The sequence below is a fragment of the Lissotriton helveticus genome, chromosome 1_2 (genome assembly GCF_964261635.1).
Source record: "Lissotriton helveticus chromosome 1_2, aLisHel1.1, whole genome shotgun sequence".
NCBI classification, from domain to species: domain Eukaryota; kingdom Metazoa; phylum Chordata; class Amphibia; order Caudata; family Salamandridae; genus Lissotriton; species Lissotriton helveticus.
The window spans coordinates 438,035,169-438,179,347 of NC_136058.1; the positions used below are offsets into that span (position 1 = coordinate 438,035,169).

The window sequence follows — 144,179 nt, forward strand, 5'->3', positions numbered from 1 at the left end:
TCAAAAGGTCCAGATAGGGAATTCAAGAAGCTGGACCATCTTGGGAAGAAGATGTTTTCTTCTGCCAGCTTAGGACTGCGGTCGGTGAACACCACATGTCTCTTGGGCCGTTACACACATAGTGTGGGATACGGTTGCTCACGTGCTGCCGCAGTGCATGGAGGAGGCCTGGGCCGTCTCACCCGTGCTGTTGCTGAGGGTCAAGACGCAGCAAAGTTCACTATCCGGTGTATGCTGGATACCGGCGACTTGCTGGGTAGAACGGTTTCCACATCAGTACCCCTGAGGCGTTACGCCTGGCTGGGAACGTCTGGCTTCTCTGCAGATGTCCAATCTAACCTTTTGGACATGCCCTTTGATGGCCGTCACCTGTTTGGCGCTCAAGTGTTTCAAGAACCCTAGGGCTACGGCCAGATACTTGGGCCTGCGACAACTTCAAACCCCATCCAGTCTGCCTTTCGTGGCTGCAGAAGGGGTGCCCCACAGCGCTCCACCCAGAGCCACAGGGTTGTGCAAGCTGCCTAGCCTCTGCATGGTCGGGACGTGGGACCCAGTGTTGTGGGTCAGGGGGGCAGCGGGCGGGCTAGTCCACCAAAGCCCCCCCTTGCAGCAGCCTCAAAACCTTCCTAGTCCGACTTTCCAGGGATATCACCTCCCCCACTTGCACAACATCACGTCGGACAGGTGGGTTTTGCAGATAGTCCGAAAGGGCTACTTCCTCCCCTTCAAGACTACCCCTCCCTCCATGCTACCAGCATTCCATCCCAAGTCGGAGGATCATTTGGCCCTTCTCTGCCAGGAAGTTACGGACCTCTTTACCAAGGGAGCTATCAAACGCGTCCCTGTGCCTGAAGTAGGCCGTGGTTGCTACTCCCACTACTTGTTGGTACCCAAGAAGGACAAAGGCCTGCGTCCTATCTTAGACCTCAGGGACATCAACTGCTTTTTCTGGAAGGAGAAGTTCAAGATGTTAACCTTGGCTCAGGTCTTGTCTGCCCTCAACCCTGTAGATTTGATGGTAGCGTTGGACTTGCAAGATGCTTACTTTCACATCCCCGTCTTGCCTGCCCATCGGCGCTACCTACGGTTCACTGTAGGCTACAAGCTTTTTCAGTTTACCACACTCTCCTTTGGCCATACCAGCGCCCATCTGGTGTTCACGAAAGTGATAGCGGTGGTCGCAGCTCATCTGCGCAGATCAGGGGTTCCAATCTTCCCCTATCTCGACAACTAGCTGTTGAAGGCAGGCTCGCCCAGGCTGTCGTCTCCCACCTCCAGACTACAACAGACTTCCTGCATTCGCTGGGGTTCAAAGTTAACATGCTGAAGTTGCACCTGATTCCCTCCCATAATCTCCTTTTAATCAGAGCGGTTCTGGACACAGCGCAGTTTCTGGTCTATCCTCCCATGATATTCGGGCTATGATACCAATGTTTCAGCCTCCATCCCGGTTTTCGGTGAGAATGACCCTGAGGCTGCTGGGCCTCATGGCCTCCTGCATCCTGCTGGTGGATCATGCCAGATGGCATATACGGGCTCTGCAGTGGGACCTGAAGTTCCAGTGGGCGCAGCACCAGGGGAATCTTTCCGATGATGTTCAGATCTCGGAGGGGACTGCAAGTCAGTTGCAGTGATGGCTCACAAACCAGGATTATGTCAACGGCAGATCCCTCTCCTTTCCCAAACCTGAGTTCACAGCAGTGACATATGCTTCACTCCTGGGATGGCGCAGCCATATGGGAGAGGGGAAGATCAGAGGCCTCTGGCCTCCGGCGGAGTCCAGGCACCACATCAACCTTCTGGAGCTCCGGGCGATTCATCTTGCAATGAAGGCATTCCTTCCTTCTGTCAAAGGAAGAGTTGTACAGGTGTTCACGTACAACACCACCGCCATGTGGTATTGCAACAAACAGGGCAGGGTGGGGTCGTGGACCCTATGTCAAGAGGCTCTTCACCTTTGGACATGGCTGGAACATCAGGGCATATCTCCGGTGGTTCAGCAACTAGCAGGTTCACTGAACACCAGGACGGACAAACTCAGCCGACGATGTATATGTAAGAGACATATATTAGTTATAGATTCCTTACTGCCCCACCCATCCTCCCCATTCTGCACACTGACTTCTAGGGATAGGGATTCCCTTGCAGGGCCCTAGTTTTGTGCACCAATGGTCAGTGTCATGCATGGGTCTTCACTTCTGGCATTGAACATTGTGTCAGAACTGAGGTTAGCGCTCAGGAGCGGAGTCTAAGTAGACACTGCGGCGTCATCCCGGCGACCACGACGCTGATGATGGACGCGGAGTCGACCGATGCCACCTACCGACACGCAGGGGTACTGCTAAGAAAAAATTTCTTCGGATCCAGTCTGGCGCCTGAGGGTAATTCTAAGGTAAAGAATCTATAAATAATTTATGTCTCTTACAGATACATCGTACCCGAAGGTAAGTAACTTGTTCTTTTTGTGCCTGCCAGGTATGGTGCATCAATTGAGGGCAGATAATGAACAGCATTAAGATATAAAAAAAAAACTGGGTGGGTGCCAGTGCACAGCCTTGGCGAACAACTTAATTGATAAGAAATCGTTCAGTCACCTGGCCCTGGGTTCTCCAGAGAACCTGGGCATAATCGTGGATATCTTCTTCCTAAAGCCTGTCTGAGAGGAGGATACGTTGGCCATAGCAGCAGTCCATTCCTCAATCTTGCTCAAGATCAGTTGGGCAGAAATTTTCTTTGCACAGTTGATCAAGCTGATCAGCCTGAAATTGGCTGGATGGAAGCTATCCCCCTTCTTATATATCGGGACGACGTCCGCTCCCTTCCAAGAGTCTGGTACTGGGGCACCACTGATAATGACATTAGTTAAGAAAAGGTTATACTAAGACAAGTTATCTCTTTCTAGCAGAAGGATATAGGCTGGAATGCTGTTTAATCCTGGAGCTCTACCTCTGGTTATTGCATCCATCCAGAGCTGAGGATGTCAGCCAGGTTAAGGAAAGGGCCAAGTATAGCTATAGAGTTGTCTGTTTGCACAGTCCCCCGCACAGTGTCCGGCTCATTAAATGGAGTTATTGAATAAAGATTGTAGAAATGATCAACCCAGGTCTGGGGAGAAATGTTATTTTTCAGAGGTGAAGCAGATACCTCTCGCCCCTCCACTTTTCTAGTGCCCAAAACCTGGTGGAGTTCTTAAGAGACCATGCCAATTTGAGTTCCTGCCATCTTTCTTCCTCCCATTCTTTCGTAGCCCGAGCCTGGGCCCTTTTGTACCTCTCTCCACCCAGACTGATTTCTGTGATGTCCTTTGTGCAAAGTGCCTTACCCAGATATCTACTTGATAGTCTGAACTCATTATTAAACCAATTGTTTACTTAGGAAAATTTTATTTGTGCCAGTTAATAGGGACTATAAGGTAGGACAATATTTTCTTGAAGTTGTTGTGGAAGCAGTCATTGGCATGCCACACTCTTAGTTCTTGCAAATCGATTTCCCGAAGGTAGTGATAGATTGATCTTCACCTCACCAGATGACCAAAATATCGTTGATACACACATATAACTGAAATCCCAATTGGCACAGACAAACCATGGAAATGAAAGCAGTGATTGGGATAGGACGGGGCCTAAACACTATTTTTCCTTGTCCATGTAAGATATTCTCAAATCTCCATTGATTGCAATAGGAACAAGGCAGTTGTCCCTTCTCTGACGGAGGGGCCCCCATTAGACTTGACCTTTTCCATGTGAGCCATTTTTCAGGGTGTGTGGTGAAGTGCTACCGGTCACCTAACATACAAGAGAATACGTATAGCTAACCATATAGAACTATGGCTCCTGATAACCAGGTGCCTTAGAATATGTGCGAGGGACACTGCCTGTTCTTTTCTATATTTTCATATATATGTTTTTTTATTGTACTCTCATAAATTCAGAAGATTAGCGCCACCAGATACCTGTAACAGACTGTCCGTTGGACATGGTCCAAACATTCTACATACAAGATTGGGCACCCTGATTCGGCTGCACTGACCTCTCTATACCCTTAGACATATGGGGCTGACCTCTTGCAACAGGATACACGCGTAGTACAAGGGATATGGGTTACACACCAATTACTCATTTCTACTATGGGAAATGTGGTTTTTGGGTGTGCTGATTTCCTAATGGGTCTTTCGCCCTTGGGTATACAGCGCTGACCCTTTAAAAACACATGCCAGTACATCGTGGTATTTGCATTTAACTTCGACGGAGTCCCGTCTTTAGTGATTTTATTCCACGTGAAGAAGCGGCTGTGTGTGACAGAGGCAAGAAAGCCTTCAGCATTTATTGCGCGTACATTCAGATTCATGCCGCCGGCATGGGACTACATTTCCCAAGTACTCGTGGTCAAGTGACTGCATCAGAGTAATGCGATTATACAACCTGAGTGAGTAGCCACACACCAAATTCGGCTTTAGCCAACTCCGGATCCTCTATTCTAGCAACAGCAATTACTCCGGACACCTTCCTCCATCTGCTGTGGTAAAACGGATTGCTGGCTCCCCGTATACAGCGTATACAAGTGTGGGTCTCTGACCCTACGTTTGTTATATCTTTAATTTTTTTCTGCACCGAGGCAGCGTGTTCCCTTTATACAGGAATGGGTCCCTGAACCTACCTTTTTGTTTTACTTTTGTGCATTGAGCGCGTCTTTTCTTTTTTTCCTTTTTATGAAAACGTAAAGAATGCTGCATTCATGTTAAGGATATGGAAGTGTCAAAGCACACTCTCTCATGTCGTAGGAAAGTTCTCAGTGCACATGTGGCCGGTGTTTTCTTGAAAACAAAGCACGCTGCCCCCATGCTGAGGTCAACTATTTTAAGCCCATTTCCTCCACTGCATCGCAGCTTTGTTATTGCAGTGCACATGAAACACGTCCGCAGTTTTCAACTTGAAGAATGCTGCATCTTTGTTTAAACTAGGCAGTGTTATCATGTGCCTCGCTGCTGCATATTTTAATGTGGCAGTTGCTTCTGAAATCTAAGCACACTGTACTTGTGTGTTAGGCCAACTAGCTCTAAGAGTCTTTTTTTTCCCCATAACACCACATGTTCCCTTTGGAAGTTACTGCACTAGGTTCTGCCTTTGTTCACCCTGTGCTGCCGCAACACACGCCTGTTATGAGGAACGAGCCATCAAAAACATTCATACACAAACTTCAAGGCAGACACACGACTGCCTCCATGATCGTGGTGTGTCTCCCCCTAGTATCAAACACCATTACGCTGCCTGCTTGTCTCGATAAACCTTAGTGACATCTAAATACATGCTCGGGGAACGTATTAGGGACTTCACAGCCATACAAAAATATCTCAGTCACTATTGCAGACACCGCCTACGTGTATATGGACAGTTTTTAATCTACATGGGCACACTTTTTCTTTAAACTTGTTCTGAAATGCCTAGAACTGTTACAGCCTTCCAGAAGACTTATTTTCTTACAATGCTCACCTTCCTATAATTCTTTATTAGGGCGGAGAGTCACCCTGAGCCGCATGCCACGGTGAGTTGAGGCACATTTCCCGACTTCAGCGGATTAACCTTTCTACAGTATATTATTATTGTAGTGAATCTTGTTGTCTATAAATTATTTTATTTTCCACCCATGCTAAGAATAACAGACATTGACTATACAGTATATGGTTGTGTCCCGTTTGTACGGGTTTGTATGTCCTGGACTGAATAGCTTTGAAATGTAATGCTAGCACAGTTGTTCAAATATCTGACCTAGATTTTTTCAGACCATTCTTATATTTCCTATGTATGTATTCTTTTAGGTACCACCAGTGAATTTGTGGTAAATAAATAAATAATACCTCTATTTTTGACTGGATATAACAATAACAGATAGCTCAATAAATAAGAGTCAAGATTCGAGGTAGTAGGAGTTGGCAGGTTTAATACAGCATAAAGGACAGGAACAGGACAACCTGCACAGGAAAGATCTGGGATGGCTAGCCAACAGGGGGGCCCCAACAGCTGTCGGGCAGTATCTGGAATGAGCGCGCTAGCTTTTAATAACAATGCACAAGTATATATACAGTTAAAACAATTGCATTACAGTACATACAGTAGGCGTAACAGTGGGTGGGGCCTGTAACAGTCGCGAGAGATAAGGGTGAAAGTAGGTGTAACAAGAGGCGTGAACAGGGCGTATACATAGACATGTGATGTAATCGTAACAGAATATGTCATAAACGGGGCGGAAACATGGAGGGGGCTACCTAAGGAGCCGGGACCTCTAACCTAGTGGTGCGCGCAAACTGACAATGACGTGTTACTAGGGAGAAGCTGGGGGCTATGACTTCTGCGCTAGAAGAAGAGACTGAAGTCTGGAGAGTCAGAGCGACATGTACCTAAACACTATCTAGTATCTGATGTTTAGAGAACATGTTGATAGAATCCAAAAGTTATCGGGGTAAAGGCTAACAGACTCTAAGACTGGTGCATGCATTATTCTACATGTAGTGCGTGTTGAGGAATATTAAATGACCATTAATACAGTATTTCTCTTACATGGAGACGTAAAGGCTAGACCATGACGGAAACTATTGATGCGATTCAGTAACTTAGGAATGCAGAGAAGGAGGGCTGGACTGATAACTAGAATCATAACATACTCTTGGCAGACTGGTAGGCAGAGCCAGGCCGAGCCGGGCACTGTGAGGCAGGAAGTAAGTGAAGGGTCAGGGATATAGGTGGGGGCTGTATCGCTCCTCGGAGAGAGTTCAGGAGACAAGAGCTGAATCTGAGTCCGGGCCCTTTTGAGGCCTAGAAACGGGGATTTTACAATGAAATAACGTGCACACTGGGAAACGTGGCAACGTAGCTTTACATAGGCCCAATACTCGTAGCTTTCACGAGAACTGGAAACTGGCATACTAGAGATGGACACAACTGTAATTGCGTCTTTAATCGATCATGGGGAATACATATGCATATTAATCATGCACACATAACATAAGATGGGGAACACGTAGGGACACAGAACATGGCAAAATTTACTTTTCCACATTCCCTCCTTGTCACTACGTTTCCATCAGGAAACATCAATATTCATGATACCATCTATCATTTCATACAGTATCATTTGCTCGTCTCGAATTGTCTTGGAACGGGATTTAGGACGGGACTTGGGACTAGGAATACAAGAGGTAGCACAAATGCCGCAAATCGCAGGGCCACATTGTATACAGAGGCAGCAACTGAATATGATCGCTACTGCAATACCTAGAAATGACAATACTTTCCATCCCCAGGCAGAAATTATACTCCAGAACCAACCGGACCATGTCCAGGTGCCTGGATTCTGGTGTAACTGATGGGCAATTTTATGAAGTCTAGTTATAGCTGAATAAACAGACGGCGCGTTATTAGGAATGAAAATGCAGCAACTAGATCCGATGACTCTACATGCTCCTCCTCTATCGGCCAGTATGACGTCAAGAACGAGACGATTCTGGAGCACGACAAATCTCATAGCAGATTGCTCCTCGGTTAAGTTACCTAGAGCAGAGGCAGTCTCATTCACTACTGCTTCAAGGGTTCTGGTCAATCTACGGATTAACTTACTATTCTGGACGGGTCCTATAAAGAAGAAGAAACCTTTATTGAAATCTGTATACTGTTCTAGAGCAGTTTCAGTTTGATCGACAATCGGGGACTCGATCTCCCTTCTATGTCTAATGTGTACTAGATGTGTGTTTCTATGATAATCGGATGGGGCTAGAAAAACAGGTGGCAGCAGGAAGGCAATGTAACAGGTTCCCTCCCAATCGAGGGGCAGCCGAACATATGCGGTCTGACCACAAACAAAATAAGAATGACGTGAAGCTTTGAAAATAGATTTCCCACTGTCACTATACTTGACAATAGTAGTACAATCACTGTGTCCTACATGTACGGAACCATTATTTCTGACACATAATTCGCCTTTGACTGGTAGTACTGAAATAGCAGGTAAGTCTGGAGTAGGATCAGACTGAACATTCAGGACCATAAAATTCGAAGAATAATTACCCAAATTATAAACTTCATTTTCTAGATCTAACCCTGTTCTGTGGGGAAGACCTTGCTTGTCTGGAAAACATGTACTGTTCAGAAAGGACATATCTGTTGAGGATGACGTTAACGTGGACCAGGCTCCACATGAACCGTTATGTGACAATGGATAAGGAAACAGTGGCAGAACTCCCTTCGGTGTCTGGAAAGGGGGGAGTCGACCACACACCCAACAATTAGTGGCATTGCTGGTCTGGTGTGAATAATGTAACATACGGATGAATGAATTGTTGCGCATAGCAAGAAGATAAGATAGTTCGTGAGGAGGCAGATCACTAAACGTGTGCTCTACTGTAGCATTAGAAGACTTATTTACATGAGAAATTGGAAAACATAAATGAAATGCGTAACTCGTGCAGGTAACCATCAGGCTGAGAAATAATATAAAACTTAGAAAAACGATACATCGGATTGAGTTTTGACTAACTCTCTCACTATGGGGGTCTATTTCATACATGTCAGATACCTGTCTAACCGTTTCACCTAGGGGAGGACTTAGACAATTAAACTGGCTGACTTATTTTACTAGACCGTAACTTCTTTTTATACTCCTGCTGCGGAGTTTCCTCTAACAGGGGAGGCTTGGTATCAATGTCATTTGCGGGACAGTCCTTAAGAATGATATCTCGGCAGTCTTTAAAATCTTGACAATCCTTGGAAAAGTTCTTGGAAACAGGTTGTAGTCGGAGTCCATGAAATTTCTTGACGTGTGACAGGTGCACCCACCCCTTCCTGCCTTCCAACTTGACGGCAGTACGGGTGGTTAGAAGGACCAACTTCGGCTCCTTCCAGCGAGGCTCCAGCGGACTTGAACGATCAAAATTCCGGACGAGAACCAAGCTTCCTGGAACGATTTCATGCGGTTTCACCTCGGTATTGTCTGGAAATGCGGCGGCAACCTGTGAACGACAAGAGTGTAGGGCAGACATCAAGGAAGCTAGGTAATCTGTCAGCATATTACTGGAAACATCTGTAATACTTCGGGGTCTAGGTGTACCCCACACGTTCGGGGGGCGGCCGAATACGACCTCATAAGGAGACAGACCTGATCTGGAATGTGCGACCATGCGCATATAGAACAGAGCGACTGGCAGGGCAACTAACCAGTCTACACCTTTTTCTTGACAAATTTTGGCAATGCGGATTTTCAAGGTTTGATTATGTCTCTCTACGAGACCGGCTGCTTCTGGATGGCGTACACAATGGAACTTCCACTGGTACCCTAATAACAGGGAAACGTGCTTCATGAGTTCGGATGAGAATGGCTGGCCGTTATCAGAATACACGACCCTAGGGAGTCCATAACGGGGGAAATATTCACGAACCAACTGCTTGGCAGTGGTCGCGGCTGTGTAATCTGGGACTGGATATGCTTCTGTCCACCTGGACAAAGCGCATACAACTACAAGGACATACTTGAAACCTCGACATCGCTCCATCTGAATATAATCCATCTGGAGGACTTCAAAAGGGTGGTCAGGGGGCTGGAATCCACCTTGTTCCACCGGGACACTTTTACCTGGATTGAACTGGCAACATATCATACAGGTACGGACTTTCTGCTTGGCTGCAGCTCGTAAATGCTTGTTAAACCAAATGTTCTGGATACTGTCTAACATGGCGTTTTCTCCTAGATGTGCAGGACTATGTGCGGTATTGATAATGACTTGAACCATTGAGTCGGGGAGGAACCATGTGGCTCTACCCTTCGTCAACCATCCCTGATCTGTCTGGACCCCTCCTTGTTCGGACCATTTCTTGATTTCTTCAGGAGCAGCATGTAACTGGATATCTATGACTTCTTGAGTAGGGTCCTTAACTGTCATACAAGTAGTCTGTTCTAGAGTGGAGGTCGGTGTCTTGTTAACTGGTATGTCTGGTGTCTGTGCTGTAAGCTTGGCTGTTCGATCTGCTAGATCATTACCTTGGGAAATAATGTCTGTAACTTTCGTATGTGCTTTGCACTTCATGATAGCGATAGATGTCGGTAAATGTATTGCATCTAACAGAGCTTGAATAAGGAGACCATGCTGAATCTTGGTTCCATGAGAAGTCATGAAACCTCTCTCCTGCCAGAGCACTCCGAAGTCGTGTACAACTCCGAATGCGTAGCGTGAATCTGTGTAAATATTAACTTTCAGGTTCTTAGCGTGTATGCAGGCTTGGGTCAGAGCAACTAGCTCTGCTGCTTGAGCAGACAGGGTGTCAATACGGTGTGTTTCAATAACTTCAGTGTCAGTAGTCACTGCATACGCGGCTACTAGTTCTCCTGTACTCGTTCTCATACATGAACCATCCACGTAAAGTGTCAGGTCGGGATCTGGTAATGGAATATCTGTCAGATCTTGTCTTGGCTTAGTCATAGTGTTAACTACTTCCACACAGTCATGTGCGGCAGGATTCGAAGTAACTGACGGTAACAGTGTAGCAGGATTTAGAACGTTGCAGCGTCTGATTTCTATGTGTGGCTGGAATAGTGTCAATTCATAACCTGTTAAACGTGCAATTGTCAAGTGCTGAGTCTGTGTTCGGTTTAAAAGAACTTCCACGGAGTGTGGAACTTGTACTGTCAGGGAATGTCCTAATACTATGGAATCACTTTGTCTGATAGCTAGTGCTGTGGCTGCAACTGACTTGAGGCACGCAGGCAGAGCCTGGGCTACTGGATCTAGTGTGCTCGAAAAATAAGCACAGGGCTTGTACTGTCCGGCTTGATCTTGTGTGAGAACAGATAATGCTGTACCATCACGTTCTGTGACAAAAAGTGTGAAAGACTTACTGTAGTTCGGTGTAGCTAGAACAGGAGCTTGGCATAAAGCTTCCTTTAACTCATTGAAACTAAGTGTATGTTCAGATGTCCAAGGGAGGACAGTCGATACGGCTGCCTCCTGTGTCGTTAACTGTATCAGTGGTTTGGCTAGAAATGCATACTGAGGAATCCATTGTCTGCAATAAGAAGTAAGGCCGATAAAAGCACGTACCTCCTTCTGTGTCTTGGGCTGAGGAAGATTCGCTATTAACTGGATGCGATCGGGTGTCAACTGCCTACCCCACTTGGACAGTAAGTGGCCTAAGTAGATCACTTGCTGGACACAGAATTGAAGCTTTGAAGGGGACACCTTGTGCCCCATCTCGGCTAGAAAATACAGGACTGTAAGTGATGCTCGCTCGCAAGCACGTTCAGAACGGGCTGTGATCAGTAGATCATCGACATACTGGAGCAGGGCAGTGTCAGTTGGCATGTGAATGTTGTCTAGTTGTCTCTTAAGTGCTTGACTGTAAATGCTAGGACTTTCTGTGAAACCTTGAGGAGCTCGTGTGAATTTATAGCTCCTTCCATTTAGACAAAAAACGAAAAGGTACTGGCTGTCTGGATGAATGGGGACACTGAAAAATGCATTCTTGAGGTCGATTACGGTAAAGAATATTGCCTCAGGATCAATGGCTGTCAATAAGGATGAGATATCTGGAACAACTGGGTACTGGGGAATAATACATTTATTGAGTTCTCGAAGGTCAATCACTAATCGATATACTGGGGGTGCATTTGGATCAGTACGTTTCATGACTGGAATGATCGGAGAATTACATACATTGGAGTCAGTTTCTACAACTACTCCTTGAGCCATGAGCTCGTCAATAATTTTGGATAAGGCTGCTACAGCCTCAGGTGGCAATCTGTACTGTCTGATTCGTGGCAGGACTACACCTTGCTTGAGAGCCACACGATGGGGTGTGATTTGCATGAAACCAACATCCGTTGGACCTTGCGCCCATAGATGCTGCGGGACATTAGACAATCTCGGATCAAAATCTCGTAATACATAGTGACCCTTGAAGTCACGTAAAAACAAACGTATTCCCTCTGGGGAACAACAAATAACTGCACCTAATTCTTTCAGTGTCTTAATGCATAACAAATTTTCTGGACATGACTTCGTAAGTAATAGATCAGTAGTTCGGGACAATGGACCTACTTCTAGAGTAACTGGCTTTGATATCTCGTTTACAATTGGCTTTCCTGAAAATCCAAGGGAAAAATTTCTAGAGCCTGAGAGCGGAGCCCCTGGAACCTCGTCGTGACTTATAGTAGTCCTACTTGCCCCTGTATCAATCAGAAACTTTCTGTCTTTCCCTAATACTTGACTATGAACATAGGGACCTTCTTGATCTACAGGAATCTCGATGAGTGGCAAGCCTACCTCCCTCTCTAGGCTGTTTCATGAATACGCTTGATACTCTGGATACTCTGTCTGTGCATACTGGTACATCTGCTGTGTAACATGCTGTGTTGCAGCGATAGGCTGCGGTGCTGGAACTGTCTGTTGTGCATTCTGTGGCTGAGAAGTCTGTTAAACTTGTTCTTGTCTAGGCGGACGTGGTCTTTCTTTAGTTTTACCAGTGGCTATATTGTGTTTCAGAACTGCACACTCGTTTATAAAATGACCTGGCTGTTTACAATAATTGCATGTCCCTTTAACGGGAGCTGCAGGATGACTGGCTTGATTCGGACCCCTCTTCTGACTGTCTTGAGGAACAGATTGTGCAACTAGTACTTTCATTTTCGTGTCTTTCATACGTTTTCTCTCGTGTTCTTGCTCTTCTCTGATTCTATTCTGGTGATACTGGAGCATCTGCAACATCTGGGACGGAGTACTAGCTTGCCATGTACTTTCGACTTTCAAAACTCGATTCTTAACTTGTGGACTTGAATTCTAGACTAGTTTAGTAACAAAAAGATGAGGGTATGACTCGCTACTCGTCTTCAAACCACTGTTTATGATAAAACATTTCTCAAATCTAGAATAAAAATCACTAGTGTCTTCGTCTTGTTTCTGTTTACAGGCTGAGATTGCATCCCAGTCTTCCTTTTTAGTGGCTAATAATCTAGGCAAAACTTGTATCAACAGTTCTGGTAATTCTTTACATTTGTCTCCAAGACCGGTACCTGGTACTCGTATCTTATCTTCAGCTTCTAGAGCTGTCCAATCGATCTTTTTCTCTCCCACCTCCCAATCTTTTTCCTTGAGTTTTTCGTATATGCCCGCAGGCAACAGGACTTTTAACATTTTAATAATATCTGGATACGTGTATTCTCCCATACGGAGCATGTCTTTTAATTCTCGGTGGAACCCTGCTGGATCTTTGTCGTGACAGGGAATTAATTTCTTCATCTCTAAGAGTTCCATCTTGGTAACTGGGGTGTAAACAAATACTCGTTGCATTTCACCATCCGCTGTCCTAACTGGGTGTACTTCTCGTAACGGATGCTGTCTGTCTATGTAAAACGGTTTACTTTCTGGAGATGAGACATGAACAAAATGCGGGTTCAAAAACATACTATATTTGTGGCGCTGTTCTAGAATGACACTAATTAAATCGGTACCTAAACCTTTCCATCTATACTGGAGTAACTCGTTCAGGATATCATGTAACGGACCTGGATCAGAATGTTGACCCTCATACAATGTAATGAGGTGCTGGATCATATACATACCCACCAGTCGCTGCTCGGCTGGGGGCAATTTCAGAAACATTTGTGCCACTATTTCGTCTGGAAAAGTGGTAGAATCAGTAATCCATCGGACTGCTGATCGGGCTAGTTCTTGTTCATGCATAGTACTTAATTCACTATAACCGATTCGTGATTTCAGAATTTGATCGGTAGCTTGAAATACTTGTTCTAGAGAGCCTTGTTCCGGTGCTGGAAGATGAAAGACTTTCTTGTGTTCTAGGCGTAAATGTCGGTCTGGAAATCTAGATTTACCTACATACGCTATTCTGGCGGTATTCTCGTCCTCTACCTCTTCAGTAGGAGAGTCATTTTCTTTCTCGCTTCCTAGAGCTTCTTTGCGTTGTTCGTGTAACCTTATTATTTCTTTACGAATTTTCTTGTACATATTCTCTATACTATTGAGTGTCTTGTGCTTACCCTCGGCTATATTATCACTCCACCTTGTCAGAACTTTCATTTCGGTCGGATCTTTAGTCGGGGAATCTTGTTCCCGTATTAAACAATTGATCAGAAACTTTAATAACATCAACTGGATCTCAGCTTTTCTGAGAGACATGACTTCAGCAATACTTTCTGGATCTTGTCCGGTACGAATGAAACGATACATTCTGTCTAGATCTTCTTTCATATTCGGTAGGGTGACCAAATACTCGGACACCTGTCTTATACGTACGGAATATAGAACCATACTATCCTCGCCTGGGACTGGATCATAACCGCATTCAGTAAGAACTCGTCTGATTTCTGCAATAGACTTATATTTGGGCGTACGCTGTAACGCACGTTCATGTAACTCGACTGCTCCTAAACGTCTACTTGGCGGCGGGGTACCAGGAGGACCTCCTCCCGCGGCCCCTATACTGGAATCGTCGACTGATACTCTTCGTGCTGGCAGAGTGACTGATGTGGCGGGAATTTGTACTACGGGCTGGACCGGGGGTACCGTAACAGGTACTGCAATAGGTGCCCCGGTGGCTGGAAGACCATGAATTACATTATTTACAGGAGCTGGCGGAACAGGATTTGCATATTCTGGGACTGTGTCGTCCAAATAGGACGAGATAAAAATATCAGCTGCGGTCGGTTTGTGACGTAGCTTGGTCGGAACTAAGGGTGGCGGAAAATTACATGGTGCTTCCGGGGTTGCTTTTGGCAAGCCCTCGGCAAGAAGAGGATACATACCCTTAATGAGGGCATTTCTCTGTCTGTCTGACTGTTCGGTTTTAACTCGTTCACCTATTTCGATTAGTTCCCTTTCTTGGGCTCTTTCTGTGGATTCTCTACTTAATTCTGACTTTCTGATTTCTTTTTCGGTTCTTTTATGAGATTCTTTGCGCCATAACTCGATGGCATCTTTCTGTGACTGTCTGGCTTTCTTTTTCCATAATACTTCTTCTACTCGCATGATGCACTCGGCATCCCATGTACCCGATACGGGCCATCTGTACTTTTCTTCTAACTGTTTGGTGTACTCCACCCATAAATCTAGATATAATATGGCACTTATGCCATGCTTCTGATACATAAAATGACCTGGACTGTCCCTAGGCGGGACAGGAACTGCTTCTTCTAACAGACCTTTTCTAGCTTTTAACTGACGTAGTTTGGAAAACAAAGGCATGACTGAACTGTAGTCTAGACACCATACAATACACAATGAACACGATAATTACACCACTTTCATACTACGACATTGAAATACATGAATGACATTTAAAATAACAGTTTTGACAAAATACTACCTGGAATACTGAAAACAGAATACATGAATTTCTCGAGAACAGAACGGACTAGAACAGAAACTAGATGCACTGCTAAAACAGTACGAAACTTACCGGTCTCATAAAGAGACACGTCAGGACCCGCATCCACCTAAGTGGACACTTCGTGTTGGATCTGTGTACCCAAACCCACGGACCAGAGACAATGCAATTGACCCTGTCTAGATACTACCCCAGCAACGGTACTCACCGGGCAGCAAGAACGGAAGGCCTCGGACTGGACTGGACTGCTACGACGCCGGACGGACGAACTTCGGACTTCTGTTACGGGTGGGCCTCCGGATACCTCGGACCTTGGACTCTCGGCTTGGGCTCTGGTCGGGACTCGCCGCGTTCCTCCACCGCCTCGTCTGGATGCTGGACCGCAACCTCCGTCTCCTCCGTGGGCCTGAGGGATACTTGAAGCAGAAATATCTGCACGTGCACGGTATGGTTCCGTCACGGCTGCAGAGGATCAGGGGGCTTGCGTGGCTTCACCGGCGCGTGGGGAAAGGGCAAGTCCCTATTCAGGCTCCATTATGTGGTAAATAAATAAATAATACCTCTATTTTTGACTGGATATAACAATAACAGATAGCTCAATAAATAAGAGTCAAGATTCGAGGTAGTAGGAGTTGGCAGGTTTAATACAGCATAAAGGACAGGAACAGGACAACCTGCACAGGAAAGATCTGGGATGGCTAGCCAACAGGGGGGCCCCGACAGCTGTCGGGCAGGATCTGGAATGAGCGCGCTAGCTTTTAATAACAATGCACAAGTATATATACAGTTAAAACAATTGCATTACAGTACATACAGTAGGCGTAACAGTGGGTTGGGCCTGTAACAGTCGCGAGAGATAAGGGTGAAAGTAGGTGTAACAAGAGGCGTGAACAGGGCGTATACATAGACATGTGATGTAATCGTAACAGAATATGTCATAAACGGGGCGGAAACATGGAGGGGGCTACCTAAGGAGCCGGGACCTCTAACCTAGTGGTGCGCGCAAACTGACAATGACGTGTTACTAGGGAGAAGCTGGGGGCTATGACTTCTGCGCTAGAAGAAGAGACTGAAGTCTGGAGAGTCAGAGCGACATGTACCTAAACACTATCTAGTATCTGATGTTTAGAGAACATGTTGATAGAATCCAAAAGTTATCGGGGTAAAGGCTAACAGACTCTAAGACTGGTGCATGCATTATTCTACATGTAGTGCGTGTTGAGGAATATTAAATGACCATTAATACAGTATTTCTCTTACATGGAGACGTAAAGGCTAGACCATGACGGAAACTATTGATGCGATTCAGTAACTTAGGAATGCAGAGAAGGAGGGCTGGACTGATAACTAGAATCATAACATACTCTTGGCAGACTGGTAGGCAGAGCCAGGCCGAGCCGGGCACTGTGAGGCAGGAAGTAAGTGAAGGGTCAGGGATACAGGTGGGGGCTGTATCGCTCCTCGGAGAGAGTTCAGGAGACAAGAGCTGAATCTGAGTCCGGGCCCTTTTGAGGCCTAGAAACGGGGATTTTACAATGAAATAACGTGCACACTGGGAAACGTGGCAACGTAGCTTTACATAGGCCCAATACTCGTAGCTTTCACGAGAACTGGAAACTGGCATACTAGAGATGGACACAACTGTAATTGCGTCTTTAATCGATCATGGGGAATACATATGCATATTAATCATGCACACATAACATAAGATGGGGAACACGTAGGGACACAGAACATGGCAAAATTTACTTTTCCACAAATTCACCACTGTATGAAGATTAATATGATCACTGGATGGTTTTGTATATCAAAACCCTTCTTTATACTTATATTGGTTCGTACACCATTTTTAGGTTTTGCCTGAGCCAGGCCGCATGCGTTGCTCTGTGAGGCTTTTAGTAAGGGCTTTAAACTCTGAACACATGCTTGTGCGTGTGCTTATTTATCCTTGCCGTCTCTGTTTATCACCTTCCCCTTTTCTGCCTTTCCATCTCTTGCTTTGGGACCTTTTCAATGTTTAACAAAAAGCTGTAAAACCTGCTGACCGATTTTTATCACCCTGTGCCTGGAAGCTGTGGCAGATTGAAGTACGACAAACCCCTGAAAAATTGACCTCGTCTGCCGGTTTCTAAGCATTAACCAAGGAGAAATGTATTGCATGATAGCTTGGAGAGATGAACTGACTAGCCAGAGATCCCATGGCAGTTCTGTGGAGACTCAAATTCACGAGCTCCTTCTTGCAAGGAGTTATGGGAACCAAATCAGCCACGCCATGCCCTCTGACCTTTTGCAGGCGACATAGTTAATTTTAAATCCCTCCTTGCACAAAAAATGTCAGAATTCCTAATAATCCATTCTTTTGAGGTCTGGAGCGTGGGGTCTGTCTTCTATATCTATGCGTTTTAAAACAAAATAATGAAAGTGCCTAGATTTTTGCACCATATATGTCAAGGTAGTTTACGAGAACGCTACGTTCCCCATTGCATCTGTTCCCTGCGGCACGTGTATCATTCCAGGAATCCGACCCAGAGCTGGAGGCTCCTGCCGCATTCCTGTGCTTTGGTAGCCTGGTTCATCTAATTGTTGCCTTCTGAAACATTTAACCCCGGTGTGTCCAAAATGCCTTCAGTATTGATACAGTGCCCATTTATTCCTTTACATTTACTTTCCAGTTGGCCTAGTAACATTTTCTTTTTTGGGAGGAGGTATGTTTTTGATAATTCAAATGTAACTCCTGTAGAGGCGCACATTTGCACATAGGATATCACATTCACTGTGTATCCTTCCTGCTACATGGGAGATGGATGTGGGCCCGAAGCATTTTTCAAAATCATCCAATTTTCTTTTGTATATTTAGAAAGCTTTTTTCCTATCCTTGTGCTTGCGAACATGAATTGTATTAAAAATACAAGCCTTGACTCAGCCAATAGACTCTTCGATAGATATTGTTTGCTGTGTTTTTCTCTGCCAGGCGCACAACATATAGACTGTTCACAGACTTTCTGTAGTACGCTTCATTCTGGGCAGATCAACTCTAAGCCCCACTCTACTTCTATCCTTGTGTCAGTGCAGCCCGATGTAAATAGCAATTGTAATGTATTTGATTTTATATACCGCTTACTACCCCTGACGAAAATTGAAGCGCATTTTCGGCGAGTAGCACGCTACTCCAGGATCCAAAAATGGTTAGTGATGAATTGGTATAGAGAAATATAAAATTAATTTGAGAGCTGGACATGTTGGTCTGTTAGTTGGGTTCAAAAAGATAGTGGAGGGATAGAAGAGGGAAGGGTTTGCATGTATATAGAGGTTGCTACCCCTGATGAAGTGTTGAAGCGCTTTTCGGTGAGTAGCATGCTACTCCAGAACCCAAAAAGATGAATAGATAGATCAATTATGGTGGGTAGGTTTTATTATATACACACAACTGTACGAAAATTAATAAAATTCCATTGTAAAGTTGTATCCAAGAGGCAAGTATAGTCTCTGATAATAATGTATACAATACTGCTAAGTTTTAAGTTGGCTTGCCATCAAGACTGATGCCCCGTAATGTTGATGCAAAGTCATCTGTGCTGAAGTATCTTAGACTCTTGTTGAATTGTACCATCCACCTTGAAGGTACTGCTATTTGTATCAGGTCCAAGTTTTAGGCAGACACAAACGCCTAAATTGTGCAATATTTATATCAAGCATAATGTAGGTGAGCAGATGACAGTAACCACTGTACAAGCTGTATTAGGTGCTTAGAAGTAGAGTGACATAGAGGGCAATAAACACTCCACTAAATCTTATTTTATTATTAACAGTGCTCATAAGACCATACAATTCAATCCCTTGCTTATCAGAAGGGTAAAACATATTCATCTAACATTACAGTGTACCACATAACAAATTGTGATTCTGTTTACAAATTAAAACTAGCATGCATATAGAAAGGGGAGCCTTTGGCCAAAATAGCCATTTTCCCTACCCATACTTTTAACACAACTTGTACAGAAAATGCTATTTACATTGTCATCCGGAAATACTCATTAGCGCCTACTCATAACCAAATGCCACTTAGAATTGTCTTTCACTTCAGGCTTTCAAAAGTAAATTGATATAAAAGCAGTGTAGAATTTTTTGACATTGTGTACTCTTACCAAAATTTAGAGCATCAATTTTATATGACACACCATAGGAAAAAGGAGTTGTTTATATATACTAAACCTCCAGAAACGTCTAGCTTAGTTAGTTTATAGTCTTCTTTTTTTTAATAGAAATTATTTCACATTGTTACTGAATCTGCATGGCTAAACACTTATAATGTCCCAAAGGCGAGACCTATTGGCTATGACAATGCTTGTTTTTGATTGAGTACATTGATCGGCAGAACTTTTGATTAAGTCCTGAAGAATGCCGCAAACACCTCTTTGGAGGGTTAATAGGCTGAAACATGTTGACCTCTTATTGACTCTAACATTGCATATATATTTCTCCCACAGTGTCCTGTTTTTAATCCTGGCCCAGGGGCATACAAATAATGGAAACCACATACCCTTTAACTTTGAACTTTCACTCTACTGCCCCCACTACCCTGAGCTCAATATTGTGATATCTAGTATATATTCTCTATAACAAAATATGCCTGAACTCCTCCTTCTCAGTAAGGGGGTTGTTTCATGGTGCAATCAATCAATCAATCAATCAATCAAAGCATTTATATAGCGCACTACTCACCCAGAGGGTCTCAAGGCGCTGGGGGAGGGGGGTCCGCTACTGCTCGAACAGCCAGGTCTTGAGTTGCTTCCTGAAGGCGAGGTGGTCCTGGGTCAGGCGGAGGTGAGTCGGGAGGGAGTTCCATGTCTTGGCGGCGAGGTAGGAGAAGGACCGTCCCCCTGTGGCGGTTCTTCGGATGCGGGGGACGGCGGCGAGGGCGTGGCCGGTCGATCGAAGCTGGCGTTTGGGAGCGTAGAAGTTGAGGCGGCTGTTGAGGTATCCTGGGCCTTGGTTGTGTAGGGCTTTGTGTGCGTGGGTGAGGAGTCGGAAGGTGATTCTCTTGTTGACCGGGAGCCAGTGCAGGTCTCTCAGGTGTCCGGAGATGTGGCTGCGACGGGGGATGTCCAGGATGAGGCGAGCTGAGGCGTTCTGGATCCGCTGGAGTCTCATCTGGAGTTTGGCGGTGGTTCCGGCGTAGAGGGAGTTGCCGTAGTCCAGACGGCTGGTGACGAGGGCCTGGGTGACCGTCTTCCTGGTCTCGGTGGGGATCCACCGGAAGATCTTACGTAGCATGCGCAGGATGTTGAAGCACGACGAGGAGACGGCGTTGACTTGTCTGGTCATGGAGAGGGAGGAGTCCAGGATGAAGCCCAGGTTACGTGCGTGGTCTGTTGGTTTGGGTGCGCTGCCTAGGGCGGGGGGCCACCAGGCGTTGACTTGTCTGGTCATGGAGAGGGAGGAGTCCAGGATGAAGCCCAGGTTGCGTGCGTGGTCTGTTGGTTTGGGTGCGCTGCCTAGGGCGGGGGGCCACCAGGAGTTGTCCCAGGCGGAGGGTGAGGATCCCAGGATGAGGACTTCCGTCTTGTCCGAGTTCAGTTTCAGGCGGCTGTTCTTCATCCATTCGGATACCTCCTTCATCCCTTCGTGAAGGTTGGCTCTGGCGGTGGCGGGGTCGTTGGTGAGGGAGAGAATCAGCTGGGTGTCGTCGGCGTAGGAGATTATGTTGAGGTTGTGCTGGCGTGCGATGTCTGCGAGGGGGCTCATGTAGACGTTGAAGAGGGATGGACTGAGCGAGGAGCCTTGAGGAACGCCGCAGATGACTTCGGTGGCTTCAGATCTGAACGGGGGGAGGCGGACTCTCTGTGTCCTTCCGGCGAGGAAGGAGATGATCCACTCCAGTGCCTTCTCCTGGATTCCGACGCTGCTGAGTCGCTGCACTAGTGTACGGTGGCAGACAGTGTCGAAGGCCGCGGAGAGGTCTAGGAGGATGAGGGCTGCTGTTTCTCCGTTGTCAAGCAGTGCTCGGATGTCATCGGTGGCTGCGATCAGGGCAGTCTCGGTGCTGTGGTTGGCCCGGAAGCCGGACTGCGAGAGGTCGAGGGATCCGTTCGTCTCGAGGAAGGCGGCCAGCTGCTTGTTGACGGTCTTCTCAATGACTTTAGCAGGAAACGGGAGCAGCGAGATGGGGCGGTAGTTCTTGAGGTCGGTGGGGTCGGCTGATGGTTTCTTTAGTAGAGCGCTGAGTTCGGCGTGCTTCCAGCTCTCCGGGAAGGTAGCGGTGTCGAAGGAGGTGTTGATGATGTCCCGCAGGTGGGGTGCGATGACAGTGTCGGCCTTGTTGAAGACGTGGTGAGGGCAGGGGTCAGTAGGAGATCCGGAGTGGATGGAGTTCATCGTGCGGACAGTGTTTTCGGTGCTGATCGGGGTCCAGGCGCGGAGGGTGGTGATGGGGGGCGGTGGTTCGGTCGTGGCGTGTGTCGGTTGCGTGCTGAAGCTGTTGTGTATGTCCGCGATCTTGTTGTGGAAGTAGGAGGCGAGGGAGTTGCAGAGGTCTTGCGAAGGGGTGATGTCGTTGTTTCCGGCGTTGGGGCTGGAGAGCTCTTTAACGATGTTGAAGAGTTCCTTGCTGTTATGTGCGTTGTTGTCCAGTCGTTCCTTGAATGTGGTTTTCTTGGTGGCGTGGATGAGTTGGTGGTGTTTTCGGGTGGCGTGCTTGAGGGCAGTCATGTTGTCCGGTGTTGGGTCTCTGCACCATGTTCTCTCGAGGGCTCGGCAGTTCTTCTTGGAGCTCTTGAGTTGGTCGTTGAACCATGGGGCTTTCTTGCTACCGGGTCTGCTAGGCGGGGTCTTCAGAGGGGCGAGGTCGTCTGCGCAGTTGCTGATCCACTTCGCGAGGTTGGTGGCCGCCTGGCTTGGGTTCGTTGCGCTGGTGGGTGGGTTCTTGCTCAGGGAAGTCGCGAGCTGGTCGGCTGTGATCTTGTTCCAGCTTCTGCGTGCAACCTGTTGCTGGTGGTGGTGGATCGTGGTCCTTCTGAAGCTGAAGTGGAATCAGCTGTGGTCCGTCCAGTGGAGTCCAGTGGCGTGGCTGAAGGCGATGTCCTTGCAGGATGAGAAGACGGGGTCGAGTGTGTGTCCAGCGTAGTGGGTGGGGGTGGTCACCAGCTGCTTGAGTCCCAGGTTGGCGAGGTTGTCCAGCAGGGTGGTGGTGTTGCGGTCGTTGTTGTTCTCCAGGTGGAAGTTGAGGTCCCCGAGGAGGATGTAGTCAGCGGAGGGGAGGGCGTGCGGGCTGATGAAGTTGGCGATGTCTTCGCTGAATTGTGTGCGTGGTCCCGGGGGTCTGTAGATGAGGGTGCCTCTGAGGGTGGTCTTGGGGTTGATGTGGACCTGGAAGTGCAGGTGCTCGGCGGGTGCGAGGGCGTCGTCAGTGTTGGTCGTGATGCGGATGGTGTTCCTGTGGATGATGGCGATGCCTCCTCCGGTCTGGTTGATGCTGTCCCTTCGAATGATCTTGTAGCCGTCTGGGATGGCGATGGCGATGTCGGGCGCTGAAGAGGCGTTCATCCAGGTTTCCGTGAGGAAGGAGATGTCTGGTGAAGTTGTGTCGAGCAGGTTCCAGAGCTCGATGGCGTGTCTGTAGATGGAGCGGGTGTTGAGCAGGATGCATTTCAGGTGGCTGCTGCTGTTGCTCGTCTTGGTCTTGGTTGGTGCAGGAGTAGTGCTGGTCCGGATGCAGGTGACCTTGCAGACGTTGCAGCAGAAGGGTCCGTGGGTGCGTCTCGGGGTGGCTCGGTAGCATCCTGGGATTCGGCCTGCGTTGAGTGCGTTGAGGGTGGCGGCGTCGTACGTCCGGCGGGTGGGCTGGGGTCTGCGAGGGCCAGGGGTCCTAGCGCTGGGCGTGGTCCAGGCGCGGACGGGCGCAGACGGGCTTACCTTTGGCGCACCTTCGGCGCTCATTCGGTGCTCCCGCTGCGCGCGTTCGCTGTGCGGTCGGTCAGGGGGCGTCATAAGAAGGGGGACGAGAGGGCGGGTCAGCTGGGTGGCGGGAGCGGCTCGGCCAATGGGCCGGTGGTGGGCGGGGCCTGTGGCGAGCTGCGGCGGGAAACTGGCGAGCGGGCGGCTCTGCTGAGGCTGGGCCGCTCGGGGGGGTCAGGGGGCGTCTGCGGCGAAAAAAGGCGGCAAGGCTGGCAAGGCTGGCAGGCAGGAGCAGGCAGGAGCAGGAGGCGGCAGGAGGAGAAAGGGGGTGACCAGGCCTGGTGAGAGGCGCAGTGGTCACTCCCGAGCACTCCTTGCTGTCCCCTTAAGAAGGGGGACGAGAGGGCGGGTCAGCTGGGCGGCGGGAGCGGCTCGGCCAATGGGCCGGTGGTGGGCGGGGCCTGTGGCGAGCTGCAGCGGGAAACTGGCGAGCGGGCGGCTCTGCTGAGGCTGGGCCGCTCGGGGGGTCAGGGGGGCGTCTGCGGCGAAAAAAGGCGGCAAGGCTGGCAAGGCTGGCAGGCAGGAGCAGGAGGCGGCAGGAGGAGCAAGGGGGTGACCAGGCCTGGTGAGAGGCGCAGTGGTCAAGGAGATTCCCAATAAGTAAGCATGCCAACTATGGTGGGTGAGGGCAAACGTCCTTTTAAAGGGATATGTCATCTTAGCTAGGTCTTTATTTGCAACAGTAATCATCCGAGACCCAAGGGTTTCTTGATTGTGGTAAAAATGCATTTTTACCCCTTCATTGTACGTTCAAGCACAGACCATTGCATGAAATGTTGTGATCTATGTAGGGAAAATACTCTGTGCACTGAGAAAATGTGTTAAAATAACAGAAAGTTGATAATCGCATTTAATAACTTCTCATACCTGGATTTATCTAGAAGAGAAGTCTGTTACCGTAATTCTAGCAGATATTTGATACTACAAGCTATAAGAAATTAGGGGATCTTTACCTGATATCTTTATCAGTAAATTATCTGAAATTATTGAACATAAACTTTTCCAAGTATTATTTCTAAAGATTAAGGAAGTTCTATATTGATCTTTTCTAAACTAACCCCAGTGCGTATGACTACAATAACCACCTCTCTCAAATCAATATTGTGCTTGTTTTAGTGAGAAAGCTAAATGATCTAGGAGAAACCAGGAACTGGCATCAGTATTTTCTCAGGAAACTTCAAGTTAGAGAGTGAAAACACTTTTGAGAATGCCCCAAAAATTGTGATAAAGATATTTCAATATGTTTGACAAAAAGAATAGGTACATTTCATGACAATATTGAAATGGGAACTAACTGGAACAAATATTTACACGACATTACAAGAATATTAGAGACTAAATTTCAGCAATATAGGAAATACTGAGGTTCGTGTACTAATAATCCATTTGGTAAAAAGTGGTTGCTTGTAGAGTCAGCACACTACTTTGTCTGTGATAGCTTTTAAATAAAGGCATTTTTTAATGCACCCCATTTTACTTTCAGATTCACACATGTCCTCTTGGGTTACTCCCTCCTGTTACTGTTTTTCAGCGCACATATGGTTTCAAAGCTAAATACATACCTTAACAATGTATTAAATATTCAGAAGGGAAACTATTAACATACCCCTTCCAAATTCTGAATTGTTATATGTGCTTAGTACATTTCCAAAAGGGGTTTAGCATTTGCAAACTCTGTGAATTACTGAACCAGTGGATTTTCTTAACAATAAAACATGAGGCCATTTTTCCCAATTCCCTCCAAATTAAGTTTGCTAATAATGTTAGTTGAATGATAACCGGTGCATGTACCTATTTAATGTTAGTGTTGCATCAGCTCAAATAATAACCATCGCACACAACTCTTACACAATAATTAAAGACAGAATTACTGACATCCAGCTTTAATGTTTTGTTAAATATATTTGCAAATGTTGTCACCTAAACAGGAAAGCAGCTAAAGCAGTCTCTGGACATAAAATAGGATGTAATCATAATCTTTAGATACATTTTCTGAGTTTCACGAACAATGTGTGTCTTCTGGGTTTACTCTAAAACACTATAATAAACATATTCAATGCTTTTAGATTTAATCTGTTTGTCCTGGTTTCTATTGCAGACAATAATCTAGATTTAGACCAAGAATCAATTCCACCCATGGCTTTTAAAATCTATTTATCATTGATCTCTATTGGTGTTAACGCAACTAAAACTATAATAGAACTGATCTGAGAGACGGACCTTCAAGTATTATGCTCAGTCAATTTATTGAACACACTGTGGAGTTAAAATCTGAATATATTAGATCCACAAGCATTGCCTTACCACTGTATTTCACACCAATAGATTACTTATCAGCACATTTTCTCTAAGTACAATTCACTCATCTTCTATTTTTCGCGGAGCTCGTGCTGGGTCTATTTAAACTCTTTTAAAATATGACATTTAAATGTCCAAAAGTTCCGGAATTCTAGTTTCTAGCCTTGTCAAACCAAATGAATGCTACACCAAAAGATGCCCTTGTATTCCTACATTTTATTGTGCACCATGATTCAGAAATGGCATGTTTTTGCTTTCGGAGGTAAAATTCTAAACATATTTATTGTTGTTGCCAGCCAAAACATTATCACTTATAGGTAAGGTAACAAAAAGTGATCTTGTGATGCTTGCTGGAATGGGAAGTGTTTGATCAAAAATTTGATTGAATTCAAGTTTAGGTGACAATTTTACAAAAGTGTATGGATTTTGTATATATTTAAAATTGTTGATCTCCAAAGTGGCCTAAATCAATAATTTGAATTGAAATTCAAGTTTATCATTTGAATCCTATTGTTGGAAAAGATGTGATTTTGAACCCCATGAGGTGGTTCCTTTCCAGAAAGCATTCAGGTTGTAATCATGAGTCAAATAATGCGGAGGAGGTTAAAATATTCAAATTGAATTCAAATTACATATGAAATGTTCATTGTTCAATATATTTCTCTTAGTTTTTTAATGTAAGGACTTTATTGCTTAAGGAAAATTATTAGTATTTGTTTTTCTATATGTAGGAAGCATTACATTGATGACATCCCTGTATCCCACCTTCTTTGTTTCCTTTCCTGTTCTTTATGAACGTTTCTATTGTTGAACTTTAAAGATTGACCGAAATTAAGAATTGTGCTCGACATAACGTTGCTGTGTTACAGTATGTTGATTTTTATGTACTACTTTTGTCTCTTATCTGTATGGCAACTGATGTTTTGTTTTGCTTTAATAATCAGCTTATGTTAATTAGGTTTTATTATTCAATAAAATATTTCAAACACAATAAATGGTAGTTGATATGTATTTACAACTGCAGCATTTTTATTGTATAGTCAGGGAGAGGTTTGGGCAGGTGATTAGGGGTACATGTAAGGTTGGAAGTAGGGGGAACAAAGCATGCTCATTGTGTGGACTGTGACTCCTGGAGTTATTGCAAGAGATACCATGCTACCCTGTAAATGAATCCCGTAGTGTTTATTATCAACACACTTTATTCAGTTTTATAAAAGAAAAATATCTTCCAAGTTACAGATTGACAAGTATAATATGTCCAAGTTAATCAGAGCACAAGATAAAAATTCATGAATTACAGTACAGAAGTTAATAGCAGCTTGACCTGAGTCTAACAGCGACTCGTAAAAAGTTAAGCGTATGCAAAACAGTGTCATTAGAGAGCAGTTGTTAAAAGATAAGTGCTGGTCTCACCCTCCTAAAACCTGTTTTTTTGAGAATGGGAATAAGAAATAACTTTCTAGGGACAGCATAAAAACTACAAAACATTAAAAAAGTGCATCATGTCCTGAGGAGACTCACCTTTGCAGCCACAAGGCATGAGGCACAAGGCCTCTGGGGGGGGTGTTAATCCAGCCGGAGGGCTTCTTACCGGAGGGCACACGCTGGCACAGTAGCTCCTGGGTCCCTGACGCTGCAGTCTCGCCGCCACTGCTTTCCACCTCGCGGCTTGAGACTACAGCTCCCAGGGAGCTTAGCGGCCACTTCCTGATTCCGCCCACAGCGCGCCCGGAGGCGCTACTTGAAGAGGACGCTCCCTCGGTGGAGCGGGGGTGTTAATCCAGCCGGAGGGCTTCTTACCGGAGGGCACACGCTGGCACAGTAGCTCCTGGGTCCCTGACGCTGCAGTCTCGCCGCCACCGCTTTCCACCTCGCGGCTTGAGACTACAGCTCCCAGGGAGCTTAGCGGCCACTTCCTGATTCCGCCCACAGCGCGCCCGGAGGCGCTACTTGAAGAGGACGCTCCCTCGGTGGAGCGGGGGTGTTAATCCATCGGAGGGCTTCTTACCGGAGGGCACACGGTGGCACAGTAGCTCCTGGGTCCCTGACGCTGCAGTCTCGCCGCCACCGCTTTCCACCTCGCGGCTTGAGACTACAGCTCCCAGGGAGCTTAGCGGCCACTTCCTGATTCCGCCCACAGCGCGCCCGGAGGCGCTACTTGAAGAGGACGCTCCCTCGGTGGAGCTGGGGTGTTAATCCAGCCGGAGGGCTTCTTACCGGAGGGCACACGCTGGCACAGTAGCTCCTGGGTCCCTGACGCTGCAGTCTCGCCGCCACCGCTTTCCACCTCGCGGCTTGAGACTACAGCTCCCAGGGAGCTTAGCGGCCACTTCCTGATTCCGCCCACAGCGCGCCCGGAGGCGCTACTTGAAGAGGACGCTCCCTCGGTGGAGCGGGGGTGTTAATCCAGCCGGAGGGATTCTTACCGGAGGGCACACGCTGGCACAGTAGCTCCTGGGTCCCTGACGCTGCAGTCTCGCCGCCACCGCTTTCCACCTCGCGGCTTGAGACTACAGCTCCCAGGGAGCTTAGCGGCCACTTCCTGATTCCGCCCACAGCGCGCCCGGAGGCGCTACTTGAAGAGGACGCTCCCTCGGTGGAGCGGGGGTGTTAATCCAGCCGGAGGGCTTCTTACCGGAGGGCACACGCTGGCACAGTAGCTCCTGGGTCCCTGACGCTGCAGTCTCGCCGCCACCGCTTTCCACCTCGCGGCTTGAGACTACAGCTCCCAGGGAGCTTAGCGGCCACTTCCTGATTCCGCCCACAGTGCGCCCGGAGGCGCTACTTGAAGAGGACGCTCCCTCCGCGTCGCGGGACGCGCGCGGGAGGGCGCCGGGCTAAGCCCGGGCAAAGGGCGGGCCCTCTGTGGCCCTCAGAGGCACGAGGAGGACGGGACGGGGCCACCACTCATCGCCATTTCTTTAAGGTACTTTCTTGTCACCCATTGGGCAACCGCCATTTGGGAACTGTAGATACAGAAAACACTGTTGGGACTATTTGCTATTTTTCCAGCTGTCACTGTCGATTGTGTCTGTTGTTTCGCGTAGTAACCCATTTCTCTGAATAAGGGCAAGCAACTGTCAGCATGTCTCCAAGGGGTACCCGCAGCAAAACAGCTGCCACTGTGACCGGCCCCATTGACCTTTTTATAACGAAGGCCAATGATGCCATCAATCAGGGCATTAGCCTATTAGAACGCAGGGTATCACAAGATCTGGCACATGCCAAACGTTCCTCACTTGGCCTTATTGCCACCGCCACTACACCTGCACAGGCTATGCCTAATTACATCAGACCCCTACTCGACGTATGTGCTGACATCCACACCATCCCTAGCGAGGTTAACCTCTCAGCCTCCATTCCCCTGTTAGATTCAGTCACCGATATCAGCACAGACTTGGAAAAAACCCCTGATCTACCCATAAACCCCTCTCCCAAAGTAAAATCTGCTGATAACACCAGGCAACTGAGAGGTAGACGAGAGGGTGCTGTTCAAAAACAGAAATCACATGCACCAAAGCCCCGGATCACCACGGTCAGGAAATATGGCCGGGCACAAAGGAAATCTGTGAGAAATACCAATTCTGTCCCTAACCACAACACGACCAGGGTTACGGTAATATCTCAGGGGGATGAAAGTGAAATGGTTCAGCATGGTACAACAATGGATACTAATGATAACACAGACAAGGCATACGACCCTATGCTGGAAAGATTGGGGGAGCTACTAAGTATCTATTTATCCCCCATCGAAAATAGGCTCACTCGAATAGAAAAACAACTAGCTGAATTGAGAACCCCCCTTAAGAACTTCCTAAAGGAAGGTCCTGCAAAAAGTGAAAATTACAGCAACACCACTAAAACAGCAAGCGCCAAAATAAATATTCCACAAGCACCTCCAACTATCCCAAATAACGCACACAAAGTTGCACCTGCCGCATTGGCTAATGGTCCAACTACTAAACAAAAAGCTGTAACATCGCACACTAATAGCGCACCCATAGACAAAAGGAAGGACCCTAGTACTAATAGTAACATTAATACTTTACCCCCCATAGGCCACCCTGCAACTTCAACAAGCAACCCTACCTCGGCCCAACCCATTTCAAAAACACCTTGACAAGTTCCTGCCCGAATCAACCTCCCACCGGAATGCGGCGCATATGTATTAGTGTTAGTAAATGTCACCAAATTAAGAAAGGATCAGGAGGAAAACCCAATATCACTTAAAAATAAAACCCTGCACTGGTTAATTGCTAACTGCAATTACCCTATTGATGGTGCAAGGGAGATTATTAACACACAGCGAGTGGGTTGGATTGGACCACTCAGGAAAAAATTTGAGGGCGACTGTGTCACTATAAGCTTTAGAAATCCACAATGGGCAGAGAAAACCCTTGTCAACGCCCCATTACCATCGCCCAGGGAATTCAACACCACACTCCTTCCCTTAGGATATTTCTACCGACATCTGATACCCCCCGAACAAGCCACGGCTAACTTCCCCACTGATTTCCCCACTAATTCTTTTCAGGATCTGAATTTTGGAGCAAGGATTAAATCACCCTTTTTTGCCCAGATTCAGAACTCTAATGTCGCCCATTCCAACAACCGCAACTGGCACCCACAACCCCCAATGCCAATCCTAACCCCCAACCCTCCACAGCTCTTTCAAGCCCCAATTATGCATCAGAGCAACTATAGAGATAGGCCCTATCCAATCTCTAATCCGCTCCAGTTTGCACAGATGACTGAAGTTAGGCCAATGTATAATATCCCCACTTATAATCGGTTCAATTATTTTTCATCTCTAGACGAACATGATTGACTGAGTATATCCCCCAACAAAGAAATGTGCAACGATGCAAAAGTCTGTAACTCTGAGGGGGTCATAACCCCAGCTGTATTGCACCACGTCAAAACTGCCGTTACAGAAATTATATTGTCGGATAGCATCCTGGCCATTTCCAACGAACCACCCAATCATGACAATGGGAATATTGGGAGTACTCTTGTCAAACATGGAACCAAACATGGCCTATCAATTCTAAGCTGGAATGTTGCAGGTTTAGAATCTAAGATCTCGGACCCTGCTTGGATTGAATTAATTAATGATGCAGACATACTTATGTTCCAAGAAACTTGGGCTGTTGAAAATCTGTATATTGAAGGCTACCACTGCTTCAGCTTGACATCAGTAAAACCTAGCCTTGGCCGAGCAGTAGGCGGTCTTTTTATGGGGATCAGAATTTTGGCAGGTGGTACAATTAGAGATCTGAAGCCGGATAACCTTGCCAATTCCAATATTCAAATTCTGGAATATAAATTGAAAACAAAGACCACAATTTATTTAATAAATTTTTATAATAATGATTTTTATGGTGTGCCGAACAAAAACTTTGTTGCATTATCTAAGGTTTTAAACATGATTGATTGTTCCCTGTCAGTAGATACCAAGACTGGCATTCTGATTGGGGGTGATTTTAACGTGAAACTTATAGAGAATTATGGATCTACTAACCTTGATCATTGTAATGACCGCAGGAGTTTGGAACTGATCAGCATACTTTCTGATTTTGATCTTGTTGATGTAATGAGTGTAGGGTATGATATGAATTTTCCTTATGCTCCTACGTTTAAGGGCAGGGATAACGGTTCAATTATCGATTACATATTTACATCACCTCTGTTAACAGATTGTTTATTTAAAACTTCTGTGGTGCAAACGTCTTTCAGTGATCACAACCCATTGTTAGCTATTTTTAATTTTGTATCCAGTCCAATTTTTATGAATTTAAACGGGGCAAGGGACATTACACCCTCAATTGACGGCCTTCGCCTTAAATGGAGGGGAATTGATTGTGGGGCCATCATAGACATGATTCAGGAGGAACATCCTGATCTGCTGAAACGCCTCTCTTCCCCAAGCACAAACAATGAAAAATTGATCACAGACTTTGAAGCTTTATGCTCAAATATAAAAATCTTCCTGTCAGTCCCACTCCCTACTGAACTCAAAGAGCCACGGTGGTTTGATACATCTTGCTCCGTGGCCAATAGAGACTTAAGAAAGGCCCTTTCTGCTAAACCCAGACGTAAAGATGTAGTCCGAGCTGCCAGGAAAAACTACAAAGACAAAATATCGGAAAGGAAGGCAATCTTGCTCTCCGAACATTGGGATAAGCTGGTCATCAGTGCCAATCTGGGCAGCAGCGCCCCTTTTTGGTCGGCTGTTAGGAGAACGAGGGAAATGGGCAAAGAGCTTATACAAATTAGCTGCAACATAACCAGTGCAGCCTGGGAGACCCATTTTTCTAATATTTATGCCGCCCCCTCTGACGAGCAACTTCTCCCTAATATGGGCCAAACGAAAGGTTTAGAGATTTCGGACCAAGAAGTCAGGAAAGCCATAAAAGAAAGTCTAGGTAATAAGGCGCCTGGACCGGACGGCTTCCCTATTGATATTATCAAATATAATGCTGCGCTTTGGACACCAATACTCGTTAACATCTTTAACAGTCTCCCACAAGTAACCATGCCTGCCACCTGGGCTACTAGTATCATCGTTCCCATTTATAAAAAGGGAGACAGATCAGACCCAGCAAATTATCGTCCTATTTCCCTCCTGGATAATACTTTAAAAATACTAGGACGTATAATTTATAATAGGGTACTGGAATGGGCGTCTGACACTGACTTTTTAGATCCTTGTCAGATGGGGTTCAGGAGCGGGGTAGGAACAGTTGAGCAATGTTTAAATTTAAAATTGATAATCGATAAATATTGCATTGCCCGCTCATCCCCTGTATACCTAGCTTTTATGGATCTTTCATCTGCTTTCGATCTTGTGAATAGATCTAAGCTTTGGTTAATTCTCCTGTCGAACGGTCTTGATGCCACCCTTGTTAGATTTTTAGCCTATCTCCATACTGACCTGAAAGCCCGGGTACGTATCGGGATGGGCGGAGAGGTATCAGGAGCCATTGAGATAGGGAGGGGGGTGAGACAGGGGTGCGTTTTAGCACCCCTGCTGTTTATTATTTATATTAATGGCTTGTCCAATTGTCTAAAGGAAGCTACCCCTGATGTCCCAACAATTCTAGGCAACCCACTACCCGTGCTTTTATATGCAGACGATGCTGTCCTCATGGCACGCACACCCAATGCTTTACGTCTGCTTGTACATAGTTTTGTAAATTTTATGGAGGGACTGGATTTGAAAGTAAATTTTAAAAAGTCTTTTATTATGTCCTGTGGGCCGGGCAAAAGGAAACTCAGCACAATTCGAATTGCAACAGATAAATTAGAATCTGTCCATAAGTTTCCTTATCTGGGGTTGGTTTTCGCTGCGAACAGCTCGTGGAGCGGGCATGTGGCCCACGCCACGAGCAAGTTCTCGAAAGCCAACAATTCTGTCCTGAGTCTCCCCCGCCCAAAGAAAATCGGCGCCACAAAGGCCATTGTTAAAATTTTTAAATTACAATGTTCTCCGGTTGCCACGTATGGAGCCGAAGTTTGGGGATCGGTTAGCAGTATCAGTGTCCACAGAGAGGAAAACCGTTTCTGCAGAAAATTACTGGGTGTACCGATCTCCTCTTCTAATTTTATCTGCCATAATGAACTTAACCTCCCCTTCATAAGTGATTTTATCAAAGCAAGACCAGTTCTCTTCTGGATCAGAATCTGGAGGAACGATGCTGCTGTCCTTACACAAAACATCATTAAGGATTGCTTAAATTGTGAAAATGGCATGAAGATCAACTGGTTTAAAGAAGTTTTTAAAACACTAAATGAAATTGGTAGAGGTATTTTGTTCACTGACCCAACGGCTATCGAATTAAAGGATAAACTCGAGGTCCAAAAGGCACTTTATGCTTTTTATCGTAATGAACGGCTTGGAAGAGAATCTCAGAAATCCAGGGTCAAGAAATACATAGGAAATGGTCTCTGTATGCAAATTATGCCGCCCTACCTCTCCCTTCCCATGTCAAACTGGGAGCGATCTTTATTATTTCGTCTAAGGGCAGGAACTGTGAAATTTTTGCTGTCTTTTCCTTTGGGGTACCAACATTGTATAGATCTTACCCCCTGCCCTTGTGATGGTATAAGTACTCAAGATGATTTGCATTTTCTGTTTTTCTGCAAATTTTACATGAGATATATTAAATGGTTTTTAACCCCATATTTTAGAAAAGTCAGACCTCTCACACTTCAGGAATCATATATGTTGCTGCTTATCCTGGACACTGATGAACTGACCTCTCGTATCAGTTCTTTTTTAAGATTAGCCATACGTGCTCGCAAGTCAATGGAAAGTCCCTGAAATCAGAATCAGTCATAATGATACTACTGCAAAAACTTTATTAGATAATGAAATTTACTGCTTATTTACTGTATGAACTATCTTGTTATTATGGAATGTTATTTATATAATTGTTTTGTATTATAAGTACATGTGTGTTTTGCTGTGTTCGGTACTTTTATGAATTTTATCAAATTCGAATAAAGGTCTTTTTGAACTTTGAACTTGAGCTATATAGGTGCATTTGCACTGTTCTGTGTACCTACAAAATTACTTTCTAACACTTTTGAAGTCTCCATGAAGCAAAAAGTGACTAAGTCCAAAGACCATTTGGAGCATCAAAGTGTTCAAAAACGGTCAAAAATGCATAAAAATGAAAAAAAAAAAAAGTGCTACAGTGGCCCAATAGCAAGCTAAACACACAATGAATGACACAGAATGGTAGTTTTACAAATTACTTGGAAAAATCCATTTTAAATTTCAGGGGGACAAGGTCAGGAAAGTCATGGAACTCCGAGCGGGGTAAAAGTTCAACCTTTCCCCCTGACGGAGGTCAAAATTTTAAATTCATCAAAATGATTTAAGAACTATATAGGTGTGATTGCAGTGTCTTGGAGACATACCACATGAATTGTAAACACATTAGGAGTATCTCTGATCATATTAATCATTAAATTCCTAAAGCTCCACCAGTGCTTCAAAGTGGTCCAAAACGCTCAAAGATTTTGGAAAATGAAAAGAAATCATAATTTCCGAGGCTTTATAATATTCCTTAGATAATGTATATCTTCAATAAATTTTAAATCCCTTTATTAAAAAGTTTCTCTTTTGTGCTCCACTGGTGCAACGGCTCAAGTCTGAGAAGCTGCACCAGTGGAGCAAAAGCTACACTGGTGTAGTCGAAGCTACACTGCCCATGTCGAAAAAAAAAAAACGTGCTCAATCATAATATTTCGACGCCCTCTTTCATATGCACCCCCCTTTGTGCGCAAAAAAATATTCTGCCACGCCCTTTTTCAGAGAGCTACACCAGTGCAGCTTTTGGAAAAAAGAAAAAAAAATTCTGGGGCGCCAAAATAATTGAAAACATATGGACCCGAAGCCTAAGTGTACTGTGATCATAAAAAACTTTATCTGGTGAAAAAATCTCAAACGCTCACTTGTTTACACTAAAACTCAACATTTTTCACTATTTTTGGGGAAGAAAAAATGTTCGCAGGAGATTTTTACATTGTTCGATTTTTGAAAAAAAGGTGTTGTTGGAAGCCTTTTGGCTTTAGGCCACAGAAACAAAAGGAATTTTTGAAAAATATATTTCAGATTTATTTTTATAGCTGTTTCCGTTTTTAGACTTCACCTTTCGTTGCACCAGTGTAGCGGATGTTTAACATTGAGCTTGGGAAAAATGCAAAAAAATCAATTTTGTGATTTTTTTTTAGGTTGTGTTATATATCAAATTAAGCCTTTTGTTATGTTGATTCTCAAGCCGGAAAAAGTTTTTTAAAAAAAAGTACCCTCACTCATTTATATGCAACTTTCTCTGGAGGTGTTTTATAGAAGTGGTAAAACGCACAAATTTGGGAATTTATTTTTTGTAAAGTAAAACATTAGTATGACTTGTTTTCACATTAGGCTGCATAAACAAAAGAAAAAACACCTCTATGTGTCATTCTCACTTTTTTATGGCACATTTTCTTATTACGCGTACTGTAAAAGCTGCATAGGTGTAACAAGTCTATTTCAATGAGGATTTTAAAAATAAAAATAAAACATGGTTTAAAATGTTTTTTCATCTATTTTACAATTGTAGCTTATTATAGACATGCTAAGGATTAATGTGATGCATTATGAGCACAATAGCATAAAAACTCACTTGATTATAAACAAAAATAGTTTAAATTGGGTGACCAGATGGCCGGAGATGTAAAATCGCCCAAGTTGGAGTCAATGTTATTTTTATGTACTTTCTCTACATCCTAGAGGCATGTAATTTGGCATACTGCAGTGGGACATTCCATAGAATGTGTTGCATGTGCAAATGAAGCTCTATCTAGTATGGATCATGAATTATGGCACAATATACGGGACATATTTGAAAATAATTGAGATTTTTTTATTGAAAACAAGCATTTAATCACTGAAAGATTCTCACCACTTCTAAGCATGGCACAAGCATGAAAATGGACACAGAACAGGGGCGTAATGTTTGCTTTATGCTACACTTTGAATTATATTTCCAGGTTGTATGGTTTTAGAACTATGGGACAAAATGTAAGGCATGATTTTTGGAACATGTGACGTAATTCAAAACCATTATACATTCAACTTCACATTTAGACTACTTTACAATGTGCCACATACATGGTAATTCACATGGGTAAGTAGCATCACTGTTTTCAGGTCCCTGTAGCCACCAGGACCCCATTATATAACTCTGGTGATATAAAAAGAGTGGGTAGGGGTCATTTCCAGGCTCTAGGTACATGTCTGACTCCTATTTGTGACATTTCGAGGTGTCTGGTGTCAAACTCATTTTTTCCATTATGGACCCAAGGACCCCATTTTATACCTCATATGACATACCAGGAGTGTCTAAGACCCTTTTCTGGCTCCAGGGGCGACTTTTTGAAGTTTTTGTGTTTAAGGAGTCAAAGTCACTTCTTCCACCCAGCCCAAGGTGCTCAAAATCGGGTACGATCTCAGGTTTTTCCCTTGGCTGGAAGGTGGAAATAAAACTTTATATAAGACCAAAGGTATATAGATCACATGAAAGCATCAGTTCTGACCTTTCTAACAAGTGTATTTATGTCTTGAACACTCAAACAGTGCCTCTGATATCCAGTCTGAGCTATTTGACAAATTAGCAAATCTTGTCCCAAAAAATATTTTTGTCAATTTTTGCTAATTTTCAGTATTAACCCTCATAACTGTTTTCAGGTCCCTGTAGCCACCAGGACCTCATTATATATCTCGGGTGATATAACAAGAGAGGCTAGGGCTCATTTCCAGGCTCCAGGTTCATGTCTGACTCCTATTTGTGACATTTCGAGGTGTTTGGTGTCAAACTCATTTTTTCCATTGTAGGCCATAGAGCTCAGAGTCACATCACATTTCTAGTTCTGGACCCAAGGACCCCATAGTATACCTCAGATGATATAGCAGGAGTATCTAAGACCCATTTCAGGCCTCCAGGGATGACTTTTTGAAGTTTTGGGGTCTAAGGGGGCAAAGTCACTTCTTCCACCCTGCCTAGGTGCTCAAAATTGGGTACGATATCAGGTTTTTCCCTTGGTTGGAAGCTGAAAAAAAACTTCAGATAATAGCAAAGGTAAATAGATCAAATGAAAGCATAAGATCTGACCTTTCTAACAAGTGTATTTATATCTTGTGCACTCAAACGGTGTCTCTGATATCCAGCCTGAGCTATTTGACAAATTAGCAAAACTTGCTAAAAGTGCTTACTATTAGCCAGTTTTGCTAATTTTCTGTATCAACCCTCATGACTGTTTGTGGGTCCCCTTAGCCACCAGGACCCCATAATATATCTCAGGTGATGTAGCAAGAGTGGCTAGGGCTCATTTCCAGCCTCCAGGTACATGTCGGACTCCTATTTGTGACATTTCGAGGTGTTTGGTGTCAAACTCATTTTTTCCATTATAGGCCATGGAGCTCAGAGTCACATCACATTTCCAGTTCTGGCCCCAAGGACACCCTAGTATACCTCAGATGACATACCAGGAGTGTCTAAGACTCTTTTCTGCCCTCCAGGGGTGACTTTTTGAAGTTTTTGTGTTTAAGGGGGCAAAGTCACTTCTTCCACCCAGCCCAATGTGCTCAAAATCGGGTACAATCTCATGTTTTTCCCTTGGCTGGAAACTGGAAAAAAAACTTCAGATAATACCAAAGGTAGACAGATCTAATGAAAGCATCAGATCTGACCTTTCTAACAAGTGTATTTATGTCTTGAACACTCAAAAGGTGTCTCTGATATCCAGTCTGAGTTATTTGACAAATTAGCAAATCTTGTCAAAAAACTTTTTTTGACAATTTTTGCTAATTTTCGGTATCGACTCTCTTGACAGTTTGTGGGTCCTTGTGGACATCAGGAACCCAAATTATACCTCAGGTGATATAGCAGCAATGTCTGAGACACAATTCTAGCATCCATCCACCTGTTTTAGTTATATTTGTCACATTTTAGTTGTTCAGGGTACAGAGTCACTTCTTCTGCAGAAGGCTGTGGTGCTTCATGTGCTCCAAGAGGTCAAAAAAATATATAACACAAAATAATTTTAAAAGTGTATAGATGCAACTGCAGTGTTTGGAATGCTATAAATGTGCAATTATAGTGTCCTGTGTACCTCCAAAATTAATTTCTAACACCTTTGAAGTGCACCTGAAGCAAAAAATGGCTATGTCGAAAGATGCATCAAAGTGTGAAAAAATGCACAAAAATTGTTTAAAATAAAAACAATTGAGTGTTACAGTGGCTTACTTGCATTATAAACACACAATGAATGAAATAGAGTGAAAAAATAAAAATAAAGTCAGGGGGACATGGTCACGTTTGTGTCCGATGTCGTGGAACTCAGAGCTGGGTAAAAGTTTAGCTTGAGTGCCCTCCCCATGGAGATCAAAAATTGTATTGCATCAAAATAATTTAAAAACTATATAGGTGTAATTGCAGTGTCCTGGATGCTATGTAACTTCATTTTCACTGTTCTGTGTGCCTCCAAAATGAATTTCTAACACTTTTAAAGTCTCCATGAATGTCCAAAGACATCATTGGTGCATCAAAGTGTTCAAAAATGCTCCAAAATGCATAAAAATTGGAAAAAAACAAGTGCTACAGTGGCCCAATAGCATGCTAAACACATAATGAATGGCACAGAATGAATATATTTACAAATTACTTGGAAAATGCTATTTTAAATTTCAGGGGGACAAGGTCACGGAAGTCATGGAACTCCGAGTGGGGTAAAAGTTCAAACTTTGCCCCCTTTATGGAGGTCAAAATTTTCAATTCATCAAAATCATTTAAAAACGATATAGGTGTGATTCGAGTGTCCTGAATGCTATATAGGTGCATTTGCACTGTTCTGTGTACCTCCAAATTGAATTTCTAACACCTTCGAAGTGCACCTGGAGCAAAAAATGGCTGTGTCCCAAGATGCATCAAAGTGTGAAAAAATGCACAAAAATTGTTTAAAATAAAAACAATTGAGAGTTACAGAGGCTTACTTGCATTATAAACACACAATGAATGAAACAGAGTGAAAAAATAAAAATAAAGTCAGGTGGACATGGTCACTTTTTTGTCCGAAGTCGTGGAACTCAGAGCTGGGTAACATATTTAGCTTGAGTGCCCTCCCCATGGAGGTCAAACATTTTATTGCATCAAAATCATTTAAAAACGATATAGGTGTAATTGCAGTGTCCTGAATGCTATATGACTGCATTTGCACTGTTCTGGGTATTTCCAAAATGAATTTCTAACACTTTTGAAGTCTCCATGAAGTGAAAAATGACCAAGTTCAAAAACTTCACTGGTGCATCAAAGTGTTCAAAAAAGGTCAAAAATTGGTTAAAATAACAAAACATAGTGCCGCAGTGGCCCAATAGCATGCTAAAGACATAATGAATGACACAGAATGAATAGTTTTACAAAATACTTTGAAAATTCGATTTTCAATTTCAGGGGGACAAGGTCATGGAAGTCATGGAACTCCGAGCTGTGTAAAAGTTCAGCTTAAGGGCCCTCCTCATGGAGGTCAAAAATTGTATTAAATCAAAATCATTTAAAAACTGTATAGGTGTAATTGCAGTGTCCTGAATGCTATGTAACTGCATTTGCACTGTTCTGTGTGCCTCCAAAATGAATTTCTAACACTTTTGAAGTCTCCTTGAAGTGAAAAATGACTAAGTCCAAAGACATCATTGGTGCATCAACGTGTTCAAAAATGCTCCAAAATGCATACAAATGGGAAAAAACAAGTGCTACAGTGGCCCAATAGCCTGCTAAACACATAATGAATGACACAGAATGAACATATTTACAAATTACTTGGAAAATGCTATTTTAAATTTGAGAGGGACAAGGTCACGGAAGTCATGGAACTCCGAGTGGGGTTGTAGAAAAAGGGTCAGGCAGATCAGGTCGATTACCCCTTTTCAAGGTTTGCCCGGCGTTAGCCGCCTCTCACCCAACTCACGGTTACCAAATAAAGAGGCAGGCGCTGGAGACTGGAAGGCAGGAAACAGGAGTTTATTCCGACGGAGCAGAACACGTCAAATCAGACAACAGGGTATCTTCTCGAGGTGCTCTCTACGCATCCTTGAGGCCTGGCCTCTTATACACAGGTTTATTGCTTTATTACATGAAACACATTCTTGTCAATACTTTGATGTACGGAAAGACATCCTCGGAATCCCCGCTTCAAACCCGTTCCCACACATATTTACAGTAAAAGTCCCCACCCCGATCTCAGTAGGTGATGACTATCGCGCAGCTGGATATTCCGCCGGTTTCCGGAATGTGGGCGGCTGATCGGATCTCATGGGGTGGGGGTTTTGATCAGTCATAGATTCTTTGAAGAGGGACAGCTTCCTACTGTAAGGGGCAATAAACTGCATACGCAGGGCTAGGTGATGGCCTGGGATCGGGCCGGACAATCGGGCACAGAGGAAGGGGGTTCATCAAAGGATGTGAGATCATCAAAGGGACGGAGGGAGGTGTTAGCCGGGTACGGGATGTGGCTCCGATGCAGGGCCGCGCTGAAGGGGTGGTTTATGGCCCAAGCATGTGAGAGCGCAGGCTGTCAGCGCGCGGGGGATGCTTGCGGGGTCAGGGAGAGAGAGAGAGAGAGACGCTGGCTATCGGCAGTGGGCAGAGAGGCCATGGCATTCAAAATGGCTGCTACTGATGCGCACATATGAGTCTAAAAGGGGACAAGATGGCGCCGATAATGTTTACGTCGCAATCTAGATTTTAACAGTCCTCCCTTTTCAACATATCTAGCCAGCTTGTCAATTTATGTCTATCCCCATCATATTACGGATTTCTACATCATACAAAGCTTTCATGCGTTCAGCTTCAAAGTTCGGAGTCTTAGGGCAAACACAGTTAGCAAATAGTGAACACAGAGGTGGCAAGCATTGAATATCCAGGCAGAGTCCACATATTACGACGATTGGTATCAGTACAATCATGAGCAACCTCCATCCCCAGTCCTTTACAGCACTCCAGAACCAACTCCCAAGCGACCATCCTTCTTGTTCCTGATGAACTTCCGAGGAGAGTCTGTGGAGGTGTTCAATGGCCTTGTAGACGGAGGGTGAATTGTCTGGTATGTAGGTACAACAGCTGGACCCGATGATACGACATGCTCCTCCACGGTCTGCCAGAACCACATCTAGAACAAGGCGGTTTTGAAGAGCCACCAGACGGACCGCCTGAAGCTTGGCTGTATTGTTTGTGAGGATACCAGCTGTAATGTTCATCGTTGTCTCGACTGCCTGGGATAAATGTCGGATGACACGACTGTTTGCCATCGGACCCCAAAGGGGAACAAGTCCTTTCATTGCATCCAAGAATTGTGCTCCAGTGGAGTCGGCCTGCTCAATGTCCTTTGCTCGTCTCTGTCGGTGATGGTTTGCCGGAGCCACATAGGTTGGAGGAAGGATGAAGGCAATGTAGCAGGTACCTCCCCAGCCCTTTACGAGCCAGGTGTAGGCTTTAGTACCACAGACGAAGTACATGTTTGGAGAGGTGACAATAGAAGGTGGGTCGGTCGAGTCCAAAGTTCTGGTGATGCGGCAAGTGCTGTGGCCCACCATTTGTGTCCCATGGTCTGTGATGTATACGAGGCCCGAGACATTGACGACAGATAGGGCCACAGTCAGGGTGGCAGCTGTTCGTTTCCGGAGGTAGGAGAAGGTGGGTCTGGCTGGATTGTTGAATATTTGCATCTCCACCATTTCTTTGGCGGGGATGTCCATGTGAACAGAGGCATTGGAGGATAGAGGGCAAAAGGGAGCAGCAGTTCTCCCGGTTTTGTTCAGCCAGACTCCATGATAAAAGTGTGACATAGTTTCGCTGGAAGTGGCATTGTCTCTGTAGCTCTCTTGCAAGAGGATCAGCCAAGCAAGGCAGGAGCCATGAACAGAGAAAGGTGAAGGGATGAAGGGGATGGAATGTCCGGTTGCATGTGGTATCAACCCACAGATCCAGCAATTCGTGGCATTTGCAGCAAGGTTGTGTTGGTGCAGCAACTGTACAAAGGAGTTGTTCCAGAACTCCTTACGCCTTTCTTGGATTTGAGGTGAAAGAGAGACCAGGTAGTGTTCTTTCATGGTGGTAGGCTGTGCAGTCGTTAGAAATGTCTTATGAGCCGGTGCGTTCTCTTCCACGATCCAGAAGGTAGTCATGAGGAGGAGGCAAAAGAGAAGAGTGATAAGAAGAGCAATAGTCTTTGAGCTGTGCAACCTGTCAGTTTTCGGGTTCCTGTAGCGCCGTGGTACTCATGGTACGGCCCGCGGGCCAATTGCGGCCCGCTAGACCTTCCCTTGCGGCCCCCCAGACCTTCCCTTGCGGCCCCCATGGAAAACAACAGCAGTCAGGGTCAGGACTCAGCGCCATTACAGCTGTTGTAATTCCTCGGGCCGCATTTGCCGAGAAAGGGGTCAAAGGGGCATGCGCAGACAAGTAGTGTCTCGCATGCTCACCTGCGGCCCCCGCCCTCATCTGCCACTGGAGGTCATAGGCTTGGGTCACGGCAGGTGAGGATTCCAGAAGAAGGCACGCAAGTTGCTGCCTTTCTTTATCTGCCCTTTTTATTACGAGTGATTTTGCATATTAAGTTAATGCAACAGTAGATGGCGCTGTTGTGACCAATTGTGAGTTAATCATCAGCTTAAATTTATTTTTCATTCGAGTTTGTTCTCCCGGAGTTAACAGGCAGGACTTTTAGTTGGCCAAGTGCTTCAAAACAGGTGCTGAGACGGGTAGCTATGGGGGCTCCATTTTTGCCTTCAGGGTTGCAAAAAAATATATATTAAATCGGTAGCAGCACTACTGCTCAGTAAGCCTTTGTCAGTTCAAATCGACATGTTTTCTTTCATTTTTTCAGTCTCATCATTTCAGACCTGAACCATTTTCAATACTATATACAACAAAGTCATCGTTTTTGCTTATTTATCTTACGCAACTAAAAACCTCTTGGGTCTCCATTTTCACCCTTAAATAAATCTCAACTAAACAGCAGCTCAAAGCCTTTGATGTAATTCCAAATAGGCTCGTTTAAGTTCTTTCACAGTTTTATCATTTCAGAACTGAAGCATTTTCAATGTTATATGTTGTTGCTTATTTATCTTATGCAACTAACTATCGGGGTCTCCATTTTCGCCATTTACAATGTTATATATTATATACAACAAAGCCATAGTTGTTGCCTATTTATCTTATGCAACTTACTATCGGGGTCTCCATTTGTGCCCTCCGGGTGAACAAAAAAATCTCATCTCAGTAGCAGCATAATTGCTCAAAGATTTTGATGTAATTTCAAATAGACTGGTTTTACTTCTTTCACAGTCACATCTTTTCAGAACTGACACATTTTCAATATTATAATTCATATACAACAAAGCCATAGTTGTTGCTTATTTATCTCATGCAACTAAAAACTATTGGCGAAGCCAATAGTCCTAACTTGTTGCAGGTATTATGTTACTGGTTGTATCTCATATATCTGAATCCAATGACAAACAGCAACATACCAGTAGGGTGGCACACTATGATAAACAAAGATTTGTGTTTACATGTTTTTAAGTCAACCCCTTAATTTTAGCAGCCTTGGCCCTTTGAGAGAACCCCCAAGGTTTTCATCCCACTAAAAGCCCTGTAACCAGGCAATCCATGTCAGCTATGTGTATATATCACCGTAGTTCGATCTAAAAATCTATTTTTTGGTTCTGTTGCATGTCTGTTAATAGTAGAGAAATACTGCTATTTAAAGAGAGAGAGAGACTGACTGACTGGCAGAGAGAGTCTGACTGAGAGGGAAAGACTGACAGAGGGAGAGACTGACTGAGAGAGAGACTGACTGAGGGAGTAAGACTGACTAACAGAGAGAGAGACTGAGAGAGAGAGAGACTGAGAGAGAGAGAGAGACTGACAGAGAGAGAGAGACTGACAGAGAAAGAGAGACTGACACAGAGAGAGACTGACACACAGAGAGAGAGAGACAGACAGAGAGAGAGAGAGAGACTGACACAGAGAGAGAGAGAGAGACTGGCAGAGAGAGAGACTGACAGAGAGAGAGACTGACAGAGAGAGAGACTGACAGAGAGAGAGACTGACAGAGAGAGAGACTGACTGAGAGAGAGACTGACTGAGGGAGTAAGACTGACTAACGGAGAGAGAGACTGAGAGAGAGAGAGACTGAGAGAGAGAGAGAGAGAGACTGACAGAGAGAGAGAGAGACTGACAGAGAAAGAGAGACTGACAGAGAGAGAGAGACTGACAGAGAGAGAGAGAGAGACTGACAGAGAGAGAGAGACTGACAGAGAGAGAGAGAGACTGGCAGAGAGAGAGACTGACAGAGAGAGAGAGACTGACAGAGAGAGTGACTGACAGAGAGAGAGACTGACTGACAGAGGGACTGAATGACAGAGCGACTGCCTGACAGAGAGAGAGACTGACAGAGAGAGAGAGAGACTGACAGAGAGAGAGAGACTGACAGAGAGAGAGAGAGAGAGAGAGAGAGAGAGAGAGACTGACTGAGAGAGAGAGAGGCTGGCTGAGTGAGAGAGACACTGACAGAGAGAGAGAGACACTGACAGAGAGAGAGACACTGACTGAGAAAGAGAGACTGATGGAATTGGGGTCAAAGTGTGTATGAAGCTATGCAATGCCTCTTTAGATTGCTATTGTCTGCTAATAAGAATATATTGTCAAAATGTGCTCTTTGTAGTTACATCTGCTTTTGATATATAGCATTTTACTCTAGCTCCGTCCCCCACTGACCCTGACCCCGCCCCTACTGGTGCGGCCCTCGTCCATAAGCCACACTGTAATTTTGGCCCCCGACAGAAAGTTTGTGAGTACCCATGCTGTAGCGGGTCTTCGGATGTCCGGTTGCTTCCATCATCTTCGTATCGGGTGCTTCCATCCTCTTCAAGGTGCTCGGTAGTGGGTAGAACCACAGACTTCGTTTGGTTTCTCTCATGGCAGCCTTTGTAGTGTTAGGCCGCCGCTCTGAGAATGGTAACTTAGTCAGTGGTCTACTTAACCGAAGCTCCCTCCTTTCGTCGCAGGTTATACCCTTCTCTGGATGGCACAGTGGGATCAGGGAATTTCGCCAATTCGAGTGTCTCTGTTTCAGGGTAGCAGCTCAGGGATGGTCCGTCTTTGTGCAGGAGCTCTTCTTGGGTGGTCATGTCTTCGGTCGATGTCAGGGTCGGAGAGATTTTCTTGCAGTGATGTGCATGCAGCCAATTTCATTTCCCCTCCACTCGAAGAGCTGTTCGGGTGGTGATCAAGACTTGCCTGGGGCCCGTCCAGCGGGGTTCCAGACTCTTCTCCCGCTGGAAGTTCCGAATCAGGACGAAATCTCCAGGCTGGATGGTATGTCCGGGGCCCCTGGAAGCATCGGGGATGGCCTGCAGCACCTGATGATGAATAGCAGACAGTGTTTTAGTTAGGTTATACAGATAGTCAGACATTAGGACGTCCGGGACGTCGTGAATAGATGTCGGTTTGGGTGCGGACCAGATACTCATGGGCCGGCCGAAAACGACCTCGTAAGGGGTCAAGTGGTGTTTGGTGGGGGTGGAACACATTGACAGCAATGCTAGGGGAAGAGCGTCTGGCCATTTTAGTCCTGTGGTAGCCACTATTTTCGCCAGCTTTAGTTTCAATGTGGCATTGTGCCGCTCGACCAGTCCAGCAGATTGGGGGTGGAAAACTGCGTGGAATTTCTGTCGTACCCCCAGTCCTTTCAGGATGAGCTGGATAACCTCGGCTACAAAATGGGGGCCATTGTCACTCCATAAAATACGGCAAAGGCCGTAGCGAGGGAAGAACTCTTTCAGTAGCACTTTTGCAGTGGCAATAGCAGTGTTGTCACGCGTCGGGTAGGCTTCCACCCATTTGCTAAAAGCGCACACAACAACAAGTACATACTTCAGTCCTTGACATCTTTCTAACTGGATATAGTCCATCTGTAGGACTTCAAATGGATGGTTGGGGACCCCAAACCCTCCCCGGGGTACGACAGTTCCTTTCCCAGGGTTGTGTTGCAGGCAGACTAGACATTGCTGGACTAATCGTTTGGCTGAGTCTGCAATTCTATCGTTATGCCAAACTCGGGAGATAAGTTCGGCCATAGGGGCAGATCCTATGTGTGCAGGGGAATGGGCCATCGTCAGTATGGGGATCAGGTAGGAGTTGGGTAGCAACCATTTGTTCGTGTCTTTTGTCCGCCAGCAGCCTTCATCGTCCTTTAATCCCACCCGTGCCCATTCAGTCAATTCTTGTGGTGAGCTGGCCATTTGGATGTCCCTAATAGTTTCCCTAACGTCCGTCCATTTTTCTGCTTGTGACCTAGTCACGTACATGCGAGTCGTCGTCCTGTTCTCAGCTGTGGTTCGGGCAGTGATGTCGGCCAGTGCATTTACCTGTCCAATGATGTCTGTCACCTTTTTGTGTGCTTGGCATTTGATTACGGCAAGTCGTTTGGGGAGGAAAACCGCTTCAGTCAGAGCGGAGACTAGATCTCCGTGCAGGATGGGTGTGCCATGAGATGTCAGAAATCCCCTCTCCTTCCATAAGAGCCCAAAATGATGAACCACCCCGAAGGCATACTGGCTGTCCGTGTAAATGTTTGCTGTCGTCCCCTTTGCTAGGATACATGCTCGTGTGAGGGCAATCAGTTCTGCCGCCTGGGCGGATCGTTGCGTGATGCGGGCGGTTTCAACTACAGTTCGGGCTGTGGTAACTGCATAGGCAGCTGAGGTGGGGCCGTCGGGGAGTTTAATGCAAGAGCCGTCTACCCATAGCTCTCCGTCAGGGTTTGGGAAGGCAGTGTCTCAGAGGTCAACTCTACTCCTAGTCTGTTCGTCCGTGAGGGTCACACAGTCATGTAATGGGGGCACATCGGGATCGTTTTCAGGCAGAGGCAGCAAGGTGGCTGGGTTCAGTGTGGTGCATCGTTTCAACGTGATGTGAGGTGCGAGCAGTGTCAGTTTGTACCCAGTCAGTCGTGCGCTGGTCAGGTGTTGTGTCTTGGTCTTGTTTAGGAGGGTGTCAACAGCATGAGGCACTAGTACCGTGAGGGAATTCAAGAGTACGATTCCCTCACTTTGTCGGATAGAGACAGCAGCAGCTACTGCTCAAAGGCAGGCAGGCAAAGCTCTCGCTACAGGGTCAAGAGTGGCAGAGAAATAAGCACATGGTCGTTGTTTGGAGCCGATGGCTTGTGTCAGGACAGACAAAGCGCATTCCTCCCTTTCGTGAGTGTAGAGAGAGAAGGGTTTTGTATAATCAGGGGTTCCTAGGACTGGTGCTGAACAAAGGGCGTCTCGTAGTTCCTTGAAGGAGGATTGACATTCAGGGGTCCAAGGGAGCGGGAAGGGGACATCTTTAGCCAGTAGGGAAAGTAGTGGTTTCACAATGAGGCTGAAATTTGGCAACCACTGTCGACAGAAGGAGGTGAGGTCTACCAAAGAGCGGACTTGCTTCGGGGTTTTAGGGATAGGGGTCTCCAGAATAGCCTGAATTCGATCGGGTGTGAGTTTTCTCCCGTCTTTGGACAAGAGGTGGCCTAGGTAAGTGACTTGAGGTTGGCAGAATTGCAACTTCTTCTTGGAGACCTTGTGGCCATTTTCCGCGAGGAAGTGCAGGAGTTGGATGGTGGCTGTGACTGCAAGTGGAGTGGTGTCGGCCGCCAAAAGGATATCATCGACGTACTGTATCAACACCACTCCACTCGGCAACTGGACTGCATCCAGCTGTCTCTTGAGGGCCTGGCTGTAGATGCTTGGACTTTCAGTGTAGCCCTGGGGTGCTCTGCAAAATCTATATGAGCGGGATTTTAAAGTGAAGCCGAAAAGGTAGCGGCTGTCTGAGTGAAAGGGGATGGAGAAGAATGCGTTCTTGAGATCGATTACCGTGAAGGTGGTGGCAGTGGAAGGAATCAGGGTCAGAATGGTGGTGATGTCCGAGACTACAGGGTACTGGGGTACAACTACTTTGTTGACTCCTCGTAGATCGATGATGAAGCGGTACGCTTTTTCATCTCCCTCACCCTGCTTCTTCACAATGGGTAGGATAGGGCTGTTGCACACATTGCTAACTACTTCTTCTACCACCCCTGCATCTACCAGGGACTGGATGATTTTTACCAATGCCTTATCGCCTTCGGACGATATCCGATACTGTGGGAGTTTTGGGAGCACTGCGTCCTGTCGAACAGTTATGTGTACAGGGTCTATCATCATGCGTCCTACGTCCGAGTCAGTCTTTGCCCATAGGTACAGAGGTAGGGTGTCGAGTAAGGACAAGTCAGCGTCAGTGATGGAAAACATGCGTTGTGTGTGACAAGATCTGAGCAGCGTAGGGTTGTCGTACAGAATGACTCGAACTCCGTCCTGTGAACACCTGATAGTAGCTCGAAAATGTTTCAACAAGTCAAGTCCCATAATGGCGTCGGGGGTGTTGGAGGAGAGCAAAAACGTCGTGTCAGTGGTGTTATTGTCCAAGTTGAAAGAGATCGGTGTGGACAAGGGATTAGTGGAGGGCGTTCCATCAAAACCTATTGATGTCACATGTGAGCCAGACAAGGGTGCCCTGGGAATCAATCGTTTAGACAACGCACTACGTGTTGCACCAGTATCTACCAGAAATGGAGACTTTGTACCTAGGACCTTAGCGGTGACATGAGGACCTTGCTGGTCAACATAGAGCTCGACTGGATCCCTTCCTTGCCCTTGGCAGTCCTATGCAAATTCGTGGGCATTGTCGTAGTCAGACTGTTGGCACTGATTCTGTTGGGGACGGTCAAACGTGTTCGGTCTGCCAGGCCTGTCATTGTTGGTGTCGTTTGTGTGCCCTCGTCCCTGTCCTCTATTTCTCGGCCCGCCCGCTACGTCTCTCGTGTCTTTATTTCTGAGTGCTTCTTGCAGAACTGGACATTGAGACTTCCAGTGGCCAAATCCTTTGCAAAACGCACACTGGTCCTCATCGAGGTCTGTTCGTGGAGCGCCGGGTGCGGGTGTGCGGTCTCTAGGGGGTGGATTTCTAGGAGCATTCGACTGGTAGTTCCCTCTATACTGTTCCTTCCTATAGTCACCCCTTGCAACTGAGCAATCATCACCCTCTCTTTCAAGTCCTTTTTCTTCTTCTCAGTCGCTTGATCGTTCTCGTTCTTTTGTCGCTCATAGTATTGAGCCATCTGAAGGATAGCTGCGGGCTTGGAGGCCGCCCAACTACTCTCCCTAGTCTGTAGTTTCTGCGAGACTTCTGGTGTCAGGCCTTTCACATAGTTTTGGACAAACAAGTGATGTCCGGTTGCAGTGGTCATGTCCTGGCCGCTGTAATCGGAGAACACCGTTTCAAACCGGGAGAAGTATTCTGATACGTCTTCCTGGGGTTTCTGGCGACAGGCCGTTACTATCGACCAGTCCACCTTCCTTTCTGGGACTAGGGTTTTTAATTTCTGCACAATCTTATCTGGTAGGTCTAGAATGGCTTTCAAAGGTTTCTGTCCCGGTTCCCGCTGTTTGTCAACATCACCGAGTTGTATCCAGGTATGTCCGAACAGCTCAAGGTGGTCGACTTTCCGGATTTGCTTCCACACATCAGCTGGCAGACATAGCCCGAAAAACAAATCGATATCCGCTAGGGTGATAATCGTTGAACCCAATGCAGTGGCTAATTCTGTATAGAAGGCTGTGGGGTTCTTTCGCAGATCAGGCAAGGACTTTCGGAAAGTCAGGATGTCTTGCCGATCCCATGGTTGGTAAACCCAGTTGTAAACTACCCTCCCTCTCGCATCTTGGTGGTTAATATCGTCGTGTGTTCCCTGCCCTCGTGGGGGAACCCAATAGGGAGCGGCCTCCTTTATGGGCATCATCGTGTCAATTTTTTCTACTCCGGCTTCAGTCGCTGCAGGAGTCGTGGTGTTAGTCTCTGGTTTCTGTTCCGTGAGGTGGCCAAAAACTTCAAGCGTACGCGTGAAGAGGTTCGTCACATCACACTCGTCTCCATCTCCAACATCAACTTTCCTATACAGAGTCGTTAGGTTTTCAGGGCCTTTTCCTTGGTATCGGTCTTCATAGGCATTAAGGGTATGGTAACAAAGGCGTACGACAAAGTGTCTGTGGCTATTGGCATATGTATTGTACATATCCGTTATATAATCCTCACTTTCCTTTCGCACCACCAGTGTCTTTACAATCTTATCGATCCCAGCTCGTTCATCCTTACTTAATCTATTCGATCTAGCAGGGTCTTTCCTCCCAGCTTCGGGATCATCTGAAGTCGCTGCTCGTGCTGCGTTGAGTACGAGGGGTTCGGTCGGTGCAGAGGCCATGAGGACCGAGGCTCCGGCACTACTCTCGCCTGTCGTTGGGGGTTGCGGGTGCTGCGCTAAGGGTTGGGAAGGGGTGTATGGAGGGGGCATGTAGAGGATCGGGGGACCTAATAGTAAATCATCGTTCGTTCGCTGTTTCGAAGGTAGCTCGGGGTAAAGTGTAGAGGGTGTCCTGACGGGACATTGGCCTGATGATTCGGAATCTTGTTTTAGCTTGGTTTCCTCTATTTCTTTTATTTCTTCCTTCAATTTGTTAGCGGCCAGGTGAGCTGCTTTGCGTAATTCCTTTTCTAACCTGACCTCATTTCCCATTTTTCCGCTGTTCTGTTTCTTTGCGCCACATGCCGAAGCTATCGAGCATAGTGGGTGTTGTCTTATTGCTATAAAGGGCTGTTTCCAGCGCGTTTATTTTATCGTTATCAAAGGATCCTATCAGTGGCCACTGACTTTCCCGATCCTTTCTCGTGTATTTATGCCACAGCTTACTATAAGCCACGGCGACTAGTCCATATTTAGTAAACATGTCCTTATTAGGGGTGCCCTCCAGTGGAGCCGGATGGTTCACCTCTAATAAGCGGTCCGGGCTGAACCAACTACCAACAAACGGGGCAAAAATAGGCATGACGGGTTACAAAGGGGACAAAAGTCTGCACTACCTATCCTTCACTATCCGCAAAGACTAAACAGAGTATTGCGACTCTGTGCTTATTTGTGAATAGAGAATAACCCAAAGAGAACCAATTCCGAACGATCAATGTTCGGTCAAACAATCAATCAAATGAGGGATAAAAATAGGCACGACGGATTACAACGGGGGCAAAAGCCTGCGTTACCTATCCTTCACTATTCACAAGGACTAAACAGAGTATTGCGACTCTGTGCTTATTTGTAAATAGAGAATGATCCAAAGAGAACCAATTCCAAAACAGTAAATGCTTGGCTAACAATCAATCAAATGGAGAGGGAAGTAGGCACGACGGATTACAACGGGGGCAAAAGCCTGCGTTACCTACCCTTCACTATCTGCAAAGACTAAACAGAGTATGGCGACTCTGTGCTTGTTTGCAAATAGAGAATCTCTCAGAAACAATCAAATGAGTAATACTAGTATTTTCAAACAATCAAACAATCAATTCACAATTCTTCGTGTTACACGACCTTACCCGGACCGCATGGACGGTTTCTCGTCTTCCGCTTCCAGCGCCCGATCGTCCTCTATTCTCCGTAATTGCTGTGGCACTCCTGATGGTTCCCAGTCAGGACCGTAGATCACTCGAGAGAGGTCTGCTCGGAACCGGTGAAGTTCGGATGATCGGCTGCCAGACGAGGGTCTATCGGGCAGGAGCTCTTCCCGATCGTTGCAGTCGTTCACTCTGTTGTTGGGACCTCTCCCACTGGATCCACGTGTCGCTGATGGGCCCCACGTTTGGGACGCCAATTGTAGAAAGAGGGTCAGGCAGATCAGGTCGATTACCCCTTTTCAAGGTTTGCCCGGCGTTAGCCGCCTCTCACCCAACTCACGGTTACCAAATAAAGAGGCAGGCGCTGGAGACTGGAAGGCAGGAAACAGGAGTTTATTCCGACGGAGCAGAACACGTCAAATCAGACAACAGGGTATCTTCTCGAGGTGCTCTCTACGCATCCTTGAGGCCTGGCCTCTTATACACAGGTTTATTGCTTTATTACATGAAACACATTCTTGTCAATACTTTGATGTACGGAAAGACATCCTCGGAATCCCCGCTTCAAACCCGTTCCCACACATATTTACAGTAAAAGTCCCCACCCCGATCTCAGTAGGTGATGACTATCGCGCAGCTGGATATTCCGCCGGTTCCCGGAATGTGGGCGGCTGATCGGATCTCATGGGGTGGGGGTTTTGATCAGTCATAGATTCTTTGAAGAGGGACAGCTTCCTACTGTAAGGGGCAATAAACTGCATCCGCAGGGCTAGGTGATGGCCTGGGATCGGGCCGGACAATCGGGCACAGAGGAAGGGGGTTCATCAAAGGAAGTGAGATCATCAAAGGGACGGAGGGAGGTGTTAGCCGGGTACGGGATGTGGCTCCGAGGCAGGGCCGCGCTGAAGGGGTGGTTTATGGCCCAAGCATGTGAGAGCGCGGGCTGTCAGCGCGCGGGGGAAGCTTGCGGGGTCAGGGAGAGAGAGAGAGAGACGCTGGCTATCGGCAGTGGGCAGAGAGGCCACGTCATTCAAAATGGCTGCTACTGACGCGCACATATGAGTCTAAAAGGGGACAAGATGGCGCCGATAATGTTTACGTCGCAATCTACATTTTAACAGGGTAAAAGTTCAAACTTTGCCCCCCCCATTTAAAAACGATATAGGTGTGATTGGAGTGTCCTGAATGCTATATAGGTGCATTTGCACTGTTCTGTGTACCTCCAAAATGACTTTCTAACACTTTTGAAGTCTCCATGAAGCAATAAGTGACTAAGTCCAAAGACCATTTGGAGCATCAAAGTGTTCAAAAACGGTCAAAAATGCATAAAAATGAAAAAAAAAAACAAGTGCTACAGTGGCCCAATAGCAAGCTAAACACACAATGAATGACACAGAATGATAGTTTTACAAATTACTTGGAAAAATCCATTTTAAATTTCAGGGGGACAAGGTCACGAAAGTCATAGAACTCCGAGCAGGGTAAAAGTTCAACCTTTCCCCCTTACGGAGGTCAAAATTTTAAATTCATCAAAATGATTTAAAAACTATATAGGTGTGATTGCAGTGTCTTGGAGACATCCCACATGAATTGTAAACACATTAGGAGTATCTCTGATCATATTAATCATTAAATTCCTAAAGCTCCACCAGTGCTTCAAAGTGGTCCAAAACGCTAAAAAATGATGGAAAATGAAAAGAAATAATCATTTCCGAGGCTTTATAATATTCCTTAGATAATGTATATCTTCAATTAATTTTAAATCCCTTTATTAAAAAGTTTCTCTTTTGTGCTCCACTGGTGCAACGGCTCAAGTCTGAGAAGCTGCACCGGTGGACTAAAAGCTACACTGGTGTAGTCGAAGCTACACTGGTGTAACAGAAGTCAAGCTACAGTTACCTGACTTTTGTAATGGGGCCGCTGATTGGTCACAGCCAAATCCACCACTTGGATGGTTAGGGAGCCGAGCAGTAGGAGACGTGGCTGGGCCCCAGTACTGGAGGGGTTCCAGGGCCTGCCCCCCCAAGCTGTAGCCTCAGAGGACTAGCCCTTCAAGATAAGCATTCCAAGGGCGAAGGCCACCTCTCCAAGAAGAAAAGATGGGTGGAGCTACAGGTTAATCCATCAGCAGCTGTCACCTGGTGCCAGGCTCCAAGCTGCTCATGGCAGACTACGGGATGGAGGATGAAGTCCAATTTACTCCTGAGGGACTTTAGGGGCCATGGAGCCCTCCTGGTACCGCCTGTAAGTCCTACCTAGTGACATTTCTAAGCCCTGGTCGGAAGCCCAGGACACTTTCTCCACCACTCTGCGACTACTAGTTAAAGAAGTGTTTGCAATGTAATAGGTTTTGCATTTGCGATAATTAGTGCTATTGGCGTTGTAAATGTAAAGGTTTTTTACTAATGATTTTTGGAGTGGAGTGGATGTACGTTGTGTGTAGTAGAATTATGTGGTATGTTGTGCAGTGAAATTATGTGGATAGAAAGTATGTGGTATTTAGTGTATAGGAATTATGTAGAGTGGGATTATGTGTTATGGAGAGTAATTATGTGGTAAAGTAGTCTGTGTTGTGGAGTGGTAACCTCAGGTTTAGTCTTCCTCGTTTCCATAGAAGCTCAACTATGAACCCAGTGAGACAAAAAAAAGAAGGAATCACTGAGGAGCCCTTGTGGACCTAGTCAAAAGTATGAGCAGGGCCACTGGAATTATGCGACGCTTTGGCTGCACCGATTTTTGCACAATTATACATTTCCTGCTTTAGCCACATAATTCATCATCTGCTCCCTAATCTGCAGATTTGAACAAAAAAAGCCTTGTTTCTAGCTCAAACGTTACCTAAAATGCAGCGACAAGTGTTACAGCGTGGTGGAAGGCCCTTTGCAATCCTAGAATGGTCACCTGTTACTTATTGCTAAATGTGGATGTTACATTGGTACTAATTCTGTGCAAGCCACTTTTGCTTCCTTCTGCGCCTCTCTTGCCTCTTTCTGAATTTCTGTTGCTTTTTTCTGCATATTTCTTATTTTTTCTGCACTTCTCCTTCCTCATTCTGCATCTCTCTTCTACTTTCTGTACCTCTCTTACCTCTTTCTGCACGTCTGTTGCCTTTTTCCGCGCCTCATTTGCTTCTTTCCGTACACCTCTTGCCTCTTTCTGCACACTTCTTCCCTTTTTCCGCACCTCGCTTGCCTTTTTTTGTACCCCTCTTACATCTATCTGCACCCTTTTTGCTTCTTTCTGCACCTCTGTTCTTTCTTTCTGTACTTCTTTTGTTTCTTTATGCACCTGTCTTGCTTCTTTCTGCACCCATCTTGCCTCTCTCTCTACGCCCTTCCCTCTTTCTGCAATTCTGTTGCTTCTTTCTGCACTTATCTTGCATCTTTCTGAACCTCACTTGCGTCTTTCTGCACCTCTATTGCCTCTTTCTGCGGTTCTCTTGCCTCCTTCTGCACTTCACTTGCTTTTTTCTGTAACTCTCTTGCTTCTTTCTGTGCCTCTATTGCCTCTTTCTGCATCGAACTTGCTTCTTCTGCATCCATTTTGCCTGTTTCTGTACCCTTCTTCCCTCTTTGTGCAACTCTCCTGCCTCTTTCTACACATCTCTTTCCTCTTTCTGTACCCCTCTTGCCTCTTTCTGCCCCTCTGTTTGTTATTTCTATACTGCTCTGGTGTCTTCCTGCACCTCTTTTCCAGATTTCTGCATCCCTCTTGCCTTTTTCTGCACCCCTCGTCCCTCTTTCTGTACCTCTCTTACCTCAGTCTGCCCACCTGTTCCCTCTTTCTGCACCCCTGTTGCCTGTTTCTGCTACCTCTTGCCTCTTTCTGCAGTTCTCTTGCCTCCATCTGAACTTGCTACTTTTTGAACCTCTGTTGGTTCTTTTGCACTGCTCTTGCTTCCTTCTGCACCTCTCTTGCAAATTTCTGTACCCCTCTTGCCTCTTTCTGCACCTCTTTTAACTACTTCTGCACCTCTCTTGCCTTTGTCTCCAACTCTGTTCCCTCGTTCTGTACCTCTTTTGCCGGTGTCAGCAACTCTCTTTCTGCAGTTCTCTTGCCTCCTTCTGCATCTCACTTGCTTCTTTCTGCACTTCTCTTGCCTCTTTCTGCACCCCTGTTGCCTCATTATGCACTTTCAATGCCTTTTTCTTCACCAGGCTTGCTTCTTTCTGCACCCCTGTTGATTCTTTCTGCACTTACCTTCCCACTTTCATGTTCCTTTCTTGCCTGTTTCTGCATCTCACGTGCTTCTTTCTGCACTTTTCTTGCTTCTTTCTACACCTCTGTTGCTTCTTTCAGCAATTCTCTTGCCTCTTTCTGTACTTCTCTTGGCTTTTTCTGCACGTCTCTTGTCTCTTCCTGCACCTCTCTTGCCTCTTTCTGCACCTCACTTGCTTCTTTCTGCACCCGACTGCTTTTTTCTGTATCTCTCTTGCCTCTTCATGCACCTCTCCTACCTCATTCTGCACCCCTCTCATCTCAACCTTTGTTGGTTCTTTCTGCACTGCTCTTGCTTCTTTCTGTACCTCACTTACCTCTTTTTGCACTTTTCTTGGTCCTTTCAAAACCTTGGTTGCTTCTTCCAGCAATTCTCTTGCAACTTTCTGCACTTCCCTTGCTTGTTTCTGCACCTCTGTTGCCTCTTTCTGTACTTCAGTTGCTTCTTTCTGCATCTCTCTTGCCTCTTTCGGCACCTCTGTTGCTTCTTCCTGCACCTCTCCTGCCTCTATCTGCACCCTCTTTCCTCTTAATGCAACTCTCTTGCCTCTTTCTATACCTCTCATCCCTCTTTCGGCACCGTTCTAGCCTCTTTCTGTACCTCTGTTGTTTTATTCTGCACCTCTGACTTAGAGGCAGTTTTAATCCCCCGGCCCTATTATGTACTAGGGCCCCAACCCATAGTGTACCCAGTGACTGTGTGTTTCTTTAAAATGTAAATATGTTTTATATATATAAATGCCAAGGTGTATTGAAGAATGTGTGGATGTATGAGTGTCTGTATGGATGACTTTGTGGGTGCGTGACTGACTGTATAAGTGAGTGATTAAACATATCTTACTGAATGCATGGGTTAGTGACTAAACTGTGTGAATCTCTGTATCAGTCTGTTAGTTGGTGAGTAGCTACATGAGTGTCTATATGAGTTATTGATTGGTTGTCTGAGTATCTGTATGGGTCTCTGAGTATCTGTGTGGGTGGGTAGAGAGTGTGTGACTATGTGCATAGATGTGTGAGTGGGTTATTCACTGGGTGTATGGGTTCAAGACTGCATGTGTGAAGGGCTGTATGGGTGGGTGGGTGTGAATATGTGTGTGTTGGTGAGTGAATAGATGTCTCAGTGGTACATGTGTGACTAACTACATATATCTTGAATTTGGGGGGCCATTTTATCCTCTGGCAATCTCCTGTCTGTGATCAGACGCCCTGCCAGTGTCCTAAGTTATTACCCGCTCGCTGCCTCAGTGGACATGCCAGCTTTTCTGCCCTAAAAAACTCGCGTAAATCCAAGACATATTGCATTGCAGATGCTTGTTTTTCTTTGAAATGGAAAAGATTTTAGAATATGCAATTAAAAGGTTGGTTCCTGGTTAGGGGGTTATAACGTTTCCTTTGTAAAACAAGACTGCGCATTATTCACAGATGGATCGTCCATAAATGAGGTGACACTCAACAGCTTCACTCGGGCCCATGTCGAAAAAAAAACGTGCTCAATCATAACATTTCGACGCCCTCTTTCATATGCACCCCCCTTTGTGCGCAAAAAAATATTCCGCCACGCCATTTTTCAGAGAGCTACACCAGTGCAGCTTTTGGAGAAAAGAAAAAAAAAATCTGGGGCGCCAAAATAATTGAAAACATATGGACCCGAAGCCTAAGTGTACTGTGATCATAAAAAACTTTATCTGGTGAAAAAATCTCAAACGCTCACTTGTTTACACTAAAACTCAAAATTTTTCACTATTTTTGGGGAAGAAAAAATGTTTGCAGGAGATTTTTACATTGTTCGATTTTTGAAAAAAATGTGTTGTTGGAAGCCTTTTGGCTTTAGGCCACAGAAACAAAAGGAATTTTTGAAAAATATATTTCAGTTTTTTTTTATAGCTGTTTCCGTTTTTAGACTTCACCTTTCGTTGCACCAGTGTAGCGGATGTTTAACATTGAGCGTGGGAAAAATGCAAAAAAATCAATTTTGTGAATTTTTTTTAGGTTGTGTTATATATCAAATTAAGCCTTTTGTTATGTTGATTCTCAAGCCGGAAAAAAGTTAAAAAAAAAATGTACCCTCACTCATTTATATGCAACTTTCTCTGGAGGTGTTTTATAGAAGTGGTAAAACGCACAAATTTGGGAATTTATTTTTTGTAAAGTAAAACATTAGTTTGACTTGTTTTCACGTTAGGCTGCATAAACAAAAGAAAAACACCTCTATGTGTCATTCTCACTTTTTTATGGCACATTTTCTTATTACGCGTACGGTAAAAGCTGCATAGGTGTAACAAGTCTATTTCAATGAGGATTTTAAAAATAAAAATAAAACATGGTTTAAAATGTTTTTTCATCTATTTTACAATTGTAGCTTATTATAGACATGCTAAGGATTAATGTGATGCACAATAGCATAAAAACTCACTTGATTATAAAGAAAAATAGTTTAAATTGGGTGACCAGATGGCCGGAGATGTAAAATCGCCCAAGTTGGAGTCAATGTTACTTTTATGTACTTTCTCTACATCCTAGAGGCATGTAATTTGGCATCCAGCAGCGGGACATTCCATAGAATGTGTTGCATGTGCAAATGAAGCTCTATCTAGTATGGATCATGAATTATGGCACAATATACGGGACATATTTGAAAATAATTGAGATTTTTTTATTGAAAACAAGCATTTATTCACTGAAAGATTCTCACCACTTCTAAGCATGGCACAAGCATGAAAATGGACACAGAACAGGGGCATAATGTTTGCTTTATGCTACACTTTGATTTATATTTCCAGGTTATATGGTTTTAGAACTATGGGACAAAATGTAAGGCATACTTTTTGGAACATGTGACGTAATTGAAAAACATCATACATTCAACTTCACATTTAGACTACTTTACAATGTGCCACATACATGGTAATTCACATGGGTAAGTAGCATCACTGTTTTTTCAGGTCCCTGTAGCCACCAGGACCCCATTATATAACTCTGGTGATATAAAAAGAGTGGGTAGGGGTCATTTCCAGGCTCTAGGTACATGTCTGACTCCTATTTGTGACATTTCGAGGTGTCTGGTGTCAAACTCATTTTTTCCATTATGGACCCAAGGACCCCATATTATACCTCAGATGACATACCAGGAGTGTCTAAGACCCTTTTCTGGCCTCCAGGGGCGACTTTTTGAAGTTTTTTTGTTTAAGGGGGCAAAGTCACTTCTTCCACCCAGCCCAACGTGCTCAAAATCGGGTACAATCTCATGTTTTTCCCTAGGCTGGAAGCTGGAAAAAAACTTCAGATAATACCGAAGGTAGACAGATCTAATGAAAGCATCAGATCTGACCTTCTAACAAGTGTTTTTAAGTCTTGAACACTCAAAAGGTGTCTCTGATATCCAGTCTGAGTTATTTGACAAATTAGCAAATCTTGTCAAAAAAACTTTTTTTGACAATTTTTGCTAATTTTCGGTATCGACTCTCTTGACAGTTTGTGGGTCCTTGTGGACATCAGGAACCCAAATTATACCTCACGTGATATAGCAGCAATGTCTGAGACACAATTCTAGCATCCATCCACCTGTTTTAGTTATATTTGTCACATTTTAGTTGTTCAGGGTACAGAATCACTTATTCTGCAGAAGGCTATGGTGCTTCATGTGCTCCCAAGAGGTTAAAAAAAATATATAACACAAAATAATTTAAAAAGTGTATAGATGCAACTTCAGTGTTTGGAATGCTATAAATGTGCAATTGTAGTGTCCTGTGTACCTCCAAAATGAATTTCTAACACCTTTGAAGTGCACCTGGAGCAAAAAATGGCTATGTCCCAAGATGCATCAAAGTGTGAAAAAATGCACAACAATTGTTTAAAATAAAAACAATTGAGTGTTACAGTGGCTTACTTGCATTATAAACACACAATGAATGAAATAGAGTGAAAAAATAAAAATAAAGTCAGGGGGACATGGTCACGTTTGTGTCCGATGTCGTGGAACTCAGAGCTGGGTAAAAGTTTAGCTTGAGTGCCCTCCCCATGGAGATCAAAAATTGTATTGCATCAAAATCATTTAAAAACTATATAGGTGTAATTGCAGTGTCCTGAATGCTATGTATCTGCATTTGCACTGTTCTGTGTGCCTCCAAAATGAATTTCTAACACTTTTAAAGTCTCCATGAAGTGAAAAATGACTAAGTCCAAAGACATCATTGGTGCATCAAAGTGTTCAAAAATGCTAAAAAATGCATAAAAATGGGAAAAAACAAGTGCTACAGTGGCCCAATAGCATGCTAAACACATAATGAATGACCCAGAATGAATATATTTACAAATTACTTGGAAAATGCTATTTTAAATTTCAGGGGGACAAGGTCACGGAAGTCATGGAACTCCCAGTGGCGTAAAAGTTCAAACTTTGCCCCCCTTAATGAGGTCAAAATTTTCAATTCATCAAAATCATTTAAAAACTATATAGGTGTGATTCGAGTGTCCTGAATGCTATATAGGTGCATTTGCACTGTTCTGTGTACCTCCAAAATGAATTTCTAACACCTTTGAAGTGCATCTGGAGCAAAAAATGGCTGTGTCCCAAGATGCATCAAAGTGTGAAAAAATGCACAAACATTTTTAAAATAAAAACAATTGAGTGTTACAGTGGCTTACTTGCATTATAAACACACAATGAATGAAACAGAGTGAACAAATAAAAAATAAAGTCAGGGGGACATGGTCACTTTTTTGTCCGAAGTCGTGGAACTCAGAGCTGGGTAAAATATTTAGCTTGAGTGCCCTCCCCATGGAGGTCAAACATTTTATTGCATCAAAATCATTTAAAAACTATATAGGTGTAATTGCAGTGTCCTGAATGCTATATGACTGCATTTGCACTGTTCTGGGTATTTCCAAAATGAATTTCTAACACTTTTGAAGTCTCCATGAAGTGAAAAATGACCAAGTCCAAAAACTTCACTGGTGCATCAAAGTGTTCAAAAAAGGTCAACATTTGGTTAAAATTAACACAACATAGTGCCGCAGTGGCCCAATAGCATGCTAAAGACATAATGAATGACACAGAATGAATAGTTTGAATTTGAATTTGAATTTAAAAACACTTATAAAGCGCACGTACACTGAATCAGTTTCATGGCGCTGGTAAGGTCCCTAGAAGAGAACAAAGGAAAGAGAGCTAAGTGCCAAAAGCCTGCTGAAATAATAATGTTTTTAGTGACCTCCGAAACTCCATATAGGAGGTGGAGAGTCTTAACGGTAGGGGGAGATCATTCCAAAAGGAAGGCGCAAGTACAGCAAACTTCTGCCCCCCCGCCCACTTCTTTCTAAATCGAGGCGTGGTTAGTAAGGCCAAGCTCGAAGATCGAAGGTCTCTAGTGGGGACATAGGAGGAAATTGCCGAATTGATAAAAGCAGGGGCAGTCCCCGCTCTTGCTTGGAAAGTTAAACATCCTAATTTAAACTTGGCTCGCTGTTTTATAGGGAGCCAATGAAGGCTCTTGAGTAGTGGGGTCGAATGGTGGGACCTTGATAGTCCAAAAACCAGTCGGGCAGCCTGGTTCTGTATCAGCTGCAGGCGCTGCACAGCATAGGCCGGGGCTCCATTATAGATAATATTGCCATAGTCAATCTTTGACAGGACCATGGCCATTAAAATAAGTTTTAGAGCAGGAGCAGAGAAAAACCTAGCAACCTTCCTAATCACTCGGAGTGTAAAAAAACAGGAGGAGACCACCGAACTAATATGTGAATGGAGTGTTAGTTGATTGTTAAGCATAATCCCAAGTGTTTTAACTGAACAGGAAGGAAGAGGGGGGGGACCAAGTGAAGGGGGCCAAAAAGAAGGAGACCAGGGGTTGGCAGCCCCGCCCGTCATCACCAATTCTGTTTTTTCTGGATTAAGTTTTAACTGATTGATGTTCATCTAGTCTCGGATAAATAGCATGACGGACTGGAAACTGCCAACTCCTGAGGGAGAAGAAAGATCAAAGATGAGTTGTAGGTCATCTGCATAATTGTATACAGTGACCTCCATATTCTGTAAAGCAAACACCAGTGGAAAAATATACAAATTAAATAATAAAGGAGAAAGGGCAGATCCCTGGGGGACACCACAATTGACATTGCGCTGAGGGGCTGAGAAGGTGCCTAGATGAACTGCCTGAGTGCGATTCATCAGAAAAGACTCGACCCAGGCTAGTGCCAACCCCCCTATCCCTGCCGCCCTGACACGTGATAACAAGATGTCATGGTCCACAGTGTCAAAGGCGGCGGATAGGTCTAATAAGACCAATATTTTGGGGGTGTTGGCATCAAGTCCCTCCCTAAGTTGGTCCATAACCGAGATCACCACCTTCTCGGTTGAATGTCGTGGTCAGAAGCCAGCTTGGCATGGCGCTAGGTAATTGCTGTCCTCAATAAAGGTGCTCAGCACCTGGGAAACATGTGCCTCAGCCACCTTTCCCAGGTAAGGTAGCAGGGATATGGGGCGGTAATTGATTGGAGAAGAGGGATCAGCCCCAGACTTCTTCAGAATGGGGATGATGGTGGCAGATTTAAGCAAAGTAGGAACCAAGCCATTAGAAAAAATATCATTTATTACTGTGAGGGCAGGAGTGGGACAGGCCAAAAACACCTGAGCCAGAATGTGAGCAGGACACACATCTGACGGAGACCCAGATTTTATGCGCTTAAGAAGTGGAGACAAAGACTCACTAGTTAACTCAGGTATGTGAGTAATAAACTGGGTATTTTGTGGTGAAGGACAATCTAGAAATGACTTTGACGGGGGCGGAATATGTGCTTTTATTTGCGCAACTTTGTCAATAAAAAAATCATTTAGAGAATTGCACAATAACTGGGAGGGGATATTCACAGGTGAGGGCCTATCTGACATTGCCAGTTCATGAACAGTTGCAAAAATTTCACGAGACTGGCACTCTGCTGTCAGTATACGTTGCGAAAAAAAAGCTTTCTTAGCCTCTTGGATGGCTATTTTATATTTAGATAGTGAAGTGGTATAGTTAACTTTGCTAATCGGGCTATATTTTAACCTCCAAGCCCGTTCACCCTGGCGGACCGCTAATTTAAGTACCTTCAATGCAGGAGTAAACCACTTATTAGCATGGTGATGGTGATTAATGGTAACCTTCTTTAAAGGGGCCTTTTCGTCACGAAGGTGAATTAACCAGCTGTCCAAGGTGGCCAACTGAAATTGAGATGGTGTATCAGTAAGATCAGGGCAGGTGGCGATTAATGAATCACAAAACGCGGGGACGTCAACACGGCTCCAGCTTCTGGCCCATAGCGTTTTAGAGCGACAAGGAGCATTTCGCGAGTGTAGGTCCAAGAAAAAAGACAGAAAATAATGATCAGACCATACACAAGGAACAATGGACAACTTAGTAGTGGATAAGTTAAGAGTCCATATTTGATCTAAAATATGTCCCCGGGTGTGTGTAGGGGTTTGGACATGCTGGATAAAATTTAAACTCGATAGTAATGAGGTAAAATCCTTGGAAGTGGTGTCTTCTGCAGGATCACTGGGCCAAAAATTAAAATCACCAAGTACAAGTACAGTGGCATTGTTAATCACCAGGGGGGCCAGCAGCTCCTGGAAGGCAAGAACAAACTGAGAGGGGGTTTGGGGAGGACGGTAAACCAACACACAGGTTACAGGAGATTTCGATGAACCAGACCGTGCAACCAAACAATCCGCCACAGGTAAAGAAGGAGATGTCAGCATTTGAAACCTAAGGCTGTCACGGAAGATTAGAGCAACCCCACAAAATACAAAAATACTTTGAAAATTCGATTTTCAATTTCAAGGGGACAAGGTCATGGAAGTCATGGAACTCCGAGCTGGGTAAAAGTTCAGCTTAAGGGCCCTCCTCATGGAGGTCAAAAATTGTATTAAATCAAAATCATTTAAAAACTGTATAGGTGTAATTGCAGTGTCCTGAATGCTATGTAACTGCATTTGCACTGTTCTGTGTGCCTCCACAATGAATTTCTAACACTTTTGAAGTCTCCATGAAGTGAAAAATTACTAAGTCCATCCACCTGTTTTAGTTATATTTGTCACATTTTAGTTGTTCAGGGTACAGAGTCACTTCTTCTGCAGAAGGCTATGGTGCTTCATGTGCTCCAAGAGGTCAAAAAAATATATAACACAAAATAATTTAAAAAGTGTATAGATGCAACTGCAGTGTTTGGAATGCTATAAATGTGCAATTGTAGTGTCCTGTGTACCTCCAAAATGAATTTCTAACACCTTTGAAGTGCACCTGGAGCAAAAAATGGCTATGTCCCAAGATGCATCAAAGTGTGAAAAAATGCACAAAAATTGTTTAAAATAAAAACAATTGAGTGTTACAGTGGCTTACTTGCATTATAAACACACAATGAATGAAATAGAGTGAAAAAATAAAAATAAAGTCAGGGGGACATGGTCACGTTTGTGTCCGATGTCGTGGAACTCAGAGCTGGGTAAAAGTTTAGCTTGAGTGCCCTCCCCATGGAGATCAAACATTTTATTGCATCAAAATCATTTAAAAACTATATAGGTGTAATTGCAGTGTCCTGAATGCTATGTAACTGCATTTTCACTGTTCTGTGTGCCTCCAAAATGAATTTCTAACACTTTTGAAGTCTCCATGAAGTGAAAAATGACTAAGTCCAAAGACATCATTGGTGCATCAAAGTGTTCAAAAATGCTCCAAAATGCATACAAATGGGAAAACACAAGTGCTACAGTGGCCCAATAGCCTGCTAAACACATAATGAATGACCCAGAATGAATATATTTACAAATTACTTGGAAAATGCTATTTTAAATTTCAGAGGGACAAGGTCACGGAAGTCATGGAACTCCGAGTGGTGTAAAAGTTCAAACTTTGCCCCCCCATTTAAAAACGATATAGGTGTGATTGGAGTGTCCTGAATGCTATATAGGTGCATTTGCACTGTTCTGTGTACCTCCAAAATGACTTTCTAACACTTTTGAAGTCTCCATGAAGCAAAAAGTGACTAAGTCCAAAGACCATTTGGAGCATCAAAGTGTTCAAAAACGGTCAAGAATGCATAAAAATGAAAAAAAAAACAAAGTGCTACAGTGGCCCAATAGCAAGCTAAACACACAATGAATGACACAGATTGATAGTTTTACAAATTACTTGGAAAAATCCATTTTAAATTTCAGGGGGACAAGGTCACGAAAGTCATGGAACTCCGAGCGGGGTAAAAGTTCAACCTTTCCCCCTTACGGAGGTCAAAATTTTAAATTCATCAAAATGATTTAAAAACGATATAGGTGTGATTGCAGTGTCTTGGAGACATCCCACATGAATTGTAAACACATTAGGAGTATCTCTGATCATATTAATCATTAAATTCCTAAAGCTCCACCAGTGCTTCAAAGTGGTCCAAAACGCTAAACAATGATGGAAAATGAAAAGAAATCATCATTTCCGAGGCTTTATAATATTCCTTAGATAATGTATATCTTCAATTAATTTTAAATCCCTTTATTAAAAAGTTTCTCTTTTGTGCTCCACTGGTGCAACGGCTCAAGTCTGAGAAGCTGCACCAGTGGAGCAAAAGCTACACTGGTGTAGTCGAAGCTACACTGGTGTAACAGAAGTCAAGCTACAGTTACCTGACTTTTGTAATGGGGCCGCTGATTGGTCACAGCCAAATCCACCACTTGGATGGTTAGGGAGCCGAGCAGTAGGAGACGTGGCTGGGCCCCAGTACTGGAGGGGTTCCAGGGCCTGCCCCCCCAAGCTGTAGCCTCAGAGGACTAGCCCTTCAAGATAAGCATTCCAAGGGCGAAGGCCACCTCTCCAAGAAGAAAAGATGGGTGGAGCTACAGGTTAATCAAACAGCAGCTGTCACCTGGTGCCAGGCTCCAAGCTGCTCATGGCAGACTACGGGATGGAGGATGAAGTCCAATTTACTCCTGAGGGACTTTAGGGGCCATGGAGCCCTCCTGGTACCGCCTGTAAGTCCTACCTAGTGACATTTCTGAGCCCTGGTCGGAAGCCCAGGACACTTTCTCCACCACTCTGCGACTACTAGTTAAAGAAGTGTTTGCAATGTAATAGGTTTTGCATTTGCGATAATTAGTGCCATTGGCGTTGTAAATGTAAAAGTTTTTTACTAATGATTTTTGGAGTGGAGTGGATGTACGTTGTGTGTAGTAGAATTATGTGGTATGTTGTGCAGAGAAATTATGTGGATAGAAAGTATGTGGTATTTAGTGTATAGGAATTATGTAGAGTGGGATTATGTGTTATGGACGAGAATTCAGAATGGACGAGTGTGATGTGGTATTTTGAGGAGAAGTTAGGGAAGCCACTAAATCCTATGGGTGCGACGGTGCGGTGAGTGTGCTATTCTTATTGTTTATTGCTTTCTTGATAGTAGGAAAGAGCCTGTCAATGATATTGAGATTATCGTTAGAGGCTTGTATAAGAATATTACCATTATTGTAAATAGTAATGGTAGCATTCGCTGGGCAAAGGTCCGATGCGGTAATCATCAATTTGAGGGCATACGGGGATTTCTTAGTTATGGGAATTCGGAGCATAGCGTAGAGGGTATTTCTCCATTGGGCAAGTTTTTTCGTGTGGAAGATAAGGTCATTGGAAATAATGCCTTTGTTAGTGCAGAAGTAAGTGTCTAAAACAAGAGTCTCAGGATGATTTATCAGAAGCCTGTGCTTGAACTTTTTTGAAGCATTTTTGGAAAGATTGGGTAAGTAGAGAATGGTGTAGGCATTGTGACCTGCGGGTTCAAGGTCTATGGCCAATTGTTTTCTTTGTTTCTTCTTTTGTTCCTTCCCTTTTACCCTTTTCTTCTCTTTTCTTTTTCTTCTTTCCTTCTCTTCTTTTTCTTTGTCTTTTCCTTCCCTTTCTTTCTTTTTCCTCTCCTTCCCTTTTTTCTTTTTATCTTCTGATCCAGCGCTCTGATTGAAAAACTGTCTCAAAAACGCTACTTATCATCTCAATATTCACCATTAATCATGAAACACATATAAAGGCCCATAATACAATTTTTAAGCAACTGAATCAGGTGGTGTGATTAACTAAACTACTCACATATTATTTTCAATATTATATACAACTGCAGTTCATCTATTTTCACCATGGTTTTAAACATTTATTATTTATACATCAGACCACTAAGGCGGTTGGATCAACTAATTATAACTAGACTATGAATAAACAAGACCAGCTTGTCTTTCCAAATCTAATTTTATTAACTTTATTTTTCATAAAGAAAAAGCATTTTTCGTTTTAGAATCTTTATTTGATAAGCAATTAAGAAAGCAGCATTTTAATAAGGAAATGAATTAATAAACTGACATTTTCAAAGCAAGCTCAGAAACATGAAATATTAGCAGAATAACAGTTTCCATTCCCTAAATCTATTTCCCTGTCTATTTCTCACTTCACCTAGAAAGGAAAAATCATTTAAAGTCTGCTATCCTTACATGCGCCAAAGGTCCAACAGCATGTCACGTCATTCAGGAATCGGAAAGGATGGGAGTATTTTCCTGCTCATAGTGTCAGGTTTTATACCTTTCTCTCTAACTAAACTTTCTACATTTTACATTCTTTTAAGCAAATCCGAGCTTTTTATTGGCTGTCCTGTGTCAGTCCATGATAAAATGCATTAGGTCATCTCCGATTCTTGACCAAGTCCAGGCTTCAAATAAGCCCTATTGTCTTTCATTTCCACATCTTTCAGCTTCATCAAGAAAGTAACTTTTCCTCGAGTTTCGAACATTTACTTCCTAGCCTTGGCAGACACTTTAAGTTTCTGTCCTTGAGCCTTTCCTCCATGAGCACGTTCAACTCAACCAAAGAACTGCTTTTCAATTAACAATGACAGTGCAGTAAAAATCTTCACAGCTACGCATGTGCAAAGACTTCACTCTGGACAAGCTTTTGAGTCTGCAGCTCTTGTCAGCCATGTATTCTGAACCACTTTAGGCCTCACTTTGGAAACTATTATTAAACAAACACAAGACATCAATTAATTAAAGAATTGAGACCCATTCTGTTACCCACCCCCTTTACTAATTAATCCTGTTAATTATGTTACCTAGCATAAAGCACAATCAGGCAGCATTATAAATACTGACAAAAACAATAGACAAGGTTAGTTTATTATTTTTTTTTCCTTTGTGTTTGCAACATAAAGCACATTAGTTTATCCCGCGTGTATTGATGAATGTATTCTTAAACTAAGTTGATTAGTAATCTCACCACAAGTTTATTAATTTAATTACTGTTATGGGAGATTAACTTCACAAGTTTGAACAAAATCTTGTTCTTCACCTTGCTTCATCAACTCCCTCATCTGGTGATTTCTAAATCACCAAATAATACCCACAATTTATAAATTTTCAACCCTTGAACATGTTTTGGACTTTCTAAATATTAGTATTTCTAAACTTTAGATTCATCTGTTTTTCTGCATTTTTCATATTGAGTTCTCCGAAACTCTTCTAATTCTATTTATTTTTCTTTCTCTTTTCTTAGTTTGCAAATTCTTTTCTTTTCTATTACATGTTTTCTTCTCTTGTGTATCATGCAACTAATTTTTAACAAAAGTATCACTATAGCTATGACTATTAAAGGAAAAACAATTTTACCTATAATTGAATTACCAATCTCTTGAAACCAGTGTTTAATTACTGCAAATATTTTACTTAAATGTTCTGAAAAAAGTTCGTCTTCTAAAGGTTCAAATTCATTATGTAATTCAGTATTATTTTTTTATATACATTTCTATATTCTAACTTTTATCAGGTATGTAAGTACAACAATGTTGAACATGCAAAATTCCACAGACTCCACCCTCTTTTGCCAGCAAAAAGTCAAGAGCAAGACGATTTTGCATTACCATAGTTCTCATAGCAATAAGCTCTTTATTCAGTAATTGAAATCCACTTGCAGTATCTGTTGACAATCTATCAACAATTGTAGACATTTTTCTGATTTTGTTTGCATTCAGGGTTATTCCTACCATAGGTATTATTGCACCAAATATATCTCCCAATATTTCCGTAAAGCTTTCCCTTCTAAATCTATTCAGGTGATTGCTAATTTCAAATGAACTTTTTGCATTTCTATCTACATGGAACATTTTTGGAAAAACTAAACCTACATAACATGTCCCATACCAATGGTCTTGGAGATTGTAATAAGCCTTATTCCCACAAACAAAATAAATTCCAGGAAAAATTGGATCTTTGCCTCCTTTAAATCCCCAACCCCCTATAATACGATAAGTGTCTTCACATTGACTTGCACCTACAAAATAATAATCAAACAAAGTATTATCTCTTCTTATACAAAATTTTTCACTAACAGGTTTATCTATGTGAATTGCAGCATTTTCATTTCTACCATTAAGCTTTTCATCTTCCATCTGCCAAAATTTAGACTTACTATATTTCAACATCTCATTTCGCTTGTAAATTGCCCTTCTCTCTTCCACCATATTTAAGAACGTCTTCTCTTCTGTTCTCAATTTACATGTTAAATTATTTCTAAAAGCGTACTCATAAGTGAGTTAACTAGTTACTAAGAAAATTTCCCTCATCTGTTTTGCGTATTTCATTTTATTCAAGCTATCTTCAACTTTTAAATTTGCAAAAATCTCATCAAAATCTTCTTAATAATATTCCAAACGTCCAGTTTTGATAAAACAAACTAGCTATTACACTACATGTTATGCCATAAGTAAGAGGAAGCATATTATACGTAACACCCTCAGACACAGATGTAGGTAACTTCACACAAATGTAGCAGTCTTTCGCGTCCATCACCTTAACATATTCAGATAAAAGTCTTGAAAAGGTATTACTAGAAAAATCTCCCACAGATCTATCTTGATGAATCTCTGGTTTATGTACAATAATTTTATCAGTCTTATCAACTTTATCATCATTAACCACAACTTTACTAGTCATGTTAGTTTTATACATCTCTTTATCTATTCCAAAAGGAAATATGACAGCTAAAATTAACCAAACTAAAATTATCAAGATTACACATATTGAAGACAATTTGCAACATCCTTTGAAAATTGAGCATCTCGAATTATTATTAGTAGAAGGCATCTTTACTTTCAAACAAGAGCCTTAAAGAAAAATAAAAAATGAAAAATTACTAAATATACTCCCCTTTTTTTTTTTTATACTTTATTTTCTAACAGCTTTTCTTCGACCTTATGTCATACATCAATGTTTTTTCCATTTAACACAATTTTTTCGACCTTGTGTCACCTAACACAATTTCTTCAACCTTGTGTCACCTAATGAACAAAATCAATCATTATCACTTGCATCATCTAAATTTCCCTGACTACTATTTACTTCTACTACTGGTGGAATTATAATATAGGTCCACTCAGGTGATTTGTACTTCTGATTTGGCTTTATTACTCTTTTTGCTCTGCTTTTTATCACTTCTATTTTCTTTCCTGCTTGTTTTTTCTTATTTGAGTCTTCTTCCTTTTGACTTGTGGTCTCATTCACCTGCTCTTTTGCTTTATTTACTAATTTAAATTTTAGACCTTCATTTTCATTTGGCCAATTATCCTCTTTTCTTGTTAATTTCCTTTTCGGTTCCGCTAAATTATACTCCACTCTCCAAGCTCTTTTCCTTGATCTTTTCACTTTTGATTAATTTCCACTATCATCTGTTTCACTTTCTGTGTTATCAGCTGATTCATTAATAATCAGTTTTATTGTATCAGATTCTTCTTTAGATTCACTTACTTCTTTACTCGGCAGTTTCACTCTGTTAGGAACAACATACTTATAGCTGGTACTTGGAATTTCTTCTTCTTCTTCTTCCTCAATTACTTCCAATTCTCCAGTTTCAGAATTTTCGTTCCTTCTTCCAGAGCTTCCAATCTGCTTTTCAATACTCTCCTGATCTTGATCTTGAATCACTTCTTGTTCAATTTCCTTTTCTGCTTCTTGATCTAGCAGATCTTCATCATTTTCATTTTCTTCAGAATCTTGTATCACAATTTCTTCATTTTCTTCATTCAATGCTTCATTCACATTTGAATTTTCCAGATGTCGACTTTCTTGTCGATCTTCAGGATCTGGATTTCTTTCAGGTTCTTCTTCTGAATCTGAATCAGCTGTTGTTTCACCTTCATCAGGATTCTCAGGTGCTGGCACACGTATGGTGTGGCTAGCATGAATCCATCTCTTCAATCCCCTACACTTTACTGCATTTGTTGTGACTAATATCACTTGTCTTGCCTTCTGCCACCTTGGTACCAGGCAATTTCTTCTTCGATGTACTTTTGTCCTTACCCAGTCTCCTGGTAACAGATCATGAGCTTGTTCTTTCTCTTTTGTAATTGTTTCAGTTCCCACCTGATGGAATACAGAAGTCATCACATCAGATAGATTTTTACAGTAATCCATAATGATGCTATCATTAATGCTCAACAGTTTATCAACTGGAACAAATGCTTGCCTCATAACCCTGCCCATTAGTATTTCATGAGGACTCAATCCTGTTGTTCTATCTGGAATGCTTCTCAAAGACATCAAAGCAAGTGGAAGTGCATCTGTCCACTTCATTCCTGTTGCTAAGCACATCTTTGCTATTCTGCTTTTTATTGTACCATTCACTTGCTCAACAACACCTGATGCCTCTGGTCTGTAAGCACAATGTAATTTTTGCTTTATATCCAGTGCTTTACAAATCAATTTTAGCAATCTGTTTTCAAAATGTGTGCCACGATCTGTCTCGATCGTCACTCGAAAACCATACCTTGGTATGATTTCTCTCAAAAGCAATTTTGCCACAGTAATTAAATCATTGCAGCGTGTTGGGAATACTTCTACCCATCTTCAAAACAAACAGACTATCACCAAGACATATCTGAGTTTGTTATGAGGTGGCATGTCAATGAAGTCAAGCTGTATTCTGGTAAATGGACCACCCTCCCGTCCTATGGTTCCCATGCTTACAACAGTTTTTCTACTTGGGTTGATATGTTGACAGATAAGATACCTTTGACAAAGGGACTCTGCAGTTATTGTGGTAAATAAATAATTAATTACCGGTACTATTTTTCAATACAATCAATAAAACAGATAGCTCAATAAATAAGAGTCAGGATTCGAGGTATCTTGAGTCGACAGGCTTTAATCAGGCATAAAGGACAGGAACAGGACAGCCTGTACGGGAATGATGGATGGCAGCTGCCGGGGCAGGATCTGGGAATAATGGGATTGGGATAACTTTTTGTAACAGTCCACAGTATATATATCAAAACAATTGCATTACATTCAATACAGTAGGCGTAGCAGTAGGCGTGACTCGTAGCAGTCGCGAAAGATAAGGGCAAAATGATGTAACAAGAAGGCGTGTACAGGGCGTATACATAGACATGTGATGTAAACGTAACAGAAATGTCATAAACGGGGCGGAAACATGGAGGGGGCTACCTGAGCAGCTGGGACCTCTAACCTAGTGGTGCGCGCAAACGGGCAATGACGTGTTACCAGGGAGAACTGGGGGCTATGACTTCTGCGCTAGAAGAGGAGACTAAAGTCTGGAGTGTCAGAGCGACATGTACCTAAGGCATATCTAGTATCTGGTGTTTGGAGTACATATTGATAGAATCCAAAAGTTATCAGGGCAAAGGCTAATAGACACTAAGACTGATGCGTGCATAATTCTACATGTGTTGCGTGTGCGAGGAATATTCTATGAATATTAATACAGTATTTCTCTTACATGGAGACATAAAGGCTAGACCATGACGGAAACTATTGATGCGATTCAGTAGCTTAGGAATGTAGAGTAGGAGGGCTGGACTGATAACTAGAAACATAACATACTCTTGGCAGACTGGGAGGCAGAGCCAGGCCGGGCCGGGCACTGCGAGGCATGAAGTAAGCGAAGGGTCAGGGATGCAGGTGGGGGCTGTATCGCTCCTCGGAGAGGGTTCAGGAGACAGGAGCTGAATCTGAGTCCGGGCCTTTTTGAGGCCTAGAAACGGGGACAATTCAATGAATTAACGTGCACACTGTGAAATGTGGCAACGTAGGTTTACATAGGCCTAATATTCGTTGCTTTCACGAGGACTGGAAACTGACAGACTAGAGATGGACACAACTATAATTGCGTCTTTATTCGATCAGAGGGGGATACATGCATATCGATCATGCACATATAACATAAAATGGGGAACACGTAGGCACATACAACATGGCAAAATTTACTTTTCCACATTCCCTCCTTGTGCCCTACGTTTCCATCAGGAAACATCAATATTCATGATACCATCTATCATTTCATATAGCATCATTTGCTAGTCTCGAATTGTCTTGGAACGGGATTTAGGACTAGGGATACAAGAGGTAGCACACATGCCGCAAATCGCAGGGCCACATTGTATACAGAGGCATCAACTGAATATGATCATTACTGCAATACCTAGGAATGACAATACTTTCCATCCCCAGGCAGATATAATACTCCAGAGCCAACCGGACCATGTCCAGGTGCCTGGATTCTGGTGTAACTGATGGGCAATTTTATGAAGTCTGGTTATAGCTGAATAAACAGACGGCGCGTTATTAGGAATGAAAATGCAGCAACTAGATCCGATGACTCTACATGCTCCTCCTCTATCGGCCAATATGACATCAAGAACGAGACGATTTTGGAGCACGACAAATCTCATAGCAGATTGCTCTTCAGTTAAGTTACCTAGAGCAGAAGTAGTCTCATTCACTACTGCTTCAAGGGTTCTGGTTAACCTACGTGTTAATTTACTATTCTGGATAGGTCCTATAAAGAAGAAGAAACCTTTATTGAAGTCTTGATACTGTTCTAGAGTAGTTTCAGTTTGATCGACAATTGGGGACTCGATCTCCCTTCTATGTCTGACGTGTACTAGATGTGTGTTTCTGTGATAATCAGATGGGGCTAAGAAAACTGGTGGCAGTAGGAAGGCAATGTAACATGTTCCATCCCAATCGAGGGGCAGACGAACATATGCGGTCTGACCACAAACAAAATAAGAATGACGTGAGGCTTTGAAAATAGATTTCCCACTGTCACTATTCTCGACAATAGTAGTACAATCACTATGTCCTACATGTGCGGAACCATTCTTTCTGACACATAATTCGCCTTTGACTGGTAATACTGAAATAGCAGGCAAATCTGGAGTAGTATTAGACTGAACATTCAGGACCATGAAATTCGAAGAATAATTACCTAAATCATATACTTCATTTTCTAGATCTAACCCTGTTCTAGGGGAGAGACCCTGCTTGTCTGGAAAACATGTTCTATTCAGAAGGGACATATCATTGGAGGATGATGTTAACGTGGACCATGCTCCACACGAACCATTATGTGAAAACGGATAAGGAAAGTGTGGCAGAACTCCCTTCGGTGTCTGGAAAGGGGGGAGTCGACCACACACCCAACAATTAGTGGCATTGCTGGTCTGGTGTGAATAGTGCAACATTCGAATGAATGTGTTATTTCGCATAGCAAGACGATAGGATAGCTCGTGAGGAGGCAGATCACTAAATGTGTGCTCTACTGTAGCATTAGAAAACATATGTACATGTGAAATTGGAAAACATAAATGTAAAGCATAACTTGTGCAGGTAACCATAAGACTCAAAAATAACAAGAAAGATAAAACAATAATTCATCTTTTAGAGTTTTGACTAACTCTCTCACTATGGGGGTCTATCTCATACATGTCAGGAACCTGTCTAACCGTTTCACCCGAGAGGGACTTAGACAATTAAACTGGCTGACTTATTTTACTAGACCGAAGCTTCTCTTTATACTCCTGTTGCGGAGTTTTCTCTAACAGGGGAACTTTGAGTTCAGAGTCTGTTTTTAGGCAGTCTTTAGGAATAAGGCAGTCCTTGGCAAAAGTCTTTTCTCGTAATCCATGGAATTTCTTTATATGGCTGAGGTGGACCCACCCCTTCCTGCCTTCTAGTTTAACGGCGGTTCTTGTTGTTAGCAAAATCATGCGAGGCTCCTTCCAGCGGGGCTCCAGCGGACTTAAACGATCAAAATTCCTCACCAACACCAGGTCGCCTGGAATGACTTCATGCGGTTTCACCTCGGTGTTGTCTGGAAATGCGGCGGCAACCTGTGAACGACAAGAGTGTAGGGCAGACATCAAGGAAGCTAGGTAATCTGTCAGCATATTACTGGAAACATCTGTAATACTGCGGGGTCTAGGTGTACCCCACATGTTTGGGGGGCGGCCGAATACGACCTCATACGGGGACAGACCTGATCTGGAATGTGCAACCATCCTCATATAAAATAAAGCAACTGGCAGGGCAACTAGCCAGTCTACACCTTTTTCTCTACATACTTTTGCAATGCGGATTTTCAAAGTCTGATTATGTCTCTCTACGAGACCGGCTGCTTCAGGATGGCGCACACAATGGAACTTCCACTGGTACCCTAACAGAAGGGAAACATGTTTCATAAGCTCGGATGACACGACCCTAGGGAGTCCATAGCGGGGAAAGAACTCACGAACCAACTGCCTGGCAGTGGTCGCGGCTGTGTAATCTGGAACTGGATATGCTTCTGTCCACCTGGACAAAGCGCATACAACTACGAGAACATACTTGAAACCTCGACATCGCTCCATCTGAATATAATCCATCTGGAGGACTTCAAAAGGGTGGTCAGGAGGTTGGAATCCACCTTGTTCCACCGGGACACTTTTACCTGGATTGAACTGACAACATATCATACAGGTACGGACTTTCTGCTTGGCTGCAGCTCGTAAGTGCTTGTTGAACCAAAGGTTCTGAATACTGTCTAACATAGCTTTTTCTACTAGATGTGCTGGACTATGTGCGGTATTGATAATGATTTGAACCATAGAGTCGGGGAGAAACCATGTGGCTTTTCCCTTTGTCAACCATCCTTGATCTGTCTGGACCCCTCCTTGTTCGGACCATTTCTTGATTTCTTCAGGAGTAGCATGTAACTGTATGTCTATGACATCTTGTGTAGGGTCCTTGACTGTCATACAAGTAGTCTGATCTGGAGTGAGTGTCTGTGTTGTGTTAACTGGAATGTCTGGGGTCTGAGCTGTAAGCTTGGCTGTTCGATCTGCTAGATCGTTACCTTGGGAAATGATGTCAGTAACTTTCGTATGTGCCTTGCACTTCATGATAGCGATAGCTGTCGGTAAATGTATTGCATATAACAGAGCTTGAATGAGGAGACCATGCTGAATCTTGGTTCCATGAGAAGTCATGAAACCTCTCTCCTGCCAGAGCACTCCAAAGTCGTGTACGACTCCGAATGCGTAACGTGAATCTGTACATATGTTTACTTTCAGGTTCTTGGCACGTATGCAGGCTTGGGTCAGAGCAACTAGCTCTGCTGCTTGAGCAGACAGGGTGTCAATACGATGTGTTTCTATAACTTCGGTTTCAGTAGTCACTGCATACGCGGCTACTAGTTCTCCTGTACTTGTTCTCATACATGAACCATCCACATAAAGTGTCAGGTCAGGATTAGGTAATGCAATGTCTGTCAGGTCTTGTCTTGGCTTTGTCATAGTGTTAACAACTTCCACACAGTCATGTGTGGCAGGTTTTGAAGTAACTGACGGTAACAGTGTAGCAGGATTTAGAATGTTGCAGCGTCTGATTTCTATGTGTGGCTGGAACAGTGTCAGTTCATAACCTGTTAAACGTGCAATGGTCAAGTGCTGAGTCTGTGTTCGGTTTAAAAGAACTTCCACGGAATGTGGAACTTGTACTGTCAGGGAGTGTCCTAACACTATGGAATCACTTTGTCTGATAGCTAGAGCTGTGGCTGCAACTGACTTGAGGCACGCAGGCAGAGCCTGGGCTACTGGATCTAATGTGCTCAAAAAATAAGCACAGGGTTTGTATTGTCCTGCTTGATCTTGTGTGAGAACAGATAATGCAGTACCATCACGTTCTGTGACAAAAAGTGTGAAAGGCTTACTGTAGTTCGGTGTTGCTAGAACAGGTGCTTGACATAAGACTTTCTTTAATTCATTGAAAACAAGTGTATGTTCCTGGGTCCAAGGGAGGACAGTCGATACGGCTGCCTCCTGTGTCGTTAACTGTATCAGTGGCTTGGCTAGAAATGCATACTGAGGAATCCATTGTCTGCAGTAAGAAGTGAGGCCAATAAAAGCTCGTACCTCCTTCTGTGTCTTGGGCTGTGGAAGACGTGCTAATAACTGGATACGGTCTGGTGTCAACTGCCTACCCCACTTGGACAGTAAGTGTCCTAAGTATACCACTTGCTGGACACAGAATTGTAATTTGGAAGGGGACACCTTGTGCCCCTGCTCGGCCAGAAAATACAGAACCGTGAGTGACGCTCGCTCGCAGTCATGTTCAGAACGGGCTGTGATCAGTAGATCATCGACATACTGGAGCAGGGCAGTGTCAGTTGGCATGTGAATATTGTCTAGTTGTCTCTTAAGTGCTTGACTGTAAATACTAGGACTTTCTGTGAAACCTTGAGGAGCTCGTGTGAATTTATAGCTCCTTCCATTTAAACAAAAACCGAAAAGGTACTGGCTGTCTGGATGAATAGGGACACTGAAAAATGCGTTCTTGAGATCGATAACTGTGAAGAACGTAGCTTCAGAATCAATGGCTCTTAATAGGGAAGAAATATCTGGGACTACTGGGTACTGGGGTATGATACATTTATTAAGCTCTCGAAGGTCAATCACTAATCGATATACTGGAGGTGCATTTGGATCAGTACATTTCAGGACTGGAATGATAGGAGAATTACATACATTGGAGTCAGTTTTTACAACCACTCCTTGAGCAATAAGTTCGTCAATAATTTTGGATAAGGCTGCTACAGCCTCAGGTGGCAATCTGTACTGTCTGATTCGTGGCAAAACTATACCTTGCTTGAGAGTCACACGATGGGGTGTGATATGCATACAACCTACATCAGTTGGACCTTGCGCCCATAAATGCTGTGGTACATTCAATAATCTTGGATCAAAATCACGTAATACATAATGACCTTTAAAGTCTCTCAGGAACAATCGGACCCCTTCTGGGGAGCAGCAAATTACTGCACCTAATTCTTTTAATGACTTAATGCCTAACAAATTTTCTGGACATGATTTCGTAAGTAACAAATCAGTAGTTCGGGACAATGGACCAACTTCTAGAGTAACTGGTTTCGAAATTTCATTAACAATCGGCTTTCCTGAAAATCCAAGGGAAACATTTTTAGAGCCTGAGAGCGGAGCCCCTGGAACCTCGTCATGACTGATAGTAGTCCTACTTGCCCCTGTATCAATCAAAAACTTTCTGTCTTTCCCTAATACTTGACTGTGTACATAGGGACCCTCTTGATCTACAGGTATCTCGATGAGAGGCAAGCCTACCTCCCTCTCTAGGCTGTTTCATGAATACTGCTGATACTCTGGATACTCTGACTGGGCATACTGGTACATTTGCTGTGTAACTTGCTGTGTTGCAGCGATAGGCTGCGGTGCTGGAACTGTCTGTTGTGCATTCTGTGGTGGCTGAGAAGTCTGTGAAACTTGTTCTTGTCTAGGCGGACGTGGTCTTTCTTTAGTTTTACCTGTAGCTATGTTGTGTTTCAGAACTGCACACTCGTTTATAAAATGACCTGGCTGTTTACAGTAATTGCAAGTCCCTTTAACGGGAGCTGCAGGATGACTGGCTTGATTCAGACCCCTCTTCTGACTGTCTTGTGGAACAGATTGTGCAACTAATACTTTCATTTTCGTGTCTTTCATACGTCTCCTTTCGTGTTCTTGCTCTTCCCTGATTCTGTTCTGGTGATACTGGAGCATCTGTAACATCTGTGACGGAGTATTAGCTTGCCAACTACTTTCGACTTTCAATACTCGATTTTTAACTTGTGGACTTGAATTCTCGACTAGTTTGGTAACAAAAAGATGAGGGTACGATTCACTACCTGTTTTCAGACCACTGTTAATAATAAAACATTTTTCAAATCTAGAATAAAAATCACTAGTGTCTTCATCCTGTTTCTGTTTACATGCTGAGATTGCATCCCAATCTTCCTTTTTCGTGGCTAATAACCTTGGCAAAACCTGTATCAATAACTCGGGCAATTCTTTAACTTTACCCCCAAGACCGGTACCTGGTACTCGTGAATTATCTTCAGCTTCTAGGGCTGTCCAATCTATCTTTTTCTCTCCCACCTCCCATTCTTTTTCCTTGAGTTTTTCATATACCCCTGCGGGCAACAGGACCTTTAACATTTTAATAATATCAGGATACGTGTATTCTCCCATACGGAACATGTCTTTTAATTCTCGATGGAACCCTGCTGGATCTTTGTCGTGACAGGGAATTAACTTTTTCATCTCTAAGAGTTCCATCTTTGTGATAGGGGTGTAAACAAATACTCGTTCTAGGTCACCACCCGCTGTCCTAACTGGGTGTACTTCTCGTAACGGATGCTGTCTATCTATGTAGAATGATTTACTTTCTGGAGGTGGGACACGAACAAAATGCGGATTCAGAAACGTTCTATATTTGTGGCGCTGTTCTAGAATGATACTAATTAAATCAGTACCTAGACCTCTCCATCTATACTGGAGTAACTCGTTCAGAACATCATGTAACGGACCTGGATCAGAATGCTGTCCCTCATACAGTGTAATGAGGTGCTGGATCATATACATACCCACCAGTCGCTGCTCGGCTGGGGGCAGTTTCAGAAACATTTGTGCCACCATTTCGTCTGGAAAAGTGGTAGAATCAGTAGTCCATCGGACCGCTGATCGGGCTAGTTCTTGTTCATGCATGGTACTAAGTTCACTATAACCGATTCGTGATTTCAGAATGTGATCGGTAACTTGAAATACTTGCTCAAGAGAACCTTGTTCTGGTGCTGGAGGAAGGAAAACTTTCTTGTGTTCTAGGCGTGAATGTCGGTCGGGAAGTCTAGTTCTACCTACATACGCTATTCTGGAGGGATTCTCGTCGTCTACCTCTTCAGTATCAGAGGCGTCTTCTTTCTCGGTTACTTGTGCTGCTTCTCGTTTCTCGTGTAACTATATTATTTCCCTACGGATCTTCTTGTACATACTCTCTATACAGTTCTGTGTCTTGTGTCTTCCCTCGGCTATATGGTCACTCCACCTGGTCAGGACTTTCATTTCTTCCGGATCTTTATCCGGATAATCTTGTTCTCTTATTAAACAATTAATTAGAAACTTTAAAAGCATGAGCTGTGTCTCGACTTTTCTTTGAGCCATGGTGTCGCCAATACTGTCTGGATCTACTCCTGTACGGATAAAACGATATATTCTGTCTAGATATCCCTTCATATTCGGCAGGGTGTCCAAATATTCGGTCACCCGTCTTACACGCAATGAATACAGGACCATATCATGATCGCCTGGGACTGGATCATAACGGCATTCGGTAAGGGCTCTCTTGATATCTGCAACTGACTGAAGTTTGGGCGAACGCTGTAACGCTCGTGCATGTAGCTCGAGTAACGTTAAACGTCTGTGTTGAGGCGGGATTCCAGGAGGACTTCCCCCCGTGGCCCCTAGACTAGAATCGTTGACGGGTATTGTACTTGCTGGGAGAGTGACTGATGTAGCGGGTACATGTACTGTAGGCTGGACCGGGGGTACCGTAACAGGTGCTGCAACGGGTGCCCCGGTGGCTGGAGGAACAGGAATTACATTATTTACGGGAGCTGGCGGAACAGGATTTCTATATGCTGGGACTGTGTCGTCCAAATAGGACGAGAGAAAAATATCAGCTGCGGTCGGTTTATGACGTAGCTTAATCGGAACTAATGGCGGCGGAAAATTACATGGTGCTTCCGGGGTTGCTTTCGGCAAGCCCTCGGCAAGAAGAGGATACATACCCTTAATAAGGGCATTTCTCTGTCTGTCTGACTGTTCGGCTTTAACTCGTTCACCTACTTTGATTAATTCCCTTTCTTGGGCTTTTTCTGAGGATTCCCTACTTAATTCTGTTTTTCTGATTTCTTTTTCGGTTCTTCTATGAGATTCTTTGCGCCATAACTCGATGGCATCTTTCTGGGACTGTCTGGCTTTCTTTTTCCATAATACTTCTTCTACGCGCATGATGCACTCGGCATCCCACGTACCTGATACGGGCCATCTATATTTCTCTTCTAATTCCTTGGTGTAATCCACCCATAAGTCTAGATATAATATGGCACTTATGATACATAAAATGACCTGGACTGTCCCTAGGCGGGACAGGAACTGCTTCCTCGAGCAATCCTTTTCTGGTTTTTAACTGACGTAACCTCGAGAATAGAGGCATGGTTTAGGCTGGAATCTGGACACAATACAATACACGATAAACACAATAATAACTGGAAAAACAAATCACTCATACCACGACATGGAAAACATATTGAAATAACATTTAAAATAACAGTTCGGACAGAATATTACCTGGAATACTGAGAACAGAACACATGAATTTTTCGAGAACAGAACTTACTAGAATGACTAGATGTACTGCTAAAACAGCACGAAACTTACCGGTCCCATAAAGAGACACGTCAGGACCCGCGTCCACCTAGGTGAACACTTTGTGTTGGATCTGCGTACCCAAACCCACGGACCAGAGACAAATTAATTGACCCTGTCTAGATACTACCCCAGCAACGGTACTCACCGGGCAGCAAGAACGGAAGGCCTCGGACTGGACTGGACTGCTACGACGACGGACTACGAACTTCGGACTTCAGTTACAGGTGGGCCTCCGGATACCTCGGACCTTGGACTCTCGGCTTGGGCTCTGGTCGGGACTCGCCACGTTCCTCACCGCCTCGTCTGGATGCTGGACCGCAACCTCCGTCTCCTCCGTGGGCCTGAGGGATACTTGAAGCAGAAATATCTGCACGTGCACGGTATGGTTCCGTCACGGCTGCAGAGGATCAGGGGGCCTGCGTGGCTTCTCCGGCGCGTGGGGAAAGGGCAAGTCCCTATTCGGGCGCCATTATGTGGTAAATAAATAATTAATTACCGGTACTATTTTTCAATACAATCAATAAAACAGATAGCTCAATAAATAAGAGTCAGGATTCGAGGTATCTTGAGTCGACAGGCTTTAATCAGGCATAAAGGACAGGAACAGGACAGCCTGTACGGGAATGATGGATGGCAGCTGCCGGGGCAGGATCTGGGAATAATGGGATTGGGATAACTTTTTGTAACAGTCCACAGTATATATATCAAAACAATTGCATTACATTCAATACAGTAGGCGTAGCAGTAGGCGTGACTCGTAGCAGTCGCGAAAGATAAGGGCAAAATGATGTAACAAGAAGGCGTGTACAGGGCGTATACATAGACATGTGATGTAAACGTAACAGAAATGTCATAAACGGGGCGGAAACATGGAGGGGGCTACCTGAGCAGCTGGGACCTCTAACCTAGTGGTGCGCGCAAACGGGCAATGACGTGTTACCAGGGAGAACTGGGGGCTATGACTTCTGCGCTAGAAGAGGAGACTAAAATCTGGAGTGTCAGAGCGACATGTACCTAAGGCATATCTAGTATCTGGTGTTTGGAGTACATATTGATAGAATCCAAAAGTTATCAGGGCAAAGGCTAATAGACACTAAGACTGATGCGTGCATAATTCTACATGTGTTGCGTGTGCGAGGAATATTCTATGAATATTAATACAGTATTTCTCTTACATGGAGACATAAAGGCTAGACCATGACGGAAACTATTGATGCGATTCAGTAGCTTAGGAATGTAGAGAAGGAGGGCTGGACTGATAACTAGAAACATAACATACTCTTGGCAGACTGGGAGGCAGAGCCAGGCCGGGCCGGGCACTGCGAGGCATGAAGTAAGCGAAGGGTCAGGGATGCAGGTGGGGGCTGTATCGCTCCTCGGAGAGGGTTCAGGAGACAGGAGCTGAATCTGAGTCCGGGCCTTTTTGAGGCCTAGAAACAGGGACAATTCAATGAATTAACGTGCACACTGTGAAATGTGGCAACATAGGTTTAAATAGGCCTAATATTCGTTGCTTTCACGAGGACTGGAAACTGACAGACTAGAGATGGACACAACTATAATTGCGTCTTTATTCGATCAGAGGGGGATACATGCATATCGATCATGCACATATAACATAAAATGGGGAACACGTAGGCACATACAACATGGCAAAATTTACTTTTCCACAGATTGTACCATATTTGTCTGAATAATCTAATCATCGAATCTCTACCAATATGTCCTGGACCATGGTACATGCGTGCCATGTCAGAAATCATACTATCTGGCATTACTAGTCTGTCATCTTTGTAAACCCAAACCTCATCTTCTTCTCTTTGTCTGCATCCTGCTTTTAACCATGTGTTTTTCTCCTCATCATTTGCCTCATCTTGCAACTGTTTTACTTCCTGCCAAGTCTCAACTACAGATGTTAACATAAGTGAGTTCAAAACATGTTCATTTTCTTTTTCCCGATTTATGGACACATTATGTTTTGCACAGAGTTTTGCTATAGAGTCAGCATATGAGTTTCCTTTTGTTATGTAATCCTCACCTCTTTTATGTGCTGTGCACTTTACTACTGCAATTTTTTCTGGTAGCTGAATTCCTTCAATCAATCTTCTAATCAACTGAGCATTTCTTATTGGTGATCCCGCAGAAGTTGAATAACCTCTTTGAGACCAGAGCTGGCCATAGTCATGGACTACACCATAACGATATTGACTATCAGTCACTATGGTAATTTTTAACTCTTTTCCCAATGCACATGCACGAATCAAAGCAATTAATTCTGCTACTTGAGCTGAACTAATTCCTTTGAGACAGGAAGCTTCAATTACATCTGCAACTGTACATACTGAATATGCTGCACTCAGAACACCTTCATCTGTTCTTAAGCATGAACCATCAACAAATAAAACATAATCTGATTCAGCTAATGGGACATCTTTTATGTCTTGTCTTGGTTTTGTGCAATATTCTAATATATCCAGGCATTCATGATCAACCTCATCCCTGATTTCTGTTTGAGTAGTGTCAGGTAATAATGTGGAAGGATTTAACTTCACACATCTTGCAATTGAAACATTGTCCGAGCCAAGAATAACCTTTTCATATTTTGTAAGCCTATTATTTGTCAAATGTTGTGTTCTGCTTCTAGTGAGGAGAATTTCAACTGAATGTGGTACATATACTTTTACAGGAAATCCCATTATTATTCCTTCACCTTGTTCCAAACTTACACTTGTTGCAGCTACTGCCTTTAAGCAACCTGGTAATGCTTTTGCAACAGGGTCAAGAACAGCTGAGAAATATGCTATTGGCTTTCTCAGTTTTCCATGTCTTTGAATCAGAACTGATAATGCACATCCTTCTCTTTCACTGCAATACAGCTCAAATTCTTTTTCATAATCAGGCATTCCTAATGCTGGAGCTTCACACAAACTTTTCTTTAACTGTTCAAAAGCTTCTAATTCAGTTTTTGTTAGGCTAATCGGGTCTTTTATGTCTGCTTTTGTCAGTCTCTGCAGTGGCTTTGCAATTACTGAAAACCCACTAATCCATTGGCGACAATAACCTACCATTCCCAGAAACATTCTAACTTGTCTCTGTGTTTTTGGAGGTTGCATTGCTTGAATCATTTTTATTCTTTCTGTTGTCACTAGTCTGACTCCCTTTGCAATTCTGTGACCAAGATATTTTACTTCTTGTTTGCAAAACTGTAATTTTTCAGAAGATACTTTATATCCCTCATCTGCCAGATGATTTAAAAGAGTAATGGTATCTGTTACACCATTATCTCTTGTTTTTGCAGCCACAAGAAGGTCATCAATATACTGCACTAATGTAGATTTTCCAGGTAAATCTAGATTCTCCAAAGATTTCTTTAGCAACTGATTAAAAATAGATGGACTTTCGGTGTACCCTTGAGGGATTCGACACCATGCTAAAATACGCTCTTTAAACCGGAACGCAAACATTTGTTGGCTTTCTGGATGCAATGGAACAGTAAAGAATGCATTACACAAATCAATAACCGTATACCATTCTGCATCATGCGGAATCTGATATAAAATTACCGCTGGATTTGGTACAACTGGGCAACATGGAACAACAATTTTATTTACCTTTCTCAGGTCTTGAACAATTCTGAAAGTTCCATTTGGTTTTTTAATTCCCATAATGGGTGAATTACATGGACTACTCTCAATTTCTTTTAGAACATCTTGTTTTATGAATTTGTCTATTACAGGGGTAACACCTTCAATCACTTCTGCTTTCATTTTGTACTGAGGAATGTTTGGATAATCTGCTCCTTGTTTTACTGATATTTTTACTGGGTCTACATTTTTCATCAAACCCATTTCATCTCCAGTGAAATCCCACATTTTTACATTCACTGTGTCTTTTAATTCTTCAGGTAGATTATTCTTATCAAACACAGGAAATAATTTACTTTCTTCTGCCTGAACCATTGACATTGTTAATTTGTAGAGCCCATCTTCTTCTGGAGTTTGAAGCTCTATACCATCCGGTGAGCAATATATTGCACAATTCATTTACACAGGATATCCCTACCTAATAGATTTACAGGACTGCTATCACAAACTACAAATCTATGCATGTCTTTAAATTTACCTATTTCAACTTTAACTGGTTCAGTTAAATCTGTTTTTATTTGTTGATTAGCTACACCTACTACTTGGATTTTAATTCCAGAGAGAGGAAGGTTTTCTATTTCCACTGATCTAACAGTAGAACGGGTAGCACCTGTATCCACTAGGAAAGTAATTTCTACATCATTCACTTTACCATTTACAAATGGACCAAATTGATCTACCTCAAGAGTGGCTCCAAGCACACACTCTTCCTCCTCTCTCAGGCACCGTCAGAAGTATTCTTCAGATTCACTCCCTCCTTCTTTCAACCAATTTTGTTGAGACACATTCGACACATTCACTCTTGGTGATCTGTTTACCTGTTCACCTCTGCTGAATCCTGTTTCTGCACTGTATCTCTGCACATTTACACAGTTTGGAAGTGGCGGTTGTGGTAACTGACATTGCTGAATCACTACCTGTCGCTGTAGCTGTTGCTTCTGATTTATCTCATTCTGCATCTGTGGATTTAATGATCCATTTTTTAAATAAGTTCTGGGCGGATTCTTGCATTCACGCTTCCAGTGTCCAAATTCGCCACAATTAAAACATGGGAGTTTCTGTTTTAACACTTCTATATTTCCCATCAATTTTGGTTTATTATAATTACTTTTAAATTTCCCTTCATTCTGATCAATATTCTTATTTCCTAAAGTTGCTATTTGTTGTTCAGCCACTTTTACCTGTGCCCACATAGCCTTTTCTTTCAACTTCTTTTGTTTAGCATCTATTTCATCACTACAGTATTTTGCTTTTCTCAGGATACCATCTACTGTGTGTGATTGCCAACCAACTATTCCAGTTCTTACTATTTCACTAATTTCAGGTCTCAAGCCATATACAAATCTGTATATAAAATGGCTCATGTCTTTTTCACTTAAATGTTCATAACCATTGTTTTGTTTAAATACCAGCAGTAATCTTTCATAAAATGAATGTACTGATCCCTTTGGCTCCTGGGTTGTTCTATCTATTTTAACCCAATTTATCTCTTTTGGGGGAATCTTATTTTTCAAAAACACAATTACCTGTTCGTACTTTCTCATTACCTCTGGTGAAGGAGCACCTGTTACTTTATCTCGAGGGTATTCTTCTCTAGGCCAATTTATAGTAGTTTTACATTCTGTCCAAAGATCTGATGGGACAACTATGTCAAAGAATCCATCAAGATCAATCCACAAAACTTTTGAAACTTTCACAAATCTGTCTACCTGTCGATACCATTCTACAGGTTTTTCTCTTAATCGAGGAAAATCATTTGTAAACAGTAAAATGTCTTGTCTTGTCCATGGGACATGCACATACCCTCCTCCCGGTATTTCTCTAATTGGAAACTCATTTACTACTTCTTCCTTTTCTCTGATAGGAAAAGCTAAGCTTGTTCTGTCTTCATCTCTTTTCTTTGCCCATTTCGTTCTCCATTTACTTAATTCACCCCATTTTCTCAAAATCACAATTAAGTCTTTCATATGAGTGATTCTTCCTGTTGTATTCATATTTTCAATATCCTTTTCAGAGAACTCCACCCTATAAGTTTTCTGTAAATTCTTCTGCTTACTTAAATCTACTTCTAATTCAAAAGCCATATCTTCTAATTGATCATATTTGTTTTTCGTTTTCCATGTTATACTTTTGCAAATAAATAATAATTCATCATCCTGGTATGCCTTCAATCTGTCAGTTCCAATCGTGCCAATTATTAATTCCTCTAAATCTGCTTTCAATTTTGGAACATCAAGTAATTTACATTCTGGGGTTTTTGTTAAATCTATTTTACTCAGACTCTTTTCCCGAGTTCCAGAGTCAGATTCTGCACCAGATGGAGTTTTACATGACAAAATTTGATTAAAAGTTAAATCAGGCATCATTATTTTCTCTCGATGTATTTCATACAAGTCTGAATAAAATTTTTCAGTCACTTTCTGTATTTCTGAATTTAATGGAACAGTTAAAGCTGAATGCCTAATTTCCTTTTGAACAAATACTGGAAGAATAGGTCCAATTGTTACAGGTGCTGTTACTTATTCCATGCTTTTAGTTAACTGCTGTATTAATTCATTCGTAGAACGAATATATTCTGAGGTATTCGGTAAATCCTCATACCTTTCTGTTCTTTTTCCATTTCTTGGGGTCTCATCTCTTTGAACTGGCGTTTCAGTATAATTACTATTTTCTCCTGATATATTTGAATTAGGTCTTGTTTCTACTCTTTCAGGTGTTTTTCTATAATTCGAATTTGTTTTAGGAGATGTCTCATCAATAATTTCTCTTGGAGGGGCACTTGGAGAAGTCCATGCACAAACTGGTTGATAAGGTGGCAGTTTTCTAGTATAAATTTCTTCTAATACCGCATCTTCTGAATCACTTTCTTCACTATTTTTCTTTTTCTTTTGAGCACTCCTTTGTCCAGTTACCTCATTAATTAATCTCACTGGGTACAAGCCATCACACATATCTGCACTTCTCCATCGACGCATTCTATCCTCATGTGTTTCTCTATCAAGACCTAATCCTGTTCCCCCTAATATTCCTCTACTCTCTCGTTCTAATTCAAACATTTCATCTTCCCATTCAACTAAAGCTTCAAATTGATTAGGTCTAGGTTTGGTACAAGTTCGTCATTCTTTCTCTTAAATTTTTCAAAACTGCTATGTTAAATGATCCATCTTCCTGCCATGCTAATACACCATCATTTTTAGTATACTCCATCCAATTCTCAATCCAAAGACAAGTATGATAACCATATTCACCCAACATATAAGCTGCATGTGTTTTGTACTTATGAAGTAATCTTCCACCCTGCGTTGAAATTTTCTTGTCAGGTTTAATTTTGTTTTTCAATTTCTGAAACCATGAAAGCTTCTTTTTCTCCTTTATGTAATAGTAATCCATGTTTTTAAACAATTTCCCTTACTTTGGAAAAGATCGTAACAACTTCCTTGTTATTCCACAACACCAACCAATCCGTGCGCGAAACTTACCAACAAACCAATCAAGTTAAGCTTCGTCACTATTTTGCTCAATCAATAGAATTACTGTTTTTCAGGATGAGCCAATCAGCTGTAAGCTTGCCTTAGTCACATGAACCAATCTGTGCTCGAATACTGTGACGTATGTTAGCCAATCACAGCGCGACACTTGTGACGTATGCTACCGCTGCAGCTGCTCTGTCTCTCACTCCACTCCTTAAACTGACATCTTTACAAAAATTTTCACAGCGCCATATTTACAAATCTTTCAATTGAATTCAGTTAATAACTCCACAAAAACAAACCATTTGCCTGTTTCACTAAAGTAAAGTGATACCTTTCCCAAACATTCAAGTATTCTTTTCACGTGAAATAGACAACACTATTTTCACAGAATATTTAAATTCGTCGATAAAGTAAGGCTACTTTACCCTTCTAGCAGGTAATAACGAACTCGTTTCTCTTTGAATGCACATACAGAGATATTTTACACCTCCTTAGAGACTATTCAGAGTTTCACTCGATCGTATATTACAAATTCATTTACGCACATTCATACAGAAAAATCCCTAACCATGCATACATAAATCTTTAGTAGGACTTTAACCCACTAATAGAAATCCTCACTCGCCAGCAAGATAGACGACACTTCCTTACCCTTCACTCAAGCTTAGATAAATTCTACTACTCTTTTCACAGTGAGTTTTTAAAACAGAACAGAAGTCCCTATACACGAAAGCTACGATTTCACAGACAATCCTCACTATGCATTCTACCTTACACACCTAAAATCCCTAAACTTGTACTGTACGACCACAACACTTGTGATATACGGCGATACCATTATTTTGAAACAGAACAAATGCACTGGGTAACTTCACCTGTCACACTTCTCATGCCGGCACAAACCAGGAATTTTCACACTGCTGGAAAAAACCTTTCAACTACATATAACAACTGAACAAACTTAACATGTTTTAGACATCTATCCTATGTATTACCACGTAACATGCTAGTTACCATAGAAACCGTAACTCTGCTACCAAGTAATTGATCCAGCGCTCTGATGGAAAAACTGTCTCAAAAACACTACCTATCACCTCAATATTCACCATTAACCGCATGCGTGCGGCGGTAATTTTCGCGCTGTGCGGCATTTTTGAAATTACTGCGTTACATGACGAGCTGAGCTCGTCATGAGCATGCGAGAGGCGCAACTCATGACGAGCTCAGCACGTCTTGAGCATGGAAGGGGTTAATCATGAAACACATATAAAGGCCCCTAACACCAATGAGACAATTTTAGAGCAACTGAATCAGGTGGTGTGATTAACTAAAACTACCCATAACCTATTTACATATTTATATTCAACTGCAGTTCATCTATTTTTACCATGGTTTTAAACTTTTATTATTTATTAATCAAACCACCACTAAGGCGATTGGATCAACTGATGGAAACTAGATCATGAATAAACAAGACCAGCTTGTCTTTTCAAATCTAATTTTATTAACTTTATTTTTCATAAAGAAAAAGCATTTACGTTTTTAAAACTTTATTTTATATGCAAGTAAGAAAGCAGCATTTTAATAAGGAAATGAATTAATAAACTGACATTTTCTAAGCAAGCTCAGAATCATCAAATATTAACAGAATAAAAGTTTCCATTCCCTAAATCTATTTCCCTATCTAAGTGTCACTTCACCTAGAAAGGAAAAAATTCATTTAAAGTCTGCTGTCCTTACGTGCGCCAAAGTTCCAACAGGAATCGGAAAGTAAGAAGAGAGTGAGCGAGCGAGCGGGAGCCCTCTTGCTCATAGTGTCAGGTTTTATACCTTTCTTTCTAGCTAAACTTTCTACATTTTACATTCTTTTAAGCAAATCCGAGCTTTTCATTGGCTGTCCTGTGTCAGTCCATGATAAAATGTATTAGGTCATCTCCGATTCTTGACCAAGTCCAGGCTTCACATAAGCCCTTTTGTCTTTCACTTCCACATCTTTCAGCTTCCTCAAGAAAGTAACTTTTCCTCGAGTTTTGAACATTTACTTCCTAGCCTTGGCAGACACTTTAAGTTCCTGTCCTTGAGCCTTTTCTCCAGGAGCACGTTCAACTCAACCAAAGAACTGCTTTTTCAATTAACGATGACAGTGCAGTAAAAATCTTCACGGCTACGCATGTGCAAAGACTTCACTCTGGACAAGCTTTTGCGTCTGCAGCTCTGCCAGCCATGTTTTCTGAACCACCTTTAGGCCTCACTTTGGAAACTATTATTAAACAAACACAAGATATCAATTAATTAAAGAATTGAAACCCATTCTGTTACCCACCCCCTTTACTAATTAAACCTGTTAACTATGTTACCTAGGGGGAGGAGCTACGCTAGCAACCAAGATGGCCGCGTAAGCTCCCGGCTCCACCGACCTCCGCCAGTAGCTGATAAATCCTGATATCGATCCTGAATTCGCACCAGACTCCCATGTGGCTGAAGTGTTGCTGAGCCTAAAGGTGCAATCCCGAGATGTTTATCGTCTCGAATGGTGAAGCTACACCGTGTTTCCTTTTCGGCCTAACCCAGTGTGGAAGCCGGGGCCTCGATTTCTGACCCATCAGGGTTGGAGTTGAACAACATCGGCCGCGGGACTTGGGCGGCGTCCGGTCTCCCGAAGTGGAGAATATCCTGACCGGTTTGGATGGTGGTTCTGTGGTCAGGTTGATGCCAAGAGTACGGCGGCACGACGCACCTGTAGCTGTGGACGGGGGTCTGTTGCCCGGAGACCCTGCTGGGCCCCGGGGGTGGACGGGTTTGGATCCTCGCTGGCGGCGACGGTGTAGAGACCACGAGATTAACGGGCACCCACTGTTACCGTCTGCCCCGCCTGTGCCTGTTGCCCCGGAGTACTCGACCTCCGGGGTTAAAGATCTGATCTGTCGCTTCGAGAGAGGAGATGGAGTGGGCGGAATGTACACCGTCGCTGCAGACCGTAATGGCCGCCTTTGGGGCGCTTCACTTGCAAGTCACCGCCATCATCCACACAATGGTCGTAACAGCTGAAAATATGTGTTCGAGACCGGACTCCGACCCTTTGTAAGAATCGAAACACATTGTGTTACCCGCGAAGCAGGTCTTGCCTGAGACAGAGGGCCCCGTGCGGAAACCAGATCTGGTGTTTTTGTTGGCTCCCGAACAACAGCTTGCGAGCTTGGAACTACCAAAAACTCATCGTACTTAATGGCGATACCGCCCAAGATGGACATAGCCGATCTTATACTCCTGGATAACGTCCACAGTGCCTATCGGATTGATTTATCATTCTTCTCCTCCCAGTTGGTTCAACTACGTTCTCGTGGCTTACTGTTGGTGGACAGTTATCTCCGGTTGATTTGTGGACTTCGATTACTAAAACTTTGGATTCGATCCTACTGTATTGGTTTTGACTTTCTTGAACGTTTTGATTTTTCTGTCAAGATGGCGGTTCGAGCGGAGAGAGCTCGCACGAAAGATCGGAAGGGCCAGGGATGAGTTTGATTGTCTGGGTTTGATATAAAGGCTTCATTCGATACGGGACTTGCAGCCTATAATGATGCGGGAGTCGAGCGTTTTTTATAACCTTCCCCGGTTTATTTGGCCTGTAATTGCTGCTTTTACAATGTTTCGACTACATTTAGTGATGGTTTGCTTCTGGCGGGGGGTAGAGGAGACCGGGAGCCTGTATGATGTCTCCTCCTCCACTCTTTTTCTTCTTTTAGGTTTTAGTTGATGGGCGACAGGCACGCTGCTAGTGGGGTCAGGCTGTAGCCTTTGCAGGGGTGCAGGGTGAGGGGATTGGGGGGGGGTTATTTTGTCTTTGTTTAGTTCTATGGCCTTTTTCTTTCCCTTCCCTTTTGATACGAGAGGTGGGTTGCTTATCCTGAGTCGATCTTTTCACATATCTGGGTGTCTACTATGGTCTACGGGGTTGTTGATCGTACTGTTTTTCTTATCTCACATATCTGCTAATGTTGAAGTCTCATACTCCGTGGATTGATTTTACCATATTGGTTTCTTCGCCTACTCACAGTTGTAATGTACTCTATTGTACGATACCCGATATGTGTACTATCTCCTCTTGTTTTTCTTCAATTAATAAAAAGATATATAAAAAAAAACTATGTTACCTAGCAAAAAGCACAATCAGGCAGCATTATAATTACTTTTCGTTTAGGAACTGCACGAACTCCATGAGCTTTCGTCACAGAAAAGACATAACATGAGCACACAAAATAAGCACATGCCATTAGTTAAACAGCTGCATTTAATACTGACAAAGACAATAGACAAGATTAGTTTAATATTTTTTCTTTGCGTTTGCAACATAAAGCACATTAGTTTATCCTGCGTGTATTGATGAATGTATTCTTAAACTATGTTGATTAGTAATTTCACCACAAGCTTATTAATTTAATTACTATTATGGGAGATTAACTTCACAAGTTTGAACAAAATCTTGTTCTTCACCTTGCTTCATCACAAGCAAAATGTTTTAGTAATTTGTGTGCTGCTAGTTTTTCGGATAGTTTAATGGTCTTGCAATTATCGCTAAACTTAAATGCCTTGCATTTTCTACAAGTGAAAAATCCTTTGATGTCAGTCTTATCCCTTTCCAGATTAAGTAAACAGTGACTCTTGTCTTTTAGGGATCTCACTTTTCTGAAACTGATGGCTGGCTTGTCTCCAAAATGTTTTACTAAATCTGGGTCTGTTTTTAAAACTTCCCAGTATTTTTTTAAACTACGTTTTACCTGCCAGGCGTGGTTGTTAAAAGATGGATTGAATCTATTTTGCTTGTCCTCATCCTCATCTGTCTTTTTCTTTGGTACAAGCAATTCATTACGCTTGAGTTTTTCAACCTTCTTACTAGCTTGTCTAATGGTTTTCTTAGCATACCCTCTCTCAACAAATCTTTGCATCATAAGCACCTTTTCTTTCTGAAATCACTCTTCAGTGCTACAGTTTCTTTTCAAACGTAATAGCTCTCTGTAAGGGATGCTTTGGATTAGAAGGGTAGGGTGGCAGCTGTCTGTGTGCAATAGACTATTGCCCGCTGTTTCTTTTCTTACCTCCTCCAATTTCAGAACTAGAAACTCAATGGTAGTTTTGTTGATGTTGCTACTAAATGATAGGTTTATGGACTTATCATTGAGTATGTTGACAAATTCGTAAGCTTGATTCTGGGTACCCTTCCAGATAAAAAAGATGTCATCTATGTATCTGGCCCAGAGGACGACGTGGTCTTCAAAGTTTCTGATGTTACTAACAACTTGCTTCTCCCACCAGCCCAGGTTCAACCCGACAAAGCTGAGGGCGAAGCAAGTTCCCATCACCATTCCCTGGGTTTGGGTTTTCATTAGGCAAATGTGTATCATATCTAAAATCCTCTCAGTATGCAGTAGATATGAGAACGGTCTTCCCTTAAGGAAGTATCGACAAGGCTCGGGCTGAGCAAACTGGAAAAGATGGTATACATTATAGATGTATCTAAACCTTGGTCCTGAACAAGGTGGAGATGTAAATTGAAGATGTCTATCAAAACGTGGATTGACGTTTTTTAAATTGTCCATTGTTGCCTGAATTTCACAGGACGAATGTAAACAATGTATAAAGTCTCGTACTCAAAGAAGAGTTTTTGTCTATTTGTGTGATATTTATTTGCGAAGCCCCTTTTTTAGTGTTGTGACAGATATATATCTACACAGATGTACAACATTAATTAAAAATGTGTATTGTTTTGAGATTGATTAAAGAAAAACCTTTTTGCAGTCTCAGAGGTGACAAGTGTAGTATTGATTATGTACTCATCGTGCAATATGATTGTACTAAGGTGGAACAGAAACAGCATTCTTGTTCATTCTTACCTATATATCAGGTGTTGAGTTATTATGTATTTTTTGAGTATTCATTGGCACACTATTACCTAACGTTTCTCACTCCCTCTTTGGTTAACTTCAAGCAAACCTTTGGACTGTCCTCTGTTACACTTAGTAAAGAGTCTGTCCTCTTTGGCTCTCCTAAGTCATGCCCTGAGTGCAGTTTGTCTTGTCCCTGACATACTTCATGTAGAGCCCGGCCTCTTCTTTCCACACTGGGCTCGGAGCCTGGCATCTCTCATGTGCCACTGAGTGTGTGCAGCAGCTGTCACATTTGGTGCAGGGCCTGTTCTCTCCCACAGGCTTGTTTATGAGAGCCCTGCGTCACTTTTGCACCACGTAACGGGGTACATGCATGACGCAGTGCTCTCAATCGATTTAAGAAGCCACACAAAGCCTCCCTGCGTAGTTTTAAGTGGCCCCAGAAATCATGAGTAACGCAACGCAGTCCAGATCACTATGCCGCCTTAATCTGTGTCCGAGAGGCTTTTCTTGGGTGTTGCGGTGGGTTTTCCCACGTAACACACACAGAATTTGATGCTGCCCCAGATTTACAAAATCCTGTAAACCTGGGGAGCTGCCAAGTGTGTACGCCTCCTAAGGTGAGGCGTACTGAAAAGACATTCTGCAGGAGACATACAAAGAGAAATACACCTCTTAGCAATGTTTGTGTTCAGGAAAGTGCCCCTGCACAAAAACAACGTTGCATGCAGCGGAGGTACCCTTGCATTGGTGCTGGGCTGCCAAAACGGCGCCAGTGCCAAAAGACATGAATACATCGTATTGCCTTGCTGCACTGCCCTATGCCAAAATCCCATAAATGAGCCCCTGGTTGTCGGACCTGTCACACTGAGTTCAAATCTCACTTCTCTGGGTTCCCTGTCACACTTAATGACGTCTCCTGGCTTCCACTTCTGTTTGCGTTGATCTGTTTCCATAATCATGCTTGTCCCTCATTAACAAGGACTGAATTCCACTCACAGTAGTAACCTCCCTGGAATTCTTCCACGTGCAATCCTGAGTGGCTCCGTATCTTGAATGACCAGCCCTGCAAAATCCTGACCCACTAATTACGGGTCTGAATACCCCTGACTCATAAGTTTCAGACCCAGAGACACAGGTGCAGTTTCACTGCATTTGCACTGCATATCGCCCAGCACTAAGAAATAGACATAGGACATGAGATGGGTTCAAGGGGGCTAAATCATATCTCCTTGCAGGGATCAACAATGCACTTACAGAGATAGCCTAGTAAGAGCCGCTGAATTAATCTCAAGTTCTATTTTATATTGCTATTGTACAACTGAACGTTGATGAAAGTTAGCTATCAGTACCTATAACAAGCATTGGGACATTTTTGTTATTGCCTCTGCATTACACACTTCCCTTTTGGCGCTAAATGGCTAATTGGGATATATTGTCATCAACATGAACCGCTGTTTTGGAATTGTTATTTATCTCATACTGTTAGATTTTATAATGTGTATTCAACTTTAAATCCTTAAGTTATTTAAGTACCAATATGATGTTTGTATGTTACGGTTTTAATTAACTGTATAATAAAAGTATAGCTTACTGCATTTGGCATTTGCCTGAAATTGGGGTGCTACATTTAGGACCCATTCCTTCCAGAGTATGGTGGATCCAGTTGCCGTCCACTCCCTTTACAAACCGTCTCAGCTCCAGTGATGTAACAAAGGCCCCCGCAGTTCGGGGTCCCCCGAGCTCTAGGGGGCCCTCTCAGCACAGTACCCTGGCCTGAGAGCTCCTGAGTGAGTCCAGAGGGGGGCTCCTCCATGTACTTTGCAAGGGGCCGCCGCAATCCTTCCACCACTGCTCTGCTCATGTATAAAGAGAAAGATGACATGAGTGGAGGAGGAGAGAAGAAATTGAGAAGAACAAATAGGAAGAGGAAGGGGGAGGGAGTGTAAAAAGTCTATCCTCCCTGTCCACCAGAGAATGCCAGGGAGGTGAAGACTTGGGCGGGGCTCTGTGAAAGAGTACCGCAGACAGGAGGGTGAGGAAGAACCTGAAGGAACCCATGCGGACTTTAGGGGTCGCACTAACCAGAAGGACAGAAAGACCAGGAAAGCGGATCTGATGGAATGCTATAAGGAGGACCTACAAAAGAGCCCAGGTGCAGCTGGTGAGAAAGCAAAAGACACACAATTCATGGACAGAATGCAGAACAAATAAAAACATTCACTCACAGTCAATAGATCTGGGTTAAATCAATCATTCTTCTGCTCACCATGCCACCCCAGTTTAGACCTGACCATACGCGAATCAGTCTTGACCCTGTGCCTCATGGGAACAATCCAGCCCGAACTGCCAAGCCAGGTCCTCCCTAGACCGGAAACAAGCATCCTAGTACCGGTTTCAGGGTTTCACCCCTCTTCAGCCAGGATAGCTTGATTCCAGTGGCACAGTGAGCCCAGGACCCACGTTTGGGCATACCGGGCGCACTTATGGTGAGAAAGCAAAAGACACACAATTGATAGACGGAATGCAGAACAAATTAAAACATTCACCCCAGTCAATGGATCTGGGTTAAATCTATCATTCTTTTGCTCACCATGCCACCCCAGTTTAGAGCCCCAGTGAGCACTTAGTTCTTTTTGCATTTTTCACCCCGAGTGGGACGGGTATGCTCAGACGTGAGTCCCGTGCTCTCCATGCTACTGGAATCAAGCTATCCTGGCTGAAGAGGGGTGAAACCCCGAAACCGGTTCTAGATTGCTTGTTTCCAGTCCAGGGAGGACCTGGCTTGGCAGTACGGGCTGGACTGTTCCCATTGGCTGCAGGGTCAAGACTGATTTGCATATGGCTGGGTCGAAACTGGAATGGCATGGTGAGCAAATAAACAATGGATTTAGGACCCAGATCTCTGTACTGGGGTGAATGTATGACATTGTTCTGCATTCTACTCATCAATAGTTCTTTTTGCAGGTACAGCTAGAGCAGAGGAAGCGGAGCTGGAGTACACAGAGCAGGGACCCCCGATATTGGGTTTGAGCCCCGCCACTATTCTGGAGGGTCGTGGCCTCCTCCGGCAGGTTAAACAAACATAGAAAAGAGTCAGCTAGGGTTGAGCTTAGGAGAAGCCACCTGAAAAAGTTCATGAGCATTGAATGGAGGGTTCAAGGTGCAATAAAGAAGAGAATGAGGGGAAACATAGCGAAATATAAAGTATGTTCTTGAAAAGGACCGATTTGGGTGCATGATTAATTCTTGGCTATCATGCGAGATCGACGAACGGAGACAACACTACTGCGGCATTTTCGCCCACCATTTAAAGCACCCAAAAGGACCCTAACGATCCAGACGATCTACTTTCCCAATACCCTATAATATGCCCTGAAGAACCCCAGGCTGAATGGCCGTGTAAGGGGTGAAACACGTGTTGGTCGCAAGTTTTGTTCTCTAACTCACTCTCACGGATAGAGTGACAACACTCATGGCATCAGCCGAGAAGAATTTAGGAGAGCTTCTACGAATGGTGCACTTGCCTTTTTTAAGTGTCCGCTTGGCACCTTGCAAGGCCTGGCAGACTTTAAGAAGGGGGCAGCATCAAGATCTTGAGAGGCGAAAAGAACTGCTACATAGTACCAGAACACAGCTTTTACCTGTCTGCAGCAAGGCACTCATGTCTGCACTAAGCCCCTGCGTAGGGCCTCCTTCTCCAGGCAGTGATGGGAGTACAACTGAATACACCTGGTATGCTGATCTCCTGTCAAGTGCCAAACTGGCTGCAGCACACTCCCTCTAACACCTCACAACATGCACATGCCACTTAACGCACCCTTCCATCTCTGGACGCATGGGTGCGCAAAGCTCATGGCATGAGAAGGACATTCTTGCATCTCTGAATCAGATGACAAGAGGTAAAATTAATCGCTCGCAGTAAAGGAAGCCAATGGCTGGAGTGGGCTGACCCACTGCCCGATGCTGAAGCAAAATGTGAATGACACAACAACAGACCAATGGATGAAACCCCTTGAACAGTATAAGGAAGGCAGCTTTTTGTATGGTCACCCCCAGGATTTTTTGACCGATGGTTTTTAGACTCTAAGAGAGAACTGAGGCCTGCTAGCCAGACCTCCGCGTCAGTGCCGTGACCTCAAAACTTGTACGTTACATTGGCTTTACCCACTTGGTATCGGCTACCTTACCTATCAGTCCCTTGTATGTGGTACACTGGTAACCAGGGCATGTAAGTTAGAAGGTCACCCCAAGTACTGCAGCACTGGTTGCACCACCCTGGGTGTGATAAATGTCAAAGGAGTCTCCCAGCTACTCACTGCAGACTGGAAGAGCAGTTTCAAACTGCTTGCCCGATGTTCCCATTTAAAGCCATGGCAAAGTCAAGTGTGCCCTTGAAACATGCGTAAGTTACCCCTATAGCAGGTCTATCGAGCCCTAAGGCAGGGCGCAGCATATTTTACATGTTCTTCAAGGAAAAATCTGCAACTGTTGTTTTTATTGTGGAAAGACTTGGCCGCCCCATTGGCGAGTACAGGGTTACATGCTGACACCTCAGCTGTGCTAAATCCTGAATGGTGTAACCAAAGTTGATACTACAAAGTATCAAACAACTCTTGCATTAAGCCCCACTTGATTCTGAAGCTTAAATAAATGTAATAATTTACAGTGTACAACAAGTATAAAGTTGCCACTTTGTAACCTTCTGTCTGCTATGCCTTTAGCGGTTACTTATGGAGCTTGCGTCTGAGACAGTTTTCTGCCCTCCCGGGGAGCCATGTTAACGACTTCCAAGAAAGGAGACAATAGGGTCCTGCACTGGAGAGAGGTGTTACCTCCCTCCTACAGGAAGCCATGCGGGATTTGACCCAAAATGTGACCTTCAAAGCTGAAGCTGCCTTTGAAGAGCAAAGGGGAACACTTGGCAGAAGGGCAGCTCGATTGTTTAGGCAGAATAGCTGACACCCGGAAGGAGAGGGGAAAAAGGTTGTAATTTTTCAGGACATGTAGCCCCCTCATTAGCCACTCCTCTGGGTTTGGGGCTAGAGAGCTTTGGAGACTGAGAGAGGGGGTTCTGCTATCTTTGGAGCATGCGGAATCCTGGGATGCCCACATGCCACACTTCCCAATAAGTGGTTATCAGGAAAGAGGGTACCTGGTAGCCCAATGGCTACAAGCTGCACCATACCCTGAGGGCACTATTCTGTACATAAATAGAGCCCACATGGCACCCAGATCTCATCTGGACTGGAAGAAGGACCGAAGAAGGACTGCCGTGCTGCACCGTGGAAACGACAAAGAGAGACTGCACTAAAATGGGGTGCATATACTGAACCTGGTGGCAGGCAAAGGAAAGGGACTGTACCTGCTGTTCCCAGAGCCCAGCCAAAACCAAGAGACTCCAAGGGGCAGGTAGCTGTCCTCCTGTTCACAGAGCAGGGCTACAGCAACTGAGAAGCCTGCTAGGGGAATCCATATTTAAGGGTCTTTGGACCCGAAGTAAAAGGAGCAAGGAAAACAGCCTTAGATCTGTCCTCAAGATATGATTTAAGCCAGGACAGAGCTTTCCCTTGAGTTCTAATTTTCAACATCCGTAGGATAGAATGCGAGACCGTGTCAAACGCTGATGACAAATCTAATTCTACAACCGTAGCCGATGCACCCTGAGCCAGATTAGACTTGATAAATTCAGAGACCTCCAGTAAGGCCAACTCTGTACTGTACCCTGTACACTGCGTATCATGGAAAAGGGAGTTTGATTCCAGAAAAAGGGAAAGCTGTCTATTAGCCTCCATTTCCAGCATTTTGGCTACTGTGGGAAGAATTGAGAGTGGTCTGAATTTGCTAAGAGTTTTGGGGTCAGCATTAGTTTTGTTAAGAGTGGTAACAGGAGGGACTGTTTTCACCCCTTCAGAAGAACAGCAGACTTACGTGAAGCGTTCAGCAGTTTGTTCAAAATGTGGTTAACAAACAGCAAAGCTAATTTCAGGATTTCAGGGAGGATTTCATGGAGGCAACAGTCTCGGGGCAACCTGAACTTGCAGATGGAAGAACATATAGGTCTAGATTTTTCATATATTACTTAATCAGGTTGTCACCCTATTTAGGGACTCACATTTCTGACAGAAGAGTGACACATGGCCCGATTCACAGCACTAACTTAATTCTGGGAGTTTTTAAGGACCAGTTAAAAGTGAATTGCTAAATTACTTTTCTTGATGATTATGGACCACACACGTGTCCTAACCACATCTGTTAGATCGATCCAAATCTTTTAAGAGAGGAAAGCGCTTTTATCCTGTGGGCTCGATTCACAGAACTAACTTAAGACAAAATTCTAAACGTACTACTTTTGGTATTTACAGAACGTTCTTACTACTTTTGGTAAGATAGAGACATGTCTTCAACTTCTTCCTGAACTGCAGCAAGTTCTCCATCTGCCGGAGTTCAGTTGGGAGTTTATTCCAGGCCAGTGCCGCTGCAATACTAAAGGCCCTTCCTCCTGATTTAGCTCTTTTAAATCTAGACACTCTTACCAGTTTAGCTGATGAGGAGCGGAGGATACGCTAGGCAGCGTACTTTAAAACGGCTGCTTAGAAACATGTTGTGTTTGGTGTCAAACACCTTGGAATCATACCTCCTGCGGGTCAGGTATGATTCCACCCTTCTAGAAGGACTTATGTGAAACACCGGTACACCCGGTACCAGCTTTTTGGACCTGGGCATCACAAAATGGATGATGCCAGACACAATTCTGCCCTCCTGCTGCTGAGCCAAGCCTGACAATAGGTTTCCTGTCGCAGGGAGGTGTGACCACCTCCCAGAGAGGCCTTAGCGTATTGGGGCTTGGTGGATGCACTCTTAGAGTGCCAGAAAGTCTGCACTGGGGGCACATTTGGTGTCCCTGTGCATAGTCCAGCTCAAACTGGTTGCAGGAGCCATTTGCTCCTGCTCTGGTGTGAAATTGGACAAAGGACATGGGTGTAGCCTCCCTCTGTCCTAACCCTCCCCTAGCAGGGTCCCTAGGTATAAAGTGGGAAACCTGACTACAGGACTTTGGATTTTACCTGGACTCTACTCTGCAAGCAGAAACCAAGTACTTCAATGGTCTACACTTCGCTGGACGATAGAAGAATCTCCCTTGGAGTAAAGGAGTTACTCCCCTGCATCAGCAGGCACCTAAAAGCATCTGACCGGTTTCCATCTACCGAGCTCCTGAGGACTCCGAAGATTTCTGCAACACAGGAGGTGGGTTCCCGAGCATCTCTGAGGTCGATCTGCTCTCTCAGCAATCCTTAGACCCGTATCCCTCGTGGGGACCGTGCAACCCGAACCCTTGTGAATTGAGTACTTTTTAAGCAGCATATGCTTTTTGGCAATCCCCGAGGTTGTGGATTGGACTACTTATAGTCCCAACCCTGAGCAGTATTTTCACTGAAGATCTCCAGCCTCCACTCCACGAGTGCTCTGTGGGCTGGTGCTATGTGATTCCCTTTGCGATCCTTGGTCTTTTGGACTGTGGGTCCTAGCAAGGGTCACTTTGATTTGCCCTGGTTTCTCCAGATGTGCCCTTACTCCCCATAGTTTGGAGAGTCCCTAGGACCTTGCTGGTCCTCACCGTAACCGGTTTCCTCTGCCGGCGGGGGGTTGCCTTTGCCAAGGCTTGTTGATGTTCAATCCGGACACTGACCCCTCAGCACTCAACAGCTCACATCCAGACTTTGGTCATCATCAACGTCTACTGTTTCCCATGGCTGCAGAGTCAAGCATCCTATCTTCACACCTGAAGCTCCCGTCATCGGTGGGCATTCGTCTATCGATTCCCCGGTTACCCTGAAATGACCCAGACTCTGTCCCCTTTCCTTTCAGGTTCGTCTCACCTCAGATCTAGGCTTGGATTCCACCAGACAGTTTTCATCTTCCCGGCAGCACCACACCATTGAAAACGACGATGGTTTCCGACACCACGTGACCCCTATGCACACGGCTCCTCTGGGATAGGTAACACGGGTACCTCAGTACTCACAAGGGGGCTCGCCTTAGAACCTTGTATATTCCAAAGGGTTTGCTTGAAGTCCTCTTAGTAGTGTCCTTAAACTGTAATTTTCCAACGCGACTTTCCCCATAGAAGCTAACGGAGACTGCGTCTGTGTTCCCACACTGCCCCCGCCCTCCGTGGGCTCCCTGTGTCACTCATTTGGGTGGTTCCTTGGTGTCCCAGTGATTCTACGTGCTCTAGGCACTGTGTCTTGTGAAGTCGTTGTTGTTATACCATTTTTTTAGGATATGGTTCGGTCTCCCTCTGGAGCTTGCTGTGTATTGTGCTATTTACTGTTGTTCTATTGATTACGTATTGTGTGTTTTCTGCTCTAATCTCGTATAGGGGTTAGCAGAGAGTGTTTAGTAATAAATAACACTTGTGTGGTTCTCCTTTCATTTGATTACTCAGGAGGTTGTGATCTGGTAAAACAAGCTGCTGTGCACTCCTTCAAGACTTAGCCTGAAGGCTGCTCTCCATAGCTACCAATAGGATAGCTTTCATAAAGGTTATCTTTGACCTCATACATCATAAGGGTCATTTGGACTGGTGCAAGGTGCCCACCTTAACTAGTGTACAGCATATACCAGCCCAACTTCTCACACTCAGCCTGGAATGTATAGAAGTATGTCATCTGCGTAAAGTGTGTCATTCGCGTAAAGCATATTTCTATCCTTATGATTGTCTCCCCAGTCCAGATCCCTGACCCGTGCATCTAAGTGGAACCACTCCATCGGAGGCTCAATAATAAGGGCGAGCAATAGGGGTGTGAGAGGGTAACCAAGTCTGGTGTCTTTCTATGTCGAGAGTGGGGCCAATAATGGGTTATTTAATCTCACTTGAGCCCAAGGGGAGGTATAAAGGGTTTTGACAAAACAAATGAAACGAGGTCCAAAATCCATTTTATAGTACAATTAGCATAAAAGGCCATTGTACCGTGTCAAAAGTCTTCTATACCTATAGCAAAAGTAGGGCAGTTGGGCTGTGGAAATCGTGCGCATGTGAGGGTATAATGTGGAGGTGCCGGAGACAATTATGAGCGCTCGTATTAGGCATAAAGCCATTTTGATCATCATGCAGTAGTGTTCGGACGACATTATGTAATCTCAAGGCCATTACATTTGTACAGGCTTTAGTTTCGATATTATTAATTACTGAAATTGAATTATAGAAGGCACCGAGTTGTGGGGACTTATGCGGCTTCGGAGTAACTGAAATAACCACCCCTCACAAGAAGTCAGAAAGCGTGCAATTCACAAAGGCCCCTTGAAACATCAACTGTAAATGCAGAAGAACCAGAAAAGCACATTTCCTGAAGAATTTAATAGTACACCCCTTGGGACCTGGGTCCTCCCTTGAGAGTGCCCACACTGAAAGGTCTCTTATGATGGGATTTTGAAGTTTAGCAGAAGGGGGATTGTACACAAAAATATAATATTTCGTAGTAATAGGTGATTGTCTCTGTAATATCTGTACTTGACCCTCAGTGGATAACATTGAAGGGACAATTCTTGACATATGGCCTTTGTTTGGAAGCCAGTACAAACATTCCCAGCCTGGTCACCCACTTCATACTTTGTGAATATAACTAACCTGTCCATCCAGTAATATGAATCTTCTGCTTTAGTGTGGTTCTCGGATGTTAAAGGAGTTGAGCTGCTTTGGTATGGTTTGCATTCACCTCCCTCTTTTCTACCTGAATAGTTTGGTCTTCGAGGTCAGTATTCTCCCTCTTCCAATTTTCGAGCTTACGCGTAAACTGAGCCATGGTATTTCCTCTAGTCACTACCTTGAATGCTTCCCAAGCTGTAACTGCTGAGGAGACTGAACCCGCAATAATGTAAAAATAATCTATGATCTTATTCCGCAGATGTTTCACAAGAGTATCATCTAACATTCAAACACCATTTACCCTTCAACTCCCATTGTCGATGTCAGGAGGTTTATAGGACCGGTGAATGATCGGAGAACCCACTGGAGAGAATGACATGTTTACCTTTGTCGTCTACGTGAACTATCTGTACTGAAAATGGGAAGGACCTACAGAGGCAAATGGAGAATGGCAACCACTCTGAACCACTGAGTACATACTGCATGATAGACATAGGTGTCTGTGTACTACCCAAGAACACGCACTGTGTACCTAGTAAATGAGTCTCTTGAAGTTATGTTATGTTATGTTATAATTTTGTTGAGCGCGCAGCTGCCCCAGCTAAGGGGCGTCCCGGCGCTGTCAGTCTAATTGTACAAAGTAGCTGAAACAGAACAAGAAAGCAGAGTCCCTAAATCAGTGGAAAAAGGAAGGTCTTATTGGCTTTTCAAAAAATCAGTATGTCCTCTATACCACAAATGAAAACTGGCAAAGAATTCCACAATTTAGCCGCCAAGAGCCGAAATGAACGGCCCCCGGTACGGCAAAGTTTAGTCCTTGGTATAGCTACCAGATGTTGACCCGAGGAACGCAAACTACGTTGGGGGATGTATGGGGGGGAAGAGGGCAAAGTAGCTCAGGGCTGGTACCTTTTAGAATTTTAAATGTCATACAAAGAGTCTTAAACTGGATTCTTACCTCAATCGGTAGCCAGTGTAAGGCTCTAATAGTGGCTCTGGCTGAACATCTATGTGGGAGTCCCACTAGTGCACGGGCTGCCGAGTTTTGGACTCGTTGGAGCCGTAAAATCTCGGCTTTATTTGCGCCTAAAAGTAGAACACTCGCATAGTCCAGGCGCGATAAAATCGTAGCCTGGACAATGAGCTGCCGGACTGGCGCATTAAAGAACTTCAGGATAGGGTGGAGACTTCTCAACAAGCCCACACAAGTCGCTGCCACCTTCTTCGTGTGGGTCTGAAAGTTGAGACCCGCATCCAACCAAACTCCCAAGTTCTTAACCACTGGCTTAGATGTTGGCATGGAGCCTAGCGAGGCCGGCCACCAATGCTCATTCCAGAGGGAGATGTTTACAGTAACAGGATATCAGGGGTGTGATGATCAACAAACAACATAACTGCCCGTTCCAATTTTAGTTTTCAAACCATTATCAGTCCATGACTTTATACAATATCCCATCTCACTGTCTGACAACAATTCGTTAGTCATTAGAATCAAAGTGATCCTGTACAACTGGGGGGAGCATGTGCCTCGCAACCCAAGCAAAATGAAACCTTAAAGAATCTAAACTAAAATCCATCCCCCTAACACAACCACCCTATATTTCTATCCTAGAAATAAGAGTCACCCCAAATCATATGTAATACTCACATGTGAAACTCAATGGCAAAAAGTGAAAATAGAAACAAGCAAGCAAAAGGAGTGATGCACTTTGAATGAAGAGTCCCTTTTCTTTTCTCTTTCAGGGGTTTTGTATTGTGCAGAAAAGCTGAACATGAAGTCAGTCCTTTCATAATGGTCTCTGTTGCCAAATGCGTGTTATTTCCCCCAAACCTTGGGTATGGTGAAGACGGACTGCATCAGGAGCAACTTCTACCCCCAATGACTTAAGGTGTGCTAGATTCTTTGATGCCTCATCGGTTTATGTAGTGTTCTTTTCGGGATGAAGATATTTCATCAGACACCCTTTCAATCCCCATATGTGTCAGCTGAAAACATTTCAATACTTCACGTCCAGTTGTAACACTTAGAGCATCTGTGAGAAAGTGCCTTGTTGGACATGGTTATCCCCTGGTTTTTGCTGCCTGGTTTTGATGTGGTTTCAATTGTAGTGCACAGGGTCTCCTGTGCCAGTGCCGCTGACCCAAGTGTTCTCAACAACTACAGGACTGTCTCCAATCTCCCATTCCTAGGAAAACTACTAGAAAAATATGTTCTCGGTCAACTCACCCATCACATGGACATCAAAGATCTCCTCGACCCCCACCAATCGGGCTTCAGAAAAGGATGCAGCACAGAGACTGCCATCCTAAATGTCATTGATGACATCCATAAATCACTGGACATGGATCGCTGTTGTCAACTCATACTCCTCGACCTTTCAGCGGCCTTTGATATGGTTGAACACAATCTACTCATCAACGTACTCAGAGAAAGGGTAGGAGCAGAAGGGGTGGTCTCACAATGGTTCAACTCCTTCCTGCAAAACCGCTCCCACAGAATAAAAATCAGAGACTTCACGTCCCATCTACACACTATAACCAGAGGCGTCCCCAAGGTTCAGTTCTCAAACCCGCACTGTTCAACATCTACAGGGAGCCACTCACCATCATCCTCAAAAAAGCCAACATACCCTTCCACCTCTACGCCAATGACACCCAGATCTACCTCGAAGAGAAGGAATGTGTTCCTCCTTGCTTTTGCATGTAGTACATTGCTCTCATATTGTCCATCGTCCAGTCAGCCTTGTTGAGAAGATGTACTTGGAACTAGAAATATTGCCAGTGGTTCTAGGTGATTGATGTGGAGCGCTTTTTGTTGAGTGGTCCACTTGCCCATAATTGTGTAATTTAGGAGATGGGCTCCCCAGCCGGTGAGTGATGCGTCTGTTGTTAGCACTATTTGTGAAACTGGCTCTAGGAACGGCCGTCCTTTGGAAAGATTTTGTGTGTTCCACCACTGCAGAGAGCGATGTGTTTGGCTGTCTACCAACATCAGATTTGTAAGTTGTCCCTGAGCCTGATTCCACTGACATGCCAAACATGCTTGTAAAGGGCGTATCTCAGTGGCGTAACTAGGAGGGGTGAGGGGGGCAGACCGCCCCAGGCGGCACTATTTTGGGGCAGCAGCCGCGCGGCTCTGGTGGCCCGTTGCTGTAGCCTTTATAATTTATTTGGGGATACTCAAGTGTCATTACAATAATGTCAGTGTCCCCAAAAAAAATAATAACAGCCGCTGCAATGGGCCGCCAGTACCGCGCGGCCCCAGTGTGAAGTGCAAGCAGCACACCTACTTGTAAATGCTGCCTGCAGTGCATGTACGGTGCGCAACGTACCGCCTTTGTGGATCCCGTGACCTCCCGAGGGCCGTCAATCTTGTAGCGCGCGAAAGCGCTACCAATAACGGCCCTGGACACAATGTTTGGCCAGCCCTCGCGCTGAAATTGCAGTGCCAAGGGAAGGACAACGCTGTAATCCTGGTACTGCCTGCAAATTAATGGGATAAGTAAAGTGGCACGTCTGCCTTGTGTTGACTGCAGCGTGGTAAATCTGCAAAGAAGCTGCAGCCCAGGAACAGATGCGGGCACGGCGGCACAGGTGCTGCGCCATGCTGCCTCCGCCTGCCCGCGGTGCGTGTGTCACTAGCGGAAGCGGTAATAAAGAGGGAAAGAGAAGCCGAGACAGCAGCAACCCGCCCGCAGCTCCAGCCATCTCCCCAGCCCACCGGGCCTCGAGGTCTCCTACATCAAGTACCAACTCTATGAAGTAAGTGAGCGGCGGTCATTTTTACTGACGCGCTTCTGGCATGGTGGTGAACTATATTAGTTTTACTTGGAGCGCCATGCACACACTTACTCAGCATTGTTAATAGCAAGCGCTATCGCATGCTGGACGACACCGGGGTCGGAGTGCTCAGCTGACCGCTTTTAATTATAATACTGCTCAGTACTGACACGTAAGTGAGAGGCCTGAGTGTGCGGCGGTTTTCGTCTTAAAGCAGTGCACTTATGTGGTACAATTTGTTTTGGTAAAATTTGCTAATTCATAAGTTATACAAAAAATGATGTATGTTGGGGCAAGTGGGGCAAATCCATAGTTGTACAGCAAAGCACAAAGCCACAGAATCATATATTTCCAGTGGCCCTGCCCTAGACTCACTTTGACTTAGTGCTTCTCGAAAAATAGTCATTTTATCTCTAGAAGGATTCAAACCTTCAGAATCTGGACACAGGTTTGGCTCTTCGACTGAACTGCAGAAACCCCGCACCCTCCCCCAGGAGCGCCTCGTAACCCTGACTGGTGATTAGCCCCGCTCTTCATTGAATACAGCATTGAACAGCTGAACGGTGGACAGGAGCCTTCCAAGAAGTTTCTGTATTGCAGCTCATATGCACCTTTTAAACAAACTTGATGCATTCGAGCAACGCGCTATTTTTCTGAAATACACAGAATCTGTGCAGAATATGGTTTATGAGGCAAACACAATAAATCGCTAATCAGTTGTATTAAAGCAAACACAAATGTTTGCTAACTTTATCTGCTGCGCAGTAAAGGCTGACTGGCAGCTGTGAGGTCCGTGTTGGCGCCTCTCACATCCTGTTTGAGTCCTCGGCCCCGAGTGTCCCATGTGGGATAGAGCGGCCTAAGCGATGTTCCTGTGCATGATTGCCAAGGAGGAGCCCGGGGCCCAGCAGTCAATGTTACTCACCTCGTTAAACAGTACAATAAGGTTACAAGGGCACTAAGTGAGTGAATTGTGCTCCGTCTCTGGTGCTTTGTAGCATTTCTTTAAGGATCTTCTTAGAGTTTCTCATCAAATGGGTATCATTTCTGATATTTATGTTTCACTCGTCTTCATTGCTTGATTTTGTTTGCAAGGAAGTGTCACTCGTAGTCGTTCATATGTCACTCATAATTACACAGAAATGATGAAAATGTCACACTAATCTGAAACCTTGGCAGCTACGAGAGTACTGCTAATCGGTATCCATGGAGCGCGGTGCGTCTACTCGGGGTTCAACAGGTCGGTGTAACATTCTGCCGGAAACGAGCCCTTAGCCTGACAAACTTCACCCCCACAGAGCGGCCCCCTTCAACCTTGATTGCGGGGACTCAACCTAGAAAAATCATATATACCAAGGCCCATTCTAAAGTCCCACCAGGCACGTCTGTGCGTAGATTGATTTATCTGAATGCACGGATTTAATCCTGTAGGTTCACTTTTTAAAAATATTTATGCTGCTTGCTAACTCAAAGTAGAATGATTTTTTTCTGTTAGACATATTAGGTGTGTATACGTGAATGTGATATACGCACTTATGATTACCCAAAGCCACATCCTCCCACGTTCCCCTGTCAGTCAGCACATTATGTATTGGGGTATAGTTGCCAAATGAAGTGGCTGCTAGGGAGGTTGGTGTCCTCAATCAACAGGACCACTCATATTCCAAATCTAGCACTCCTCGGACTCCAGAATTGTGACCCTTCTTTTGCTCTGTAGTCTGTGCATGGCATTTCTCCATAACCATTTTGCTGAAAGTTGCTGGCTTGTGGCAGTGGTTATGGGCACACCTCATGTCTGTACCCAGACTCCCCTGTGTAGATGTCCAGCTATTCTTGCAATGGGCCCATTCCTGCATCTTCTTCCCAAGTGCCCAAGGATCCTGACTGTGAGTTTGAATGTTCCTTGTAAAACAGAAATGCGTGTGTAGTCGGGTATTCAGTCCACCCTGCATTTCTGTTTAAAGCCCGCAGCACAACAAGTGTTGAAAGACCCCTAAATCCAACACCCCACTTTCAGATCCAGATACACGCAAGTAAGTGCAAAAGTAGTCTGTCTATAGTGACAGTCACGACGCACGCTGACGAGAGTACCTGTCTGTGAACATGTGTCAATGCAGCTGTTTGGAAAGAGCTCAAATAATAAACCAGGAGATAAGAATCACTAAACTCCATGCTGCTCTCTCTGTCCCACATGGGACCTGGGCCCAGATTATTAACAGGATGTGAGAGGCCCTAACACAAATCTCAGTTGCCTCAGGCCTATACCATAAATTCATTAGAGTCAGCTGACTCACGGACTCCAGCCGCCACAGTGAGCATGTGCATGTTAGCATGATTGCTTGGCAAGGCTCAGGAGAGCCTGTGTGACACACATAGCGGTCACAGTCAGGCAGGCTGACAAATATTTTTAAAGTATTTATTTTAAATCACACCAGTATAATTAAGCGAGTGGCCCCGGGGTGCTGTGCGCAGCCCTCTACAACTGCGAGTTCAGGTAGTTAACACTTACTTGCACTAGTTAATAGACCAATCTAAAACTAGCATTCCAATGATACATGTGAGAAATATTTGTGCCTGAAATTTGACAGTGAGGTGAGATTCAAAATTCCTCACACAATCACAGGACTGCGGATGCCATGGGCGGCAAACTGAGGGATAGCCCCGGGCGCCACAAACTCTAGCTACGCCTGTGGAGCATCTGAAGTCTTGCGTGAGGTACGATGAAAAAGCAAGAGGCCATCAACCCTATTAGCTGCATAAACACTTGTGCTTAGAGAGAGTGTTGAGGCTGAAACTTGGTGATGAGGGTTTGCATGCTGGCTATCCTTGCTGGATTAGGGTATGCTAGAGCTTTGCAAGTGTCTATTGTAGCTCCTAGATACTGATGTACGTAGGAGGGTTGAAGGTGTGACTTGGTGTAGTTTAGTGTGATCCCTAAGTCGTGTAATAGCTGAATCATTTGATAAGTGTGTTGAACACACTGACGTATGACTTGGCTTTTAAGAGCCAGTCATCCAGGTATGGAAATGCGTGGATTTGCTGCCTTCTTAAGTGCGCTGCTACTACTGCAAGGCATTTTGTGAACACCCTGAGTGCTGTGGTCACCCCAAATGAAAGGACCTTGAACTGATAATGCTGGCCGTCTACTGTGAATCTTAGGTATTTCCTGTGAGCAGGGTGAATGGGAATTTGGAAGTAGGAGTCCTTGAGATCTAGTCTGGCAAGGAAGTCGCCTCTTTGAAGCAGTGGAAGGATCTGCTGAAGAGTGATCATGTGAAAATGATCTGATTGAACGTAGAAATTGAGAGGTCTGAGGTCCAGTATTGGTCTTAGAGTCCCGTCTTTTTTGGGGATTAGGAAATACAGGGAGTAATCCGCTGTTCCTTGTTGTTCTATGGGAACTGGTTCTATTGCGTGCTTTTGAAGCGGTGAAAGAACTTCTTGTTTGAGGAGCGTTAGATGTTTCCCGGACATTGGACGCTGTTTGGGTGGTAAGTTGAGGGGAGTAGCAGAGAGTTCCAGGCAGTAACCATACTGGATAATATGTCTTACCCACTTGTTCATAGTGGTGGAATTCCAGACAGGTAGGAACTGTGATAGTCTCCCTCCGACCGGAGTGGAATGGGCTGGAGGGAAGTCACTGCTTCCTAGCGGGGGAGGTGGGAGTGTTGTTACCTCGACCTCTCCCTTTGTTGTTACTTTCCCTGTATCCACCTCTAAAATATCCCCTACTGGGAGATGTTTATGTGGTGTTTTTGTATGAAGAGGAAGCCCACGGATCTCAGAGATGGGCCGTTCCAAAGACGGTAACAGAGAAGGTTGAAAGATCTGAGTCTTGATCCTGGCAGATGGACTGGTGATCCCTGAGGGGGTGTGGGTGGTCTGTGTGTTGCCACGGCTGTCCAGGGGGTGTAAGAAAATGTCAGCAATTTGTGGAGGGCCCTCTTTTGCGTGAGAACCACCCAGCTTCATGCAAAACAGACTTGAGGGTTTGTGTCTGCGCAGGATGAGTTACATTCTCATAGTAAAATGGAGGACCTTGTCCAAAGGCGATAGATGTTACCAAGGATTAACATCTTCAGTTACGACAGACAGAGAAAGTCCATGTACCTCGAGGAGCTTGAAAAGCTTTCTGCACTCTGCTGGTGCAGGCTGGATGTTTATTCTCTAGTTGGCATTTGCCAGGGGAAGTTCAGATACAGTGGGTTAATTAAACCTTGCAGCAGCACTTGTAGCGTGGACTCTTGGAGTCTTGTAGTATGTGTTAGATGCGGAAGAAGTGTATTCATGTTCTACGGAGCTCAGAAAATCCAGACTTTCCGGGCCAGAACCGGGTGCTGTAAGCTGCACTAGTTTCAGGGAGATGGACAGATGTTATGGCGATAGGAAACCCCGACAAACCACAATAATGTTCCACTCTTCCAGGTTAGACGAAACCAAAAATGCTTGAACCAAGGGAGCTGTTGAAAGTGTCAAAGGTGACCTATGAACAGCAAGGTAAAGACAGGAGTTTGATTTGATTTGATTTGAATAAAATTTATACAGCGCAAAACAATAACCCGCAGGTATCAAGGCGCCTAACAATCACATCAAAATTGGTATTTGAGATAATCTTAAGTGAATAGGAAAGAAATGAGAAGTGTGTGAATGGAGTTACTTTCGTTGTATACTTCGTAAAGAGTTACTGGAAATTTTGCAGCCCCGCCTGGTCCATCTCTTTTTCTACACTCTATTGTTGTTTGAATGAAATCTTGACCGTATGCATCTATCTTAAGCAAAACCTTAAGCACTTGGGAGCTCCGAGCACCTGTACTTTGCTAAGTTACTCAGTGAACACTGTTAAATCACCTAGTTTTCAGACATTAATAAGATGTCACCTGATCACCAGAACTTTTAGTTAAATATTTGTGTATTATGAAATATTCCCTACTAAGTTCAAAGGCAGTAAAGAAGAAGGGGCGATTTACTAAGATTTTGCATCGTGTTTGCGTCACAAAAGTGGCACAAAAGAGTGCAAAATCTTTTTTTCCTAATTTTCTTTCCAGCAAATAGCGTAAAAGTAATGTGAAGCATCGCATTGCACTGCTTCGCGTTACTTTGCACCTTGGGGCCTGCCACTGGTGGGGCATGGGCGTTCCCGTCAACTACCCATTGTTTCTCACGCTAAACTCAATTTACCAAATACAGTAGATTGGGTTTAGCGTGAAAAAACTGCGCCCGTTTAAACTAGGCGCTTGGAAGGAGAAATGCTTTAATTTCTCCTTCCTTTTCTGACTTTGCATGCGTGCTGCACTGTGTAACAATCATACAACGTTGGAAAAGGTTTCCCTCATGTCTAGGCATAGTATTTTGTACAGGTAGGGTGTCCTTCCTGTACAAAACCCATGCTGGACTCACACACACACCCTAGAGCTCTTGTGCTAAGGTGTGTGCATGGCGCAGGGCTGCTGTAATCAGTGCCGGCGCAAGGGAAAGGGAAGGAGAGAGCCATATCTTTGAAAATATGGTGCTCTCCTGCTCCCTCCATGTCACGCAGCGCAGCCTCGCAAGGGGAGGCCTGCGCTGCATTGCGTGGAGATTTGGTAAATCTCCCCTGAAATGTCTTTTACAACCAGTTAAATATTGTGAATTCTCATTCCATTTTGTTTCAATTCAGTAATTTTAAATATCTTTACATTCAACAGAAAACAAGCCTTGAATGTATGAATTGACCATCAATAATGAAGCGAATGCCGTAAATCTTCAATAATAGCAGAAATATTGAGCTACAATATTCAGGAAAACATCAGCGCAGTCGGCGACAGAGGAACCTGCACACAAACTGACAGATCCCGGATAAAGCATCAACGGCAGTTCAGTGATTGTAAGACACTGAGCTGTGCACCTCCACGCCACAAGACGAAGAAATGACCTTAGGAAAATTAAGGCAACAACAATAACAAACCACCTCCTGTATAAACAAGTGTCAAATACTAACTTTGATAAATGTATCGGTATGATGTGATTATCGCAGTGCTCTATTTTCTAAAAGGAAGACACGCCATCATTCCGTGCTCTAGGTGAATTGTAAACTCTTTCTGGCCAAACCACAGTAACAAGCGGAAAGCACAACAGAGCGGAGGCAGACAACTGACGGGTAATGGAAAGAGGAGCTCTTCTATCTACAATACAATAGACTGTCCAAATTTGAACCGGCCAGAAGGAAGATACATCTTTACCCGCAAGTGTGCATTGCCATAATCCAATCTAAAGGCACAATCGCCTACAAAGACACATTCTACGTATTAGGAGTGTGGCAAATATTTGGTGGCTATTGTATTTTATTGTTAAACATAAATCAAACGTACAAAATACTGCGCACATATAAAGTGTGTGAGAAACACACAAGTGCTTTAACAGCCATGTCGGCCCATCAGGAAATACAGTCAAGGGATGTAGATAAATATATACCTGACCCACAGAGACTAACCAAGAAAGAAGAATCATACACATGCAGCAAGAGCTTTAGTTTGTCATCACTACTCAAGCTTCATCAGCACACGTACACAGGAGAAAAACCATTCAAGTGCAGTGAATGTGTAAAGTGCTTTAGTCAGTCATCAAACCTACAAAGACATAATCAAACACACACAGGAGAAAAGCCATTCAAGTTCAGTGAATGTGTCAAGAGCTTTAGTTGTTTATCAAACCTCCAAAGACATCAGCAAACACACACAGGGGAAAAACCATTCAAGTGCAGTGAATTTGCAAAGTGTTTTACTTTATTGTCACACCTACAAAGCCATCTATGGAACCACATAGGAGAAAAAAAATTCAAGTGCAGTGAATGTGCAAAGTGCTTCAGTAAGTCATCACACCTACAAAATCATCTGCGAACGCGCAGAGGAGAAAAGCCATTTAAATGCAGTGAATGTGGGAAGAGCTTTAGTCGATTAGACCACCTACAAAGACATCAGCGAATACACTCGAAGGAAAAACCATACCAGTGCAGTGAATGTGGGAAGAGCTGTAATCAATTAGCAAATCTACAAACCCATCAGCAAACACACACAGGGGAAAAACCATACCATTGCAATCAATGTCAAATGATTTTTAGTCGTTGCTCAACATTAAGGATTCATCAGCGAACACACACAGGGGAAAAACCATTCAACTGCAGTGAATGTGGGAAGAGCTTTAGTCAATTATCAAACCTCCAAACACATCAGCGAACACACACAGGGGAAAAACCCTATAATTGTAGTGAATGTGACAGTAGTTATCGCAGCTCTTCAGCATTAAGGTATCATCAGCGAACTCACACAGGAGACAAACCATTCAACTGCAGTGAATGTCTAAAGAGCTTTAGTCAATTATCAGTGCTACAAAGACATCTGCGAACACACACAGGGGAAAAACCATTCAACTGCAGTGAATGTGGGAAGAGCTTTAGTCACTTATCAAACCTCCAAACACATCAGCAAACACACACAGGGGAAAAACCCTTTAATTGTAGTGAATGTAACAGTAGTTTTCGCGTCTCTTCAGCATTAAGGATTCATCAGCGAACTCACACAGGAGAAAAACCATTCAAGTGCAGTGAATGTCTGAAGAGCTTTAGTTGGTTATCAAACCTCCAAACACATCAGCGAACACACACAGGGGAAAAACCCTATCATTGTAGTGAATGTGACAGTAGTTTTCGCAGCTCTTCAGCATTAAGGATTCATCAGCGAACTCACACAGGAGAAAAACCATTCAAGTGCAATGAATGTGTCAAGAGCTTTAGTCAATTATCAAACCTACAAAGACATCAGCAATCACACACAGGGGAAAAACCATTCAACTGCAGTGAATGTGGGAAGAGCTTTCGTCACTTATCAAACCGCCAAACACATCAGCGAACACACACAGGGGAAAAACCCTTTAATTGTAGTGAATGTAAAGGTAGTTTTCGCGTCTCTTCAGCATTAAGGATTCATCAGCGAACTCACACAGGAGAAAAACCATTCAAGTGCAGTGAATGTCTGAAGAGCTTTAGTCGATTATCAAACCTCCAAACACATCAGCGAACACACACAGGGGAGAAACCCTATCATTGTAGTGAATGTGACAGTAGTTATCGCAGCTCTTCAGCATTAAGGTATCATCAGCGAACTCACACAGGAGAAAAGCCATTCAAGTGCAATGAATGTCTAAAGAGCTTTAGTCAATTATCAGTGCTACAAAGACATCTGCGAACACACACGGGGGAAAAACTATTCAGCGGCAGTGAATGCGGGAAGAGCTTTAGTCACTTATCAAACCTCCAAACACATCAGCAAACACAGAGACTCCGGAAAGAACTTAAGAACATCAAAAATAATACTGACCCATCTGAGGACATAGACAAGAGCAGAACAGTGCAGTTATTATGAGAGGAATGAATTACGGAAAAAGATTCAATTCAAATTATGTGGGACATTGAAATGCCAGGTGATAGAAGACCGGACTAGCAGTAAAGAAGGAAAACAGATAACAGTATTTACAGAATTATAAATGTGTTTGTTTTCAGTGATTGTTCACTTCCGTACACATAGCAAAGCAGCATGATGCACCAGGATACACAGTGGGAGGCTAGCACAATGTGGACTAAAAGAAAAGAAAATTGTTGATTTTTATTTGGTGAAGAAAAGATACAAAGAAAAACATTCAATCGCACCTGACCACACCATCTGTAAAAGCAACACTGAACAATACTGGGACTAACAACGATATCTTCAGCTAACTTGTCGGATTAGTGATAAAACCTAGAAGCGAAACACACCCAGAGTGGACATGCTGTTAGGGCTCTGGAGATGGGAAACTTCATTGGTAAAATGTAGATATTACTATTAACAAATGCCACTGCAGTATATGTGATGTACTAAAGTGAAGCACAGGTGTTCAAGAAATAACCTGTTTTGAGATATAAAAGAGCATATACCTTGTTTCTAACCCCTTCAGTGCTGCGCGAATTCCGCTGCAGTGCTGAAGGTTCTAAAGAACCTATGGACTCATGACGGAACGGTTCCGTCATGAGCACAGGCCAACCGACGCTCATGACGGAACCGTTCCGTCATGAGCACCGAAGGGGTTAAGTAATGTTTTCTGCATCTTTTACACTCTGTTATCGGTTGATGGATCAGCTCGTGCCTCGGGCCTTATAAATAACTGTGACCCGTGGCTCCTCTCCGACATGGCTCACCCTATTTATTTTGTGACTTGCCAAACTCTACTTTTTACCAGAATTGAGCCATTGTAAGCAGTCGACTCTGTTTGAAGAATGTGGTGAAATAGCGAAATCCCACATCAAAAGTATATATGTGACTGGACAATCAGTTGCAGTCCCAGCAACTCGTCTTCCACACTTGATTGTCCCTTGTCCTCCAATGTTCTAAAGGATTTGTCGTATGAATGCCAGAAGTAGCAGTGACATTCATGAAGCTAACGCTAACAGGAGTGTGTGGGAGATAGAGAGGGGGAGAGATAAAGAGAACGAGAGAGACAAAGAAAGGGGGAGAAAAATAGAGAAAAGGAAGGAGGGGGAACGGCACGTTATTTGTACTCACCCAAAAATAGAAGAAGCAGCCGAATACATGTCAATGTGTGACATCACCAGAGAAACAGGCTGAATACCTGTGAATTTATATGTTTATTTTTAATACCTATAGACCCATGTCATGCCAATAAATAGGGCACAAGTAAGTAAAATAGTGAAGGAACTCACTATCATATGCAAATCACAGTAACGTGTAGTGACATGTAGTGACATCACAAGGAGTGATGTCAGGCCCTTATAATAATTTTTATGTGAAAGGTTGATGAAAATAATATAAAAATACATTTTTGGTTTCAGTTTTTATACATCATGTGTTTTTCCCACTATTAGTTTGTAACTAAACTCGGAAATGACTGAAAGTGTAAATATTTTTAAACAGAGATGTGGAACTTGGAAATTACATTTTTAAACAGTTTTCAGTGAATAAATAAAATGTGCTTTTAATTTGCGTTTGTTTCCTGAAGTTATTCCTTATCCAGCCCCTAAACCCCAAAGTGTTTCACAAAGTAACAATTATTATTTGCAGGCTAAGGAGCTAGATGGAACTGAGTCCCGTTTCTAGATAATAGTGGGGGGACCCCTTCAAACTGTGGCTACCCCACAACTTGTGCCGTGCTGATAAAGCAATAGTGAATTTGAGCAATTTATTATGAATTGAAAAGAGAGAAAGAGAAGAAGAGAGCGAGGTGCAGGATATATTAAAGAACATGAAAAAAAGCGACACAGGACTTTACCCTGTTCTGTGTACTAGCACTTTACATAAGCAAGTTGTGCTGTGCGTTGTGAACAGGCTGTCACCCCCTTTGTATGTAAATGAGCTTCTGTGACCAGACACCCCAGGCTCCCATCTCTTCTAGCGCGGATGATAATGTGAGCACTGTAAGGTAATCACAAACTAGGGCTATATTGAGAAACAACCGGCTTCCAGGTCTCACAGCTGTGGTTATGCAGTTCTTTATTAGTTTTATTTAATTTTCTTTAATTTTCAGCAATTCTCCAGGTTATTTTTTCTCAGGATTACGCTTCAGGTCGCTCTTTGCTCTCCATCAATTAAACGTGAGGTTTGATGTAGGATTTGTTGTTAGCGTCCCTAGACCATGTCCCAATCCCTTTGTCCTTGATTTGTCGGCACGTGTTTTGTCCACACACTGGTCTAGGATGGGCCTTCTTAAGGTAGAAGTGCTGTAATAGGAATAATAAATCAGACATATATGAAATTGTAGGTAAACAAATATGTGTCTTTCAGTTATCGGGCACCACCAGACTCACATCTACACATGTAATTGAGCATCAGACTAAAGTGACTCCTCCCTGTATAAATATGTGCCATCAGTAATCGGGCTGATGGTTCCGCTGATGCGCACAGCAAATTAAGTTTCTGGGACTGTACGCATTGGCCTACATTTTAATTGCTGAAGTTTCACGCAGTTTCGCTGATGCGCACAGCTTATAAGGTTTGTGGATATTGTGCAGTGTAAGTAGATCACTGAAGATCACCCTTAAGTAGTAAGTAGGTCAAAACATAGTACATACATCATGCAAAATGTCACTGCCCCTCCCTTCTTTTTGACATCTCCAGGAGTTCCTTCTCTCTCGTGGCTGAAGTGGAAGAAGGTTTTCACACATTATGCTTGTGTCTGTGGCACTTCCTTAAGTGCAGAGAGGAAAGCCTCATGGTTAATGCATTGTTTGGGCTCTGAGGGACAAGAATTCTTGGAACACCTTCCTGAACTCTCTGATAGTGACTCTGCCACTCTTAATGAATATGAGATCTGCATCAGAAAGTTGGACTTGCACTACCTCCCCAAAGTGAGTACTGTCCTTGAACGATGTCACTTCGGGAGAAGAATGCAAAGGCAGGATGAGTCGGTGGAACAGTACATAACTACCTTGCACAAATTGGCTTCCAAGTGAAATGTTTGTGCAGCTTTAGAGGAGTGCTTAAGAGATCAGTTCATGTTAGGATGCGCCCTCGACAAAACGAGACACGCCCTGTGGCAAAAAGACACGCCATCTCTTCAAGAAGTGCTGACCATAGCCAAAAGTCACGAGCATTCAAAAGCATGTGTTGATATTATACACAAAGACAGTTCAGGTGAAAAAAGGAGAATATTAATGTCAAATTGCTGGTGGATAGATTCGTTAAACCCAAATCGAGCACCACTTCAAAGCCCTTTAACACAACGAATTTTCATGGGAAGTGCTTCAGGTGTGGCAACTCTGGCCTTATGGCCAACTTTAACCGTTGCGTGCATCGGACGTCCCCGGCCATCCATCGTCACAGTGAGCATGTGCGGATGATGGCTGGGGACCCCCCAAACCGCGCCCACTCATTATTATGCACGCACCGCGGCACAATTCGCGCCGCAGTCAACAGGTTAAAGACTACCCAGGCTGGAAGGCCATGTGCAAAACTTGTGAGAGAAAAGTCACGTCTCAAAGAGCTGCAGAATGGGCAACGAGCATAGAAAAGTCAGGGAAGTTGATCTTTATGAAGAAGAATTGGAAGGAAACAATATTCTCCCAGTCACAGGGAATGCTAGTGATGGCCCTCAGGAGGTAGTTTTGATCAATGATGCTCCAGTGAGCATGCTCTTCGACTCTGGGGCCAAGATAACTCTAGTCCCAAAAACATTTTATGAGCGTAATCTGCTGGGCAAAGTCACCCTGTTGAAGACAGACATTAGACCAATTAAACCAATAGGTTAAGGTGGAGTGACTATTGAGTTGCTGGCTTATTTCTGGGGCACAATTGACTACAAAGGGAGAGTCATCCCTGATAAAATCTATGTCTTGATGAAAGGAGACCCGCTCATAAGTTGGTTCCATCTATGTGATCTACATATCTGCCTTGATCCCAATGAGATCTGTCTGCCTAAAAGAATTACCACCAGTTAGGGTTGTTAGTAATGCTAATCGAGACTGGATGAGGTCTTTGCTGGCAAACTGAGTTTGTCTCAAAAACTATGTACATTGGATAAAGGTAAAATCTAATGCTGTTCCAAAAACAGTTAAGGTCAGGAATGCACCTCTGAAAGTAAGGGAGAGCATGAAAGTTGAATTAGACAATCTCTTAGCCAAGTGCATCATTCAAGAAGTTGAAGCAATGGAGTGGGCCTCTCCTGTTGTTATGGCCCGCAAAGCCTATGGGGAGGCCAGGCTCTGTGTCAGCTCGAGGGAGCTCAACAAAGCAGTTATTGTTGATCATTACCTTTTACCCAACATAACTAAAATGCTGTGTTCTCTTGAGGGGGCAAGGCATTTTTCTTCCTTGGACTTGAATTCCGCCTATCCCCATGCCAGCCTTCACTCCTCTTCAGAACATTCAGAATATTCACTCCTTTTCTCAGGACCTTACCTCCTGTGTAACACCCTTTGGTACCTTTAGATTTCTAAGAATGCCTTTCGGACTGATTTCTGCAGCCTCATTTTTTCAGAGGGAGATGAAGGGCATTCTTGGAGGCCTTCAGGATGTCAAGGTGTACCCAGATGATGTGCTCATCTTTGGTGTGGATTTTGAAGAGCATAATGGGAGGCTTAGGTCAGTATTGAAGAAGTTACGTGATGCTGACCTCACCCTTTGGGCTGACAAGTGCAAATTTGGTGTCAAAGAAATAGTTGATAGTGCCCCTATCATTGAGCATATGTCAACCACTTCATTGAGTGTAATACAAGATTGGATTTTTAACGCAGTTGAGTACTGTTTTCCACTATCTAAAAAACCCATAATCACCGTCCTCCTGCCCCCTGGCTTACAGAGCAATTAAAAACTGAAAAAAACAAATGTAAAGCTCTGGAAAGGAGCTGGAGGAGGAAATATACGCAGGTCTTTAAATCTGAATATGAACAAGCTCTAAAATACTACCAAACTTTTTGTAAATTAGCAAGGAAGGAATATGTTTCCTCCACTATTTCTTGTTTGCGTACCCTGTTTACTATGGTAAAAAAACTTGCTGGCTCTGATACACAATCAATGCCACCTACCTTAAATGAGCAACAATTCGACAGCCTCACTAACTACTTTGTGGATAAAGTAGAGCAAATACACTCTGTATTACAAAATACTCAGTTAGTCTGTTATTTCGCCCTCCACGTCCGAGTCTGATTACAAGGTGAAGGGGTCCATTAGACTAGAATCTTGGATACCTTTTGACAGTAATTCTTTAAAAAAGTTTTTAAATAGTATTAAATCTGGCTCCCCTTGTGATCTTATCCCTGTATCAGTGCTGCATCAGTTGGATTCATCTTCTTTGATGTTAATTATGCAGCTGCTAAATAAAAATAATAATCCACATTTGTAAAGCGCAACAATCACTCGTAAGGGTCTATAGACACTGGGGCCCGTCGGGAAGATTAAGCAAGCTATTGCCCAGAGTCACATGGTGCTGGGCTAGCCTGCCGCCGGAGCCGGGGATCGAACTGTGATGCCCAGATTCTAGCATCAGTCGCCCTGGCCGCGGGGCCACACCTCTCCCTCTATGCCTCTATCCAAGAAGCTACTGCACCCTCAGACTGGAAACATGCGATGGTCCTTCCTCTTTTAAAAAAGGCCAATGCTGATTCATCTCAGCCATCTAATCTATTCCAAAATCCTTGAAAAGCATGTTAACCAGCAACTAACTCAATTTGTTGAATCTACTAACTATCTACACTCCTCTCAGTCCGGCTTTAGAGCCGGTTATTCCACCGAGACAACTCTGCTTGGAGTATCAGACATTATACAGCAGTGACGGATTCTGGAGTTACGGTGGCCCTTATATTGCTCGACCTGACCGCTGCATTTGACACGGTGTCCCATACGGTGTTAATTAAATCTTTGCAATCCATTGGCATTACTGGCTCTGCACTTGGCTGACTTTCATCTTTTCTTGCCAAATGGACTTTTCAAGTTTTCTCAGCTAGAGCCACTTCTAAAACTCATTCCTCTTTTTATGGGGTACCCCAAGGCTCTATCTTAAGTCCCCTTCTATTTAATCTGTATGTTAAACCTCTGGCAACAATAGCAAAGGAGGCGGGGTTGTGCCTTTTCTCTTATGCTGACAATACCCAGATCATCTTTTCCCTTTCGATGGAAAAGACGTTTGGACCCTCAGTTCTTCAGACTGGTCTGAGAAACATTGCATCTTGGATGCAAGCCAATCTTCTTAAATTAAACGGTGAAAAAAATGAGGTCTTTATTTTGGGGAAAAATAAAGTTCTTTGGGTCCCCCAGCATTGGCAGTGTGAAATGGGTGATCTTCCTCACCCTTCTGAGTATGTGCGCAATTTGAGAGTTCTCATTGACGATAAACTATCTATGAAGCAACAGGCAGTGAAGGTGTCAGCCACCTGTTTTACCAGTACGTGCGCAATTTGAGAGTTCTCATTGACGATAAACTATCTATGAAGCAACAGGCAGTAAAGGTGTCAGCCACCTGTTTCACCATCTTAAAATGGTTGAAAAATGATTTGGATACTTCCGATTTCCACTCAGAAAACTCAAGTCCAAGAGCTTGTGACATCTAGAATGGACTACGGAAACATCCTTTACTTGGGATAAAATAAGGATGTTACACAGAAACTACAGGTGGTACAAAACTCTGCTGCGAGGCTGCTCAGCCAGCTCTCTAAAACTTTTTCCACTTCCAATGCCTTGTACAATCTTCATTGGCTTAAGGTTGAAAATCGTGTGAAGTTTAAGGCAATGAGTTATGTACATAAAATTAAATCCGGCTCTGCTCCTAAATATTTGCAAACTCTAGTTCACCCATACCAGCCCCCTCGCCTACTTAGTTCGGCCATGCAGGGTACATTCTCGGTGCCCAGATTCATACTGAAAAGAATGGGAGGTCGCTCATTTGCCTGACTTGGTCCATCCATATGGAACTCTCTTTCCACTGCAATTCGTAATGAAACTTCATATATGAATTTTCGTAAACTTTTAAAAACCTGGGTATTTAACCGATAATCTATCTGAATTGCTTCCCTTTTCCTCTACTTATTTTTTTTTCCTCTGTCACGTTTAGCGTTGGGATACTCTTGTTGGGTAGCTGTGCGCTGTATACAATTAATTTAACATTAACAGAGTACTTAGGGCATTTTGTGTCCGCTGCAGGCATCAAACCCAAAGACTCATTGGTAAACACCCTTTGTAATTTACGCACCCCTTTGAACAAAGAAGAGTTTGTAAAGTTTCTGTGCATAGCTGAATTTTATCACAAGTTCGTTCCAAACTTTGCAGTGAAAAGTTCTTGTTTGAGGTCTCTCCTCCAGAAGGGAGGCACATTTGTTTGGTCCAAGAGCTGTGAGGAAAAGTTTGGGTGCATTAAGAAACATCTGAATGAAGCACCTTTTCTAGGAAGTTTTGACCCCAAAGGTATCTTATCTCATGACTAATGCCAGCTTGAAGGGGTTAGGAGCAGTTCTTTTGCCGAAGGTTGATGGGGAGGTTAAAACAATTCTTTTCATCTCTAGGCCCTTTAGGGGAGCTAAATGCAACTGTTCTGTTGTAGAGAAAGAAGCTCTGAGTGTTTTTTGGGGGAGGAAAGGTACAGAATTCTTACTGACCACAAACCTCTTAGTAAGGTCTTCTCCAAACAAGCATTGAAAATGCAATAGGTCTCGCAATAACGCGAGTCTGAACTATTAGCATTGTAAATGATTATGCCCTTTATTTTTGCGTTCTGGTTTTTGGAACATAAATAAAAGGCTTTGCCATTTACAAGGCCTATAGCTTAAATTTGCGTTAAAACGAGACCTATTGCATTGCAATGGTGGAGGTGCTGCTGAGTTTTCTCTGAATCTGCACCCACAATCTGCACCCACAATCTGCACCCACAATGTGTGAGTGGCGTTGCGTGTGTGAGTGGCGTTGCGTGTGTGAGTGGCGTTGCGTGTGTGAGTGGCGTTGTGTGTGTGAGTGGCGTTGCCTGTGTGAGTGGCGTTGCCTGTGTGAGTGGCGTTGCGTGTGTGAGTGGTGTTGCGTGTGTCAGTGGCGTTGCGTGTGTGAGTGGCGTTGCGTGTGTGAGTGGCGTTGCGTGTGTGAGTGGCGTTGCGTGTGTGAGTGGCGTTGCGTAGGTGAGTGGCGTTGCGTTGTGTGTGGCGTTGCGCGTGTGAGTGGCGTTGCGCGTGTGAGTGGAGTTGCGCGTGTGAGTGGCATTGGGCGTGTGAGAGGCGTTGCGTGTGTGAGTGGCGTTGCGTGTGTGAGTGGCGTTGCGTGTGTGAGTGGCGTTGCGCGTGTGAGTGGCATTGCGCGTGTGAGTGGCATTGCGCGTGTGAGTGGCGTTGCGCGTGTGAGTGGCGTTGCGCGTGTGAGTGGCGTTGCGCATGTGAGTGGCGTTGCGCGTGTGAGTGGCGTTGCGGTGTGAGTCGCGTTGGGTGTGTGAGAGGCGTTGCGTGTGTGAGTGGCGTTGCGTGCGTGAGTGGCGTTGCGTGCGTGGCGTTGCGCGCGTGAGTGGTGTTGCGCGCGTGAGTGGCGTTGCGCGCGTGAGTGGCGTTGCGCGCGTGAGTGGCGTTGCGCGTGTGAGTGGCGTTGCGCGTGTGAGTGGCGTTGCGCGCGTGAGTGGCATTGCGCGTGTGAGTGGCGCTGCGCGTGTGAGTGGCGTTGCGCATGTGAGTGGCGTTGCGCGTGTGAGTGGCGTTGTGCGTGTGAGTGGCGCTGCGTGTGTGAGTGGCGTTGCGCGTGTGAGTGGCGTTGCGCGTGTGAGTGGCGTTGCGCATGTGAGTGGCGTTGCGTGTGTGAGTGGCGTTGCGTGTGTGAGTGGCGTTGCGCGTGTGAGTGGCATTGCGCGTGTGAGTGGCGTTGCGCGTGTGAGTGGCGCGTGTGAGTGGCGTTGCGCATGTGAGTGGCGTTGCGCATGTGAGTGGCTTTGCGCGTGTGAGTGGCGTTGCGCGTGTGAGTGGCGTTGCGCGTGTGAGTGGCGTTGCGCGTGTGAGTTGCGTTGCGCGTGTGAGTGGCGTTGCGCGTGTGAGTAGCGTTGCGCGTGTGAGTGGCGTTGCGCGTGTGAGTGGCGTTGCGCGTGTGAGTGGCGTTGCGCGTGTGAGTGGCGTTGCTTGGGTGAGTGGCGTTGCGCGGGTGAGTGTGGTGTTGCGTGGATGATAGTCGGCTTGCGTGGGTGTGAGTGGTGTTGCGTGTGTGAGTGGCGTTGCGTGTGTGAGTGGCGTTGCGTGTGTGAGTGGCGTTGCGCATGTGAGTGGCGTTGCTTGGGTGAGTGGCGTTGCGTGGGTGAGTGTGGTGTTGCGTGGATGATAGTGGGCTTGTGTGGGTGTGAGTGGCGTTGCGTGTCTGTAAGTGTTGCTGTGTGGGTGAAAATGGCACAGAGCCTTTGATGTGGCCTGGCGCAGGAGAAATGCTGCTGCTGCTAATTAAATACAAGAGCGGCCAGGAAGCGGCCGGGAAACACAAGTACGCCGGCCACATAATTAGGGGAGGAGAAGCCGCATAGCACACGCTGGGAGAAGCCCTTTGATGTGCTGTGCGGCCGCGATGCGCGCTCTGTGCTGGGGGAGGGCCATTAGCCTGAACTCGCGTCAAGATCAAACGAAGGGTGGGAGGGACATTGAGGAACAGGAACAGATGGCCATGAAAGTGTATGGGCCAAAAGCGCGTGCCTGTACGTGCACTCGCAGAAAACGCCACGAAAAAAAGCGGTGGTTTGACAATCAGTTCGAGCACTTGAATTCTCGCCATTTCCCATTCCTTCGGAATGGTAAAGGCGAGCCCTAAAAAGGCATTGACTTTGTCTCCCTTGGGATACGGAAGTGGGTTGTGGCTCTACAGTTCTGGCAGACTGTCTGTCATGACTCGGGGTGAGGGTGTGAAACGGCAGATGATGTTGAGTAGTTTGGAGGTGAAGAACTGGAGGAAGAAATTAATGTACGTGTGATTAGTGAAGGGTTGATTTCCGAGACAGAGTACAGGGAACATCACATGATCGATTTACACTTGCGGACAGTCCTAACCATGGTCACAGGTGGTTGGTGTGAGAAGAAGGACTGTGAGGAGGTCCTCGAAGGCTTTTGGTGAGTGAGGGAAGTACTGGCGTTGGAGGATGGTCTCCACATGCGCTGTAGTAATTTGGTTGCACTCCTTGCACTAAGGGATAAGCTAGTAAAGAGTGCTCACACCTCGCACATGGGCATTGCCATGACAAAGGAAAGGATCAGGGAAGCATATTGGTGGGCTGCCATGGATGTACATGTAGAGAGGTTGGTGCGTGAATGTGCTGAATGTGTGTGTTGTGACACGATATTGATGTGCAGGACGCCACCCATGGTTATTAGGGAACAGGCTACTGGTCCGTGGTGGACATTTCTATAGATATTTTGGGACATGTGAAGTTGAAGACTCTGGAACGCTATTTGATCGTGTGTATTGATATGTTTTCCCATTGGCCTGATATTAAGGTGGTTCATTCCGTTGAGTCTGGTGTAGTGATTGAGTTTCTAGAAGAGTTATTTGAACGTGAGGGTTTCACGACCTTGTCATGGAAGAGTTTCGGAGTTCCAGGGGGATCAAGCATAAGAAGGCGTCCCTGTACCATCCACAAAGCAATGGTGTGGTGGGAAGGTTTATCAAGGTTGTTAAAGAGACTCTGCAACAATCTGTTGCCTGTGGTGAAAGTTTGGTGTTGATCACAAAAGAGAATGAGACACTCTGCACACCTATTTTTTATCTATGCTAATTTTTCAAGATTCCTTCTTAATCTTTGTACAAAAAACGGTGCTGCCACTCAAACTGACTGGCTCTGGTCAGTAACAAACTAAACAAACAAACAGACACTGTTTGAGAATGGCGCACTTTTCACATGCCCCTGATGGGTGCAAATATCTGTAACATTATAGTACTGGTACACATTTAGTATTCACAAAGTGATAACTAAAAATATTCTTTCAGGTTCAAAGTTCATGAGAAAGTTTCTTGTATTCACAATAAAGAAAATTCCGTTTCTTGAAAACGTTGTATTTTAATAACGATTTTCTTGCTTGATTTGTTCTCTGCACATTACATCATGTACATGTGTTCGTCACAGCATCATATTCAGTCACTCCCAATGCATTTCGGAATTAAAATACCTTCGTCAGGGGAATACTGTAATTGAAACCAACAAAACATAAATTGTACAATCTTAAACCTATAAAACGGGATGTCCACGACCAACCCCGTGTTCATGCAGTCATGGTGTAATTTTGTCACTATACAACCAAAATCAGTGCTCTCATCCCTGTGCCCCTAACATGCAGCCAAAGTGGTGTGCAATCTACATGCCAGATTGCCCAGTGTCACAAAAAAGCCTCATACCGACCATTCCAAATACCCATTACACATATAGATATTCATACCTGAACAACTAAGCCGTATGAATGCCGCTATGTCCAATGCGCTTGAGTTCCTGTCTGAAAAACTGAATTATGTCAGCATTCAATCAACCAGCGTCTCGTGATTACCTTGCCTTCAGGTCTCCGCCTACCTTTAATCACCAGTTGAGTCCACTAACACTCTTTTACTCGACCGTCCTGTACCCTCGTGTGCGCTCGCTAGTAAACTCTGTAGACTCTGCAAACAATGAAATAACATGACAATCCACTCTGGACACCTAAACTGTACTACGCGCTCTGTACCATGACGCGACAGCCGCCGCTTACCTAACTTCACCGCACTCGAACCGGCATCGCTCCGACTCTGGCTCCTAGTTTCGAACTTCCTGCCTCATATGAATCGCCACCTCCCTCGTTGTGAAAACAAAAAATGGACTGCTAACATGATGTGTTAGAGGGTGCCATCTTGGAATAGGTGAGTCAAATGAGTGTTGCAGTGTGCAACAAGCGCTTATCATAACCAGTGTAACTAATAAGTACCACCATAAGAATACAAACCTGATGGGATGTCTACTGAAGGTGCTACTGTGCAATGGAATCCCATGCTAAAAACCCTTTGATAATGATATTATGCTTAGAGGTCTGCCCAATCTAATGCTTCACTGTACTCGTGCTGATTCATAACTGACTCACTTTAATTGGTTCATATTTTGACAAAATTACATTGTATGACAAAGTACAGTATCTTATTGGTACACATTAAATCATAAAAAACACATCAATTCTATTTTGTCATTGAGACCACATGGTTCAAGCGTGTTCAAACTCCGGATCCAATACGTTTCTCTTTGAGACAATTGGCGATTGGTATCAACATGTAACTTTTCATCAATACTTTCCAACACTGTAAATCGCAATTGTGGTATGGAATGCTGTCTCTCTTTCCAGTGCATGGTCAAATTGGACTTAGGGTTACAATTTCTAATCATACTCTTGTGCTCCGTGATGCGGACTTTTACCTTTCTTGTGATTTTCCCCACGTATACTAGCCCACAGGGGCATTTGATGGCATACACTACCATGCTTGTATTGCAGTCTGCAGGTACAAAAGACATCCCCTTGTTCAACACCCTTAATTCTTGCTTATTCAGTTCATAGTCTGAAATGTTCATCACTATGTCCTCCTGTTGCGTTGCTTTTTTTGAACTTTGTCCCCTCCTTGTTCGTTTTGTTTTGTGTGTGGTTGTTCCATGGGAGGGTGGTTGGATGTTTTGCCCACCTCTAAAAAAGCCTCCCTAGGGGTACTATTGGTGCCCCCCTGCGCTACTACCTCAGTGCTCGTGCTTGGGGTGACTATGAGTGGTGCTCTAGTAGGTAAAGTGTCTTGTTCCGTGGCTACACTCTCCTCAGACGTGGATGCTTGTGGTTTCTTAAAAACTCTTCTCTGTGCATATTGATCTGCCCACATGTAGACTTCATCTAACTTATAATCTATCATATCGCGTTTGAATTTGCGCAGTTTTCATTCATGTACTTCTCTAGTATGTTCCTCCAGTTGGTCATTAATGTTCTTAAGAGTAGAAGCTAGTTCTTCCTCTGATAGCCGTGTGGATAACTCTGTTTTAAGCTCTTGTATTTCAGTTTCCAACTCTTTTAGGATATTAGAGAGTTCTTCCACAATGAGCAATATCAGGTCTAGAGAACATTTCATCAAAATCCACTCAGCACCCACACATCATGAATTTTGATGAAATCTCTCACTTAACGGCAAATCAGGCAGAAGTGAAGGTATACTCCACAGAGGAAGCAGAGAGTATATATGCACTCATCAAAGATGTCAGGGATTTCCACGGGAGACCTGGATCAACCACCCAGGTGATCAAACAATTACAGTACACATTAAGAAAAGAAATTAATCAAAGGCTTCATGCCACGACATTAATACAGTACCACAAGGTAAAGCGTATTCCACGCGGGTTGCGTATATCGCTCAGACCCATGTTATTTAAGTTTAACAAATCGTTCATGTTGAGGTGGTATGCTATACTAAATAAATATTCTCTAGACCTGATATTGCTCATTGTGGAAGAACTCTCTAATATCCTGAAAGAGTTGGAAACTGAAATACAAGAGCTTAAAACAGAGTTATCCACACGCCTATCGGAGGAAGAACTAGCTACTACTCTTAAGAACATTAATGACCAACTCGAGGAACATACTAGAGAAGTACATGAACGAAAACTGCGCACATTCAAACGCGATACGATAGATTATAAATTAGATGAAGTCTACTCGTGGGCAGATCAATATGCACAGAGAAGAGTTTTTAAGAAACCACAAGCATCCACGTCTGAGGAGAGTGTAGACACGGATCAAGACACTTTACATACTAGAGCACCACTCATAGTCACCCCAAGCACGAGCACTGAGGTAGTAGCGCAGGGGGGCACCAACAGTACCCATAGGGAGGCTTTTTTAGAGGTGGGCAAAACATCCAACCACCCTCCCATGTAACAACCACACACAAAACAAAACGAACAAAGAGGGGACAAAGTTAAAAAAAGCAACGCAACAGGAGGACATAGTGATGAACATTTCAGACTATGAACTGAATAAGCAAGAATTAAGGGTGTTGAACAAGGGGATGTCTTTTGTACCTACATACTCGACAAACAAATTGGAAACGGAGGTTTCACTTTTTAAGTTCATGAGGAAACTTCGCTTAAAGTGGTTCTTTCATACAATTGCACAAAATCCAATAGCTTCATGAACCACACCAGATCCACAACATGTTTTAGACCAAAGAGCACATTTACAGCTCCGTTTTCCCACAAGACTTTAGATGTATTTGAAACCTTAGTTAAAAAAGATCTAGACAAAATTCCCACCATTCGTAAGAGTAAAAACAATCTTACAAGCAAGAGACAATCACATTGAACTAATTAGCAACGAACGATACCCTCAAAATAGTACCTGCGGACAAAGGGGGAGCCCTGGTGGTTTTAAACAATTCTTACTACCAGGCTAAGGTTGATCAGCATGTAACTAATGAAGACACTTACATCAGATTGGATGCGGATCCAACTGTTCGATTCCAAACCACTTTAAAGACCATTCTAGATAAAGCCAAAGAGATGGGATGGATAAATGATCAGACCTACAGATTCTTGACAGTACAATATCCAAAACGACAGCACATATACATGGTGCCTAAGATGCACAAGAACCCAGTTGACCCGCCATTCAGGCCGATTGTGGCAGGATGCGGATCGCTGCACGAACCATTAGGAACGTTTCTGGATCATTTTTTGCAGCCACTGGTTCAACAATGGAGCACGTACATCCAGTACACAACAGATTGTTTGAAAAGAATCAATGAAGTTTCAGTGACCACAGAAGAACAGATATGGTTGTGTACCGTAGATATATCAGCCTTGTATACCTCGATTCCCCACCAGGAGGGAATAGAGGCAGTGGAGTGGATGTTGTTAAGGCATGATTATGAAGAGGGCACTAATGTATTTCTTTTAGAGCTACTACACTTTTGCCTTTACCATGGGTACTTTAAGTGGCAAGACACTTTTTATTTACAAAGAACAGGAACCTGTATGGGTTTTACGGGGGCACCGACTTTTGCCAATATCTTTATGGCCAGGTATGAGGAGACACACATTTTGCAGAACCATAATTTGACACAATATTTGAAATTATACGTCAGGTACATCGACAACATTTTAATAGTGTGGAATGGTCCTTATGATGAATTAGTGAGCCTTTTGACGGAGTTAAATGAGTGTCATGATCAGATAAAGATTACTTATTCTATTCATGCCAGCGCTATGAATTACCTAGACATTCTCATAGAAAAACAGGGTCAGGAACTACACACAAGGGTGTACAAGAAAGCAACAGATCGCAACAGTGCGTTACACTACAGTAGTTTTCACACAATGTCACTGAAGAACCATTTACCTTTTTCTCAGTTTTTGCGGGCTCGCAGAATCTGTTCACAAGAGGCACAAGGTCTTCAAGAGATGGAGACGATGGCACAGGCATACAGAGACAGAGGGTATCCAGATGAGGAACTAGAGAACGCTATGCACAAAGCACATCTCAAGGACAGGCAAGAACTATTGATTAAAACCAACAAGGAACTGTTGAAAAGGGAGGTGTTTGTCATCAAACATTCAACGGCATCCAGATCAATTAAGAAAAGTGTCTTAAACAGATGGGAAGTCATTGAACAGGAGGCAGACTTCAAAACTGTATACACAGGCAAACCTATGTTTTCCCATACAAGATCGAAGAATCTTAAAGAAATACTCAAACAACAACACACAAGAAAGGGTACAGTTCAGCATAGAGGAATGGTGAAATGTCATAACTGTAGCCATTGCGGCAACGTCATGATAGGGGATGTATTCCCACATCCACACACAGGCAAACAAATTCGATTGAGACACACGGCAGACTGCAATACAAGCATGGTAGTGTATGCCATCAAATGCCCCTGTGGGCTAGTATACGTGGGGAAAATCACAAGAAAGGTAAAAGTCCGCATCACGGAGCACAAGACTATGATTAAAAATTGTAACCCTAAGTCCAATTTGGCCATGCACTGGAAAGAGAGACAGCATTCCATACCACAATTGCTATTTACAGTGTTGGAAAGTATTGATGAAAAGTTGCATGTTGATACCAATCGCCAATTGTCTCAAAGAGAAACGTATTGGATCCGGAGTTTGAACACGCTTGAACCATGTGGTCTCAATGACAAAATAGAATTGATGTGTTTTTTATGATTTAATGTGTACCAATAAGATACTGTACTTTGTCATACAATGTAATTTTGTCAAAATATGAACCAATTAAAGTGAGTTAGTTATGAATCAGCACGAGTACAGAGAAGCATTAGATTGGGCAGACCTCTAAGCATAATATCATTATCAAAGGGTTTTTAACATGGGATTCCATTGCACAGTAGCACCTTCAGTAGACATCCCATCAGGTTTGTATTCTTATGGTGGTACTTACTAGTTACACTGGTTATGATAAGCGCTTGTTGCACACTGCAACACTCATTTGACTCACCTATTCCAAGATGGCGCCCTCTAGCACATCATGTTAGCAGTCCGTTTTTTGTTTTCACAACGAGGGAGGTGGCGATTCATATGAGGCAGGAAGTTCGAAACTAGGAGCCAGAGTCGGAGCGATGCCGGTTCGAGTGCGGTGAAGTTAGGTAAGCGGCGGCTGTCGCGTCATGGTACAGAGCGCGTAGTACAGTTTAGGTGTCCAGAGTGGATTGTCATGTTATTTCATTGTTCGCAGAGTCTACAGAGTTTACTAGCGAGCGGACACGAGGGTACAGGACGGTCGAGTAAAAGAGTGTTAGTGGACTCAACTGGTGATTAAAGGTAGGCGGAGACCTGAAGGCAAGGTAATCACGAGACGCTGGTTGATTGAATGCTGACATAATTCAGTTTTTCAGACAGGAACTCAAGCGTATTGGACATAGCGGCATTCATACGGCTTAGTTGTTCAGGTATGAATATCTATATGTGTAATGGGTATTTGGTAATGGTCGGTATGAGGCTTTTTTGTGACACTGGGCAATCTGGCATGTAGATTGCACACAACTTTGGCTGCATGTTAGGGCCACAGGGATGAGAGCACTGATTTTGGTTGTATAGTGACAAAATTACATTATGACTACATGAGCACGGGGTTGGTCGTGGACATCCCGTTTTATAGGTTTAAGATTGTACAATTTATGTTTTGTTGGTTTCAATTACAGTATTCCCCTGACGAAGGTATTTTAATACCGAAATGCATTGGGAGTGAATGAATATAATGCTGTTACGAACACATGTACATGATGTAATGTGCAGAGAACAAATCAAGCAAAAAAATCGCTATTAAAATACAACGTTTTCAAGAAACTGAATTTTCTTTATTGTGAATACAACAAACTTTCTCATGAACTTTGAACCTGAAAGAATATTTTTAGTTATCACTTTGTGAATAGTAAATGTATACCAGCACTATAATGTTACAGATATTTGCAGCCATCAGGGGCATGTGAAAAGTGCGCCATTCTCAAACAGTATCTGTTGGAAAGTTTGGTGTTGGCCATGAGAAAGAGGGTTAGTGAGTATAGGTTCACTTCTTGTTCGTCCACTGGTGAAACTCCCTTTCGTGTATTTAAAGGAAGGGTCCCCATCATGGAAGTCACTCCATTGTGGGTATTGACAAAAAGAACCTTAGTGGATGAAAAGGAGGGTTTTAGAAGTGGGGGTCTCTAGTTGGCAATGGCTTGCACCTTTGTCCAAATAGGGACCCTTTCTCCTAGTCAGAGTAAGGGGGCTACACTACTAAAATATCCCCTGCTCAACCCTGTAGTAGCTTGGCACGAAATGAAATGAAATACCACTATTTGTAAAGCGCACAGCTACCTCCGAAGTGGTGTCCTGGCGCTGGGGGCCCTCGGGAAGATTAAGCGAGCTATTGCCCAGAGTCACATGGTGCTGGACTAACCGGGGATTGAACCGTGAACCCCGTAGTCCTGAGTTAGGCACCCTGGCCTTTGTGCCACACCTCTTCCACAGCAGGAAGGTGCATCTCAGAGGGAGTGTGTAAAGCATTTGTGAACACATACAGTAATACGGTGAAAACACTACGGATGGACACCGCAGATGTTTTATAAAAATAAGTATTCTTTTTATAGACTTAACACAAGACTCAAACGACAAAAATCCACACTACCGTAATCCGAAATAAGATGGTAGAAGTAGCTCAAAAATAGGTTATTCACTAAAACGCAGTTTTTAGCAACAGATACCCCCAACTGGAGTTATCACGATGTCGAGGTCAAAGAAATCCCAAAGTACGGCATCGACCGCGAGGTGTGCGGCTTCAGGCGCAGAGTCAAAACAGAGTCACAACGAACAGTACCTTGGAAAAGCGAAAACAAAGACAGCTCGCAGTGTCGAGGAGATGTGGCAACGTTGGCACTGTGCGGCGTCGGTTCCTTGCTTCGAGAGAGGCGACACGTCGGATCCTCGATGCTTGCGCAAAGCACGGGAGGCGTTGGTTCCTTACTGGCGCCAAAACCACAGTTTCGTACGATGTCAATGGATTCTTGTCCACCCATGTCGAGTATCGGCTCCACATGATGTTAGCTTTGGAGTCGATGCGGCACAGCAGCTGGCATCAGGCCTACGTCATAAAGTCGGAGCAGCGCTCAGGGCTTGTGGTAGGATACAATGTCTCTTGCTGGCGTCGATGTGGCATGGCGGCCAGCGTCTAGCCTACGTTGTAAGCCGGAGCAGCGCTTACGGCTTCAATGCAGATTACGGCATTGCTCGCTGGGGTCGGTGTTGCAATTTCCTACTGTAGCAGCCAGAAAAGTAATTTCCAGATGCAGGCAAGCAGAAGGGGTGAAGTCTCTGTATCCCTGAGACTTCAGACAGGAGGCAAGCTCAAATTCAAGCCCTTGGAGATTTCCTGCAATATGATGAAAGTTTCAATAAAAGTCTTTTCTCCTTTCCTTGGCAATAAAGAAACCACTGCAGGCCAACCCAGCAAACAACACACTGGCATAGGGGTAGTCAAAAACTCCTGCCGATTGTCTGGTTCTTCTCCTTGGCAAAAGGTCCATCTTGATTTCCAGAAGTGATCTAAAGTTCTGGGGTCTGGGTTCCTCTTTTTATACACACAAATGCCTTGTCTCTGAAGGCAAAGAGTGTCTGTACCTGGTCCAAACCAGTTCTGGGTGCATCCTGCCAGTGCAAAACTACTTCCTTTGTCAGTGTGGGCCAGGGTCATCAGACGCACCACATGAGGTGGAGCCAGCATTGTGGAAGGCAGGCAGGCACAGCCCTTTTCAGGCCCAGGTGCTAGTCTTCCCACCACTTCCAATGCAGATAGGTCTATTCAGCCTTGTACGGACTCACCCTGTCTCCTGGAGCAACCCTAGCCCCTGTCACTCACAAGCCAGACAGGGAATACACAACCTAGCAGAGGCAGGCTTGGATGGTTAGACAAGAAAATACCTATTTTCTAAAAGTGGTAGTTCAAACACAATGTTAAAACCATGTTCACTAAAAGATGTATTTTATCATTCTGAGTTCAGGCATATTAAATATGTTTTCTACCATGTTCCCTGGGATAGTTAGGATTATAAGGTGTTATAACCCTTTGTTAGGCCCATTCTGGCCTATGGGGACAGGTAGCCTTGCAATAGTGAAAAACTTAATTGGCTGTAATTCACTACCAGGACATGCTACACACATCAGGGCATGTCCTACCTATCACATACAATGCACCCTGCCTTAGGGCCTACCTTAGGGGTGGCTAACATGTAGAAAAGGCCACGTTTAGGGACTGGTCAGTGGGTGCACTTACCAAGTCGACATGGCAGTACTGGACTGCACACAGGCTCTTCAATGGCAGGCCTGAGACACACTTTACAAGCTGCTTCTGCGTGTGGCACAATCAGTGCTGCAAGCCCACCAGCAGCATTTGACTTACAGGCCCTGGGCATATGCAGTGCACTGTACTAGGGTCTGACATGTAAACCAAATAAGCCAATCATGGAGTTAATAATCCATCACATCAATTTAACATAGGGAACACTTGCAAGGTGGCACTGAATAGCAGTGACACAGTGCCCAAAGCATCTAACCATCAAAAACATATCAAAAACAGAGGAGACAACAGCGAAAAATGGAAGGGAGACTCACGCCAATGGTACCAGGTCTAACAGTGGGCAGTATTGAGGACTGGAAAGAGAGAAAGAGGTGATGAAAAAAATACAGATCTTGTATGATAAAAGGAGGGCTGTGAAGAGAACAGTGGTCGACGTGGGAGACTGAGCCAAGATCAAGTCTCCCAGATCCAAATTCAGTCTTCCGTTTAAGGTTATCAAGGTTTTCAAAAATGCAATAAAGACGAGTGACCATAGAATTTGGAATCTAAGTCGAGTGGCGAAGTGCCAGGCGAGTGCTAGTTTTAATACCAGCACCGCAACTGGTGGGCCTGATTCGGGCTCTGAGGTGGAAGATCCTGTTGTACGAGAAAGGGGCTCTGGGTCACTTCACTTGAAATGTATTCCCCGACGTTTGCACGATTGTGTTTCTTAAAGTGAGCTCTTTCCCATTTGCCATGTACCCCAGTTTTCTCCTTGCCTATGAAATCGCTTTGTTGAGTTCTTCAAAGATCGTAACTGCATTCTCTATTATGTGCTTTTGTATGCTTGGCATTTATAGTTAAGTTTCCTTTTATTTTCTTTAAGTTTAGAATGTGTAAGGGGGGAGAAGGTGTGTCGTCCTGTGTCATGATATTCTGGAATGTGGGGATGGTTGCTAGGTGGTGGGCTGGAATAGAGACATTTGTCAGTTGGTCTTAGCTTGATGATGGATGGGGTCTCTGTAGCTGTGATACTTGAATAAACATTTCTTGACCCCCCTATGATCTACTGGGCTTTCTGGAGGGACACACTTCCACAGACGCCCATGTTAAATCTAGCAGCGCACAACCCACTGAGCATTCCTGCAGGTGTGGTACTTGATGGCAAAGGTTTATTGTCAGCAATTTATGACATAACACCTAAAACATTGATATTTACAGCATATGATAAAACAATCACAGTTCCTGTTCACGTAAAACAACTTAAACACAGTTCATACAAATACTACACTTTGCGCATAATCCATGATCAGACGTAAAATGCTAGTGCAAATGGATGACGTACATCACTATTAACACCAATCAATTAGTTAGAGCGGTCATTAGATCTTACAAAGCGTACCATCTTACAAGCGTGTACCTAGGTGCAGATACCGGCGTCTCGGTCTGCTTGTTGCCTACTCAAAGCAAGTAAACCTCTAGCAAGCCTGACAGCTGTCTTATAAACAACAGAAATAAAAGAAGAGCACAAACCTGCTGCACAGACGTTACGTAGTGTGTTAAAAAAACGAGAATTGACCAAATAATCACAGATTTGCTGACAGCCGGATGGAAATTAAACCCTCAGATATGGGCCAATAGACGTCCAACACCTAAGCGAGCATTTTCTAAAGTGCAGGTACAAGTAGAAATGAGCAACAATAGCCCTGGATGCTCTGTCCAGTCCATAAGGTTCTCCAGGTCGTCCATTGTGCCCTAGAGCCTTTAATACTGGAGTCAAGCCACACTACAGTTTATGAGGTCAGATATATCAAAGGACGGCCACAGCCCACAGAGACAAAAGGAAAGTGGCAAAACCATCACTACAGTTGGTTTATGGTTTGTACCCACTTCCTTCGCTGCTGTCTATATAGCAGGTCTGCATATACGAAGCAACTGCCTGGCAAATCTCCATACGATCAGTTCTATAACATAAGAAAAGTGCTGCACTGCAGCATCTCAGATTACGTGTTAGAAAAAGTGAACGTAGGTAGTACCTACGGATTTTATGCGACATATAACGCAGCAGCTTAAAATGCATAAATGACTCAGGGCCCCGTTATGTATGGGGACATGTGTCAGCTCCGCCTCCAGGGGCTTTACCCATGATTTAGTTAAGGTCCGCACCTGAAGAGTTCCTAATCTGAACATGAGATATAAAGATATAAAGCCATTTTCTCAGGAGGGAACAGCAAGTCCTTGAACTGGTCCCAGTTCACATTTCACATTTCACATTTTACTTTCTGATAATTAGTCGGAAGGATGCCTTTCCTTGCTTCTTGCTTGTGAATGCACAATATTTCTTTTTAGCCAGTTCTAGTGTTGCCTTATTCATCAGTTCCAGATGATTCTATTTCTCTACTCAACTAGTGTATGTTGGAATGTTCTCAGCGTGCTTGAACCGGAGTAAATTATTGTAATCCTGCATCGTTGCAGTTCCTGCGGAACCATACTATATGATGCAAAGGATAGATTTGACCACACTCGCATCCAATATCTTATTGGGTGAGATCCTCCAGTGAACCCCAGCTCAGCTCTTAATACTGTCAGTGGGGTTCCCAGACCCAGGTTTAGTACACGTAACAAGAAGATGTTTCCCAGTTTAAGAAGAGCCTGAACTTTCGTAAAATCCCACAGTTCAGCACCATAAGCGCAGGCCACACGTGCATTTGTCTTGAATGCATCAGTGCTAGGTTTATTGGTCTCTTGCTGCTTGAGTTAGCAAAATGTAGAATAGTGGCGGCAAGTTTGTTTCCGCCTTCGCCAGATGAGCTTTCCAATATAAATGGTCATCCATTCGTATGCCGAGGTAGTCATGTTTTAACTCGCTTAGTTGGTTTACCATCAATCCTGAATGTCAACAATACCTTTGATTTAGGAATAATTATCATATATTTTTCTCTTTATTGTTTATTAACTTGTGTACCTTACAGAATAGCTCGAAGCCTTCCAAAAGTTGATGCATTGATTTTTCAGTACGCGCTAATATTACTGCATCATCTGCAACCAGCGGGATCGGAATATTCTCCTTCTCCAATATCAGAACATCAAGACGAAGATTCCCGAGAGAATCAGTTCCACTGATGTGAATGTTGAATAAAGCTGGGGCAAGTACGCAACCCTGCCCAACGCCAATGTTTATTTCAAACTTCTCTGTGCATTCTCCTTTTACACTAAATCTTACTCTGGAATGATTGCCTCGGGGGAAATCCTTTCGGATACTCAAATAGTTGCTTGGGAACTTCCTTCCTCCAGAAGACTCCGAAGGACGGAGCGGCAACAGAATAGAATCCTGTTTTTAGGTCTCCAAAGACCAAGTAGAGCGGGGAGTTTCCAGGGACACAAACTTCATACAGATCATGTACAACCTCAGAGCTCGGTCGATTCTACTTTGGCCTTTTCAGGATCCGGCCTGAAGGTTAGAGGGAATATAGTTCTCCTCTGTCCAGGTCTCGAGTCGTGACTGTAAGAGTTTCCCAAAGATTTTCCTGATGTTGTCTATGAAGGAAATTAGCTGATAGTTGGAGGGGTCATCTCGCCCCCCCTTTCTTGTGAATCACCATAGATATGGAAGACTTGCATGATTCTGGAATCAAACCAAGAGTCATTACGGTGCTAAATAAAGCTGTTAAAGACCTTGAAGCACTGAACGTCTGAACTGGCCATCCCTCCTTTCCTCTGAATCCATGCAATACCGCTTAGTGGAGGTGTGGAGGAGGGAAGCCCATGTCACCGCACAGTAAACAAAGTGATGCTATAAAGAGAACAAAGGTATGCCCAAACTAGTAGACCCGGAACCTGGAGGAACAGCAGGTAACCAGTAACAATGCTTCGCTGTAGACTGATTTCTGAAAAATACCAACTCGATGACTGTGTGGATGCCGCCGCTCTCCACGAACGGTCCATTAAATTTACAGTTTGACACGACTTCGACAATTTGGAAAATACAGTTAAAAAGCAAAGATAGAACAATCACACTTGATTCAATCTATTCACAGAATTTAGCAGATTATCCCACCCACCCATAGGATCATGAGAGCACCATGAGCCGGACCACCCGTAGGATCATGAGACCACCCTGAGCCAGACCAGAAACCCCCCCATAGGATCATGAGACCACCATGAGCCAGACCAGATTACCCCCCCATAGGATCATGAGACCACCATGAGCCAGACCAGATTAACCCCCACCCATAGGATCATGAGATCACCAGGAGCCAGAACTGATTACCCCCCCACCCGTAGGATCATGAGACCACCCTGAGTCAGACCACCCGTAGGATCATGCGACCACCCTGAGCCAGACCACCCATAGGATCATGAGACCACCATGAGCCAGGCCTCCCGTAGGATCATGAGACCACCATGAGCCAGACCACCCGTAGGATCATGAGACCACCATGAGCCAGACCACCCGTAGGATCATGAGACCAACATGAGCCGGACCACCCGTAGGATCATGAGACCACCATGAGCCGGACCACCCCTAGGATCATAAGACCACCATGAGCCAGGCCACCCGTAGGAGCATGACACCACCATGAGCCGGACCACCCATAGGATCATGAGACCACTGTGAGCCAGACCACCCGTAGGATCATGAGACCACCATGAGCCAGGCCACCCGTAGGATCATGAGACCACCATGAGCCAGACCACCCGTCGGATCATGAGACCACCATGAGCCAGACCACCCGTAGGATCATGAGACCACCCTGAGCCAGACCACCCGTAGGATCATGAGACCACCATGAGCCAGACCACCCATAGGATCATGAGACCACCATGAGCCAGACCACCCGTAGGATCATGAGACCACCATGAGCCAGACCACCCGTAGGATCATGAGACCACCATGAGCCAGACCACCCGTAGGATCCTGAGACCCCCATGAGCCAGACCACCCACAGGATCATGGGACCACCATAAGCCAGACCACCCGTAGGATCATGAGACCACCATGAGCCAGACCACCCGTAGGATCATGAGACCACCCTGAGCCAGACCACCCGTAGGATCATGAGACCACCATGAGCCAGGCCACCCGTAGGATCATGAGACCACCATGAGCCAGGCCACCCGTAGGATCATGAGACCACCATGAGCCCGACCACCCGTAGGATCATGAGACCACCATGAGCCGGACCACCCGTAGGATCATGAGACTACCATGAGCGAGACCACCCTTAGGATCATGAGACCACCATGAGCCAGACCACCCGTAGGATCATGAGATCACCATTAGCCAGACCACCCGTAGGATCATGAGACCACCATGAGCCAGACCACCCGTAGGATCATGAGACCACCATGAGCCAGACCACCCTTAGGATCATGAGACCACCATGAGCCAGACCACCCGTAGGATCATGAGACCACCATGAGCCAGACCACCCGTAGGAGCATGAGACCACCAAGAGCCAGACCACCCGTAGGATCATGAGACTACCATGAGCCAGACCACTCGTAGGATCATGAGACTACCATGAGCCAGACCACCCGTAGGATCATGAGACCACCATGAGCCAGACCACCCGTAGGATCATGAGACCACCATGAGCCAGACCACCCGTAGGATCATGAGACCACCCTGAGCCAGACCACCCGTAGGATCATGAGACCACCATGAGCCAGGCCACCCGTAGGATCATGAGACCACCATGAGCGAGACCACCCTTAGGATCATGAGACCACCATGAGCCAGACCACCCGTAGGATCCTGAGATCACCATGAGCCAGACCACCCGTAGGATCATGAGACCACCATGAGATAGACAACCCGTAGGATCATGAGGCCACCATGAGCCAGACCACCCGTAGGATCATGAGACCAGTATGAGCCAGACCACCCGTAGGATCATGAGACCACCATGAGTCAGACCACCCTTAGGATCATGAGACCACCATGAGCCCGACCACCCGTAGGATCATGAGACCACCATGAGCCAGACCACCCGTAGGATCATGAGACCACCATGAGCGAGACCACCCTTAGGATCATGAGACCACCATGAGCCAGACCACCCGTAGGATCATGAGATCACCATGAGCCAGACCACCCGTAGGATCATGAGACCACCATGAGCCAGACAACCCGTAGGATCATGAGACCACCATGAGCCAGACCACCCATAGGATCATGAGACCAGTATGAGCCAGACCACCCGTAGGATCATGAGACCACCATGAGTCAGACCACCCTTAGGATCATGAGACCACCATGAGCCAGACCACCCGTAGGAGCATGAGACCACCAAGAGCCAGACCACCCGTAGGATCATGAGACTACCATGAGCCAGACCACTCGTAGGATCATGAGACTACCATGAGCCAGACCACTCGTAGGATCATGAGACCACCATGAGCCAGACCACCCGTAGTATCTTGAGACCACCATGAGCCAGACCACCCGTAGGATCATGAGACCACCATGAGCCAGACCACCCGTAGGATCATGAGACCACCATGAGCCAGACCACCCGTACGATCATGAGACCACCAAGAGCCAGACCACCCGTAGGATCATGAGATCACCAGGAGCCAGAACTGATTACCCCCCCACCCGTAGGATCATGAGACCACCATGAGCCAGACCAGATTACCCCCCACCCGTAGGATCATGAGACCACCATGAGCCAGAACAGATTACCCCCCCACCCGTAGGATCATGAGACAACCATGAGCCAGACCACCCGTAGGATCATGAGACCACCATGAGACAGACCACCCGTAGGATCATGAGACCACCATGAGACAGACCACCCGTAGGATCATCAGACCACCCATAGGATCATGAGACCACCATGAGCCAGACCACCCATAGGATCATGAGACCACCATGAGCCAGGCCACCCGTAGGATCATCAGACCACCCGTAGGATCATGAGACCACCATGAGCCAGACCACCCGTAGGATCATGAGACCACCATGAGCCAGACCACCCGTAGGATCATGAGACCACCATGAGCCAGAGCACCCATAGGATCATGAGACCACCATGAGCCAGGCCACCCGTAGGATCATCTGACCACCCATAGGATCATGAGACCACCATGAGCCAGACCACCCGTAGGATCATGAGACCACCATGAGCCAGGCCACCCGTAGGATCATCAGACCACCCGTAGGATCATGAGACCACCATGAGCCAGACCACCCGTAGGATCATGAGACCACCATGAGCCAGACCACCCGTAGGATCATGAGACCACCATGAGCCAGACCACCCGTAGGATCATGAGACCACCATGAGCCAGACCACCCGTAGGATCATGAGACCACCATGAGCCAGACCACCCGTAGGATCATGAGACCACCATGAGCCAGACCACCCGTAGGATCATGAGACCACCTTGAGCCAGACCACCCGTAGGATCATGAGACCACCATGAGCCAGACCACCCGTAGGATCATGAGACCACCATGAGCCAGACCCCCCGTAGGATCATGAGACCACCATGAGCCAGACCACCCATACGATCATGAGACCACCATGAGCCAGACCACCCGTAGGATCATGAGACCACCATGAGCCAGACCACCCCTAGGATCATGTGACCACCATGAGCCAGACCATCCATACGATCATGAGACCACCCTGAGCCAGACCACCCGTAGGATCATGAGACCACCCTGAGCCAGACCACTGTAGGATCATGAGACCACCCTGAGACAGACCACCCGTAGGATCATGAGACCACCATGAGCCAGACCACCCGTAGGATCATGAGACCACCATGAGCCAGACCACCCGTAGGATCATGAGACCACCATGAGCCAGACCACCTGTAGGATCATGCGACCACCATGAGCCAGACCACCCGTAGGATCATGAGACCACCATGATCCAGACCACCCCTAGGATCATGAGACCGCCATGAGCTAGACCACCGTAGGATCATGAGACCACCATGAGCCAGACCACCCCTAGGATCATGAGACC

At 44.3% G+C, this 144,179-nt stretch overlaps 1 protein-coding gene across 1 annotated transcript; it reads left to right on the forward strand.

Moving 5' to 3' along the window:
- The first annotated feature begins 31,506 nt into the window (after positions 1 to 31,506).
- On the forward strand, positions 31,507 to 121,262 carry LOC144805314 (uncharacterized). The gene is made up of 4 exons (XM_078671956.1): positions 31,507 to 32,053; positions 114,225 to 115,727; positions 115,812 to 116,235; positions 120,884 to 121,262. Exons 1-4 carry the CDS (start codon positions 31,507 to 31,509, stop codon positions 121,260 to 121,262), a joined length of 2,853 nt encoding a protein of 950 aa, XP_078528082.1.
- The last annotated feature ends 22,917 nt before the right edge of the window (positions 121,263 to 144,179 follow it).

Excerpts from the sequence above, each read along its gene's own strand:
- LOC144805314 (XM_078671956.1), top strand. The coding sequence starts at position 31,507 with ATGATTCAGGAGGAACATCCTGATCTGCTGAAACGCCTCTCTTCCCCA. Across the intron at positions 115,728-115,811 it reads ATTATCAAACCTACAAAGAC|ATCAGCGAACACACACAGGG; the intron begins ATCAGCAATCAC and ends ACCGCCAAACAC. Across the intron at positions 116,236-120,883 it reads TCAAACCTCCAAACACATCA|ATTTCTAAGAATGCCTTTCG; the intron begins GCAAACACAGAG and ends TGGTACCTTTAG.